Source organism: Cololabis saira, chromosome 1, assembly GCF_033807715.1.
Source record: "Cololabis saira isolate AMF1-May2022 chromosome 1, fColSai1.1, whole genome shotgun sequence".
Classification (NCBI taxonomy): domain Eukaryota; kingdom Metazoa; phylum Chordata; class Actinopteri; order Beloniformes; family Belonidae; genus Cololabis; species Cololabis saira.
In genome coordinates, this window is record NC_084587.1 from 20,544,572 (window position 1) to 20,688,750 (window position 144,179).

General features: G+C 41.5%; 4 protein-coding genes across 11 annotated transcripts; 2 read left to right on the plus strand and 2 right to left on the minus strand.

Moving 5' to 3' along the window:
* Positions 1–4,886: 4,886 nt before the first annotated feature.
* On the plus strand, positions 4,887–12,463 carry LOC133451493 (cytochrome P450 2U1). Its single transcript, XM_061730585.1, has 5 exons — positions 4,887–5,416; positions 7,557–8,207; positions 8,936–9,097; positions 11,404–11,571; positions 11,678–12,463. The coding sequence occupies exons 1-5, from the start codon at positions 4,987–4,989 to the stop codon at positions 11,881–11,883; spliced, it is 1,617 nt and encodes a 538-aa protein (XP_061586569.1). The 5' UTR covers positions 4,887–4,986; the 3' UTR covers positions 11,884–12,463.
* A 2,836-nt stretch (positions 12,464–15,299) lies between these two features.
* LOC133446789 (dynein regulatory complex subunit 4-like) lies at positions 15,300–26,823 on the minus strand. The gene is made up of 13 exons (XM_061725318.1): positions 26,785–26,823; positions 26,084–26,176; positions 23,038–23,235; positions 22,269–22,475; positions 22,120–22,174; positions 21,745–21,890; positions 20,230–20,286; positions 19,042–19,077; positions 18,573–18,659; positions 16,058–16,144; positions 15,765–15,974; positions 15,617–15,682; positions 15,300–15,535 (listed from the first exon to the last, which is right to left on the minus strand). Exons 1-13 carry the CDS (start codon positions 26,821–26,823, stop codon positions 15,416–15,418), a joined length of 1,401 nt encoding a protein of 466 aa, XP_061581302.1. The 3' UTR covers positions 15,300–15,415.
* A 2,403-nt stretch (positions 26,824–29,226) lies between these two features.
* On the plus strand, positions 29,227–34,732 carry hadh (hydroxyacyl-CoA dehydrogenase). 2 transcript variants are annotated; one of them, XM_061717542.1, is made up of 8 exons: positions 29,231–29,429; positions 31,695–31,823; positions 31,923–32,080; positions 33,431–33,557; positions 33,831–33,920; positions 34,078–34,150; positions 34,244–34,360; positions 34,448–34,732. In XM_061717542.1, exons 1-8 carry the CDS (start codon positions 29,313–29,315, stop codon positions 34,564–34,566), a joined length of 930 nt encoding a protein of 309 aa, XP_061573526.1. In that variant the 5' UTR covers positions 29,231–29,312; the 3' UTR covers positions 34,567–34,732. The 2 variants fall into 2 exon arrangements, with proteins under 2 accessions (XP_061573514.1, XP_061573526.1); XM_061717530.1 differs by having other exon boundaries at positions 29,227–29,429; positions 34,078–34,360.
* Positions 34,733–36,051: 1,319 nt separating this feature from the next.
* On the minus strand, positions 36,052–84,594 carry lef1 (lymphoid enhancer-binding factor 1). 7 transcript variants are annotated; one of them, XM_061717611.1, is made up of 11 exons: positions 83,585–84,594; positions 81,692–81,758; positions 80,351–80,478; positions 58,794–58,926; positions 54,860–54,950; positions 53,008–53,127; positions 52,048–52,210; positions 51,137–51,244; positions 48,662–48,710; positions 48,025–48,066; positions 36,052–37,747 (listed from the first exon to the last, which is right to left on the minus strand). In XM_061717611.1, exons 1-10 carry the CDS (start codon positions 83,783–83,785, stop codon positions 48,032–48,034), a joined length of 1,095 nt encoding a protein of 364 aa, XP_061573595.1. In that variant the 5' UTR covers positions 83,786–84,594; the 3' UTR covers positions 36,052–37,747; positions 48,025–48,031. The 7 variants fall into 7 exon arrangements, with proteins under 7 accessions (XP_061573595.1, XP_061573581.1, XP_061573549.1 ...); XM_061717597.1 differs by having other exon boundaries at positions 36,052–37,803; positions 48,662–48,704; positions 52,048–52,234; XM_061717565.1 differs by having other exon boundaries at positions 36,052–37,803; positions 52,048–52,234.
* Between the last annotated feature and the right edge of the window lie 59,585 nt (positions 84,595–144,179).

Below are 144,179 nucleotides of genomic sequence, written 5' to 3' on the forward strand. Positions count from 1 at the left end.
TTCTCCCACTCATCCACTCAAAGTATTTTCCTAACAGAGCTGAAATGCATAATATGAAGTAGTGCACTGATTTGGAAATCATTTATGGCCCATGTATACCTCCTAATTATACAGAGACAATATAGGAAGTAGTGAAACTGACAAGTTGTATATTTTATGTAAAAATTAATGTGCAGTCAGAGACCAGATGTATTTTATACGGTGGTTTATTACAACTGCAGGGAGCAAATTGTCACAACAATCAGGGGGTTGGGAGAATGTCTCAAAGCTACATAGAGAGAAGTAAGTGTCACTTCCTGTTGATATTATGAACAAACTTTAGTTTTCAGCAGATCCAGACCGAACATGCTGAATATTCTAGCTCCATCAGGAGATAATCTTCCCCGAATGAAGAAGATTGTGTTTCGGCCATGGAGCAGACGCTTTTAACAACACTTTTAACATTCGGGGACTGAGGAGACCAGAAGCTGTAGTTTTGAAAGTGAAATGTTCTCCAGTTCCTGCTTTAATTAGAATTTTCTTTCTTTCTTTTCTTTCAGTGAGAGAGAGGTTTGTTATCAGGGCAGTATAGCACAACGACTCTTTCCCTGTTCCCTGAGATAACTGTGGAAATTCATAAAAACATGACTGTACTGTGCTCCACTCGATAAGCAGAAATTGTACCCCAGATGTCCATCCTGTCCAAGTCACATGTATGCCTTTGAACTGGGTGCTGATAACGAAGATGGTCCCTCTCCTCTTTAGCCCAGAAGGTGCAGGTCCATAATTTTAAGACAGAATTGAATGTTTGTCTCTTCAGACCGCAGTTTTTTTTTCCACGTAAACACTCAGTCCCAGTGAACGAAACTGTCTCATGTTTTGAAGTTAGTTTCAGGGTGAAAATTCAACAAAGTCACTCTGGATAAATGTTTTTGTGGGTTTTTTTCCCCCATCACATTTAAGTCACCTGAACCAGTAATGGCAAACTTAAGCCGGATTGAAAAACTACAAGTGGAAAATTGAAAACACCGTTTTTATGGCACTTGAGGGCATATTTTATTTTATGTCAATATTTGAATGTACATTTTTGATGTGATCCTGACTGCCTGTTGAATATCCAACATGAAAACGACTTAATCTGTGTTAGTTGAGGCTATCACTCACTTTAAAGAGTTGTAAAAAAAAAAAATATAAACATAAACATAACATACAAGATTCGACTAGTTTGAAATGACTTAGAAGAAGTTAGATGGTATAATCAGGGGATTATGTCCCATCTTCCAGGTTGAATTTAACAAGTGAGTATGAGTAGTTGTAGTTCCACGACTGACCACTGGGGCTATTTTCAAAAGTGAGTCGATCTCATGTTAAAATGTCCAACTGCAGCAAATATAGAAATACAGTAGGCTACAGACCAAAGGTTTGGACACACTCCCCCATTTGTTTCAATGAGAAGGTGTGTGCAAACTTTTGGTCTGTACTGTAGGTGAAATAAATCCTCCAATCCTGACCTTATGCGTTACATTAACGCACATCCTAGGTCAACTTTGCACAGACTCATATCCGGCACTTTAAAACCTCATGCTGTACATTTTCTCTCATGTTGTACATTTTCTCTTTTCTCTTTCCATTATATATTTGCTCTTTGTATTGCACCAATCCCCACAACAAATTCCTTGTGTGTGTTTAACAAACTTGGCATTAAACTTATTTCTGATTCTGATAAAGGTTTTGGTCCCCACAGCTAGATTTCACATCCATGACAACTCTGCAGGGAGTGAGGTTTTATGTACCATGTCAGGTAAAACTATATAGGCTAAGGTTAGAAATGTTCTGCACAATAAGGGGTGTGGTCTTTTCATTGAGTATAGCCAATTGTCATCACTTTACCTACTTAGCACGTTGTGCTGTCTTGATTTCTGAGCTGTGAATAAAGAGCCAATAGAGCATTCATTATTTAAAGCTAATATATGTTTTGTTGCACTGTTAATTTTACCGACAGATTGCTGATAGGTTTCCCCTGGCTGTAGGTTTCCCCGGTAAAAGATTGAGGCTTAGCTCAGCAGCCAGCTGGTGCTATAACCATACATTGGCTAAAGAGTCCCACCGTTGCAGTCCCCTGGGACTTTATTCCAGCTGGGTTCTACCAAGCCACCTTGTACGTAGGTTAAATTTACCTGAACCTTGGTCCAGACCCAGCTGTTATGAAGTCACTGGGACTTCAAAGCTGCATGTTACTGAGGAAACAACATGTCAAACGGGACCTCCTCCGTCTTCAGTGGGGCCGTCTACGAGCCATAACAGCAGTCATTTCTGATGTTGCAATTGAAACAACATTTGAAGTTGGAGGTGTTGCCACAGACCTCCAGCTTGGCTTGGCTGAAGTATCCAGCCCCATGCAACTGCAAGGCTGCTATGATTTAACATTGGCTTGAAAGTCCCACTTATTTGACTTCCGCTTGTCCTCATTTCAACTGCAACTTTGCTCAGTTCAAATGTTGTTTTGGTGGCAACATCCAGAAATGATGATGGACTAACAGATTTGATCAGAAGGAACGTAAAATTAATATCATCATACGTCAAGATTTTTGATATCTAAAAACAAGGCTCCATCTGAAAGAATAGTATTGAGTTCCATGGGTAGGAGTTTTTACTTCTTCCTACTCCTTTTGGAACATGTCAAGTCTGCTGCTGCTACCAAAAATAAGTGTCTCTTTTGCGTTCACTGTTTAAATGTTCAAGCATGTCTTAGTTACACTTTCATGTTTGAAATAAAGATGATTGAATTGAAAATTAATTGAGTCATAGATTATGATTTAGCATGAGCTAAACCAAACTGAAATAGCGCATTTATGGTCATTGAACTAAGGTGGGTGTGTCCCAGGTGGCATCCAAGCCTGCTCATTCTAACCATTTGCAATACAAGGAAAGATTCTTCAAAAGAAGACTTGAGAAAACTTAAGAGACATCACAAGCAGGCTGTTCAGTTCTTATACAGTCTTTGGATATGACGTTCACGGTTGTGTTTTACTGTGGAAGGTGCTCCTTTCGATTTGAATGTGTGTTTTGAAGAGGCAGTGTTCCTTTTTTCATTACAGAACTGCATTCCATCTTCAAATTTTTTACCAGAACATATTCACCGATTATTTGGTTGATTTTAACTTCTGCTTGCAGATGTGTTTTTTCTTCACAGAGTGGCGAACCTTCCTTATCTTTGTTACCATCAGATTCTGTTTCTCTGAGATGTTTTTTTTTTTTTTTTTTAAATATCCTACAATTTTACGGAAATGTTAACAGATAACCTAATCAGTTTTGATTTAAGCTTCAGCATTTTTTCTTTGGTGCTTGTCATAGTCAAAGATAAAATGGTTTGGTAGTCAGTACATTCTGTTTTATTTACATTTTAGAGTACACAATCTACATTTGTTTTTGGAAGTAAGCTTGTCTCCGTATCTGCTTGTCTGTAGATGGTGGATAACAGATTTCATTAGACTTTCATGAAAAAGGCTAAATTGATGAAATGGTTATTTTCCAAAAACAGTCTTTCAAATGCAAACCTTTGTATTTTTGTTCAGTCCACAACAGTTCATTCCTAGAGAAACAAAATGTTAATGTAATGACTCTTTTCTCAGGCCACTGTTGTTTTTTTCTTAGTTTTCTTAAGGAAGTGAAAGGAATTCCTTCCCAACACAAGAATATTCTCAGGAACGGCAGCCTCATCTCAGTTGATAGATTATATAAATTAATGTGAATTAGTCTGACACTGAGGTGGTGCTTTATAATATGCTCAAGTAAACTTAATTAATGAATGAATTCATTCATTCGGTATTATCTCCTGGACAAGGAGATGACACACGAACAAACAGACAAACTGTTTCTCTTCTTCATACAACAGCATATTTGCAGATTGTACCTGACATTTATTTTGAACCTTGCTACCGCAACTCATTCATCTTTTGATTAGGTTTAACTCAATATAATGTCCAAGTACAAAAGTCACAAGGTGTGTTAGTATGTACAACATCTGATGTTGTATTTTCTCTTCTTTTCAATCATTAATTTAGTATTTCTTTTAGTAGCTGTGAGTCTAAGCTCTTTGTCTGTATTGTACAAGTGTATTATACTTGCTTAAGATATGTTTAGATATTTATGTGGATATTTATGTAGTATATATTATATGTAGAGAGGGATAGTTATAATTATGTAATATATGTTATATATTTATTAGGTATGTAGCATATATATATTTATAGGGATATTTATGTAGTTTATATAGTGTATATTTATATAGATTATTTATAATATTTGCATTTTCTATATATTGATATAATATTTATGTAATATTTATATTTTCTATATACTTATATGGATAATTATGTAGTAATAGGCATGTTTACGTAGTATTTATATAGACTATATTTATATGGATATTGTGTAGATATAATATTAACAATAATGTAAATTCATAGAGTTATAAAGGCGTAGGAACTAGGAAAAAGTTTATATTTCTTCCAACTGCTTTTTTCGAACATATGTGAATATGAAGATGTTACTGTTTTTTTGTTTTTTTTATATACATGTTCGAAATAAAAATGCATTCATTCATTCATTCATTCATTCATTCATTCATTCATTCATTCATTCATTCATTCATTCATTCATTCATTCGTTCGTTCGTTCGTTCGTTCATTCATTCATTCATTCGTTCTTGTTATTTTTTGCCTCTCCACAGAATATACTTGTGTCTGAACTCCTCCATAACAAATAGCCTACAAGACAAAAAAAAGGGCTCGCAGACCCATGAGAGTACACTGGGCGCACCAATCAGAAAACAGTTCCTGGCGCTGCCAGCCAATAGGAACGCAGGAACGTTACAACGCTGACTGGCTGCCGTTTAACAACCACGCAGGAAGCGTGCGGAGCTCTGTTGTTGCACAGCTGTGTTTATAACACACCAGCAAACGTCTTGTTAACTTGTCAGCAGCTTTTTCTTTTAACTTGGATGCCATGGTTTCACTGTCACCGTTGGGGTACGTGAGCAGCGTTTTGCTGACACCTTTAAGCCTTGTGTATTTACTTATATTTCTGCCAGTGTTATTTTGGGTAGTTTTCTATCAAAAGAAGCGGCTCCTGTACAAGAATATCCCTCCAGGTCCGACCCCGTGGCCGGTAGTTGGTAACGTGGGCGGGTTTTTCATCCCCACTTCTGTAAGAAAGATACTTGGACAGCAGTACCAACAGCCAGGAATAACAGGCACTGCTTCTTTAAGTCACTTTGCTGAGCTGTACGGTAACATTTACAGTTTCTTCATGGGGTCTCAGTTGATAGTTGTATTGAATGGCTATGAGATGGTGAGAGATGCTCTCTCCAACCACGCCGAGGTGTTTTCTGACAGACCGGACGCCCCTGTCATCACCATCCTCACTAAACGCAAAGGTAAGCTTGCATTCAATCACAAGTTCTTATCTCATATAAATTGTTAATAAACAGTGTAAGAATGTATTACTAATATACATGGGTGCAGATCCCGGGGGGGGGGGGGTGAATGAAGGAATGAATGAATGAATTAATGCATTTTTATTTCGAACATGTATATAAAAAAAAACAAAAAAAAACAGTAACATCTTCATATTCACATATGTTCGAAAAAAGGAGTAGGAAGAAGTATAAACTTTTTCCTAGTTCCTACCCCTTTATAACTCTATGAATTTACATTATTGTTAATATTATATCTACACAATATCCATATAAATATAGTCTATATAAATACTACGTAAACATGCCTATTACTACATCATTATCCATATAAGTATATAGAAAATATACATATTACATAAATATTATATCAATATATAGAAAATACAAATATTATAAAAAATCTATATAAATATACACTATATAAACTACATAAATATCCCTATAAATATATATATATGCTACATACCTAATAAATATATAACATATATTACATAATTATAACTATCCCTCTTTACATATAATATATACTACATAAATATCCACATACATATCTAAACATATCTTAAGCAAGTATAATACACTTGTACAATACAGACATAGAGCTTAGACTCACAGCTACTAAAAGAAATACTAAATTAATGATTGAAAAGAAGAGAAAATACAACATCAGATGTTGTACATACTAACACACCTTGTGACTTTTGTATTTGGACATTATATTGAGTTAAACCTAATCAAAAGATGAATGAGTTGCGGAAAAACGTGAATTGTCCCCCCCAATAAAAATACCCTAAATTATTCAAAATTGAACAAATGTATTTTCAGACTTAAAGGTTGAATATGTAGAATATTTATTAAAAATATATTTCTAAAAAAATAATACATCCACGGTGCGTTTTGAGGTGTACAGATTGAAAGTCTTGCTACGCCATACTTTTTTTTTTTTTAGTCTGAATTAATATTTTTTAAATTTTTGACGGGCTCGAGTCGAGCTGTTTAGGACAAATAAACAAGAAATAAACTAGAAAGGTAAGCACAATAAATGATTCCCTGTGCAGTATTTTTTGGCAAGCCTTTACCAATTTATGGCATGGTATGATTTGCATATTGGCAAAAAATTTAAAATTAAAATCACGTTGGTGTCCCCCCCGAATCCTGACATCGGATCTGCACCCCTGCTAATATATAATTCTCCCTTTTCCACCTGAGGAGGCCTGCTGTTAATAATTAAACAAAAAGAAAAAGACAACAAGCAAACAAAATCAATAGTCTTATCTACGTGAAGTTGTGCCACATTTGGAGGTTTTTAATGAATGAAAAGTACTGCACTGAACAAAAATAGTGTCAATTTACATTTAAAGACGTGGAAAAAAAATGTTGGTACTCTTTGCATTAAGAAGAATCTCTTCAGGCAGATATTTTTTTATTTTTCCTTTGTAATCAGGTGATATATTTCAGAATTCATTGCTCCATCAATGACTATGAACTTTCCCATCCCATACATTATGTAGTAGAGAACGTGGAAATCATAATACTACCACTGCCGTGTTTTACAGAAATAATGAGATTTTTATGTTGTGATTCATTGTTTTGTTTTTTAACACAAAACACTTCTCATTTAAACCAAAATCTTTGTTTAGAAATTCTCCTTAACACCACCTGTATAAACCAACTAAAAGACACGGATGAGAAGGTTGCCTTTGTATTGTATCTGTAATATTGTTCTGCTAAACGTGTCTCGGACATCTCAACTATGATTTCTTTCATTTACAGTTCAACTTAATTACCTAAAGTGTGATCTGAGCATTACTAAATAGGATAATGATTGCTTAACGGTAACACATTTTACTGCTCTCTTGATTTATTTGTTTTAAATAATGTCAAGTAAACATGCATAGCATTTGTAGTATTGAAAATAGGATTTGGGGGGGGGGGGGGGGGCTGAAGCTATTATCATAGCTTATAGACAACTCTAAGTGAAACTTTTAAAAGTTAATGAGTATGGCATGTCATTGAAACATTTAATTGGCTACACTGATGCCTTTTCTTAAGTGGCAAGATTGAACTGAACTGTTCTTTCTTTGTTGTTTAACTTCAGGGATAGTATTTGCACCTTATGGGCCAGTGTGGCGAAAGCAGCGCAAGTTCTGCCATGCCAGTCTGCGAAACTTTGGCCTGGGGAAGTTGAGTTTGGAGCCGTCCATCCTGCAAAGCCTAGAAACCCTCAAAACTGAAATTTTGCGAAAGAATGAGGAGTCTGGCAGCGGCGGTATGAACCTGTCTTCACCGATCAGCAGTGCCGTGTCAAACGTCATCTGCTCGATGATCCTTGGTCAGCAGTTCCAGTTTGGGGATCCGGAGTTCCGCATCCTGCTCGACCTTGTACCGCTTGCGCTGGAGGTCTCTATGAACAGCGCTGCAATCCTCATCAACGTCTTTCCACCGCTCTTCTATTTGCCTTTTGGGCCCTTCAAGGATTTACGGCATGCGGAAAGAGACATCGGAGTCTTCCTAAAGAAGATGATCGCCGACCACCGTGAGACGTTGGATCCCAACAACCCAAGGGATCTTGTAGACATGTACTTGATGGAGGTGATGGCCCAGAAAGCTGCAGGAGAGCACGACAGCACCTTCACAGAGGATTATCTCTTCTATATTATAGCTGACCTCTTCGTTGCTGGCAGTGACACCACTACTAACTCAGTTTTGTGGTTTCTGCTCTTCATGATCTTACACCCTGACATCCAAGGTAAAAGCGTAGCATTTACAAACTGCTTACTTACTCTTGTGAAATCAAATCACTCTGTGATTCATTATGCAGATTTTCTTAAATTGATCAATTATATATCAATCAAACTTTATTCATATAGCAATTTTCATGTAACCCAATTCTTTACAGGATTAAAATAGCAGCAACAGAAATACTTTTGAAAAATGTCAAAGGTATTGCTCCCTTTTTATTGTCTTCCCTGCGGCAGGTTTCCAATGGCATTCTGGGAGAGAACATTAGAGAAAACAATCAATCAATCAATCAATCAATCAATCAATCAATCAATCAATCAATCAATCAATCAATCAATCAGCGTGATTCTCAACAATGTAATTGTATTCAAACAACATTACAGTGTTAAGTTTAATTGTTGTGGAAATGTGCACATGCAAAGGTGATTGCAACATATTTTGGTCTTGTAGACATTTCCAGATTCATATAAAACTTTGTTTTTGAAAACAAGAAATTGGAAGTCTGCTGTAAGAAACCCACAAGCCCTCATACTTCCATGTTTTAGTCTCATTTGTACACTTAAGCCCTTTTCAAACTCCACATGGACAAAGATATGAAAGAATGCTTGTATTATTGCATCATAATTATTTGTGGTTCATGGACTCAAAGAGCTTTGATTAGACGATGATTTTGTCAAATCAAATTTACCCAGAATTATGTATGATAGTTACTTTTTCCAATTGTTTTGGTTTAAGATAAAATCCAGGCAGAGATTGATGAAGTGGTGGGCAGAGATCGGGTTCCATCTCTGACTGATAGGGGAAGTATGCCGTTCACTGAGGCCACCATATTGGAGACGCAGCGATTGGCGGTGGTGGTTCCCCTGTCTATTCCGCACATGGCCTCAGAAACAACAGGTAATCAAAAATAACCATCCCATAATTCCACAGGTCTGAATCATCTTTGTGGAAATAAAGATCTCTCACAGTTTCACAACTGCTCAGGGGCCTCATTTAAAATGGAGTGCGTACGATTCATACTAAAAGTGCACGTACGCTCAAAAGCCGAAAATGCCGTGCGCAAAAAAAAATCCGGATCAATAAAACCATGTGCACGCAGACTTCCACGCAGTCCAGCTGGAAGGTTGCATAGCTGAATCCGCCCCTTTACACGCCCAGAAATGCATATGGATGAGCCTGCTGAGCATGCGCAGTGGTTTTCTGCAGCCTGTTTGGCGCAGATCCATGGTTTGGCGTCAGAATGAATGAGAAGTAGCAGCCACCGTGACACTGACTTTCACGGAGACCTAGATGCTGTAGATGATGTGGAGGACAGGAAAATCACATTATTTGGTGGTCACAGTAAAAGTTAGAATAAGTATATAAATAGTATACAATAAAATAAAGTGAGTGGGTGGCAGCACGCCGTTGCTGCGCTAAACGCCGTGAGTTCCCCGGCGCAACAGGGGGGACATGCCCCCCGTCTTTTCAAAACCATGTTTTTTTTCCCCTTACTTTTTACAGTTTAAAAACTAACGGTAGGATCAGCCTTAAATTGCAAATGATCAAGACACTGTATGAAAGCGATACGAAAACGGCCCCGCAGCCCCGCTTCACCCCCCGCTCCCCCTCCTCCTCCTCCCCCCTCCCCTCAGAGCTGCTCAGGGCGGGTTTATGGTTCCGCGTCACCGACGCAGAGCCTACGCCGTAGGTGCGCGTCGCCGCGTACCCTACGCCGTAGGCTCTGCGTCGTTTTAACGCGGGACCCTAATTTAGGCACCATATACAAGCAGCACGTAAAGGTTTCACGCGCGCGTAAAACTCATATATATGAAAAAAAATCTGTGTCCCTTTAGGGAAGAAATGAGGGGCTCCGTGGGGCTCCCTAAACGCAGCCCCTCATTTGTTCTGTCCTAAAGCGGGTGAAGAAGAGGCTGCAGCAGCAGCAGCACCAGAGTCCTGACTGACAGCTTCACACACAGAGGGGCACGATCAGCGCTATATTATTTTATTTTATTATTTTATTATTTTAAGCCTGACATATGTTGTGATATGTGATGACATGATTAAGAGTATGACATGAATCTGGCTTCATTTCACCACCTCACAGCCTGCCTCGCCAGTTCCCCGTGTCTTAAGTAAATTCTTACGGGAGGGTCCTAGTTGCCGTAAAGATACGCAGATTTTTCGGTTAGTTTTTTCTTTTTAGATCCGAGGATTTGCGTAGAAGGTGGCTTCCGCAACTTTCAGGCGCTTTTTCTGCGCAAGCAAGCTTTATAGATGAGGCCTCAGGTCCTCTTTTTCACTGATTTCTGCAACTGATTTTATTTTTAAGGGCCTTTGATTCAAAAGTCTCCACTTTTAAGATAAGATAAGATTGACCACCATATCACAGTTTGGGTATCTCGTCGAACTTGAATGATTCTTATCTGTCTGATAAGTCTTTGTATGGATCAGTTCATATATGAGGCTGCTGCCATCTCATGTGGGTTCCTCAGGGCTCTGTCTCGGGTCCTATTTGGTTGACACTTAACGTTCTGTCTTTAAGATGGATTATAAATCGTTTTAGCCACATCTATCAAGCTTTTAGCAGATGATATTCAGCTATGCTGGTTTAAACATTTTTTTTTTAATGTTCTTCATTTCATCTTTAGTCAAATTTGATTAATTATCCGACGGACATCAAGAAATGGTGTTTCTCATATCTTTGTGCTATGTTAGAAACATTGAATCCTTTAAATCCACCCGGGAGGAGCTCGGACATTGAGAGGAGTCAGCTGAGGTGGCTTGGGCACCTGTACCGGATCCTCCTGGACGCCTCCCTAGGGAGGTGTTCCAGGCATGTCCCACTGGGGGGAGACCCCGGGGAAGACCCAGGACACGCTGGAGAGACTATGTCTCTCGGCTGGCCTGGGAACGCCTCGGACTCCCCTCGGAAGAGCTGGAGGAAGAGCTGGAGGAAGAGCTGGAGGAAGTGTCTGGGGTGAAGGAAGTCTGGGCATCCCTGCTGAGGCTGCTGCCCCCGCGACCCGGGAACGGATAAGCGGAGGACAATGGATGGATGGATGGATGGATGGATGGATGGATGGATGGATGGATGGATGGATGGATGGATGGATAGTTTTATGTTATTTTATCCGGCCCATCTTCTAATTTTTTTTAATGAAAAATAAACTTCTTGTAAACATACAAAGTTATACACTTCTCTGGCTTTTATTTTCTAGAGTTCCGAGGCTACACTATTCCTAAGGGAACGGTTATTTTCCCCAACCTGTGGTCCGTCCTCAGGGATCCCACTGTGTGGGAGGATCCAGAAACTTTCAACCCAGCACGGTTCTTGGACAATGAAGGAAATTTGCTCAGGAAAGAGTTCTTCATACCGTTTGGGATTGGTATGCCTGTTTTTAGTTTTATGAGTCATACTGCTGAAACATTCATTTGTAGATGAAGTTACTTGCATGTACACAGATCCAATGACTCCACTCGCATGTTTCTCAGGTCGCAGAGTGTGCATGGGCGAGCAGCTGGCAAAGATGGAGATGTTCCTGATGGTCACCCACTTACTGCAGGCCTTCAAATTCAGAATCCCAGAAGGACAGCCTCCTCCTTCACTAGAAGAACGCTTTGGCCTGACAGTAGCACCCAAACCATACAATGTATGTGTGACAGCTCGTAATGACAACGGTGGAACAGATTCTAAGTAAACAAGGTGCACTGACATTAAGCACTTCACAAAAATCCAAAGATGCTTCTTCACATCTCCTGGAGCAACACCTTGATGCTATTTCTATACCAAGATATCATTTTTGGACCAGACTAGTTGGTCTATATGGGTGAAATCCCAGGTTATTTTATTATATTCATTGTTAGTTTTATAAACCAGATTATTTAAGAAACTCCTGATTTTAGAAAAAGAATGTCAGAAGTAATGACAAATACAGATCATATTTATTTTTACTCAAATTTTATATTACTAAATAATGAAGAACTTTTTGTACCGCACTTTAGAAAAACAAAAGCATGAAGTCATGAGATTGTACGGGTTTATTCTTTTTTCTTTCATACTTGATACTTGATTAGCAAGGCCAGTATTATATATTCAGATGCCTTTGGATTTTGAAATACCAGCCGAATTGTTGTGTTGATAGTTTAACATTTCAGTTTTTGACCCTGCTATGATTTTCTTTGTAGAAATTAGCACAAATATTAAATGAATGAGCTCATACTGTAAATTTAAGTGTAATTTTGAAAATAAAGATTTTATTTTTGAAAAATATAACATATTGCTGAAAATAATTGTGACTTTTTTAATACCTATAATAAATTATAGAATCCTGAAAAGGTATATCTCGTAGCCTTGTTTTTTAAATATATATCATAGTTAATTTTATTATTTAACTCTTTGTTTAATACTTGTGTAATATTGCTCTCTCTCTCTCGCGCGCGCTCTTTTTCGCTGTCACTCTTTCTCTCTATCCGTGAAACATTGTCAGAATTTAAATCATATTTTCAAATGATGTTTGACCAAGAAAGACACATCATACGCTGCTGTGCTGTTCTTCGCCAGCAGGGGTCATTGTTGTCCTTGTGATATTTACTGGAAAAGCAGCAACTCATGTTGAAGCTGCAGGGTGACTTTATGAGTCCATGTGATGTGGAATTGCTTTATTCATCCGAGGCATAAATGGAAGCAAATAAAAGCACGTTTGGGCCCAAGACAACATTGTACCACAACAAAAAGAGAGAAAAAGAAAGAAACCATATTTGTTGATTCAGTCCCGTGGGTTTAAGAATGAATAGCAAAATTGATTTATGATACAACTTGGTTTTGGTAAGAAAATTGACACACCCACTTAATTTCCTTAGAGTGAAATGTCTAACTTTTTGTTTAACATTACACAACTATTGTTGGTAGAGTTAATCTGTAGTGAAACCACATATTTTCACATCATTCTAGTTTACTTATTCACTACATGTTATGAATTAACTATTTCAACATTTCCCCTTTTACTATCTTTATATAACTTTTTAGCTAAATTGCATGCTGCCAGTAAACAAATTGAATTTTGAGCACAAAACAAATTAGTTTGTAAAAAATAAATTCATATTTATCCAAATACAAATAAAGAGAGAGACAGAAGAGAATGTTACTGGATATGTCAGTTTAAGTCAAACACTTAGAGGGTGATTCTGTTGCTGACAATCTTATGACCCCTTAAGTAATATTTTGACATGCATACGGTATATATAAACATATACAGTTACTATTGTTGAGGATAAAGTTATATGGTAACTCTGGCAGAGGCCTTTGTCCAGAATGTGTCTGTAATGCAAGCAGGAGTATCATGGTTTTAGGAGGCCTGTATTTTTCTTCCTCAAAAACCATAATAAAGCATGAAACATAATGGCATCCTCCTAAATTCATCCTGCTGAAAACTTCAGGTTCTGCTTCCATAGATGCAGCAGTAATAAAAAGGTTTTTATAATTGTCTCAAAATAAGTGAAATTCCTTTATCATTTTAACATCTTAATCAACCCATAGTGGGCACCACAAGTCCCAAAAATGTAGCCCACTGAATGCATTGCATTGATTCATACAAATGTGAATGTTGTGCGTAAAATGTTGTCTTACTGTAAACCACATAATATGTTATGATTTAATGATTTATGATCGTATTATTTAATGGATGATTTAAAAAAAAAGTTCCCAAGTTCTGGTTCTAAATGTTTTAGGTGTTTACCTGCTTCAACATACCTGATTCAAGTTGGCAAGCTGATGGGGATTGTTAGGATTATGAAATTGTTAAAAGTAAGAGGGGTCTGTAAGTTTTTACACTGATGGTTGCTCTCAGTGCAGAACTCCTGTTTTTATGATTAGACTGATTAGCTGAGTTCTTCTTTAGGTGAGGACGGTGAAGATGAACGGATGTTTAAGATTGATGGGTCCCCTCCTGTTTTTCTCTGGGTTTTGTCGTAGATCTTTGCTGGGTTGGCATGTCGGATTAGAGATAGACAACAAAATATATGGCTGATAGTGTGACATGTTTAAGTTTCTTTCCCTGCAGTTGACCTCCCAGATAAGGTTCAACAGATAAGGTTCTGCTCCTATAAGGTACAAAACACCTCTCTTTTCAGTATAAATATGACTGGATTGATGACCACAGTATGCATTTCTCTGTTAACCTCCAGCTAACCTCCAGCTGGAAAACCTTACGCCGTACCCTACGCCGTAGCTCTGCGCCGGTGTAACGCAGAACCATAAATCATTCCCCGCTGTGCTGTTCTTTAATTTGTAGCGAGTAACGACGTGTCCAATTTTAAATATAGCGGATTAAAAGTACGATTTTTTTCCTTGAAAATGTAACGAAGTAAAAGTAAAAGTACAGAAAAATGAAAGTATCAATAAAAGTACAAATTCTCAAAAATCTTACTTAAGTACAATAACGAAGTACTTGTACTTTGTTACTTTACACCACTGTATATATATACTATATATATATATATATATATATATATATATATATACAGGACAGGCTGCGCTCTGTGCCCAGATCTTTATAGGTTATTATTATTTTTTATATATATATATATATATATATATATATATATATATATATATATATATATATATATATATATATATATATATATATATATATATATATATATATATGTATATATTGATGACATGATTCGTAGAAGAGAAATTTATGATTGTGTTGCAGCATGTTTTTTCTATTTAGTGTGTTTGTTTTTTTTATTTTTAAACTTCAGGCACACTTTAGCTTTGATGTAAATAACTTTATTGGTGCTGGGAACATTGGGGAGTCATACGACATGTCATGTCCACATATTGCTGAGCCCACCAACATAAAGTCTCACAGTTAAACATGTTTACGCCCCCAAACAAAAATGCATATCAGCTTAATATAACTCTGAACTCTGATCAGGCAAAACTGGTAAACCATTGGGAACCATAAGGGAAAAGAACCAACTGTTTTCTTTAAAGTTATGCATTTATCAATTGTGTCAGAACATTTTAAGATTAAAGATAACTGTCTTTAACAACAGAAACTGAATTCCATATGAACACGAAATATTTTTAAGGATATAGTGGGAGAAAAAGAAAATGTAAAAGTGAAATGAAAAAAAACTGTAGCTAAAGAAACTGCCATCAGGGCAACAACTAGGACTTGTCTGGTGTCCTCCTCCTCCTGCTGCTGCTGTGACGGGACCTCAGGGTTTGGCTGGTGCTGCCTTCAGGATCTCCTTGGAAGACTTGAAGGAGAGGTGGCGCACGGAGGCCCCGGTAGCCTGCAGCCTCTGCTTGTGGGTTTGCACCAGGTCATCATACTCCTGCAGACCAAACACCCACATCCTCACCAGAGCTGCAGCCTTACGGACCTCTGCGGCGCCGCTCACCGTCCGATTACCCACCTTACACTCTCGATCCAGGTCCTCCTGATGTTTGTCGACCATGGCTTGTTTGCAACTCATGATCTCCTGCAAATTAGGTTTGACATATTTAGAGGGGTTCACACTCACTCACCGGGTTCCTGGAACCAGCGTATGCATGAGGACGTACGTCGAGCCTCCGCTGGGCGTTGCTCCTCTCTGCTGGGTCCGGACTGGTGAACGTCAGCTCGTCGCACAGAAGGGCCTCCTCCTTCTCCAGGTCCAACGTCACCGCGGCAATCTTCCTCTCCAGCAGCAGCGTCTGCACCCCGCTCTTCTGCTGCACATCCAGGATTTTCTCCATCTGCTTCTTCTGCAGATCGTCGCGCTCCCGCTCCATCTGCCGCGGCGTTCACAGAGCCAACATCAGCTCAGGAAGTGAGGGAGGGGAGCAGAGGACAGCAGAGGACAGCAGCAGCTCACCTTCTCGCAGGCCTGATGCAGCAGCTCATTCTTCACCATCTCCTCCCTGATCCCCTCGCCCAGCTTCTTCAGCTGGGCGCGGCGCTTCTGTCAGACACAGACCAGCTGTCACTTCATTTTTATTTGTTTTACCTTTATTTAACCAGGTTAGTCAATTGAGAACAGTTTCTCATTTACAATGACGACCTGGACAAGAGGCAGCACCAAGAGACAAGCACATACAATCACAGTGAAACAAACAATCAAACACAATATATAAAAAAAAAACACAAGATAACAAAAATATCAGTAAAAAGTGGTAGCGCTGGTCCGGAAGAGTTACAAACATGTGCAGGAGGAGAATGGGATAAATGTGTGAAGTGTAAGTGTTAGCTGCAGATGATTCCAACCACTAGCAGCAGTGAACTGAAATGAATCATGGCTATAGGAGGTGCGGGCTTTTGGAATGACCGGGTTAATGTAAATGCTTACGTAGGTTCCAATTATTGATGTTGATTTTAAGTAGTGAGCCAGGATATGAAGGGCTGCTTCTAGTGATGGTTTTGTAGATGAAGCGATACCAGTGTATCAGTCTACGGGAGGGAAGTGAAGGCCAGTTGACAAGTGAATCGAGGTTACAGTGATGGGTAACTGTAACGTGCACCCAGGTGTGTTATACATCAAAATGTGCGTCTCCATCCTGCGACAACGCGCATTACTTTTCTCAGTCAAAAGCATTACCGTGGCGACGATAGATGCCAAAAAGTGCGCCCCCCCCCTTCATCTGGTTGGTCCATATTTGATAGTTCCTATTTTCTGCCATAACTTTTGAATGGTTTGACATAAAGCGTCATGGGTGGTTGTCATCGGACTCGGTTTTGACTCCTTCACCTTAATTGGTGCAAATTAGCCACACCCCTTCTCCTGATTGGTCAATAGTTGATAGTTCCGATTTTCTGCCATAACTTTTGAATGGTTTGACATAAAGACTCGTGGGTGGTGTCATCGGACTCGGTTTTGACTCCTTGACCTTTATTGGTGAAAATTGCATGCACGAGGGCCCGTTCATCCCTGCTTGCAGCTTTAATTATTATAATTATTGTGGTAGATGACATCAAGTTGATTGAGATGGGTTTTGGTGGCAGACCTATATACTATATCACCGTTATCTAGAATTGGGAGGATTGTCATTGTAACCAGAGCGTGCTTAATGTGGACGTCAAAAAAGAGTGAACTGTCGAGCCAGATACCCAGATATTTATAAGAGTTGACAAATTGGAGTACTGATCCGTCCACGGAGAAGATATTGAAAGGGCAGGTCATCTGTCAATCATCTGGACTCACTATTTCAGTCATGGCAGTATCGTGATTTGTGTGAAAAAAACAACATTTTTGACAACAGGCACCTGTTTGAAAAGGACATGCTCACAGTTTTTGTTTCTGCATTTAATGATTCATTTACTTGTTTCCGGTAAATAAATAATAATAAATGTCACATGCCAATCATTCAAGCTCGGGCTCGTTTAATTTAGACATTTGTTAAGGACCAAAATATATATATATTAGGGCTGTCAAAGTTAACGCGTTAATAACGCGTTAACTTAACGTCCTCTTAACGCAGACAATTCTTCTTCTTCTTCAACGCGTGATTAACGTGCAGGATAAAAAAAACAAACACATTATATAAGTTCTGGCCGTCGACGGCACTCGTAGCCTGAGGAAACATAAGGTGAACTGAACGATGGAGAATGAAAAGGGACTTTTGAGCGGCTAGTTCACTTTCAAAAAGATGCCCAGATGGTTCGCTGGACAAGACTAAAGTTATTTGCATGTCGATTTGAAATAAATTACCATTGAAGTACGTTGAGTCTCACTTGCATCCAAACACGACCAATGCAGAGAGCGCAGCAGGAATGTTACATTCAGGTCAAAAGCTTTTTTTGTGGAAAGTCGAATAAACATTGGCATAAAGCAAGCATATTTGCCCTTTCTCATGTTGTTAACTCTATTAAAAACATAAAAAAAAATACCTAAAGGTAATTTAGAACAGCAAAAAAATGTGTGAATAAATGTGCGAATAATATGCGATTAATCGCGATTAAAAAAATGTATCGTTTGACAGCCCTGATATATATATATATATATTTTTAAAAGATTTTTTTGTGGTTCTAGTGGCCCTTTATTGAAGTAGCAGACAGGAAGGGGGTAGAGAGAGAGAATGGGGATGACATGCAGCAAAGGTGCGCACTGCACAGGCCGGGATTCTAACCTGCGACCGCTCCAAGTACTTGCTTAACCCCGAGCACCAAGCTGCTCGGGGTTAAAATATTTGAATAGAAACAGAAACACACGTCTCCAGCAACTCTCCCAAAAACAGTATTTAGGCCTGGAAGTCTCTGCTAGCTAGTTGGACCTGACAAGGTGAAATGAACCCGGTGAAGACGTGTTAACGAGTTGAGACGGTGGCTCCCTGGAACGTCTATGACTGCATCCTGTTGCTAGAGATGTGTTTTGTAGGAAGACTGATGTTTCTTACTGAAAAGGCCTGCGTCGCCGTCATTTCCTGGCCCTGCTTTGGTTGGTTCTGTTCGGAGGCCTGCGCCTCACTCTCCTTCGGCTCCTTCTGCCGTGACACAGAAGATTCAAGAGGCAAGTTGTGAAGAGAGAACTTGTGAAAGGTCAAGGTCAGATTTGTTTCCACAGCACATTTAAGACGAAACCGAGGTCAAGCAAAGTGCTTCACAGATAAAAGTGAAACAATATAAATAATGCAAGTGAAGCGAAGACATACTTAACTTTGTTGGCCAGAAGCATGTTGGCACTTCAGCCAGCAGTGGTTACTGGAAAAGCTTCATTTTGACAACAGAACTGATTTATTTATCAGGATTAGCTTGTACCTGATGTATGATGTTTTTTATTACATCACAGCAGCCAGGATCAAGTAGGGTCAAGTAGGGCAAGAAATGAAACTTCAAACCTGACAGCTGAGCACAGAGATGGCTCACCTTCTTCACTTTGGCAGCTTTGAACTTCAGACGGTCCTGAAATGAAACACATCCAACAAGAAACAGGTGGTCACAATCAACTTCAGTCATGTTCTCTGCAACATCTCGAGGGGCTTTGAGTCATAATCGTTTTACAAGGAGCTTCACAAACCATCTCCACTAAATTCAAAATAAAATCCTTTTGATTATTTTAAATCATTGAAATGTAGGGTTCACTCTTCGTCTGGTGCTGCTCAGTACTTTTGTGTGGGTCCCAGCAAAACCGGACAAAACATCCCATCATGATGTCCTGGAAACTTTATTAAAGAGGGAATGAGCTGAAACGTAGATCAATATCATCAGTGGATCTGAGCAGTTGGTCTAAATGTTGGTGCTTATCTTGTGATCTAGTTTAAACTGGTTGACGTTTGTCTCATGACATTCATTATTATGGTGATTGTCCCGTCATTGGACCTGTATCATCTCATTTAGCGGTTTTGCTTCCTCCATCATAACAACATAAATGTATGAGTGGTTAAAACACTAAAATGTATTTGTGAAGAGTAAAAGAGCAGATGTGTTACCTGTGACCATCAGTGATGGGCAGATGTGTACAGGTTGAGGAGAAAATGAAGGGAGATTCCATTAAAAACAAAATCCTCATTGACCTTTACAACAATCCCTGAAAAACAACATGTACTGTATAAATGTGATTTTCACTTATGCGGTAGATTACTCTGTGCTTGTTTTCAGCAACAGAGCAGGATCAATGGCGTTCTCTGAGAACTGGTTTACTTCCAGCAGGAGGGGCACTGTAATTCAAACTCCGCACCAGTGTTTCAGTGTGGTGACGCTGCTGAACAGGTCTCTCTAGTCCTGCAGGTCAGATTCTACTATGCATTTGTAGTCAGTCATCTAATTCCTGACTAGAAGCAGAAGATGGATACGGAGAGCTGCCTAAACCCCAAACCCTGATGTAGCTGCTGAGCTGCTCTCCTGAAGTCTGGACTTCCCAGCAGCTAGCAGCCTGTCCAGGTTTCAGGAACAGTTCTGAACTGATTTCAACACAAACATAGACATCCAGGATGCTCTCCATTTGCTTCTTCTGCAGATGTCGCGCTCCCGCTCCATCTGCGGCAGCGTTCACAGAGCCAACATCAGCTCAGGAAGTGAGGGAGCAGAGGACAGCAGAGGACAGCAGCAGCTCACCTTCTCGCGGGCCTGCAGCCGCTCCTTCTCCAGCGTCTTCAGCTCGGCGAGGCGCTTCTGTCAGACACAGACACAGCCCAGCTGTCACTTTATTTATTTATTTTTTTTTTACCTTTATTTAACCAGGTTAGTCAATTGAGAACAGTTTCTCATTTACAATGACGACCTGGACAAGAGGCAGCACCAAGAGACAAGCACATACAATCACAGTGAAACAAACAATCAAACACAATATATAAAAAAAATATCAGTAAAAAGTGGTAGCGCTGGTCCGGAAGAGTTACAAACATGTGCAGGAGGAGAATTGGATAAATGTGTGAAGTGTAAGTGTTAGCTGCAGATGATTCCAACCACTAGCAGCAGTGAACTGAAATGAATCATGGCTATAGGAGGTGCAGGCTTTTGGAATGACCGGGTTAATGTAAATGCTTACGTAGGTTCCAATTATTGATGTTGATTTTAAGTAGTGAGCCAGGATATGAAGGGCTGCTTCTAGTGATGGTTTTGTAGATGAAGTGATACCAGTGGATCAGTCTACGGGAGGGAAGTGAAGGCCAGTTGACAAGTGAATCGAGGTTACAGTGATGGGTATTAAAAGGAGCACCTGTAACAAAGCGGGTGGCCGTGTGGTAGACGATATTATTAGGGCCCGAGCACTGACAGTGTCTGTAGGAGATGTTATCCTCGTTCTCGTTGTTTTTCTTCCGACGAAATGAGGGCCTTTTTGCCCCCCTAAACGTGCCCCAAAAGTCACCAGACTTTTTTTTTTTAGACAGAGCTTGGTGGCATTAACGCAGCGAATCCAGCTTTGCTGGATGTCTGTTTTTGTGTCAGTGTGACTGTATCTCTCTTGAGGGGAATGAAATCGTCAGTTGTCACTGCAACTTTTTTATCCATTTTAGATTATGTAGATCTGTTGTATATGAACGCTTCAGCTCAATGCATGAAAGACTGACTCCGTGTATCAAGCTTCTCTGAGGTTTATTACAAGCTGTAGGGCCTTGACCCATCGTTGTGAACTGTACTCTCGAGTGGGACGGCCTTCTTTGTCCACCAGGAGGTCGACTCACTGGTCCACTTTTATTTACAAGGCCATGCTTGGACCACTGCCCTCTTACATTTGTAACTTGATCACACGGAGAAGTGTTGATTCTTATGATTTACGTTCAAGTAATAATCTGTTGCTCACGGTCCCATTTGCCCGCACTGAGCTGGGAAGGAGGGCTTTTGTCTCTTCTGCCCCTTCTGCATGGAACCTGTTGCAAAAGGACTTGAAACTACGGGGACTTATCTCACTGAATGACTTTAAATCCAGACTGAGAGCAAGCGAGACAGCTTCCTTAACCTGTAACTGTTTTATCTCATTTACACGTAATTTTACTTTTTTTGAAACTGTAACATTTTGCTGCCTCTTGGCCAGGACTCCCTTGATAAAGAGGTTCTTAATCTCAATGGGACATTCCTGGTTAAATAAAGGTTAAATAGAAAATTAAATAAAAAATCTCTCCACTCTACCTCCATCTGCTCCTTGAAGAATGCATTCACAAGGGACCCCATACATTTTTTGCTCTTTTTGTCCAAAGACAACATGTCCATCCGCAAGGTTTCCTCGTACTCCTTGGCCATTGCCAACGTCTTCTCTTCATACTTGGCATGAATTGCTGAGGAGACGATGGCAGGAGGGAGTTCAGAGCAGCATTTATATAAATAAGCGGGAAGATAGAATATGAGGAAGGGCAGTGAAGAGGAAGGTAAGAAGCAAAAAATAGGAATTTTGAGAAGAAGGAAGTAAAAAACAATAAAGGAAATAAAAGGGGGAGGAAAGGAAGAGCAGGGCACTTCCTCTCCCCTCTTCAGCTGAGGTCTCATACAGAGGCACCCGTTCCTTACCTTTAAGCCTGCAATCATATTCGTGGTGCACCTCCCTCAAGCCCATCTGGCGTTTCTAGAGAGGATGAGAAAGTCTGTTGTTCATCACGCTTAGGTGAGGTAACAGTGTGTCAAACACGAGGACTAAAGACAAAGAGCCAATGCCAAACCAGCGCAAACTCCTGGACGAGGTTCTCCCTCTGCATCTTCATCTCACTGAGTTCTGCCTGCAGACCCTCAACATCTCTGATCAGAGCGAGCTCTTCTTCTGTGTGCTGCTTCTGATTGAGCGAGGCAGACGAGGCGCCGTCCACCTTCAGCTCAGAGATCGTGTTGTTCTTCTCAGACAGGATGTGCCTCAGCTTTTCCTTGTAGATCTGGACACCAAGAGGTAAACATGAAGATGGAGGTTCAGGTTATATTTGGGTTCAAGTTACATGTATGTTCAGCCACCGTTTGATTCAGACTACAGCAACAATAAAATTGGGGCGCAATACAATTACTTTAAGGTTATTTTAAAGTTAAAATGAGGCTGGGTTGAATTTTTGGAAAATAGAGATGGGACAGTGCAATTAAATATCAGTTTCAGGGTGGTGATACCGTCATGATTCACCAACCTGATATCGATGATAACACAAATCAGATAAGGCAATAAGCTTAAACTGTTAATATGCATGTCTTTTTTTTACACTTCTTGCAATAATAATAATAATAATAATAATAATAATAATAATAATAATAATAATAATAAAAAGACCTCTGACAGAATCAGCTCTGGTTATTTTTGGGGTGTATAAATCCAGATGTGTTTGGAGCTGATAAAACAGTGAATGGATGTGCTTCTACTGTGATGATAAATTAGGTAAAAATAACATTAGGAAGTAAATTTCCTAAAGATGAGAAAGTTTCTGTGTAAAATCCTGAGCATGTGCAGCTCACAGTGATCTCTGCCTGGTGGCGCCTGTTGGCCTCCTCCCTCTGTCTCATCCTTTCCCTCCGATGGGCCTCGGCCTCCTCCAGGTTCTTGTTGGTGATTTCCAGCCTGGCCTGGGCCTTCTCCGTCTGTAACTTGAAGTAATGCTTCTCCTCCCGCAGTCTGTCCAGCTCCTCCTGGAGACGGACGGTTTCCTCCCACAGCTGCAGGTCAAGGACACATATATAGTTCATGTCACCATCGCCATCCGTCCAGTGTGGATACACTGTCCCACATATATCCAAAGATCCCAACGATCCACAAAAATAACATTTAAGAGGATTTATGTTTGCCATGGGCCGGGGATCCGCGGTGTCCAGTGGGAAGTTTTAAAAAGTATCTGTCTAAATGTCCACCAGATGTAAAGGCATTGTATCTGCACCCAAAACGCAGCATCCCTGAGACAGCTGATGTGTGGTACAGCAGAGAAAATTATTTTTTACAGTTTTTTTTTGTTTTTTTTACAGTGATGCCACGCCCCCCACGCCAGATCGGGGAGAAGGTCCTCGCTGCAGCACCGCGGAAGGGGGCGGGGCGTCGGACATCACAGGGGCGGGGCGTCGGACATCACAGGGGCGGGGCGTCGGACATCACAGGGGATGGATGGATTGTTTTTTAAATGTTTTTTAAATGTTAAAACATTTTAAAAACTCTGTGGAAAGTGTGTGGGGAGCTTTTGGGCGGAAAAGTTGCAACTGAACCTAGTACCCCTCGCTGCAGCACCGCGGAAGGGGGCGGGGCGTCGGACATCACAGGGGCGGGGCGTAGGACATCACAGGGGCGGGGCGTGATATCAAAATGACACAGCACCATCTGGTGACCATTTCCAAGAATTACAAATGCAAATTTATATTCAAAGTCATCATTATACAGATGAATCTCCGAAAATAAGAATACCGTGCAAAAGTTAATTTGTTTCAGTAATTTAACTCAAAAGGTGACACTAATATATATATATTCATAATATGCAAAGATAGATATTATATAAAATTATAAAACATACTTGTAATATAATTATTATGTTTAATATTACATAATTATAATAAAAATATATAGATTGTCATTGGGTATTGAGTGTGATGAGTAGGCTAGCACTAAAAATCCTTGGTAGTAATGATTCCATATATACAAATTACATTTTTTCAACAAACAAAAGAGGGACATGGACAACAAAAGCAGGTGTTTTGTGTTAATGTGTTTATTCATTCAGCGAGTCAGCAGTGAGGAGACGCTGCCCAGAGAGTTGGAAAACTCAAGAGATGACTCCATTTATACCAGTGGCTCACAGTGAATTCAGTAGCAGGACTTGAGTTCAGTTGCAACTTTTCCGCCCAAAAGCTCCCCACACACTTTCCACAGAGTTTTTAAAATGTTTTAACATTTAAAAAACATTTAAAAAACAATCCATCCATCCCCTGTGATGTCCGACGCCCCGCCCCTGTGATGTCCGACGCCCCGCCCCCTTCCGCGGTGCTGCAGCGAGGGGTACTAGCCTCGCTGCCTAGTACCCCTCGCTGCAGCACCGCGGAAGGGGGCGGGGCGTCGGACATCACAGGGGCGGGGCGTCGGACATCACAGGGGCGGGGCGTCGGATATCACAGGGGATGGATGGATTGTTTTTTAAATGTTTTTTAAATGTTAAAACATTTTAAAAACTCTGTGGAAAGTGTGTGGGGAGCTTTTGGGCGGAAAAGTTGCAACTGAACTGAAGTCCTGCTACTGAATTCACTGTGAGCCACTGGTATAAATGGAGTCATCTCTCTGGGCAGCGTCTCCTCACTGCTGACTCGCTGAATGAATAAACACATTAACACAAAACACCTGCTTTTGTTGTCCTTGTCCCTCTTTTGTTTGTTGAAAAAATGTAATTTGTATATATGGAATCATTACTACCAATGATTTTTAGTGCTAGCCTACTCATCACACTCAATACCCAATGACAATCTATATATTTTTATTATAATTATGTAATATTAATCATAATTATATTACAAGTATGTTTTATAATCTTATATAATATCTATCTTTGCATATTATGAATATATATATATTAGTGTCACCTTTTGAGTTAAATTACTGAAACAAATTAACTTTTGCACGGTATTCTTATTTTCGGAGATTCATCTGTATAATGATGACTTTGAATATAAATTTGCATTTCTAATTCTTGGAAATGGTCACCAGATGGTGCTGTGTCATTTTGATATCACGCCCCGCCCCTGTGATGTCCTACGCCCCGCCCCTGTGATGTCCTACGCCCCGCCCCTGTGATGTCCGACGCCCCGCCCCTGTGATGTCCGACGCCCCGCCCCCTTCCGCGGTGCTGCAACGAGGGGTACTAGGTTCAGTTGCAACTTTTCCGCCCAAAAGCTCCCCACACACTTTCCACAGAGTTTTTAAAATGTTTTAACATTTAAAAAACATTTAAAAAACAATCCATCCATCCCCTGTGATGTCCTACGCCCCGCCCCTGTGATGTCCGACGCCCCGCCCCTGTGATGTCCGACGCCCCGCCCCCTTCCGCGGTGCTGCAGCGAGGACCTTCTCCAGCGAGGGGTACTAGAGATCGGGGCCAAAAGTCTGTAACTGAAAAAAAAAATTGAAACTGAAAAAAAAGATTTGAAACTGAAAAAAAAGAAGTGAAACTGAAAAAAAGAAGTGAAACTGAAAAAAAAGAAGTGAAACTGAAAAAAAAAAGATTTGAAACTGAAAAAAAAGATTTGAAACTGAAAAAAAAAGTTCTGAAACTGAAAAAAAGATTTGAAACTGAAATAAAAAGTTCTGAAACTGAAAAAAAGATCTGATACTGAAAAAAAATAAATTGAAACTGTAAAAAAGAATTTTCAGGTTCAAATTTTATTTTCAAATTAGCAAAACTTTTGGCCTTGATTTGTCCGGCTCCATAGGTTACCAGCAACGGGCCAGAAACTGTAACTAACCACCAGCTCTCCCATCTACGGTTCGGAGATATAGGACTGGAAGATAAGAAATGTATAAAAGCAGACGGCTCACCTGCTCCTTGGACTTCTCCCCATTTGACGCAACACCAGTCACCGAGGATGACTTGCCCTTAACGGCTTTTTTTTTACCCTTAGTCTTAGGAGGCTGAAAGACAACGAGCAAGGATGGAAAACCGCGGTTGAATTGGTTTGATATTGGATATTATGAATTCAACACCCATAAAACTTGTGATAAATACCACTGATTTTGGTCAAACCACTTGTGATGTGTTCATGGTCATCTAGACTATATATCACAAAACAGTAATTATTAAAAAATCATATATATGGGCTGATTTAATGAATTCAACACCCATAAAACTTATGATACATAACACCGATTGTTTTCATTAAACCTCATTAAATCAGCCCATAATATGATTTTATAATAATTACTCTCTTGTGATATATAGTCTAGATGACCATGAACACATCACAAGCAATATGACCAAAATCAGTGGTATATATCACAAGTTTTATGGGTGTTGAATTCATTAAACCACATTAAATCAGCCCATATATATGATTTTTTAATAATTACTGTTTTGTGATATAGTCTAGATGACCATGAACACATCACAAGTGGTTTGAGCAAAATATCACAAGTTTTATTGGTGTTGAATGTCGAATATCCAATATCCAATAGGCTATCAAACCAATTCAACCGCGGTGGATGGAAACCAATCAGAGCGTTAATAACAACCTCCTACCAACCACGGCATTGCTGTTCATGTGTCCATGTTTTCTTACCATCGTCGCTCACAAACTCGTTACTGACGAAGAGGAGAGAAAATATTCAGCATCAACTCGATGTCAGCTCCTGTCCCGTTAACTGACACAACAGCCGTAGAGACGGTAGAATAACGGGTCGTTGTCATAGCAACGCGGTGATGAAGTAGTTTACTTGGTCGATCAGTTTCCATTGATAAATACTTAGCATTTAATTTCCTTTTGTAGGAAATAAATAATAATAAAAAAGAAGTAAGGAATAAACCGACCAAAAGGTGTAGGCTGAAGCCTAAGCTTATTGTGCCTACCCTTTTCAACTTTGTTTACTTCATAGTACTACTACTGTACTAATACAACAAGGACAAACAATCTACCAAAAAAAAAAAAAAACAGCAAAGTAAACGCACATGCAAAACAAGAAAGAAGAAACCAAATATAAATATGATAGAAACTAGTGAAAAAAAAAAAAAAAACGTGACCGCCAGGACTAGATCTGCTGCGACCACAAAATTCTCTTTAATCCAACTTCTTCCTAAATGTTCCTCAGGATGTTTCCATAGACTTTCGAAGAATACATTTTTGTCCTGCCAGTATTTGTAGAGCAGATCAGTGGGAGCGTTCATTTTCAAAATTTGGACTTGTAAAGAATAAACTGAGATCCACAATGGGCCAAAACAGACTCAATCACCTGTCTTTGATGAGCATTGAGAGTGATATGCAGGGATGCTGCGCTTTGGGTGCAGATACAATAGCAAACTGGTTTTTACCAGCCTCTTCAAAGACTTCTCATCCAGGAAAACAAGACAGAGAGCCCTGTGAAAGTAAGTTGTGTTTATTTACTGGGCTGCAGTTCTGTTACATTGCTGCCACACACACACACACACACACACACACACACACACACACACACACACACACACACACACACACACACACACACACACACACACACACACACACACACACACACACACACACACGTGAAACATGAAATGTGTTATGCTATAGAACAGGGTGTGTGTGTGTGTGTGTGTGTGTGTGTGTGTGTGTGTGTGTGTGTGTGTGTGTGTGTGTGTGTGTGTGTGTGTGTGTGTGTGTGTGTGTGTGTGTGTGTGTGGTCTGTGCTGCTGCAGCAGATGTGTCTTGGTTCAGAAAGCTTAATGCTTGTTAAGCTTTCAGATGTACTTTAAATGGCTTTCTGTAGTATTTTTGTTTCAACTAAAGGCTGTTATAGTAAATGAGTGCTACTGCCATGTGCACTGTTACACATGGCACAAAATTATTTTTTTCTGGGAGAACATGATGCATATGGGGGGTCCCAGAGAAAAAATAGCCTAGGGGCCCATGACTACCTTAATCCTCCTCTGCTCGAGGACCAGGAGTGAGGACCACTGTTCTAATGTATTGCAACAGATATGAAATAGAAAGAGAACGGCTACAGGAAAAAGTCAGAGAGGCAGGACGCGAGTGGAATTTGAGGGGGATCCTGGGAATAGAGGGAGAGGGGGTTGAAATCACCAGAAAGGCAATCATTCATTTCTTAAAAGCAGACGTGTCAAGTAACAAAGTAAAAATACTTTGTTACCTTACTTAAGTAGACATTTTGGTTATCTATACTTCACTGGAGTAATTACTACGACTTTTTACTTTTACTCCTTACATTTTCACGCAATTATCTGTACTTTTTACTCCTTACATTTTAAAAACAGCCTCGTTACTCTATTTCATTTCGGCCTTTAAAAAAAAAAAATCCAGTTAAATTGCGCCATCCGTATAGAGTGAATTTGGTTGTGGTTGTTTCAGATGTTCTTGTCCAGTTTTGTTCTCACATCCGTTGCCCTCAGATTCCTGCAACTAAACTTGGATGTACATTCCAATAAAGGTTAGGATAAATGATAACATGCCTCTGAAGTTTGACTTTTGCACCATTACAATACTTATAGGCAACTAGTCATCATATCTTCTGCTCTCTGAAACACATGTTAATGCTCAATACTAAACATATATGGTTCTTTAATATACAGTATTTGTATTATACTAAGATGCATTCATTTTCAATGGCTTTTGTCCTTAATGGCTTTTTTCCCCCTTACATTACTTTTACTTTTATACTTTAAGTAGTTAAAGACTTTTAAAGTACTTTTATACTTTTACTTGAGTAAAAAACTTGAGTTGATACTTCAACTTCTACAGGCGTATTTTGAAACTCTAGTATCTATACTTCTACCTGAGTAATGAATGTGAATACTTTTGACACCTCTGCTTAAAAGACACTCGGCTGATAAATAGAATTTAAAAAACAGGCTAAATGAAATGATGTTACACACTCTTGTACAGTAGGTGGCGGTATGCACCTTAATAATAATAATAAAACAGAGAAGAAGAAGAAGAAGAAGAAGAGAGCAAGGGGGGTCGCCTGCGCGGTGACGTCATCAGCCCCCCTCTCGGCGTGTCCTTCAGCAGCTCCGGGTCTGGTTCTGCTGCTGGTTCTGCTGGTCCTGGTCCCGGAGATCATGGCTTTCTTCACTCAGCAAGTCATCCGAGGTTTCTCGTCCTCGGCTGTCAGGAATGTGGTCATTAAGAATGTCATGATCATTGGAGGAGGACAGATGGGAGCGGGGATCGCACAAGTAAGTAAGGCAAAGTGCACCAGAGAGCGAGGGTCACTGCAGGTTCACCACAGTTCCACCACAGTTCCCAACACTTTATTCAGACGCTGCCACAAACGGTTGTAGTTAGAGGAGTTTTAAGCTCATTGTTTTTTTTAAGTTTTACATTATTGCATAACAGTTATTGCCGTACTCTAGTTGTCGGCAGAGTCATCTGGTGTCACAAAAGAGTTTGATGTTGTTGAGTGAAAACACTTCAATCACTCTGTTGAACCTACATTAAAAAGAACACGTGGTTATCTTATCCCTTTTCCTGAAAATTGTAAGACAGGAAAGAGTCCCAGGCTGGGACTCGAACCCGCGCCTGCTGCACAAGGACTAGTCTGCAAATGCAGCTGCAGCCAGCTGTCAAGTTAAGCCTGAATTATGGTCTGCGTTAAATCGACGCAGAGCCTACGCCGTAGGGTACGGCGTAGGCTCTGCGTTGGTGTAACGCCAGTACTCGAGTTGTAAAAAAAAAAAAAAAATCAGGGGGGATGGTGGATTTTATCATATGGGGACAGATAATATGTGCAGATTACAAATAATATAATATATTACAAATAATAGCACTGACCAAAAAACCTGCAGAAATACTGCAGGAATAACATAGCAGCAGTTAAATGCAGCCTTCTGTAAGCTTTAAATATACATACATTTAAATATACTTACATCTAATACATCAAAACACAAAAATAAAAAACAGTTTTCTGAACTTATCAATATGCCTCTGTCCTTCACAGGATAAGTAAAATGGATCACTGCAAAAACTCAAAATCTTAACAAGAATATTTGTCCTATTTCTAGTTAAGTATAATGTTTAGTATACAAGTCTCATTACACTTAAAACAAGACTCATCACTGGAAAAAACAACAATTTTCACCTGTTTCAAGTAGATTTTCACTTAAAATAAGTAAAAAAATCTGCCAGTGGAACAAGATTTTTTTTGCTTGTAATGAGAAGATAAATCTTGTCCCAAATCTACTTGAAACAGGTGGAAATTGTCAAATAGGTTATTTTTCTGGTGTTATTTTTCTGGTGATGACTCTAAATGTTGAAATAGCAGTAATACCACATTCATTGATGAAATGACATACGGGATGGAAAGGGGGGATGGCAGTTTTACAGGGGGGATGATTTGGACCGTTTTTATTTCAGGGGGGATGCCATCCCCCTCATCCCCCCCTCAACTCGAGCACTGTGTAACGCGGAACCATAAATCAGCCTTTACAGTATGTTGTGACCTCAGTACCATACCTGTCAAGTTTGGGATTTAAAATAAGGATCCCAGCAGCCCAACCGAGGTCCAGTATCTGACATTTGAAGACAGATTTACAACAAATCTAAAATATCTACTGTCAACCACTTACAAACTACAACTATGTGCTCAGAATCTGCTAGTTTTACCTTTGTTGACACTGAAATGTTGTGGACTTACTATGTATGTAATTCCTATAATAGAGCCTAAATGAAAACACAAAAGGGAATTAAAGCACACTTATTTTTTAAAATTTTTTATTTATTTTACTTTTCCTTCCCCCGTGAGAGACAATAAAATCACAGTTACACATCTTTCAGAACGGGTAACTGAGGCTCCTGCTCCTCTTTAGGAAAGTAAATGATCCATCCCATTTTTAGATATTTACACGAAGTCTTCGCTTTTCTGGCAGAAATGTCTTCACTGGTTTCATCCATCCATCTCTCTGATTTGTTGTTCCGAGTTTGTTCCCGTTGTCGCCACTAACATTGTGAGAACTGCCACCCAGGCTACAGCAGGTGGCAGTTCTGCGAGGTTAATGGCAATTCACTTTGCTGTTTCAACATTATTATATCATGAAACGGGAAATGTATGGGAAAATACTCATACGGGAGGACAAGGGTAAAATATGGTAGTTTCCCGGCCAAAACGGGAGACTTGACAGGTATGGTCAGTACATGATGGGGAAATGCATAATGGCATGCCACTGTGTCATTATGCAGATTATATAGTTGATAATGCAAGACTAACTAAGGGTTTCTTAGAAATGTTCTGAAAATTGTCATTGTAGAAACCATTTAACAAATATGTGTTAATTTACTGTGTAAGCAGTACTTTATTGTGAACGCATGATGAAACTAATTGAAATAGATTTTTTTAATGTAATTTCTAGGGAGAATGCATGCTTTTATAGCATCTGAATCACTTTCAGTGCAGTGAGGGAAAAACAACATCGCAAAGTTGGTTTGAACTTACTTCTGTCTGAAAGGTCGCCGCAGCAACTGGCCACTCAGTGACACTGGTGGACATGTCTGAAGACATACTGAAGAAGTCAGTCAAAGGGATTGAAGGAAGTCTCAAAAGAGTGGTGAAGAAGAAGTTTGCCGATAAGCCTGAGGTGAGAGGTGTAGGTGCACGGACCAAATCAGATGAATGGGAATGTGCCACATTTCCATTGAAATGTTAACGGAGGATGTTGTCTTTGATTGTTCTCCAGGCAGGTGAAGAATTCGTCCAGAAAGTCCTACAGAAGGTGTCAATCTCAACGGACGTTGAAGCTACAGCTCAGGGCTCGGATCTCGTGTTGGAAGCCATCATAGAAAACCTTAAAATCAAGCAAGATCTTTTTGGCCGTCTTGACAAGCGCGCACCAGCGTAAGCATCGTCTCAGCTCTGCTGAACTGCTGGAAAGATCAGATTAAAAGTGGACGCTTCATTTGTTGCAAGTGGTTTATATGAATCAGGCACTACAGTGCTCGGCCTGCAGGCGGGCTTTTATCAAACACTGTTTCTAGTTTATTTATCTGGATTTTTAATTCTCAAAGTAGCTTTTAATAAGAATTCAAATCAGTTTTTGTTTTCGAAGTATCATCTGAGGCATAAAAGAACACAGCAGTGTATGACTTTTTTTTAAAAATAATTTGTGCATCAATATGACCTAAACATTATCCAGGGTGGCCTTGGGTCCTTAAAAAGTCTTAAATTCCATTTCCCTAAAAGAAGGCCTTTAAATGTCTTAATTTGTTACTTACACTTTGAAAAGGAAAAGTGTATAATCGTTTTGAGGAGAATCTCCTGGGAGGTTCTAAATCTGTTTACCAGTTGACAACGCCTCAGTCAGTGTTTGCAGATTGAGCAGGTTTCTGCCTATTTGGGCTTCATTTAACTTTGGGCTGAAAAATATAGGACTGGATGGGTTGATAAAATTTGGGCTGCTTTTCCTGGTTTTTACAAAATATTTAGGAAAAATTATTAACAAAAAAGTTGCCATTATGGCAGAGAAAAGTAGAAACTTACACAATAAACTCACTGATATTTGATTTGCTTGAATCTACTCAATTTAATTGTAGTCTTTGTTTGGAGCCTGAACTTCTTTTGGCTATTTAGTGGTGTTTTGAAGCTTAATTTTCTTATGACTTGCAATTTATTACGCATTTAATAATTTACGGTTTTAACATAGAGAATGTATGATTTGGGCTGGTTTTTCATTATTTCGGTGGGTTTTAAATCACGTTTGGGTTGGAACCTGTCAGGCAGATCTGGCAACCCTGACCTCGCGCTGGATGTCTTAGTCGGCGTAATCTCGAGACGAGGCAAGCAAAAATGGGTAAATGTAAACTTGGGTTCAAAGTGTGTGACAGTCTTTTTGGTCTTAAATTTTGTCTGAAAATGGTATTTAACTTGGTCAAACCTGTAGACAACCTCTCATCAGACTTTGACACAACTCCTAAAATCCTTTTACAGTTGACCTAACAGAAACCAGAGGAACTTTTTAACAAGTAAACGGTGTGCAAGAAGCAAGACATTGCCCTCTGAAAAATAATTTATGGTTTGTTTGAGAAAATATTGTTATGGGAAAGCTTAAGATCCGTATTCCTTCTGTGAAACAAGGTGGTGGTGGTACCATCATTTGTCCCAGTTGTGCTCCGAATGAAATGAGACCAAACGTTTGTTTTATTATTAGTTACAGGGTTGTTGATGGCTGTTCTGTGCTCTCTGTTGTAGGCACACCATCTTCGCCAGCAACACGTCCTCCCTGCCCATCACAGACATCGCCAGCTCCACCAGCAGGCTGGACAGATTTGGAGGCCTTCACTTCTTCAACCCCGTCCCGATGATGAAGCTTGTAGAGGTAATTCTTGTTTAACTAGTAGATACATGTTTTTAATGTGGTAAGATATGAGATGCATTGCATAATACGTTTTTTCCTATATAACCACTTGTGCCAGTCTAGATCAGTTGAGGAGGTAAAAATGTATCGTTTACCAATGAGTTTAATAAGTAACCCAGCCAGTCATGAATATAATTACCTTGTCTGACAGTTCAGAGCACAAATACAATGATTCAGGTCTGGTTGGTTTGAACTGAGTCGGTATAAGTGTCTACCGATTTCAATCCTCCGCAGGTCATTGGAACCTCAGCGACCAGCCAAGACACTTTTGACTCCCTCCTTAACTTCACTAAAGCACTTGGGAAAACACCAGTGTCCTGCAAGGTAAGATTTCACATTTATTTTCTGGTGAGAGTCAGGGCTAAGAGCCTTGCTTAGAGCTGGCAGAACGACATGATTCTAAACGAGTCCTGATGCTTATACATGAAAGCAACTACATGAGCGCGATTATGCTAACAGTATCAAACGTGTCTCTTTTCAGGATACGCCTGGATTCATCGTAAACCGTCTTCTAGTTCCTTACATGTTGGAGGCCCTCCGGTTGCACGAGAAAGGTGTTTTTCCATCTTTCATTTTAACAGCCGTCTTGCTGTGTTTCATTATAATTTACATGGGTTCCGGTCTGTCCTTGTGTTTTCTTCTCAAAGGCCACGGATCCAAAGAAGACATCGATATCGCCATGAAACTCGGAGCCGGTTATCCGATGGGGCCCTTTGAGCTCTGCGACTACGTAGGACTGGACACAATAAAGTTCATTATAGACGGTGAGTAAAAACGGCACGCGCCGGCCGTGCAACTGGAATCAAAACTAAGATGAATCACGGACATGTTCTCCGTCTCTGCATCTTCAGGCTGGTGTGCGTTGGACCCTGGAAACCCACTCTTTGCCCCAAGCGAGATGCTAAACAAGCTGGTTGCGGAGGGTAAATTTGGCAAAAAGAACGGAGAGGGCTTCTACAAGTACAAGTGATTCAATGATTGCGTTTAGCCGTGACTGAGAAACTGAAGTGCATCTCTCCAAGTCTCACTGTTTCAAAAATCTGAAACAGAAAAGTGCCTCCGATAACTCCTCGCGTTGTCTGATTTTTATGTACATTTTGAAGTGAAATCTGATTAAACAGACTTTTCAAAAACTGTGTTTTTGCTCACTGTTGGTGAAAAGTACTCACGAAATGGTGCAGAGATCTGAAGCAGTTGTTCTGCACGAAGCACGACTTGAGCGGGAACTCTATGAACCAAGTGACCATTTAACAGTTTGCGTTTGCCGATTTAAAAATTACGTTGAATCATGACTAAGATTGATGCTTTTTTTAATGGCGTTTGGTCCTGACAGCAGGTTGGCCTAGTTTCCATCTCCAGACGGAGCAAATAAATGCTACTGTTACTGAATGTTGGTTCTTTGCTGAAGTGTTTAATTTGTTCACAACTTAGTCATTCAGTTATTCAAAGTTGGAAAAGAAAAAACTTAATCAAGCTTCTGTATTTGCTTGTTTCAGTTCATCACAACCTCAATTGTCTGGAAATGGAGAGAAAAAAAACACTTTTCTATTAATCATTCAAAAGGATGAAAGTAGGGAAAGGATTTCCTTTTAAATGCCTCCAAAAATCATTTTGACCTGTTTTTTTTCCCCCCCTTTTCCACAAAAACGGATCCTACTCTTGACTCTGGCACCACCGTCGATCATGTCAGCTCCTTCCAGTTCTGCCTGATTTATTTACAGAAGTTATGTTAGTGGACACGTGTACGATTTCATTGCTGTGTGGATGCATTGGAGGTTTTCACATTGACCAAGTTTTAGTTCCAGATCAGACCTAAAGACTTCCAAACATACAGTGTGGATGTCCACGTTTAAACGCTCCAGGCAACTCTAGCTGAGGATCGACCTGCAGTTGGAAGGAAGCTGGTTCGGCCCCTTCAACGCTCTGCATGTCCAGTTGTTCACAGGGAAACTCATCTCCGAGTGTGTTCCTCACTCATCGGTTGCTTTGGATTAAACTGTCTGCTAAAATGAATGCACCGTATCCCCTTTTGATGAAAACGGACATAAAAGCAGTCCTAAGAGTCCTTCATAAGTTGTTTACGAAGATCAAAATAATAATACATCAGAGAGGAAAGCAGCACTAACCAACCCATCAACTAATCATCTTTAAGCAAACACGGGGTCTGTGGCTCACTTTTTCTTTAACCGCTTTCGTGAGGGAAATAACTAAGTGCCCGTTAACCCCACAACACCACGAGGTGGCGCTGTTCTACCAGCTACAGGTCAAAACTGGAGTAGTAGCCTGGAGCATGATTCACATCGGCCTATAAATAGTTTTAACTTTGATTCTGGTTGTGATCACCATGTCATCCATTTCAAAAGTGTAATCTTTTAAGAGTTTTAAGTTTTGGACAAGAGGAAACCATCTTAGAGCTCTGAATTTGCTTTTAATACCACTGAAATAATACTTTAAGCGCTACATACTTTTGGGTTATAATTGATCACCAACATCTATAAGATTTTTTTCCCCCCCAAAGTTTGCACAAAGATATCGTTTTACCCGCGTTACGCCACAGATGTTTAACTGTAATCTCCAAGGATGACACGCAGACCGTTCACATCTGGCACATCTAGCTCTGGTCTTTCTACCACACAAGCCACCCAACGAGCCAATGGTGCCTTTTTATTTTTCTTTAAAAAAACAAAACATGTTCAAACAATTCAAATATGACCACCTGGAAAGCCAAAACGCTAAACCGAGATGACAGTGACCCAAAATATTATAATAATTAAAAAAAAAAAAAAAAAAAAAAAAGGAATTCATCAAGTAATACTAAAATAGAGCATTAAAAATAAAAAATGTTACAGAGATGTTTGCATGGAATAAACAACATGGCTAGAGACCACACTATTGGCTACCAGAGAGAAAAGACAAAAGGTCCATTGGAATAAAAGGAAAAAACAAAAAGAACTGTCAAGTGCTGGGGTAAATATATATATCTGCTTCATTTGTCATGTTTTAGAACAATAAAATAGAGGCCTCTGAGCTGTCACTCTCTCGCCTTTGTCCTAATGTAGCCTGCAAAAATACCAAGAAAATTGACATATCCTGACAGTTTTAAAAAGTACACATACTGAGAATTATTTTACATCTGAGCAAGACGCGAGGTCACTATTTGTTACAAATAGTTATCAAAAGAAGCCTTAAGTTTCAATTTTTCTGCAAGACATTTCAACAAGAAAATGGCTTTCCTGTGTCCAAAGCTTATTTTCATATATACCACTATATATATATATAAAAAAAGGAAGAAAAAAAAAAAATCACGAAAATATACACCAAGAAATTGAAATGAGAGTTCAAGATCCAGAGAAAAAAAAAGCATTCAGATAAAATTCAGTCAAAAAAAAAAAAACGAATGAAAATGTTGATGCTTTTTTTGCACCAACTTGGTCAGAAACAAATTAAAAATGGCGTCTTGAGGACGTGTCTTAGACGAGATGAGATCCCTCCATCTTCCTTAGTGCAGTCTAAATAAGCAAAAAAAGAAAAGGAGGTGTTTGGTCTGTGGGGTGAAACCCCGAATGGTCTCAAAAATCCAGTGAGAGATAGAGAAGGTTGGGACGGGGGGGTTCAGGGAGTGAATGTCAGCCTAATGAACTATACAAAAAAGAAAAAAAAAAAAAAACAGGTGACAAATAACTTATAATAACTTAGTGACAGGCGTTGGGCGGTGCATGGGAGAAAGTTTGTGCACACATCACAATTGCTGCTGTTTCTCAGTGCAGTGCCTTGGATTGCAGTAAAGCTGATATTTAAAAAGGAAACTGACAGAACACAGTTGAAGTGATGCTTTCTGGGGGGTGACGGGGCGTGGTTGCGTGACGGTGCTCCTACTAATCATGATTGTCTTGTTCAGTTCAGTGTCTCTACAGCAGGCGCCTTCAGGGGAGAGGGGTGGAGTCAAAACGGTGGCGTTTTCAGGTGGCGGTTTGTGTGGAAGGGATGTGAGGGGGGAGATGGGAGGTGTGGGGGAGGGTCCTCTGAGAACTGGAGGTTTCAGTTTGGAGGTTTTGAGGGTCTTCATGGAATCTAACAGGCCTCCATCTCGAGCAGAGGGCCCGTAGCTGCTGCCTTTGCTTTGCATGTGGAGAAACCGTTCCGTTTTGCTCCTGGAGGGGCGGGCAAACAGAAGAAGAGAAGGTTCAGTCAATCGCGCCGACTGCATCTGTACACAAATGGGGAAACCGCCGCATTTAAGAAAAAAAAAACAAAAAAAACCGGCTCACATACACCGAAACTGAGAGCAGACAGAAACATGGAGATGACGCAGGGTGAGTGTGAGGTGTCTCACCATGCAGGCATGCTTCTCTGCTCCAGGAAAAGAAGATTAACATCTACACAAATCAATCATTTGTTCTTTTTTTTCCCTCCGTCGTCCCCCCCCCGCCCCCTCTTGTGTTACAGCTGATTGAATGAAAGCCTTTGCAGCAGTGTGGAGCCACACACTGAACTCCGGAGGGGTTAAAGGCCAGCAACAGGATGTGGGCCGGCCGGGCTTTGATGTGGTCCGACATGGGGGTTGCCGTGACCCAGCTGGCAGCGCAGCTCCCTTCTTTGCTCTTTCCTCCTCTCACTCTCGCACACACAAAATGTGCAGCTCCTGGCTGGCATTTAAGCTAGCGCTGCAGGTGGGCGACGGGGCAACAAGAAAAGGAAACTTCTTTGCCATAAATGCACGTTTAAAAAAAAAAAAAAAAAAAGGTAATGTAGGAGGCAGACAAGAAAGTCCTACTTCACAAAGATGCCAATAGATGCTTTACTTGGCCCACACTTGTTAGACTTCTCTGATGCCCTTCAGAGCTGGATTCAGAGGTGACAGGTCATACAGACTGCTCGTACTGCCAACAGAAAGCAGTAAAGGCACAGAGGTGCACAAATGACAATAACCCAGTTAGAAACGAGACGCTTTGAACCATCCATTATGAAACGTAACCACTTTTTTGGATCAAAATGACCAAAAAGTGCCATGACCAGTTTATAATTTTCAACTTCTCATTGATGTATTAAAAGAAAGATGAGGTTTTAGTAACAAAGACCATTTATTAAGATATTTCTATCTCTGTGACTGGTACGTTGCATCTTCTAATACAGTGGTTCCCAACCTTTTTTCCTTGTTCCCCCCCCTACTTGTGTCTAAGACCAGCCGGGCCCCCGGACCCGTACGTACTAGCACCAAAAGAGTCTTTAATTGAAAAAAATGAAAATTAATTATGTTTTTTTGATACATTTCTCTTTGGTTTACCCTGTATACATATGGCTTTGTTTTTCTCACCTTCCTTTTGTGTCACCAATGTATAAAATGCGCACAAAAGGACATAAAAGGACATAAAAATATTTCTGAAAAGTCTCTTTTAATATGAGAACAAAATTGTTTAACATTTATCCTTTAACAACCTGTTGGAGAAGATTAAATGTTGAGTAATGATATAATAATAAGTAATGAAATAATTTCCTGTGTTTGTCACCAGTGTATAAAAAACACAAAAAATATTCAAGACATTCATAAATGATTCCTAACAATGTCTTATGAATGACTCATTCGCAAATATAATTTTTACAACTGCATAATTTCAAAGCAGACAAAGTTTCGGGCCCCCCCAGAGATCTCTGGCGCCCCCCCAGGGGGGGGCCCGGACCCCAGGTTGGGAGACACTGCTCTAATAGATTGAACTGATTGAGATGATGGCAGAACTTGATGGGACTGGTAAAAATATGGTATATCCAAACTGTTCAGGTAAATGTGAAATATATCAAAAACCGGCAGCTCGCCCACTCGTGGAGGCCGTCTCGGCTCAGGAGGATCCCCACGCCGACCCAGCACGTTCAAACTAACAGGGCTCATAAAAAGGTATGTAGGTCATTATCGGAGGTGATGCAGTTTAGGTTCACACTGACGACGACGGCGAAAAAGTTCTCTCCGAATCCACTTCAATGAAACTCCCTGTTTTTTCATAAGGGAAACTGTTTGTCGAACTGCAAGTGTTCTTTCCCTCCCATGACATGGGCTTGAACTAAGATAACAGAGTTAGCTACAGTTATTGACAAGCCAAGGAGAGTTATTTTAAACCCAAGCAGCATCAAATAGAATCTGTGATCAAAGAGGCAGAGACAGAGGTGGCTGGATGCCTCCCGCGACTAAAAAGCTGGATGTTTTGTGAGGACGGCAGAAAAAAAAAAAAAAAAAAAAAGAAAAAGACGATATTAGTTTGCTTCTCCCTCGTGGCAAAGCCGAGTGTGTTTTTGTGGGAGAGAAGTCAGTCGGGCCCCGCTGCTAGACTGCATCTTAACGCTTGAATGTCTTAACACATCACCCAGCAGACTGCTTTACCACATGTGGGTAAAAGGGAACGGGACGGGGGCCACCTTTTCCGAAGGACCGCTGACCTCCGAGCTGCATGGAGCACAAACTGAAAGGAGCAATGCGCTTGGAGGGAAAAAAAAAGAAAAAAAAAAGAGAGAGAGAGAGAGAGAGGCCGTGTTGCTTTTATGTACCTCTGCCGCCCTCCCTCTTTTCATGCCAGGATCTGAAAGCAGGCCCGCACGCCCGGCCCCTGCACCCAGTTTCCTGGGGAGCATTTTTCCTTCCCCCCCCACCTCAGACATGAAAAGCACCGACCTTCCTGCCTGGGGAAGAGTCCTGAGGGGCTGCGGGTGAGTCTGAGTGTGAGTATGAGTGTGTTTGTGTGCACAAGTTTAAAAAAAAGAGGAGGAAAGAAAAAAAAAGAAGAAGGGGGGGGTTGCAGTAACAGCGGGGCTGTGTGCTTGCGTGGTGCTGGGTTGTGCAGGGCAGGAGGCCAGCGCTTCACAAGGTCCAGCCGACACAAACACGGGGATTCAGAAGCAACTTGACCCCTTGCGCCCCCACCTCACCTCTCTCCATCCCCTCCTCTGCTCTGCCTGCTTCTACATTAGCGCTCAGGAATGCTGGCTGGATACTTTTTTTTTTTTTTTTTTTTGCAGGAAATGAAACACTCCTCTGTCCAGAGGGCGAGGGAAGGTTTAGTCTCCCCTGCTCTCTTTTCTCTCCCCCAATTCCTTTGCCTCTACGTACGCGATGGTGGGAGGGAGAAGGGGAGTCGAACAAGCTCTCACCCAGCTTTTGAAGAGTGGGAGGTTAAGATAACTGGCAGCGCCTCGCATCTCAATCGCTGCTTTCACCTCCCAGGCCAAATCAAAGCACCCGCAGCTGGGGCCCCCGCACGCCTTCCAGCCCTCTTTCCTTCATCCCCCGGCAACCCGTCCACCTCCTCGGTTCCCCTCACTCCCCAACTGTATGCCCTCTCTCTCTCTCTTTTTTGTGTGTGCCATTAAAAAGGAAAACACTGCCAACAAATTACTCTAAAAATAAGCCAAGTAGAGAGAGAGAGAGGTGTGCGAAGCCCAGGCCGAGATGCCGACTTCACCGCGGTGGAAAGATGAAGGGAGGTATTGGAAGAAGGGGCGCAGAGAGCGAGGGACTCATGTAAAAGCTCACTTGAGACCTGGATCTTAAGTTTTACAGTTCCTTTAGCAGTTAACGCTGTAAAAAGTTGATGATATCTGGAAACGACGAAGCAGTTAGCTACAAGTGCGGTTGCATAGCAACCAGTCGTAAACAAGCCAGCAGCCTGACGGTGCAGAAACCTGAAAATTCACTAGACCTTTTTGCAAAGTCTGTCCTTCAGACTTCGCAACTACAAGTGCAGGCTGAAATACCTGTCTGTTTCCTAATTAGGGATGGGCGGTATGGACTAAAACATGTATCACGATAATTTCCGGAATTTATCCCGATAACGATTAAAAAATACCAATTCAACTCCACCTTTGTAACTATAAATCTATCTCGCTCTCAGATCCGCCATGTTTGTTACACAAATCCTCATCAACGGGAATTTATTCTTTCTTTCTTTCTTTCTTTCTTTCTTTCTTTCTTTCTTTCTTTCTTTCTTTCTTTCTTTCTTTCTTTCTTTCTTTCTTTCTTTCTTTCTTTCTTTCTTTCTTTCTTTCTTTCTTTCTTTCTTTCTTTCTTTCTTTCTTTCTTTCTTTCTTTCTTTCTTTCTTTCTTTCTTTCTTTCTTTCTTTCTTTCTTTCTTTCTTTCTTTCTTTCTTTCTTTCTTTCTTTCTTTCTTTCTTTCTTTCTGGCTCATTTCCTTCCTTCCTTCCTCCTTTCCTCCCTTCTCCCCTTTTCTTCCTTCCTTCCTTCCTTCCTTCCTTCCTTCCTTCCTTCCTTCCTTCCTTCCTTCCTTCCTTCCTTCCTTCCTTCCTTCCTTCCTTCCTTCCTTCCTTCCTTCCTTCCTTCCTTCCTTCCTTCCTTCCTCCTTTCCTCCCTTCTCCCCTTTTCCTTCCTTCCTTCCTTCCTTCCTTCCTTCCTTCCTTCCTTCCTTCCTTTCTCCCTTCTCCCCCTTCCTTCCTTCCTTCTCCCCTTTTCTTCCTTCCTTCCTTCCTTCCTTCTTTTCTCCCTTCTCCCCTTTTCTCCCTTCCTTCCTTCCTTCTCCCCTTTTCTTCCTCCCTTCCTCCCTTCCTTCCTTCCTTCCTTCCTTCCTTCCTTCCTTCCTTCCCATTGCGGATTTAACGCAGAACCATAAATCATTTTTACACAAAAACTTTATCAAAGGGAATTTATCGTTTTTACCGCGAGATGACAATTTCTTATCGTGAGGAATTTTTTGGACGGTTTATCGTGAACGGTAAAATATCGCCCATTCCTATTCCTAATGCAATAAAAGGATGAAGGTGTCAACCATAGCCCCTTATTTCAACTTGAACTCGTCCTCATTCTTGACTGTACAACTGGCTCTGGTGTCTAACCTGACCATCCATCCATCATCTACAGCCCCTCACTCCTATTTAAGGTCACGGGGATCACCGGGAGCCCGACCCAGCTCTCTGCAGACGTGAGGTAGGAGTGCATCCCCGACCAGTCTGCGGTCCAGTCACTGGAATCCTTTTCCTCTTTGCAAAGAATGATCCTGGTTCCTCTGGATTTGATCCAGATTTCCAGGAGGCAGCACCGACGGACACAACTCCACTAGGATCAAGAAAAAGACGTACAGGGTGGCGTGCAGTGAACTAGGAAGGTCCGTGAATGACTGAAAAAAAACCCAACTTGTTGATCCAACGTGGGGTTTTGTTTTTTTTTTAAAGTTCTGCAACCAATTAGTCTGTTTTGATTAGTGGCTCCTGGACGCTGCTGCATGAGTCACTGCGTGAGGCTCTGCCTCTGCCCCATTACCATTTGTATTGTTCTGATTTATATTCTATTTACAAACAGCTGGATATGGCCGTGAACGGGAGGGGCGGGGCCGGACCCATTAACGGCTGACTCCGATAAAGCTTTCAGTCGCGATGCCCTTTAAGACCAAAAGGGGGAAATAAAATGGATACGCTCATTTTCAAAAGTTCCACCAAGAAAAAAAGTTTTAAAGCTCCAATCAAAAGACAGATTGTGGAGGGAGGGAGTGTATTTTCTGCAGGGGGCTAATCAGAACATCACAAATGAGTCAGGAGGGGCTGAAACTATGAGAGAACGCTGAGGAAGGACAGTTCCTAAGTTAAAAAACTAGGGAGTTAGGAAGGGTGGGGTTGGGTTGTGGTGAAAAAGGGGAATGGGGCTGGGTAGTCACCAAAACCCCAAACCTCAGGCATGTGTGGGTGAGACAGGGGGGAGCACAGGAGAGTGTGGGAGGAGGGGGGAGCGAGTGGGAGCCGTCACCCACATCTGAGGCGGCGGCGGCGCTGAGGGGGGGCGCCCGGGCAGCTGAAGTCTGGCCCCGTGCCCCCGCACAGCTCCGTCTGAGCCACTGCAGGCTGGAGGATGTCAGGAGGGAGGAGGTGCGGCACATTCAAAGAGACCATTCCCTCTGCTGTGGTCTCGCTTCAAAAGGCCCCCGCTGCCACTCGCATTTGGCATCGAGACTGGAGGAGAGGGGCAGGAGCGGGAGCGGCGAGGAAAAGTGGGGAAGTTAAAGAGGGAGAGGAACGAAGGGGAAACAAGAGCCGGGGCTCGAGTTTGGCCTCTCGCAACAATGCTCCGACCGGGGGGAGAAAAAAAAAAAGAACAAAACATTCCTTCCTTCAGCCCATCGGCCTGCACCATCATACCTGGAGACGGGACTCTCACGAGGGGAGCGCTGGATAAAAAAGGTCACAAATCCTCAGAAATACTGCAGCGCTTCGAGGACAAGGTGGGGTTAGGGCAGAGGTGGAAAAAGTATTAAAAAATTGTAATTGAGTAAAAGTATCTTTACTTTGCCTAAATCCTACTCAAAGAGTAAAAGTACTCATCTAAAAATGTACTCGAGTAAAAGTACAAAAGTACTTCATTTAAAATGTAATTTGAGTAAAAGTTACTTTCAGTTATTTAATGCAAAAAAAGGATGAGTCACGAATCAAATCCAGCACAAGTTGTTTTAATCAACTACGAGGCGTATTAAAGTATTAATTTAACATCCACACTTGTAAAAGCTCAGCTGAGCTCAGTAACATCATCTGTTTTAGGACTAGGTGAAACAATCCCGTTCATTTCAGGGATTGTTTCACCTAGTCCTAAAACAGAACAGAACTTTTACTTCCGCAGAACAGGACAAAAAGGACAGTCACAACCTGTACTGTAAAGTGCAAACTATTTTCAGTCATATTGTCCAACCGACAACACTAAAACCAGAATCGAAGTATTCAAACACAAAATAAAGTGCCCAATGCCCGCAGGATCCTGCTATTCACAATAAACCAAAAATAAAATGCCCACAAGATTTTCACCATAAATGTTGTACTCAGTAACGTGAGGGGGTTCAAATGTAGCGAAGTAAAATACTTGGGTCAAAATGTACTCGAGTAAAAGTAAAAATTACATATTTCAAAAACTACTTAGAAAATTACAAATTACTCATAAAAAGTACTCAATTACAGTAACGTGAGTAAATGTAATTTGTTACTTTCCCCCCCTGGGTTAGGGTTAGGTGGGTCAGGTACGGGGGCTTAGGGAGCGAGTGAAAGGCAGGAAGTAGAGAAGACATCACAAATAGCCACGAGACTGGACCCTCATACTGTTACTGCAGCTGGCCAAACCACAACACAATAGGGCCGTGACTCAATCAAAACAAATTTCACGCTCCAGTCTAAACAAGTGGAGCACCACTGCTACGTGTCCTCCTACACAAACACGGATCTTTAAGAGAGTCTTGTCCTCCTACCCCCTTTTTCTCTCTCAAAAAGCGTCAAATAAGCTTGTGAGATATGCAAAGCAGAGCGAGCGTTGTGGAGGTCAGGAGAGAGGAAGAGCATCTCCCGTTCCATTTCCTACCTCCAGTAATATTAGCTGAGGCACAGCTCCGATTTAAGCCAAAATTTCCATCTCCTGTCCCAAACCGCCAACCCACCCACCCCCCCATCCTCCCTCTGGTTTTTTTTTTTTCTTCCTTTTTCTTGGTGAACTCATTTCCAGTGTGCCGCTCAGAGCGAGACCCACAGTCAGTTTGTCGAGATCCGGATTCCATCCCCAATTATCTAAGGTCACTAATAAGGCAGGGTGTGGAGGCACTGGGCTGTGCCGCGGTGGCCCGGAGGCTCAGCGCCAAATTGAAACGACTCGGGAAACGGAGGCAGGCGCTGAATCTTGCCTAATTGCAGCCGAAGCGTGCGGCTGGCTGCCCCGATGTTTGTATGCGAGTGTCAGAGAGACAGAGAGAGAGGATGAGAGGCGACGAATAAAAGACAGAGGAAGAAGAAGAAGAAGAAGGAGGAAAAAAGGGGGTTGAAAATAAGAAATGGAGACAGAAGGATGAGTGGCAGTGGTGTGAGACTGGGTAAACTCAGAACTCCTGAGAATGTGGGATTTTCTTCCAGCCCTTCCTTTTCTCCTAACACACTCGCTTGCCTCATATCTTCCTCTTTCCCTCATCAAAGACTTTTGACAGCTGACGTCTGGCTGCACACATCAGAGGGAGCAGAGCCGGGGCACGGGCTGAGACAGGCGAGGGGGGTGGCCACCAATGCTCCAACAACGCTTTCTTTTATGTTTCTGAACCAAGACATGCAGTTAAACATGACCCTTGGCTTTCATAATCATTATAACATTTCAAAAAATAAAAATACACCCTGGTTCCTCTAAGTCATGTGCTTAAAAAAAAAAAAAAAAAAATCAACCTCTTGCACAAGCAAGAAAGTCAGGAAGGTGAAAAAAAGAGGCAGCAAACAAAACAGCATTGTTTTGAAAAGTTGAACAACATGACTCATGCAGTTTCTTGCCGAGTGTTTGCAGCTCCTTGGCTCTTGCTAGCCTGATTTAAAAAGCCACCTTTGTTAAAGAGCGTCTGCTGCTGCTGCCCCCCCCCCACCTTACAAAAAAAAAAGAAGAAAAAAAAAGAGCAGTGCGGCTGAAACAGGAGAAAGCCTTGAGGGCACGCATGTGTCTCGGCCAGATAACTATCTCAAAGGCTGTGAATCAGCAGGCTCAGTCAGACAAAAGGCTAACAGCACGAGAGGAAACAAGACAGAAAGAGACTAAATAAAAAAATAAAAAAAGAAGGAGGTGGGGGGGGGAGCAGAGGCAGGAATGAAGGAGGAGTAGGAGTGAGTAAGTGAGTTTAGTAAGGACCGAAACTCGGCTGGGGCGCAGAGAATCGAGGAAAGAGACAGAAACCCTCGTAATATCGGAGTGGCGACCTCTCAGAGAGCCAGCTGTGTGGCGGCCTCACTGTTTGACACACTAACGATAACAAAGGGAGCCAAGATCAAGCCATAAATCACTGTTCTGCAACTCAACGCCTAGTTTACCTCATAGGTGTGAAAAAAAAAAAAAAAAAAGGAGGCCACGAAAGATGCCGATATGACACCAACCACACCAAAGTCTCTCTCCTTCCTTCACTATGACTGTATAACACGCAGAAATAAAATCCGATGGGCCTAATATTTGAACCTTCTCACACTTAAGTGTCCTCAGAAGTCAACTCATTAACAAAATTTCTCTTGTATATATTAAAAAACTAAAAACTCTAAGGGAGAGACAGATGGGATGGAGGCTGGGATGGATGAAAAAAAAAAAAAAACAGACATACGAGTTCATTTAAAAAGACGTTTTTTGGCGTCTACAGCTAGCTAACCTCAATCCAGCTCTTTGGGATCTGCATAAATTGAGGGCTTGGGGAGTTGTGGCAGTATCCTTGGCATTATGCATATTAGTTTAAGGCTGTCACTAAGAATCAGCAAGGGTGTCCATCCCGCTGCGGCTAGGCGCTGCTAATTATTGGATCAGAGATAAAGTTCTTTTTAGCGCTTGCACTCACTGCGTTTTGAAAACCGGCTGTGTTGAGGAAAAAGGGGGGGGGGGGAATAGAGAAAAGAAAGAAAGAGAAAAGCGAGCCACGGGGTCAAGAATCGATCAAGTGGAAAACCTTTGTCTGGTTGGGGCGATTTTGACGCAAGACCAGATTTGTCACATCTGCCTGGCTTCTCCTGCTGCCAAGAAGGAGCGGAATAACAGGATGGTACCGCACTCACAGGGAGGGAGAGGAGAGGAGCGGATGGATGGAAGGAAGAGAGGGGATGCAGAGTGAGTAAGGAAGACTGAGAGTGAAAATAGAGTTGCTTTTTCCACTCTGGAAATGCTAATTCCTCTTACGTAAAAAGAAAAAGAAAGCAGGTGACAGTTGAGCAAGAGGCTGACGGGAGTTGATATGAATCAATACTTCTCGATATGCTGAAAAGAGAGATGAGTAGTGCCTTTGTTATGAGAGTATTACAGACATCTTGAGACCCCAGATACCGTGAAATCTTATTAAAAAGAAAAAAAAAAAAAAAAAAAGGTATAGCATCTCATTAACTTCTTGCCAAAAAGCTCCTGGATCCAACTCTGCTTTACAAAGGACGCAGAGAAAGACGACACGTGTAGTCCATATGGGGCTGAGCTGACATCCCCACCTCCACCAGCAGTAAAAAAAAAAAAAAAAACTGTTAAACTGTTTTCAGATGTATTATTTAGTCTGTGTACAGAAAACACAGACTGGGTGAGCTGCCTGATTTATTAAGAGTTTATTTTTCAAAAACACTCCTTGTTGGGGAATTTTCCAAACACATGGCGGAAGACGAATAAGTCATAAACTTCTGACTTCTGACAACATAAGATCTTTCATCCAACCAGCGTTCACACAAAAACTGTTTAACTGACCCGATACTGAATACACACACACATGCACACGTGCACAAATGCATGCAGAAAAACCCAACACACAAAGCACAGTCCGTCTTCAGGCCCAAACACTGCTGACACGATGACTATGGTGAGGTTAGGGTGGACCTGTTTAGGATTAGTCTGTGAGAAAGAGCTCTCAAGTAAGTCAGTGTTTAGCAGTTTGAAAAGAACATGTATTGAGGTGGACCAGACAGGGAGGGCATAGAGGGGGTTTCTTACCATGGTCTCAGATGTACGCCGTTTTCATTCTCTGGCCTGTACCTGCAGAAAATTGCATCCTTTTTTAAAACTCTGGGAGATATCTGGACGGTGTGTATCATAACCATCCATCTTGCCTACATAGTGTACAGACCAAAATAAAAAGTACTTCGCATTTTACTTGTGATGTAATTCTCAGTGGATTACAGTTGCAGAGCTAAGAGGAGCCTCAAAAGCACAGCTAAACAAGGTCAGCAAAAAAAAAAAAAAAAGACATACTATTGTGCAGCAGGCAAACAAAACGGTGCAAAGCCCAGAATCTGTAAGTAGTCGTAAGAATGGACAGACTAATCCCAAAGTAGGTGTAACGGTGTCAAAGCAGGGATGGGATGTGGGAGAAGGACAAATGGATGAAGAGATGTTCGGTACACAAAAGAGAGTTAAGTCAGAGTGCTGATGGCAGGCGACATTACTGTGATTGCTCTACTTTTAGTCAGTTTGAACCTCTTTAATGAGTGGTGGCTTGTTTTACAGCTTTTCAAGGCATGCATTAGTTATACTGTAGATGCTGGTGTGTACACTCAACTACAAGATGCAAGGAGGAGGAGGAGAAGAGAAAAAACCCTGAAGATAAAACAGTGCAGGGACTGCTGCTTACCTGCGGCCGATTCCTGCATCTTCTCCCTCTTCCGCTTCTTCTTCTTTCCCTAAAAAATATACAAGGAACGCATAAAGTGTGGCTCCAGCACTCACGCTCACTAGACCACTCTGATATCCTGCTGCTGACTGCCATGTTCACTCATCCCCTGCTGGACATCCAACTAGCATCCCCCAGACTCCAGACTCCACCGCTAAAACGCAACACTGAGAGGGACTGACCAGTCAAGCGCAAGTCAGGTCTGATACAGGTGAGCTTCGGCTGCTCTGAGCCGATTTTAAACCATGAAGACTAATCATTTTCAGTGAGTTCCCTTTCCAGCTGAGCAAAAGATGTTTTTTTTTTTTTCCAATATTGGTTACTCAATATTTACCTCCAAAATCCCTAAAATGACTAATATTGATGTGAGGTGCAATTAAAAATGTTCACTATACTAGTCAGCTCAGCGGCTAGGATGAGCGCCACTCTTCTTCCAGTGAGGTGGTGGGAAGTGTGTGAGGATTTATAGCTTACGCTAAATCCCCAGGGGGGAGACTATAGGTATAGATAGCAGCACTGAGTCGTTCTAGTCAAATATGAGCAGCACTTTGGTTTCCTGCTGCAAAGTCTGCTAATCCACTTATTCATGAACTAATCTGCCTTCTACTGCGGCGGCAGATGGGGAAGAGGAGAGACCTAGTGAGTGTGGGTGAGAGAAAGGATGACAGAGGTGATACAAAGCAAAACTGCGAAAGCTGCACAGCCGCCATGCCAGTGTGTCGCCTGTTTTGAGTGTTCTAGGCACGACGCGCTCCCTGCATACAGCTGATGGTTTTTATGGAGGGAGCAGTCAAAGAACAGCTCTCACACGGATAAAAACCTACATAATTACCTGAATGAGTCATATTTCTATCATTCTGGCAAGAAAAAGTGAAGAAATACACTCTTGCACTACATTTGCCCAATAACCATCAAACGCACTTTAAAAGCTAGAAATGAGGTGATGTTGGACCAATCGCTGCTTGACGTTATGAGTTGTTAACCATGTTGCATTTTGGGTTCTGAAGGGGCAGAAAACTCCCGGCCTCAAATAATAAGATAGGAACTTTGGAAAATAGTCAGAATCGGAATCAAATCGTGAACATGGCACTGTTTGGTCGGTATAGATTAGGGAAAAAGAAGAGGCTACATAAATGTGAATGCAGTGGGTTCAGAATATTCCAGAAAGGGTAAATTGATTTAAAATTGATAAGCATCACTCAGTCAGTATGTTTAAACAAATGATGAACTTCATTGTTGTTTGACAGAAAACCAGTGAGCAAAATGCAGAAGAAATAGCATCGCACGTCCTAAAATACAACACTACCCTGAGATAAATCTAGATCAATCCCAGCAGCATCTCCAAACTTTTACTGAACTGGATTTAGTTGTTGCACATTCGGCACAGCTTCAGTACTAAAGAAGAGGATTACAGAAATTAACTGTGTGTAATAGAGGAAAAATGTGGCTTATTATGTTTGTTTTAACCAAATATTACGCTAAAAGATGTTCGTTTTGTTTGTAACTACATTCAAGTTCCCTATTATAGGTTAACCTCCTCTCTTGCAAATTTCCTGTTTATTTCCATTAATCAACAATTCCCGTGGTTCATTTCCAACTCTAAATTTTACCTCCCTAGTCATTCTTCAGCATCTCCCTCTCAGCGTAAGCATTTTGGCAGCGGTGACTCGGAGGCAGAAAGAGGAGGGATGCTGTCGGTGTCCGAGGGGAGGCAGATAAACACCACAAAAGCACTTGGTGGTGGAGTGAATGTGAGTGCCGGAGCCACACTTTTAATAAAAGCCGGTGCTCTCTCTCTCTCAGAAAATCATACACGTCACATACTCAGGGATAGGCTTAGAAAGCAACCAATCACGCACACACAAACAGACAGGTCTGCACAAATACAGATTGTGATATATGCACTCTGAATAATAATAACAATAATAATAATAATAATAATAATAATAAATATTAATAATAATTAATAATAATAATAATAATAATAATAATAATAATAATAATAATAATAATAATAATAATAAAAAGGGGATGCATCTGTCTAGATCTAGCTCAGCATCCCACATTAACAAACAGGCAGCTGCTGCCGCTGTGAATGCTCAGCCTAACAGTCACTTTGACATCCGGAGCTCCATGCTGATATGGAACATCAAAGCCCGGTCGAACCATTATCAGGTAATTTTCACTCACAGTGCCAATAACATTGTCCATGACACTACAATCCATTTTAGTGCAGATGGTACTATAACAACGTTATGAATTACACATTAGGCCGAAACAAGGGCTCTGTAAATGAACCCCATTAGCATGACCACTGGGAAGTATGTTTTTTTTTTTTTTTTTGGTGGGCCATTTATGCAGAAAGTCATGCAACGCAGACATACACAGGAAAAACACTCGCGCGCACCACTGCCAGTCTGTTCTGTTGATACTTACATAGTTGTCTCGAGCGGACCAGCCTGGGTAGAGCTGCATGTGGAGCTGCCGTTCCTTGCGGGCTAACTCATAATACTTAGCTTGCTCTTCCCGAGATAAAGCATGCCACTGTTTTTCGGTACCAAAAGACATTTAGGAGGGAAAAAGAACAAAAAAAAAGAAGAAAAAAACAGCAGTCAATTACTAGCATGCACTGCATGTTTCCTGCATAAAGAAGTATGTTGGTGTTTTGGTGAAGTGACAAGAGAAGAAAAAAACAAAAAAAAAACATTTTTCCACATCTAAACATTAGGGGTAGAGGGAAAAAAAACAGGGATAAAAGAAAACGAAGAAGAGGGAAACATGATGAAGAGATTAACATGCGCAAGAGTCAGAGAGGGGAAGAAAAACTTTGATTTCATATCAAAACACTGCTTCCAATTTAGCAGCACTTTTTAGTCAGACTGTGTCAGCAAGCAATTACCCTCTGTAGGCCACAAACTAGGCTTTGCTGTGGCTGGCTGCCTAGGCCTATTCGTTAAGGTTTTTAACATGGCTCTGTGGTTCCAGTCTTCCCCCAATCCTCAGAAGGGACAAATTTTGTCATTTCCAACCATGCCATTATCCAGGCATATTTTATTGAAAGCAATTTGATTAAATGTCACGTAGATAGGCAGACTATCTGCGCTGTTGAGAGGGAAATAATTGGCATGGGCAATCATTATGACAATCATAACAACTGGTTCATAAAAGACTATGTTAATACAGAGGGGAATCTTTGTACTTTTTTTCCCCCCCCAACTAATTGGGATCGGTGAGGGCCGTGGCCCAAACTGCTGATCTCTTAGTGGTTTAAGTTAATATGTGAAGTTAAACTGCAGAAGGAAGGCAAATGAGTCCGGTGTACGAGGCTGCAGCGAGAAACGACCTACCCTTCGTCCCAGGATCTGATTGATGGCGGCGCTCTCTTTCAACGTGCACTCGGCGACCACGTTGGCGCGCATCTCTTTCATGTAGAGCATGAAGGCGTTTAGCGGCTTCTTGATGTGCGGCTTTTTGGGCTCCTGCTCCTTTCTCTGTTCGTGCTGGGGCTTCCTGTTAGGCAAAAAAAAAGAACCCCTAACAACGCAGATAGAGGTGAAAAAAAAATGGTTTGAAAATGAGCATAAAAGAATGGAGCAAAAAAAAAAAAAAAAGGCGGAAATTACAGTGACGTGATGGTGTGAAGAGCAGCATGGGTCTGACTGCTTTCAGTCTACGGTGAGGCAGCGTGAGAGGGGCTGCAACGTGACGGGCCCCTGCCTCTAATCATGACCAGTTGTACAGTCGCTGGCCTTCATGCGGAGAGAAATGACTTAACCAGTAATGGCAACCAAACCTTGTTGTCCACAGAACATTGGCAACTGCTTAAAACCAAATCTCCCCCACTGAAAAACACTCTCATCCCACTCCTGATTTACTTTCCACCAGCCTTTTTTGATAGTAGTGCAGTCTTTTTTGGAAAAGATGGCCATGAATAATGGAAATATCAGCCACTTCAAGGCCCTCATAACACTTCCTACTGTATGCACTGTGGAAGTGAATCCAGCTCGTCCGAGCTCTAATCTCAGACCTGTATCTGTTGTCGGCTGAGAGTGCTGCGACCCCCCGAGGCCAGAAGAAGCACGGACCTCTTATCAGAGGAGCACATGCCCTCGCTGCTTATCAGCTCACATCAAGAGAAGAAGAACGAGGCGCCGACTGGAGGTTTGTTCAGCCGTGGCCAACTGCAGTCGTGGCGTGCTCTAATACTTGGAAGTGCACCATCTTGGAATACTGCTGAAAGAGCAGTGACGGCACGGGATTTAAGACGTGTGTGTCTGAGTGAAGTCATTTGGGCTCGGGAGACTCACATGTGCATGATGTCAGTTTCATGCGGAGGCTCGTGTTTGATCTGTGGGTTGACGATTGCCGGGTGGGGGATACCGGTGGCGTGGGGACCAGGGGGGCCGGGCACCATGTGGTGAGAGAACCTGCAATAGGAATTATACAAATAGTTTTAGTTTTTGTCTTATGGACTTTCTGAAAAGTCAGAAAGAACAATCACGACAAGCTTTGAAGATAACCAGGGCTTTTATGTTATTACATTACAAAAAAGGAAGAACTCTGCATACAAGGACCCAATTGTGGCAATTAATAAATGAGGGGAGCGTCAAGGTTCCTCTTATGGTTTGGGGTTTATTTTTGTCCCCGTTTTCCTTTGAAAGTCTGTGTCCTTGTGTTTTAGTTATTAGCCTGACTCCCCTTGTCCCCATCTGCCCTGATTGTTTGCACCCGTGTCTAGACGGTGTTAGTATATCTGGTCATGTCTTTCCCTTCTTCCTCCCTGCTGGTCCGTACTGATTTTTTCATCCTGTTGCGTCCTGTTTCCTTGGGTTCTTCATGTTTAGTTTCTGGGTTTTTTTTTTTTTTTTTGAGTTTCAGTTCTGAGTTTAGCTTCCTTATGGTTTATTCTTTTCGGTATCCTTTCATTGCAGCGCTTTTGTTTAAATAAATGACTTTTCCCACCTACTCCTGATGCCTCCTCTCCTACATTTGCATCCTGCTTCCACTCTACAGTCTCCATACTCTGACAGCTCCACCAGTTACACGAGTTTCCCTTTGCAACGGACCTTAAAACATGCCTGCAAACTAACGTTGCTTTTTGGCGTCATGTGCCGATTGAGTCAAAATGTCACATGAGCCGTGTATGAGAGAGCATCTTCACCATAACACATCTTTGGTGGAACGTAACACTCGCAGGTACGAGGCTGCCAAACTGTTTAGCAACGTCTTACAACGTCCAGTTAGAGGGCTTTTATTGTTGGAGAGTTACCTCAAAACAAACGTTGGCGTCCATTGAAGTCTGGTTCAAGTAAGCGTGACAAATTATCTTAATTTCACCATGTAATGGGAACGAAGCAATACCCCTTCCTTCACTGTGATTGGCCGACAGACTCTGGTGTAGATGTTGAGGACCTCCAAATGAGCGTTTATTTGATAAGCGATTTACGTGAATTATATTTTGATTTAAAACGGCGAATGTTGCAGAAAGTGACACGAATTTGCAGGCATGGCAGGGAAACCTATTGTGGTCCAGAGCATTCCTTTTGGTTTCTTTTCCCCATCTTTTTTATAATTAACTAACGATACGTCAGAAAATCTGTTAGATTATTCTTCAGTCATAATCAATGACTGAACTCTTCTCATCAGATAGGGGTCCATAATGCCTGTATCTCAATATTCCACTATGTTTCAACACTCCTGTCATCATACTGTGTGTCTGTTATAAAAAAAAAAAAAGACTAAAAAGCATTGAATTTACGGAAAACCAGTTTCTCGTACTAAAAAGTCAATAAGAGATAATGAAACTTTAGAAAAGATGGAAGTCTCAGAGAGAGGAGTGTCTCCAGATCGCTTCGAGGGAGGTTAAGCAGCCACATGGCTATGCAGAGGCACGCATGTGGTGATGTGTTTGACATGTGCTGAGCATACAGTGGACGATCGTGGTTGAAGCCACAGCAGGAGCGGCCAGAGGAGACCTCCCTGTTGGAGGCTGCTGCAGGCCAGCATTTCTCCTCCGCCTACAGTACATGAAGCTGTTGCAGCATTAGTGTCCATACGGTGTGAAAAAGCAGGACATCAACTGCTCCTTGTCAGCATTAGACAAAAAAAATTTAAATAAAATAACAAACTACTTTTTGCCGTCATGTGTTTGAGACTCACCAGCCCAGAGGTGGCGTGATCTGCCCCACTCCTCCAGGGGACAGCGAGTAGAAGTTGGGCATGTCTGGTCCTCCATGATGCCTGGGCATTCCTAAAGAACAATATACAAGTATTAGATTTGCAAACTACAGATATTCATGTTTGAATACTCTGAGTGACGGCAAAAAATTAGATAATAGTTCAGACTCTCGCATGGACATGCACAGGCTTTTCAAGGGACTGTGGCTCTTAAAGGGACACCCCCTTCTCCCACCACAAGTTTAGATTTCACACATCAGGAAATACATTCATCATCTGTAAGCATAACATTTATTTTTCTTTTCCAGATTCATGCAATTATATCAATAAAGTGTGTTAGATAAGAATGTATTGCTCAGACTGTTTATTGTAGCTCCTAAGCTGCAACTGAACTCCGCCTCTCGAGCTGAACCCACTTTCAGACACTCCCCCTCAACAGACACCAAGTCAAGTATTTCCTCTTTAAAATAAAATAAAAAAATACTCAAAAAAAAAAGAAAGAAGTGAAAACTGAAATATTCAAACAAATATACAAACAAACTACCAAAAGCAGCTTATTTCACCTGTTTCACTTTGTAAGGGTTGCTGGAGCAGATCATTGTGTTAAAAGATATTGATAATGGTACAGGCTTTCAGCTGCTACTCACTTACGTAGTAACTAAACAGTTTCTCATTAGTCACACTTAATGTGCTGGTCAGGAAAGAGAAGAGTATATATATATATATATATATATATATATATATATATATATATATATATATATATATATATATATATATATATATATATATATATATATATATATATATATATATATATATATATATAAAAATCCCTTTAAGATGAGACAACGAGACAATAAACTGTGCACGTCCTTGGAGTCTCGCGTTTCCAAAACTAATGATGTTTTCAGTTCTGGGTGCATATTGTTTGGCTGAATATTTTCTGATTTCATACAAAACTTTGCAAATGTTTAATCCATTGTATTTTCTGCAAATGTTGAGATGAGGTATCCGAACTGTACTGTACTAAGTCCACTAGCTATTAAAAGAATTTTAACGCATGACAACTGAGTAAACTGGACTGTATTTTTATCCAAAAACCGTATAAGTTGACCATCCCTGCAGTAGTCCAATCCACACCCGCCAACCTACATCACCACAAGTCAAGGGCAGCCCACGTGTCGGGGCGTGAACATAGTTGTACACCTCATATTATTAACCCACCGAAAAGGATAATATTTTGCCCCATTAGCTAAATTCCTTCCTGTGTGTTGCAGCCTCTTTAAGCTGGATAATTGAGGCTTCTTCCTCATGGCACGCTCTGAAGCTCTCCCTGCAGACGGAGGATTGACTTGGACTAACTCTCAGGACAAAAGCTTCTCCATCGTCAGCGCCTACTGAGCTTCAAGGTCAGGGGGTCCATTTTTCGTGACAGAACACTGGAAAAATTGAGCTGCTGGATGACAAACATCTGCCTGACTTTATGCTTTCTTTTCGAAAGCTATTTGCTTTTCCACTTTCGAGCAGGGCAAGTGGATGTCAGGAAATACTGTTCATGCACAGACAAGTGGAATGTGCCTACATGTGTACTGAAACACACACACACACGCGGAAAAAAAGAAAGAAAAAAAGATTAGCACCATGCTCTAAACCCTGCTGGAGCCACGCTTCTCCCCCTGCTTCCATTTTTTTCCTCTTCCTCCTCCTTTACTCCAGGCTGTGATCTGAAGGGACCTGCCCTCCTTTGAGAGGCAGGCCGAGTGGGAGGCTGGTATCTCCAAAGGCAACGTTTGGGACGCTGGATATACAGCACGGAGAGCGCGGCTCCCCGCTCACTAATCCACCACCTAACACTGCTTTAGGGCCCTCCCGAGGGCAGAAGAGAAGGAGGCAAGGGGTGAAGCAGCAAGGGAGGAAGAGAGAGCCCCGGCGTGTTAACCTTGTCACTCACACCTCTATGATGCCTAATTACTCACCCCCCACCCCCCGCTCCCTTTTACATTCCCACCCACATCCAACAAAGCTTTGCAGGCGTATTTTCTCTCAGTAACAGCAACACAAGGCCTGGACGGAGTCGATGTTTAAGTCTGAATGATGTATATGTTGTTTTTTTTTTTTTTAAACAAAGCGTGATATAAAAAAAGGTTCACTTGAAAAAAATGAGCAAAGCTTCCCCACCACCCCATCCCGCCGCTCGACCTTCCATCCCACGTAGCGGCCCTGTGCATATTAGAGCTCATAATGAGAAAATCCATGATTGTTTTTCATAATTAACGAGCAGATCAAAGTCTGAGCCCACTAAGGGAAGCAGAGCAGCAATTGGTCGATATGAGAGGGAGAAAAAGAGCGAGAGGGACAGCAAAAAAGAGAATGAGAGAGATTTCGTTTTAAGCATCTTCGGCTTAGCTTTACTGACACACACACACACACACACACACACACACACACACACACACACACACACACACACACACACACACACACACACACACACACACACACACACACACACACACACACACACACACACACACACACACACACACACACACACACACACACACACACACACACACACACACACACACACACACACACACACACACACACACACACACACACACACACACACACACACACACACACACACACACACACACACACACACACACACACGCCTGGGGAAATCATTTGCAGCTAATTCTGCAACTGGATTGCTTGGACATGGATGTCTGTTGGGCTGCGAGTGCCAAGATCAAATAGTAAGAAAAAGACCCCCAAGTGGTTCTTCCTGCTCATCATTGTCAGAAACAAAGTTAACGGAAAAAAACAGAGACCGTTTTATTACGGACTGCAATACAAAAACAAAAATATGACATCCAGCGCATCTACTGTTCTTTTATTGTTTTTAATACCTGTTTGTTCTTTGATGCTTCCATTAGAAAAGAAAATATTCCACCACATGTGTCAGATGCCTGACATATGTGGAGCACGGTTTCTTTACATGTCCCGCTCCCTTCATCTCACAATGCTATGTCCCTTGCGTTCAAGCTCTGCATCGTTATTTATAGCTGGTCCCTCAGAGACTTCTACCCTCATCATCATCGCCTACATCCTGTCTGATCCCCCCCCCTCCCTCCTCCTCTCCTCCTCTCCTTTTCAACTGGCTTTCGCAGGAGAAGAAAGCAGAGAACAGCAAAAAAGGTGCGGGACAAAACTATGTTTGGCCCACGTCTTTTTGAGCATCAGTGAGAAGCTGCCAGAGTCTCCAGCTGCGCGGGGCTGAGGAGCTCGTCCAAACGGCGGAGGAGCTCCGCTGCAGCTGTCAAGAGCTTGCAGCTTGAAGTTATTCCTGAGAGGCAACGGGTGCAGAGGGAGAGGGCAGCAGAGCTCAGCGCAGCGTCCCATGGGCCTGCCGCAAATTAATTCACGCTTAGAGATGATGGAAGGATGACTTTGCTGTGACATATTTCCGTTTGTGTATCTCTACTGATTCCTGACAGTGTTGACAGTTGTTTAAAAAAAGAAACAAAAACCCACACACAGTTATCTCTGCCAAGTCAAACTGTGATATTTTTAGTAAACTTCCTATATTTAAAAAAAAAGCAACCTTTTTCTTCGCAAAACTTCAGATTCAGATGCTTGTGTCTTATGTTTCCTTATATAAATAGAGACATCCTAATTGCTTATTTGTAGCAGAATGAACAGATTTTCATAGTAGGAAAAGCAAGCACTGGCATCAGTTTAGTTTTCTGCAGCAGTTGCATCAAACCTCAATCCGTATTACCAAAATTATCAGCATTTTACATGAATATATTGAACCTGTTAAGCAACATTCCCCTTTCGTGCATTTCTCTTCCAGCCTGGTGCCATATTCCCATCACTTGTTTTGTCTCCTGTTCATCTTTCCTACCTTGTTTGTTGTTGGCATCTTGGGGGTGATGGCCAGAATGCGAGCCCGGAGCGAAGTGCTCGTCGCTGTACGTGATCAGCGGGGTGAGTGGGTGGACTGCATGGGACGGCTGCACCACGGGGACTTTGTTGGACTGGAGACACATACAATTGGATTGTTAAAAAACGACAAATAATACAGGCTGGATCATTTCAGAAGCCTGAACTTCCTCATTCCATTACGTCACGCAGGACGTCACACAGCAAATGTGGTACAGGTGGATACGTCTTCAACAAAAATCCCTCAAAAAAAATGCAGGTGAAGTTTACTAGGGGTGGGCAAAAATATCGATATGGCAATATATCGCGATACTTTTCCAGCCGATTCAATATCGATATTCAACATTTGAATATCGATTTTTTTTTATTTTTTTTTTTATTTTTAATATTTTTTTATCCCCGATTTTTTTCCCATTATATCACCCAGTGCTCCTACCTAAGTGACAGTCCAGGGCATTGCCACTCTCTACCAACCCTGGGAGAGCCCTGCACTGAGCTCAGGTTTTATTTCACGTTTTATTTCATTTTATAATTTATTTTTTATATAACACAATTGCCTGTCCTTAAAAAATTAAAAATAATGGACAGATGTTTATTTATTTATGGATTTATATCTATACTGACTGATCACTGTGCCTGTCCTTGGTTTTAGTACCCATCTTTCTTGTGTTTATTATCATTTGCCACATGATTAAAGCAACCTCATACTAAATTTAATGTTAATTTCATATGATGTAAATAATATGAAAAGCATATACAAATATGTTGTAACTTTAGCTTGTATAGTTATAATAAAACATTGTTTTGACTCAGTTTGTCCCATGAATTGTCACTATAATCTGATGAACGTGCAACTTGGATTTTAAGATCCATCACTATCATCTGATGTACATTTATACAACTTGGATTTTAAGATGTGTAATGCATTTTTTAATTTTTCGGTGAACTATGTAGAATATAATAATCGGGATATCGCATAATCGGGATATCGCAATGTGTATCGTATCGCTCAAGTATCGTGATGCGTATTGTATCGTGAGGTCCTTCCCAATACCCACCCCTAAAGTTTACACACTTTGATCAAGAAACTACTACTACGCAAAAAAAAAAGCCCGGCAGCTCGAAACTTTGTTAAGCCTAGGTCAGCGGGACTTAGAATCTCACTCCCTGAAGAAAGGGAGAAAAACAAGTCAAAGAGGTGTGTGTGAACATATGAGAGAGAGAAACAGAAAGCAAGATGCTAGCAGAAGAGGAACACGTAGGAGAGAGTCGACGTGAAGGAGCGAGCGATGGAGCAAAGAGGGGAGAGAAATGAGAGGCTTGCAAGGTAGAGTTAGAGCAGAGGTCTGTGGCGGGAGATCAAAGGCAGTCATTAGCCGGTGAATAAGGGGAGTTCATTACAGAGCAAGACCCGGGGGAAGGAGAGATGAGGGATGGCGGAGGAGGAAGGGAAGGGGGGGGGGTTGACTATGGAGAGAATGCGTGAGTTAGACAGATGTCTGCAGTGGTACTTAATGCTGGGGTAATCACGTCAACGGTGGCCCGGCCACAGAGCCCTCATCCCCAGCTGACTCGGAGCGATCTTGCAGTACCCCCAGACAATTAAAAAACAGACCAAAGCAGGCCCCGGGAAAACACCAAGCCAAGAGAACTTACACGCTTCGGGTGCTCTCTAAACACATGGGAGTGCTTAGCCAAGCTAAATCCATTCTTCAAAATCTGAGCCCAGAGCCCAGAGCTGGAGTCCAAATATCACACCTCCACAGGATATATGGCTAATCAGAGAAACGTCCGTTTACCTCCAGTTTCACTGAGATTCGCTGTGGCTTCTTGCACAGAAACACTTGATTTCAGTAAACAAAGGTTTGAGGAGACAATGCGAAACAAAACCCAAATTGCTTTTATTAACTCCCAGTTTGTCGTCCGATTATGCCGATGTGACATTCCTGCAGTGCTAAGTGGAGACCGGTTTCCAATCTCGCCCACTCCCACCATGCACACATGAAAATCCTCAAACACAGGAGGCTGGAATGTCTGAGTTTTCCCTGAACCTTGTGCAGACTGGCACGCGGTTCAGTTAAGACCCCCGTCCCCTCTTACTTACTCTCCCCCTCCTCCACATCTTTTGGGAATGTTGCACCCAGGACCACAAAAACAGTGCTTTGTGCACAGGTTTCCCCAACCGCAGGCATCACTCACATCAAAACAACATGAATCTAGCCAGAAAAGCTAAGAAGGGCGGGATTCAAAAGCGTTTCCAGCTCTCAGTCAGCTGAAAAGGGGTTTGTGATCCAGGTCACAATGAGTCAAAGGTGACGGGCTAATCTGTGGGCAAGGGAGTGTCCGGCCTCATCCAACAGAGCAGAGGCTTCATTAATAAGGCCACTAAACCTAAAAGGAGGCTGGAGAGACGCGGACATGCCTACACCAGAGGCTAAATAATAGCATTCTCACCCATATTATTTTACGCCACCTCACTCCCATCTGTTATCCGGTGGGAAGGAGATAAGAACCTTGGAGCCATTATAGCTCCAAGTCTTCTTGGACTCCTCAGGCAAAAAGAAAATAAATAGTGGAAATCAAAGCCATTCTCTAATGTTCTCTAATGCTCGTTTTTGTTTTACTGTAGCGCAAAAAAGGTCTTTTCGACTCTCTAGCACCTAGAATTCTAGAGCTTTCTGCCATGGAAGAAAAGCCCACACATCTCCTTCTCCTAGTTACAGCTGTCATCTTCCATTACTCTCAACTTCTTAATAGACTGCTCCCATTGAGACAGAAAGCAGACTGGAAAAACCTGCAGGCCTCTGTGACCAATGTAGGGTATATGGCTATTTGGGTGCACAGCTATACTAACTGCACGCCCCATCAAGCCATGCTTACCTTTGGAATAAGAAGAAAAACCACCAATTACCAATTCCAATACAATACCATCATAGAGATCTATGTAAGCAAAATGTGTTGAGATTAAACCATAAATTGTTGACCCCTCCTACTTGATATCATGGAAATATGACGTGCCAACGGTCGTTACAAAGCTGCGGTTTTACCACAAGACAAAATGCTTCTATCCTGTTCCTGGACCAAATAGCTGGAGACAGTCAGCTGTCAGACAGGTCATGCAGCGGTTCAGCAATTTGATCCCAACTCTTCCCCTCCCAGACCGCGAAAGTCCTCCGCAGCAGCAGCAGCAACAGGACTATCGCAATAGAGGGCAGCCATGTTTGAAGTCCCCTTTCATTGCATAGGAGAAATAATAGGCTTAGGATCTTTCTATTCATATTTTTTTTTCTTTCCAGGGAGAGCAAAAGAAGAGAGGTGGCAAGGTCTGAAAAGGAAAATGTTCCATTTGTAATTTCATATCCAGGCTTGGCCGGCCCTTTTAAAAGCAACCCTTCAGATGTGGTTTTAAGCGAAATTCATTGTGCGGAGCTCGAGCTGGCAGGAAGCCCTCCGTGGACGACACACTCCAGTGTGTTTCAGCAAGGAAAGCCAGTGGCTTGACTTACCATCTGAAATTGGGGAAGGGGAATCCTCCTTTCTACTTTTTGAATTCTTTTTTTTCCTCCCTTCATTTATGGTTTAATTCTATTTGATTGTTCTGACCACTTGCTGGGTGTCTGAATTTATCTTCTGTCTAATTTCAACCAACGTCCTGCCATGACTGTTAAATATGAATGTGTGTTAGTTTGCATGGGAATCCATGTCATATATAAACTAACTATCCCTACAACATTGCCTTTTTAGCACCCCTCTTATTCTGGCGGCTCACAGCGCAGCTTTTGTGCTCCACTCAATTATACCACTTCTGCAGAGTGGAGTGGAAAAAATGGGAAAGCAGGAATTTTATAATCACTTCCCACTTCTGTAATTTATATGCAATGAGGACTCTCTGCGCCTGCAGCTACAATCAAGTGCGTAGAAACCATATGAGGTGTTTCACAAACAGCTGGGGAGATGGCAGCTCAAGTGGTAGCGATGGATTCCCATGCTCCTTAATCTATTCAATAAGAAGCCCCTGCTCACCCCAAAACCTCACCTCACCCACTCATATGATTTTCTGCACTCTGGGGAAAGAAGGCTGCTCAAAAAAAAAAAAAAAAAAAAAAAAGGAGGGCATAGGATATTAACACGGGAGACAAACATATGAGGCAAGAAATTGAAATAGTATCAACAAAAGCTTGCTGTAAATTTTTCCCAATAAAAACAAAACTATTCCCACTTCAGGAAATCTTTTCAAATTACATCAGATCCTAACCAGAGCATAAGCACACTTTAAATGTGCAAATACAGTCCTTGGCTACTGTTTACATGGACAATATGCACATAGAAGACAAGATTAGAGCGACAAAGCCTCTGTAAATGTCAAAAGTATGAGTATAAAGCAGGGGTGTGCCCAGTACTGAAGTCCTACAGTTCCCCCAACCCCCCGACCAGGTGTTCATGCCCCAGTGTATTTTTGTGAATGTGGACCAACCTTTCCCCAACAAAAGACAGCAAACGTTAACCTGTAGTAGCTTTAGAGCACAGGAAAAGAAAAGGCAGGGTGCATCCCTGCTCCACTCCCACTTAACCAAAACCAGTGGAGAACAACCAGCGGACGCTTAAATAAATAACCGATTACCGTTCACAGAGCGGACCGAACCCAGCTTTGAATGAAGAGCTAAAAATGGAAGATTTTGCTGACAGGATTGCCCCTTGGCCAGCGTGGGTGGGTTGTACGGGTGTATGTGGCGGGGTGGGGGCGCAGGGTTAATGTAAAGCACCCCAATTAATGAAGAAGAAAGCCAGGCTGCCAGCAAACCGAGCAGCCCCTCGTGTCCCGGGTAAATAGATGAACAAGCCAACTATGGGACAGCAGCAGGTGATCTTACAAAGAGCAGGGGGGAAACACACACACACACCCTGGAAAAGACGATACACTTATGTAAAAGAGAAAGACCTGAACTGAAAAACCCCCCCTTTACTTTAGGGTCAGAATCCCCTTCATCCTCATCAGAATCAACTACTAGAAGACACGCAATGATCCTGAGACGGTTGGTATGATGTACCACGTGCTTGTGGGAGAGGAGTTCAGTGCGACACAAACAGGCATGCACCATATAGTCAATTTAAGGGTTTTAGTGGCTCCAGCACAAATTTATCGCACTTGAAAGTCGTCAGGCTCTCCGCTAAATACCAATGTTGAACCAACACACAGTGAGATGCTTCACATGAACACACACACACACACACACACACACACACACACACACACACACTTCTGACACTTGCCACTGTATGAACATGTCTTCAACACACACACATACACAAGAAAGACAACAGGAAAGGCACGTGCACATGTTTTAAAATGTTGTCATGGTGAAAGGATCAAAGACCACGTAACTAATGAATTTAACACATACATGCTGCATATGAAAACAAAAAAAAAAAAAAACCTATTAACAGCCAAGTCTTCTCTCCCCCACCACCGAGCATGAGTGAATAGGGCAGGATGGATTACCCATCATCCCTCAGCTGGCATGCAGAACCTGCGCTCCGAGCAACCCATCACGTTAGCTCTGTCGCTGACATCCTAAATGTGCGAGGAGGAAAATTTGTGTGAAATGCGCCTGCCCCAGATGAAAAGACTCTCTGTTTTAAAGGGTTCGACTATTCATTTCTACGCGCCACGGTGCTATTAGCCAACGGAGGGAAGAGGAACAGAACATTAGTGAAATTCCAGTGCTTATTCTCTTATAACGTTAAGCCCGAAAAAGTAGAAAGAGTAAATACAGTGAGGGGAGGCTGCTTTAAAAAAGGTGAATGCTTCATTTCATAAGGGTTTGATGTAAGATGTGGAATCCTTTCATTTAATAATTCACGGTTCGTTATAGCAATATGGTGGAATCGCATTACAAAATGCAATTAGTTAGAAACTTACATCAGTGATGGACACCGTGTCACTGTGTTCTCCACAAATAAAAATCACAAAAAAAGCTGCATTTCCTTTAGGTATATTTACATTTTTTAACAACTATTGAGCTGTGATGTTAAAAAAAAACAGAGGAACAGAAGATCAACAAGCTATAATAAGCTCCTTTAAGCTTTTATAACATTTCCCTCCAGTTACAAAACTAGTTGAATACAATTATTGTCACGTTCTTTTAGTACAACGGCCTTTTGATGCCTCTTCTGGCGTCTCGACCCCATGGAGAAGTTTCTTGCACTTCTGCAGTTGGTTATTGACACTGCTCTGCAGCTATAAATTAAAACTCCTAAAAGGTGTGGAGGGGTTCTTCTTGCAAAGGTTCAGCACCTTGCTAACTAAATTCAATGTAAAATCTTCAGTTTCTCCCTCATCTACTCGTTTGTGCAGTCAAAATTTTGCACCGTGTCACTTTCCAGATCTTTGCCTAGTTTCCCGGCAATGGATAATAGATATTGGCTAACAGCTTTGATTTCTCATTCCGTTCCTCCAGAATCTCAGCATAGCAGTCCCAGTAAAATAGAGCTTCCACTGTGTTTTACTAGTGGGCTAAAATTCTCATGAGGTGCATTTTGTGCCAACATTCAACATGTTTCCCCTTTAATAGCAGTATCATAATTGTCCTTCACAGTTTGCATCCTGAAACCGCCGCTGCAGTCATCTCCGGGTCAGATTTTCTTCCTCCCATTTTATTTCCACCGACAGTGAACTAGCACGGTTCTCGTTCACCGCCACCTCCACCAAGGAACAACAGAACTGATCCCTCGGCTGCAATTTAACATTTTCTGACTGCAGTACCAGTCCCTCAGTTCCTTTAATCAAAAACAGAAAAGAACCTCAGAAAGATGTTTTTTTGGCCCTTGATTAGTACAAACAAACACTAACGCAGTGAAACCATCAATCAATTAATTTGAATTATGCAGAATAACAAAATAAAAAAATAAAACATATTTCCATTCAAACAGAATCATTTTAAAATACCACTGTTGTGTTCTCTATACCTCTGGAGATTTTAGAAATCATCCGCAGGTAATATTTAGCTGCGATGCCTCTGTCCTGGGATGAAATATCAGGCGTATTGTTCAGGATGATTTTTTTCTTTTTATCTCAACAGATTATAAGTTATTTTAATGCAAATTTTAGAGACTTACTGATTCGTGTAGATTTTTAACTTCATGACAATAAAATTTACTGTAATTCCATTTTTGACAAAATAGTTTTTCATCAAAATCTCCTCAGACATCTCTTCTGTCTCCTTCTGCCCTTGAGTTTGTTCTGACATTTGGCAAAGAAAGCAAAGACACCTCCCCCTCAAAACCATGGCCTCTCTGACCAATAATGTTTGCGCTCACAACATCTGAAAGTAACATAATAAGGGAGAAATTTTAATTGTTGTTCGTGACCATTAGAAAATTATGTAACCAAATTTCAAGACACAATTCCATAATTTTCTTTATTACCACATGTTAACACAATGGAGATCAGTCACCTGAACTTCATCTCCACTCATGATCATCTACTCTTACCGGCCCTGCATGTACAAAATCCAACAATATTTTCATCTGAGAATAAATAAAAAAGGTAAATCAGTCAGGACACTGGGCCCTTGATTAGTGCTGAATACTTAACCATCAGACTTTGAGGAAGCTGAGAAGGACTCTAACAACATATAATAATAATAATCAATTTTATTTATATAGCGCTTTTAAAAGATCTCAAAGACGCTTAGGAAGTATATAACTATGAGGAAGTCCTTCGCAAATCTAGAGCTGCTCATCGTTCAACATTAATAAAAGAGAACCAAAAACAACCCTAGGTTTTGTTTCAGCACTGCAGCCAGGCTGACTTAAGTCACTTCTTTCATTTTTATTTTAAAATATAAAATGTTTTGTAGGCTACAGCTCTGGCAAGAAAACTATGTTTAGTTTGTAAACCCTAGATTAGTATTTTAGCACGGATAAGCAAAAGCTAAAACCTCACTAGAACTGATGACATAGTTGCACACTTGCACTTCTTGATATGGTCTTTGGGGTCAGTACCTGCGTTTTCATGATTCAACAATATGACTATTACTACAAGAAAACAGAGTTGGGTTGATATCTTTTCTGACAGAATCGAGGCACTTATATGGACACAAATATTAAAATTAACCACACTACGTGAATGCTGCGCAAGACTCGCTGCCCTACTGAGAAATCTTTTTCCTTTAGCCGTCTGTAGCGATGACTTCGTGAGCTTCCTCACAAATAAAATGGTTTCCATTCGACAGAATGAAAATTGGCCTCTCCCTCCAGCTGCCGTCTCCAATGCAGCGTCTCCCAGTCCCGGTCGTCGGGAACCACTGGTCTGCGTGTTTTAGATGTTTCCCTGCTATAATCGGACCATTTGATCACCATATCAGCTTGTCATCAAGGTATGTCCACGTCTGTTAATGACCCATTAATCTGAGCCAGGTGTGTTGCAGCTGGGAAACATTTCAAACATGCAGGGAAGTGGGTCCCGACGACCGAGACCGGGACACGCTTTTCAAATGCATCGTCATGTACAACAGCTTATGAGGAGACTGTAAAACCTGATTTACCGGTATGTTTGACTGTTTCTGTCCTGTCGAGGTCTCTGACCTGAACCAAAATACGGGGAGCATGAACATGTGTTCTGAAGCCCTTCCCAACCAGACCCTTCACCAGATCTGTCAAAAAAAGATCCACGTCTCCAACCTGGAGTGCCCCTAGAGTAGGAATGGGCGATATTTTACCATTCACGATATACCGTTAAAAAAATTCTTCACGATAAGAATGTGTCGTCTCACGGTAAAAAGGATAAATTCCCGTTTATGATGTTTTTGTGTAAAGCTTATTTATGGTTCTGCGTTAAATCCATGCACAACGTGAAGGAAGGAAGGAAGGAAGGAAGGAAGGAAGGAAGGAAGGAAGGAAGGAAGGAAGGAAGGAAGGAAGGAAGGAAGGAAACAAGGAAAGGAAGAAGGAAGGGAGAAAACAAGGAAAGGAAGAAGGAAGGGAGAAAAGAGGAAGGGAAAAAAGAAGGAAGGAAGGAAGGAAGGAAATTAGCCAGAAAGGAAGGAAGGAAATTAGCCAGAAAGAAAGAAAGAAAGAAAGAAAGAAAGAAAGAAAGAAAGAAAGAAAGAAAGAAAGAAAGAAAGAAAGAAAGAAAGAAAGAAAGAAAGAAAGAAAGAAAGAAAGAAAGAAAGAAAGAAAGAAAGAAAGAAAGAAAGACGGCGGATCTGAGAGCGAGATAGATTAAAAAGGTGGAGTTGAATTGGTATTTTTTTTATCGTCATTTTAATCGTTATCGGGATAAATGCCAGAAATTATCGTGATACATTTTTTAGTCCATACCGTCCATCCCTACCCTAGAGTAGGTCTTACATGCTGGTAATTGCCATTTTAAATGCATGTTTCCTCAATGTCTCAATAATCTTAACGCTGACCTGCATATATTCTACCATTCGACATGTGTTGCACACGTTAGCGCTGACGGCTTGAAACGCTCCCCGTTTCCTCCCAGTCTGTGCGACTCTGTGGAAGTGGACGGTCTCTGAATGGAGGTCGGGTACTCCAGTGTTGTGTTTTCAGAGTGAGCTAGTGTGGGTGTGGTGGTGGTGGTTGTGATGGGGGGCTGGGCCGCTGCTCTGGCACAGCCCTGGGCGAACTGCAGGATGTTCACCTTGCGGCGGGGCACAGGGCTCATTATCACAGCAGGACCTGGTCACATCAAAGGACTAAGGAAAGGGCAAACATTCTGCTGAAGTGCCACTGTCAGCAGGCACGTGCACACACGCACACAGACACACACACAGACACACACACACACACACACACACACACACAAATATGAGCACCCACTCAGCATCTTTACCCCTGTAAAGAACATGCCTGCCTTTTTGAAATACCACGCTTTGAGACACCATCATATATTTTTTTTACATATATCTAATTTTCCAATAAGCCATGTGATTTAAACCAGAAACAACTTCAATCTCGAGGCCCATATCTTTAAACTCAAACCTTAAAGCTGACCAAAAGTTGAAAATAATTCGGAAAAATTCTTTTTTTAACTCCCCTGAATCAATCAGCCGCTCTCTCTCTCTCTCCCTCCCCAGCAACTATTTATAGCAGCCCCAGTGCTGCATTAACACACTGCATGATTTATCATTAGCAGCCAGCTCTGGTCTGCTAAGTAGCTACATCCATGCCAGGCAAGTGCCGATGGTGCCAACATCCACATTCAACAACAATCACGAACCCTGAGACGTGCAAACAAATAAAATCGCAGCACAAGCTAACTTTGTGCGGCTAGTGCACCAAAACCTTAGCCTCGCAATACAATACCACACAAACAGGACGAGGAAAATACAGCGCAGAATGAAGAGGAAAAGTGCTGATGAATTTCCTCATGCAGGAGCCATATAGATCTGTCGAACAAGAGCGGATTTGCCTGCTACACCTAGATAGTGTTTGCCCCCCTCAGCTTTCGCCCAGGTATTCTGGGCATGAATGGCTGTCAGTTTGGATTTGGGAGCTCAGCGTTGAGGGGGAAAATAGAGTCTGGTGGGGGTCTTTGTGCATCTCCACTTGTGGAGACGAGCATTAAAGACAGTACTCTTCTCACTAAGCCCGAGACGGCTCAAATGCAAAATTTCGCATGAGATCGACGGAAAAAAAAAAAAAAAAAAAAAAGTAGGGGTGGAAACATGAGGACATGCAGCTAGTCACTGAAAGGTGGGCGACAAGAGTCCGCTGTGCGGGCAGTTCCGCGTTTGCTGCAACGTACCAGCCAAACGTGGACGGGGAGTTGATTTGAATGAGAGTTGCTTCTGCCTTAGCTGAAGAGAGTATTGACCTAGTTTTCCTTCTGTATTTCACTCAGACAGATGCACACCCACCCACATGTTGTACGAGAATAGAATGAACAGAAATAAGGATGGGTTAGTTACCACTGATGACTTCATGGAATAAACAAATTAAAAAGGAAAGGGAAAAGGTCAGAATGGGGTAAACAGATTCAATTCTTTGAGATAGGGGTTCAATAATGTTATGTAATCTTTGAAAAACGGTAGGACGCGTGAATCTCCGCCACCTCACGTATTACGACATCCATGTCCAAGCCTCGAGCTGAACTTTTCGCCCCATCGTCATCATCCTTGCTCATTTTGTCTCGTTCTTAAAAAGATATGCACACGCCACTTCTTACTTTCTAAATTATTTCGTGCAGACGGGGCTTTGTTTTTCATTAAAATTACAACTGATGTGACCATTTTGGTGCAGGTTATAATGAGACATGCATCATATCACCGTATTAAGAAGCAATTCATGTTTATGGATCACATTGCAAACCTTTCATTCACATAATGGCTCATGCAACAATACCAGCAGCCCACTGTTTGGGTGCAATTCCACGTTTTAAGGGATTAACTGGTAAAGACTACCAAAAACTGCCTTTCACCGTGGAATTAGTCATTAATCAAACCACACATTTCAGGATTTCTTTCTCGCCAGCCGCACACGCCCCTGCTAAGATGTGAATGGCGAGCAGGGAGCTATTCAGATCTGATCCCCTCTGAACAAACGGCTTTTCTCCAACCCCACAGAAGCAGGGAACTCTTAAAGAACCTCTCCAAGGAGGCGAGTGGTCACAAGAAAACTCCGCCCCGTCAATTAGCTTTGTGGCAGGGTTTAGTGGGCTTTAATACAAACAAAACAATGACCATGTACAACACGGCAAAGGACAACATCTGCTTATCCCTCCATACATACAAAGAAATGGTAATTTTTGGAGCACAAAAGGGACTCCTTAGACTTGGGGCATATGGCTACTGCAACACTGTAGAACCTCATACACCTGATACCATCAATGTTAAGTACAAGCCGTGTAATGAACATAACAAGGGCGTGATTCAGCTCATAGTAGGATTTATTCATAAGGTGCTACTATGAGTGATATAATCATTTGTCCATTAAGAAGCAACGGGCGACCAAGATTTTAGGGGCTTACTGAGCAATAAGTTCCTCCAACTTTACTGTTAAGCCATTTTTCTCAGATATTTACAAGCATAGGTTACTAAAAAGGGTTAAATACCCTTTACTGATCATTTCTTAACAAAGTATAACCCGGGTCCAACTGTGGACTCCCGTCAAAGAACCGGCTTTTGTTTGAAGTAGGGCTGTTCGATTTTGCCCAAAAATAAAATCTCGATTTTTTTCTCTCAAAATCCGATTTTCGATTACGATTATTTTGTGAATTGACAAAAGGCAAAGAAATGATTTCAAATACGCTGTTTTTTTATTGAACATTTGCCCCATTGGGCTTCAAGTGCAAACTTTGCTCTTATTAAACCAAAAATGAATGAATAAAGTGCAAAACTCTGTGAAATAAGTTGAAAAAAAGTTTTAAAAAATATAATAAAATATAAAGTTTTATCTCTGAAAAAAAAAAATCTGCAAGTTTTTTGCAAGGAACACGAGCCGGTCTACCGCATCTGGCTTGAGGGATGCCCGGTGGCATGTTACAACGCCCCCTCCTACACTAAAGAGCCTCTCCGATGGGGCACTTGTCGCAGGTATTGAGAGGTATTTCCATCAATCATTAATATGTGTGCAGACAAGGTAAAAAAAAAAAAAAAAATAATAAAAAAAAAATAAGTGAAAAATCGATTTTACGATTTTCACGTTTTAACATCGTTCTAATTACATAATCGCGATTACGATTTAAAATCGATTAATCGAACAGCCCTAGTTTGAAGCCCAAACAGTAAATGACATCTGTCACTTGGGTTGCCCTCGAGTAGGCACCATTAAATGCAGAATCAACATAGGAGGGGTGTGGTAGGCATCATGTCTCCTTCATCCCATTTTTCCTCCTCGAAAGAGATGGGTACAGTGGGAGTGGACTGATTTGATGTTTTAATGCATTGTTTGATGACGGGCAGCTCAAAGTGGAGGACGCCTCTGTGATGTCTCTCCGTTGGAAGACATGAAAAGCATCACCTGGCCCCTGAGCCGAGGGGTTATGGCCGGTGGTGGATTTAAGGGCTCCCACTGAGCTGGACGGCAACTCCATTCATGCCACATAATCCATTCAGCGTGACCTTTATATTTTTAGAGTCAGTTCCACTTCCCCCCCCGTCGGCCCGTCTTGTTAAAACCCATCGCAAACATTAGGGTCTTGATCAAATGCATTCTGCAACGATATACATGATCCATTTAATCTGTGCACCCAACAACAAGAAAAAAAAAAAAATCATTAAGAGCCCTCCATCACCGACTGTGCTGTCCAATGATCAAAAGAAACATGGAGTACAAGGCAAGCTCGTCAGATCAACAAACAAATTCTTGCTAGATATCTTTGTGGGTTTCATCATCCTGCGTCAAGTGACTGCTGGGGGAGAAAACAAAGCCCTGTTTTCTTCTCTGTGACATCAGCACTTACAGGCATGGTATAGGGGTAGAATCAAAGCGTTACACATTCTCAATTCACCGGCCCCAAAAATGTGAGTCTGCAATTTTCCAACTGTCCAACCAACAACAACACCTCCAATTGTTAACATACCACAAAAACATATCAGAAGGGGGAAAAACGTGTGTATAATCTCCAATTAGCATTACTCACAAGCTTCACACGCACGTACCCTGTTCTGGATTCGCTTAAACGAGGAGCGAGCAGAGTTGCTATAAATCCTCTCACTGAGAAACATTTTTTTTTTGTTTTTTTTTTTTTTTTTAAAGCAGAAACTGTTACAGTTGCTGTGTGTTAAGAGGCTGAAACAGTTGCACACATGGGACGGACTGCAGCAGAAGCAGGAGCAGGGAACGAGTAGCGCTCGGCTCTGCTCTTCTCCTCTGTGACTCGAGGGCCACTGAGTTTTTCTCCAGCCATAGTAAATTGGGCGCCTGGGGCGGGAGCCTCCGCCAAGCTTGCATTTCGTAGTCCTCTTCGGAGGGCATGAGGGATAGAGATATGGCACTGGATGGGGGGGGGGGGGACGAGGCATTGATGGGTGAGGGGGGGGGGGACTGGAAGCGCAGCAGAGGTGACAGCACGCACATGTTTCGACACAAAAGGGACCTGGCTCGTTAGCACACTAACTAGCGAGCTCCATGGCAATCAGCGCTCTCCATTCTCCCTGCTCGCTCCGTCCACCTCGTCGCAAATATGGCTACATCTGCAAGTGTAATCACTCCATTGTACTCCGATTTTCTGCTCTGCTGGGCAGCAGCATGGCAGCCTGCTTTTCAGCACCTCTCCCCCGCAGATCCCCTCCTTTCCCCTCAAGTGCCCTCGCCTGTTCCTGGCTACTCTTTTTGCTGGTGAGGCCGGTGCGTCTCGCAGATTACAGAGCTCTGGTCGCTCAGGTAACAAGAGTCACTAATCTGGCCGGGGTTGAATTACACATAATTGCCTCGGCACCGTGATTGATTTCAGACTTGGAAAGGAAAAGACGATGCAAACCCCCCACCCACCACCCCCCCAAACCCTCCCTCCACCTCCGAATCAGCCCCCCCCCCCACACACCCACACCCCCCACCTCCCTCTCTGCCTCTCTCCAGCACTCACGAGCGGCAGCCAAGACTCTCCATCTAGTAGGAGGCAGGAGGCTTTGAAGAGATCAAAGCCAAGGCCGGGAGCAGTTGCGGGCCCTGGGAATACGGGAGAGAGGCTTTCTGCTCCTCAGCCCTATTTTCTAGCGTCATGTTGGATTGCAGCTGTATTGCATTTCGCCAGTTTTCTTAATGCTCTTGGTTTTGACTTTGACATCAGTGATCCCCCCTCAGTTTCTTCAAAAACAAGGAAGGAGGAGTAAAAAAAAAAGAAAGAAAGTGAACAGGGAGTAAAAGAGGGGGGGAGAAAAAAGGGGAGAGAATGAAAAGAGAAGGGGGTAAAAAGATCCACGCTCTGATTCCCCCCCCACCCCCCCCTTTATATTTTCACAACTTCATAATTGGCGAGTTCAAAGGAGAGGAGGGGAAAATGTAGCATTTGTTTTCAATTCTGCCGCCAATATGAAAGGAGGGACAAACTTTTATGGGTTTCCCAAAAATTAAAGACAGGCCTTTTCACAGTCAGAGAAGAGGAGGGTGCGTTTACGGCCAAGACCACACAAAATGAACTGATACTAAAACCCTCCTCTTTGTCTTCCCAATGAAAAGTTAGCAGCGCAGTGAAGCCCTTACATATGTCCGTGTCCACACACATGTGAGAGTGTACATCTGAGGCCCCGCTCGCGTTGGAAATCGTTAGAGGAAGAGAAAGTGGTTTGATGTTTAGCACGAGAACACTGAATGAGGCATGAAGAAAGAGTGTGAGCTATATCCATCTATTCATTTTAATGGCCTGGCTAATAAAGCCTGGTGGCAAGAAGGCCCCCTTTGTACTGTAACTATGCCGGCCCTATACCAACCTCCCACTCTGGGGACCATTAATATTTCAGTGCTGTCAGATACACATTGCATGTGAGCCTCTTTAGCGCTTACACCCACAGCAGAAAAAGAAATAATGAGCTTCTGAAAAATATGAAAACTGCGCAGAAGAAGGGAGGGCGAGTGCACGCCCCAGACTGACCAGATTCATACAACAGAGCAGCTATTGATCATAGCTCCATTTCTTAGCCCGGACAAAGTGAGGGTTGTTTGAGCTTCTCTGAAGTCTGGACGCAGCCGGCAGGATTTGTAGCCATGTCTCACCCCTGTGATCCCATTGTTCCCTTTTTGCTGCATTTTACTAGTTGGAACGCTACTTTGCTTCTTTAAAGACCCACGAGCTGTCAGGATGAAGTCAAAAAAAAAAAAGCCATTCATGTCTTTACTCACTTTATGGCTGTATTAGGGAACAGTTGGGGTACTGTGATTAGCCTTCAAGGGCTATTGCCACGCTTGAATCATCACGGCTGGATGATTGAACTTTTGACCATAAAATTTGTATTTCTTAAATTAAAAACAGCCTCTGCAACACTAGTTTGTGATTGAGACACACCATCCTGCAGCACAACTTTTTCTGTCCCTTTCAACAATTTGGAGGCATGAACTCACCAGGATTTGTGCTACAAATTTGACCTGAAACAAAACACTGCACACACACACACACACACACACACACCCCTCTCTTGTCTCCATTTCATATCCACTCTTACAGGAAGTCCACACCCAGGCCATTCAAGCAGAACTGGGCATCAGGGAAAACCTTGGCAAGGCCGAGCACCGACCCCTGGAGGATCAGCGGCAGGCTGCCGGTGAAGAGTGAAGCCCTTTGAGCAGGTGCTGAGGGCCGGGCAGAAATCTGTCCATGGAAGCCTCGCTGGCTGGCTCCAGGCTGCCCCGACTGGTTAAGCTTCAACCCATTCAGTGGGCGGGCTGGGAACGAGGGAAGCGCCATCAAACTACGAAGATGAGAGCGCTGCTTTGAGCAGTAACACGTGCCCGTAATAAACAGACATCAACAGGGTGTGTCACGTGCAAGCCTGCATGTGACGAAATTGCTCAAAGCTTTTCAAAAGCTTTGAGCATCAAACATTGAAGTTGTCAATGAGAACTTTAGCCATCTTTAGTCTGCGTTTCTACTGAATATGGATAGTAACAAAAAAAAAAGTTGGAAAAACTTCCATCATTTCAACTGCTCACCCCGTTTATCTTGTTTTGATGCAACACTGCAATATAATTGGACTCCAGTTTTCCCCTTCTTTTTTAAAATGTAGCAAGGATGAGGCCCTTAAATATAAAATGACTGACATTAACAAGACTTACAAGGGAAAAAAAAAAGAAATCCAACCACCCTTTTCTAACAAATCAGCATGCATACCTTAAATAGTGCCAAGGAAAATAAATCACCCAGAAACATCAGCCTTGATTGTCTTTTCCTTGGTTCTCATCTTAAACAACATCATCATCATCACATATCTCTCTGCGCGCAGACAATCACCCCGCCGAGCTCCATTTAACGAGATGAAAACACTGATAAGGTGATTGCAACCACATGGCGTCATTAGCGCCGTTCATATGGAGCAAACGTGTCAACCGGCGCTGCCGTACGATGGCGGACGAGGAGAAGAAAGCTTGGCATTAATGCGGCTGTTTATAAAACTCGATGACACTGGGGAAGGGGGAGGGGTTACAGCGAGCCTGGGACGCCAAGTGTTTCATCTGCATGGGTTCCCTGGAGAAGAACTCACTGTGCACTCGTGTATTGCATGGTGTGAGATCTGCACTGCAGATGACACTGACATCAGCACGAATCTGATATACACACACACCGAATCAAGTTTCTGATGTAGTGTTCAAGGTATGAATGGAACAATTAATGACATATTTGTGCCATTTAGATTTGATTCTTATGTTCTCTTGACTTATTTTCTGGGAAAAATAGCTTGGCTTATTTTCTGAGTTAGGGGCAAGTCAATCAGCGGCTTAAAGGCAAAAGGCTGCATTCGGCTCTGGTTAACTTCCCTTGGCCTGGGCAGCGTTTACTGAAACTTTGACAAGTTGCTAAAAAAAAAAGTGCCAAAAAACTGCCAACTAGAACAGAATGTGTGAACATGGAAGGCTGCTGGTAGATGTAGTGTTCTCTTTAACAGGGATCTTCCACGGTAGCACTGGGGGCATGAGCTCGGGACACACATGGCACTGAGGGACACCAGAGCAGTCCTACCAAATCCCGTTAGGTAAGCCTGGGTTAGTGATTCCACGCTGCGAGACACTGGCTAGCAGATCCGTCACGTTCTCACTACATCAAAGGAAAGCTCAGTACTGCGTCCCCTCCGCCCCCTCCTTCGCGCCATGAGGATCTGCAATTGAGGGTCCAAAAGGGAAAAAAAAAAAAAAAAAAAAAACTGCACCGCAATGGAGAGACAGCTCTCTAAACACCCCCTCCCTCCTCCACACACAAACACCAGCAATCACAAAAAAAAGGAAAAAGAAATCAGCGCTTTTAGTCGTTTTCTCTCTTCAAGCTGTTACCCCAAGACTCACGAGACCGTTCTTACACAGCCGGAGATCGCAAACATCTTCACACTCAGGTGAAAACCCTTGTGCGGCATCTCTGCACCATCAACATTTCAAAAGTGGGACCTTGTAGCTGTTGTTTTATCACGTCAGCCATGCTTGTACGCATTCGCTTCAGGGACGCGCTGGGATGTCATGGTCTCATTGGTTCTGGGTGGCTTGTTCAAATCTGAAAGATGACAGTGTGAAACTCAAGTTTTCATGGTTTTAACTTTGAGGTGTTTGTTCGCCGGCGGCAGCGGGCTCCAAGAACGGATTTTGGGTCATTTAAAAATATGCACTGACCATCACATGCATGGTGATCTTTTTTTAGAAGCTGTCATTTCCAACTCCAGGCCCAGTGTTTGGGAGACCAAAGAACCAGGGATGAGACAAAACTCTTCACAGGCAGTCAGAGAACCTCTTCATCACATAAAATGTGTAATGATGGCACCCTCGGTGCCTCAAAGATTCAGTTTCACAAACATTAACGGGAGGTACAGGAACAATTTTGATAAATATTTTTTTTTAAACTGGGGGGAAAAAAAGACACTGATTGCACTTCAGCATCATTCTCAGTGTTTTGAAAAGGTCAAACTTAATTTAAAAACACATAAACCAGATCCACATACAGTACTGGAGGAACCCAATTCAACACACACATTTTGGTGTTGAGAAGAGATGGTTCAGAAACAACGAAGTACAGCTCATCTCTGCAGCCAGACATGCCGCCATAAACCAAATGCTTTGACTAAGAATGATGACTTCCTGCTCCAACTCACCAGAACCAGTTTTTCCGTGTGCAACTTCCACAATGTCCTTCTGTTCATTCATAGAAGGATCCACTAGCCGCCACGGGGAGCTCTGAACAACAACCTCTACCCTCTTTTTGTTGCTAAAACTCCACATCCATTGACATCTCTGGCACCCTTTGCGCCAAAAATCTGCGCTCTTACAGCAGAAATCAGCTCATTAAGCGAGAAGTCCTAAAAATCTGCTGATAATCAGCAGCTCCCAACGGCTCCATCCGTAAGTGGACGGCATGTGCAGGAATGTCATGGTCAATGGAAATCAATCTAAACTGCTGGGATTGGGGGGCGGCGATGGGGCTGGGGATGGAAGAGAATGAAAGAGAGAATGTGCCTTTGATCTCGGTGAAAACCGATCCCAGGCCTGCAGATACTGTGGCTGCGGTGGCCAGCAGCAACGGCAGCAAGCTGACATCAGTAAGAAAGCCAGAGGACTCATGTTCTGTGATCCATCCACCGAGCTTTGGCTCTTATTATTGGATAAGTGAGGGAAATGTATATAAAATGACTACCGTTTTATTGAAGACAGGGTGAGCAGAGGGGGGGAGGGGGAGGGGGGGTAGAAAACAGTAAATGAAATGAAAGCCGCGCTTTAGAAGTTTTGGCAGCAAGTGCGCCGCCTAACTGCCTGGCCTAATACATCTGCACTGAGGGGTAATTTCCGCACACACAGTCAGCTGGTCTCCATACAGTCCTTTGAATTTTTCAGCACCGTGGAATAAGCGATAACATTACCAGAAAACAAGGCATCAAGAGAATTTAGAAAGCATTATGCCCCACATTTTAAAAACTATTTGTAAACTGAATAGAGGCACGCATTAGGTAATCAGCATTACATTTTTTTTTTTCCACACCTTCACTTCTGCGGCTTATGCAGATGAGAGCCAAGGCAATTTTAACATCACTTCGTGACAGAGTTGCATGTGAATGAGTATCCTCTACACCCAGCATGAGGCTTCTACCCCCAACAATTAAATCTGTTTTTTTTCAAGAACTTCCCTCTGACATCAACACAGGAGTCACACTTCACGACTTCACCCCGCTGAAACTCGTTTGCATTCGCTGGGAAAGCACTACGTGCAAGGGCCTTTGGCTTTTCCGCACCATGTGGCAGCATTTCCTTTGTGGAGGCACCAAACCATGGACAGATTCAACCCGTTTGTCTTCCTAAGTCTGATACAGAGACGTGGACAAAACAGGATTAGACTGGACAGCTGCTGGTATGCTCTTCCATTTCGTGTCTGCCTTGAGAGGGGAAATTTGCAAATGTGACAGACACAGGAAGCCGCCGGGGAGAGAGAGAGAGAGACCTGCAGCTGGCCTGAAATGAATACCATTACGGGGGGAACGATATCTGAAACACACGCCACCCCTGGACGGTGCGAGCAGCACTTCTGCTCCAGAGACGAGACGCTACCTTCGGGCCCACTCGGTCATGCTGAGCTAATTAGAGGGTTTACTTGGGTCATGCAGACAGACAGCGCTGGAGATTTTAACAGGATGGGAAATAGTGTACAACTCAGGTTTAATCACGTGGAAAACACAAGAAACATTTGGTCTCCAAGGTTCACAGACTTGTCAAGGGTCAAGTCAAGGGTGCCAGCAATGCCAGCAATGCGAGTAAACATAAAAGCAACAAACGTGACTAAAACATTGTAAAACTAGATGCATTTCTTTTTACAGATGAAATAATTATAAGGTGTCCCTGCAGGATATGCATTGAATACGTTCAAACTCCAATTAATTGATTTATTTTCTTTGACTGTTTCATTTCTATCTGGTTGGCTTTCCTTTCAAAAAAGAACTCATGAAGACAGAGCTATTTTTTCCTTCTGGAAATAGAGACCAGCGAGCAAACTTTTGGTTGTGTGAAGCTCAAGATAAGGAACCAAATCAAATCAAAATAATGTGTGAAAGCAGGTCTCTACCAAGTCTTTTGTTAAAGTTTGATTAAATATTTTCATTTTCTTCCCCCAAAGATGTGTGGCAACTAAAATACTCTCCATCTTTTATGAGTATCCATTATGAAAACTATTAAATGATGTCCATCATTGGTCAAATATTTGAAAAGCAAAACTGTTTCGTTTTATAAGAGACCCGACAGGGTTTGTTTTGTCATAAGAACATGTGGCGTGACTCTGTGAGAAGTGACAGAAAAACTAAAAAATACATCCAACTGCAAGATTTAAAACAGTGTCTGAACTGTGATTCATCCTACAGGTGCTAAATGAAATGGAACCTTCTGGCCAATCAAGGTCACAATCTATGCTTTCATTTTTGTTTCCAGCACATGTTTAGAAAAAAAAACAACCACAACAAAAATAAAAAAAAATAAAAATATATGCTGCTGCCTTTTAAAAAGCGAAAGGAAACGAAAAAAAACGAAAAAGGGATGTATTTCCTCATACATACTGAAAAAGGATAAATAATAAACATTATAAATGATATATTTAGAGTCTATAAAATGACATTTATTGTTTTACATATTTTGTTATCATCAAAAATAAAAAAAAGAAAGAAGAGCAAAAGCGCTGATCTGCCTCTTCTTCTTTAACCATGTTGGGTTTTTTTATACATATATGTTTTGTTTTTTTTAATCTGATTATCAAGTTTCAGACTCAAGTTCGTTCTCATATTAACAGCAAAACATGTCGAGATATAATTTTACTTGAGTTGATGCACCGAGTTGCCAAGAGAGAAGGGGGGGGAAAACAACAATAATAAAAAGAAAAGGAAAAACAAAAGCGCTGATACTCACCGTTCTGGGCATGGGCGGCGAGAGGGAGCCATTGTTCATGTAGGAGTCGCTGTTCATGTTGCTCATCATGATGTAACCTGGGTAACCCGAATACAGGTGGCCTTTACTGTAGAGATCTTGATGCTTTCCTGTCAAAAAGGTTTTTGGTTTTTTGTTTTAAAAAAAAAAAGAAAAAGTATTAGTTTGGACAAAAATCAGGAAAATGTCCAAGAAACAGACAAAAGACTGATAATGCAAAATGTAATAAACATGCAAGCCTATTGCTCTACAGTGAGATTTTAAATGCAAGCATATCTCAAATAAGGATTCATTTAAATTTGGTTTGGTGAGGAAACCAAGCAACAACAAAGCGGATCTTAAAATTCACCTGGTGTGCCGCTGTAATCATATCGCTGCCTATCGCTTTAACCTGTGCCCCATTTTGTTTCGGCCTTTTGTTTGTGCCCTTTCTTCCAGTCTCGGAGAGGATGGTCGTATTATGCAGAGGAACAATGGAGCCCCTCTGTGCCAATTAGCACCAATTAGAAGAACATACAGACTGTGTCAAAACAGGAGACGCCCCAACTGTTCTTCTATGCCTTTGACCTGAGAGGGAGCGCTTTATACAAGAGGCCTGAATACAGCGACACTCGCCACTCAGCTGTGCGCTGTGTAATAAGGCCAAGGCGAAGGGTGGGGGGTTGGGAGGGTTTCTGGTACGCAGCCTGATGGCATCGTGGATCTTGTTGTAAAGAAAAACCAGTGTTTGGTTTTTAGGGGTCTTATTCAAGAGTGAAAGGCGAACAAAGGGGAGACACACTCCTCTTCAGAAGCCCTAATGATGACCTGCAGCAGCAGGGTCACACTACAATAGCCAGGGAGCAACGAGTCCCAAGAGGCTGCAACATGTTGCAAGTGATCGCACCACGGGGAGCTGATGTATGCGAGGAAGCTCTTCTTTTTTTTTTCCTCTCCTTCTGGAAGGGGCTTGCAATATTAGAAATAGCCGATAAGTGTGATAGTAAAGGATTACAAGATAGAAATAGGTGAAATAGGGGCACTTTTATGCTCATTTTATTTGACATACTCCTTGTTTTACATTTCTGCAGCCACCCTCATCTATCAGGTAGGAAACAGGTAGCTGTGTTTATGAGGGCAAAGCATGTCTTAACTAGACTTGGATCAGCAGAATCAAGAGTTCTGATAAGGAGAGAATCCACAGCTGGATCACATCTGTTTGGATCACATCCTGTCGCACTCAATCACTATGGTTAGACTAGATCTATATGAAAATAACAATAATAAACATAATTATCATAAATATGGGGTATTATCAGTCAAACTTTAAACCGTGTCACTTACCATCGTCTGGATGGTCTCTGTGTTTTTCATGATACGAGTCTGGTGGTATTTGGGACTGTCTAGCTGCCTGTTTAAAAAAAAGAAAAAAAAGGAAAACAAAACATTTGTGGTTTATCAGCTAGGTGGGAAAATCACACACAATCAGACACAAATACAAGCCGACATGGTTAGACACCCACAACCACAAACACTTCGGGGACAAATGATGCCTCCCCCCTTACTTGTCACCAAAGCAGAACAATTTGGTCTTTCAGGCACACACGCACACACACACACACACACACACGCACGCACGCACACACACATGCACACACATCACTGACTGTAGACGGAAGATGAAGCAGCCTGCATCAAAGCTTCAGGAGAACCATTTAATTAAAGTTCCTGTCCTTAAGGGGCTTTAAAATGTACTTATTTCCAATATGACAAGTCCATTCTTATATTCATTTCTAAATTTTAGGCTCCTTTTGCATTCAAATAAAAGCATGTATGCATTCTAAGTGTAAAGGCTGTGTGCAAAGTGAAGCAGAAGCATCACAAAACAGAGAAAATTATGCAACCAGCTTTTGTTATTCAAGGAAAAAAATCCTGTGGACTTGGAACATCCATTTCCTCTCTCTTGAATCCGAATTAGGGAGAAGACCTCGCTTTTTTTGGAGTTCAGACCCCTCAGGATGGCTTCAAGCTGAGCGAGAGAACTTCACTGGATTCCTAATTAACATTCAGCCTCTGTCCCACGTTTCTCAAGGACATGTGGTGATGACTGTGTACAGTTTCGTTTCGGGATGTGTCCAAAAATTTCATTAATGCCGCAGTTAATGACAAAACAGCCGTCTAAGTTAGAGAGGGGGATGCTGCAGCCTGAGGTCACCGCATGGATGGAGGGGTGTGTAAAAGAAATTGGGCCTGAGTTTTTAATCTTCTGCCACTTTGTCTGCGCTGATAAAATTTCATATGGCGTGCACAAAATATGAAGCATGAAAGTAAAAATGTTCTGCTCCTAGAAATGACTGATTAGCTATGCAGCCACTTATAAATGCATCTACAATTGAGTAAAATCTTCTATCGGATCCCCTTTCTCCTCAGTATCCTTTTAATTAGAAAATGCAAAAACACATGTGTTAATAGCCCTTTAAAAGACATGCAAATGTGAAATATGGACAGCATGAAAAACACAATACAAAACAATAACAGGAATACAACAAGATCACATCATGGCAACAAAAAAAAACAAATACCAATTTGTAGAATATAACTTGCATGCAAATACATTATTCAAAGTAAATGAATAACATTGTTTGGATGTGGGAGTTAAAGATCTTGTATTGGATGGGGTTTACAGTTGCTATGGGTTATCATGTACCAAGGTAAACACAACCAGCTTGCTTGTCACAGGCCTCTCACAAGGCCCCTGTACCTGCATCTGGAAATATGCTCTACATTTTAGCCATGCATTGTATTTTTTATTTTATTTTTTTTTTATTGTACAGCTAAAAACCAGGGGACAACATGGCTTGGATCTGTTGTCCTCTTGGGGGAAGTTTCCAGAGGTACACCTTGATCTGCAATGTTGTCAGTGACTACATTATCAATCACAACCAAGTAGTGAAAGAGAAGCGGTGCACCTGACTCCAGCCCAGGCTATACATGACTTCACACTTAATAAAAATGCACGCATGGCTTTCAAACTAAAAGGCCCTCAAAGAAAATACAATTCTGGACCTTTTTTTTCTCCTCGTTTTAGCTCTTTTGGAAGAGCAGAGAAAAGAAAAACAAAATCAATCCAAAGTGCTGAAAGCCAATTTGAAAGCAAGCTTGGATGATGATTATAGTGAAAATAAACGCCATCTAGGGCTGCCCAGTTTTGGAGATCCTAGTCCACACATTACTCACGTCGTGGCTGTTGCTGTTGGGGCTGCTCTCCGACTCGTTGACCAGAGATGACTTGATGTCTGCCAAGTCTCCCTCCTCCTCCGAGTGACTGAGCTCGGCGAAGATCTGCTCCTTGTGCGGGTCTCCCTCGTCTTTGAACGGGATCATCTCATCTGTGGCGCAAAGCTCCGGGTCCCCGCCGCCGCCCGATAACTGAGGCATGCTTGTTTGTTGTTGGCTGGTTTTTTACTACTGATATTGCTTAATTAAAACCCGCAAGACAACACACTGCTAGGAGTGGATTGGGAGGGGGGGAAATAGAAAATAAAAAGGGGTTAAGTCCCACTGAAATCCCCCAGAAAAGAGCGAGCCCCGTGTTTTTAGCGGCGGAGCGCCGGCTGTGATTCACGCGTGTTTGCGAACACGCCGCCGGTGTGTTTTCACGCACAAGCAACAGGAGCTTCCTCACCCTTACACGCAATTTAAAAAAGCCAAAAAAACGATCATGATTAGAGTCGCTGAGAGAGTACACTTAAAACGATTTCATGAAGGAAAAAAATATACATATATAATAAAAATGGAGACACCCCCCCAACAGCTAAAACCGCATCACCAGTTTCAAAGTCAACCGAAGACGTCTGCTTTCCTGTGAAAATGACTTAAAAAAGTGCATTCATAAGATTAAGAAAAAGGAGAAGAAATATATTTCCTTGTGGTCCAGTGAAGAGGCTGCACGTGTCCTTTTTTTTTTTTTTTTTTTTAGAAAAAAGCAGGCTTACAAAATGAGAAAAGCCAAAGCCCGTCTGGAGGTGAGTGGGGAACTGAGGGATGCGCTCACGCAGTTTTAACACTTCGACAGGACGACGAGCCACGCAGCAAGCCTGCCGTGACGCTTACAAATACATCCTCAAAGTTGGTCGGATGAGGAAAAGATAAAAGCAAAAGTCATAAAACAATCAAAAGAGGGAAAAAAATGGGAAGATATAGTGGAAAAACGCCGTGGACCGACTTCCCACTGCTCCCGCAGCGCTTCCACAGTGTAATGTAAGCAGCGTGTGCATGTGTGTGTTGGTAATGTAGCCGTGCTCCCTCCTCCTCCTCCTTCCCCTCCTTTTTTCTCCCTCTTCAGTCACTGGGAGGAAGGAGAGATGAAAGGGAAGCCGAGGCTCTGATTGACACCACACCGATTGACACTCCTCCTGAGAGAGAGATTTATACAAAGCTCACAACAAATGGGCAGGCAGGAGGGGAAGACTGGAGGAGAAGAAGCGGAGAGGTGGATGCGTGCTCTGTGTGAGATGGCTTAAAACAATTAGAAAAATTATTAGAGAAATATAGAATAGAAACGAGATAAGTTTAAACTTGTGTAACAGAGGCAAAATAGTGGAATACAATACAAATGTTAGAAAATTCCCCAAAAATGACGCCACCATAAGCAAAATGTAGATTTTTTTTGTTTTTTTGTTGTTGTTATTGTTTCATTTTCGATATATAGTAGCTTTTTCTTTGTCTAAATATTGAGAAACATAAATATTTTTTATTGTCAATTTAATAAACCTGCTTCAGTGTCTCAGAGGATGAACCTCAACACAAATGTGATGGGCCTGATTCGTTTAGTTCTCCAAGTGTGTTCAGGAGAAGCGAAATAAATTAATATAAGCTCTATTTTGTATAATACACAGTAAATAAATTATGATAAAATTCTATATTAAAATAATCATTCCTTCTGTAAAAAATGTTCTTCGTTATTTTTGTAAAAATGAAACATAAAAGAATTATCAAATAACTGCGTGGGGCGGGGGGGGGGGCGTGTTTTTTTCAATAAAAAAAAGGAGAAAAGAACTTGTCGGGGTATTGTACTGATGAATATTTGGGACATAAAAATGGGACAAAGAAAAAAAAAGAGAAATCTCAGCAAGCAAGTGGAAGTGGCGTGTTTGTCTGCGTCTGAGCGCTGAGAGATTGCGTGAGAATCGCAGTCGGGATGGGGAGGCAGGTCTTTATAAAGGCTGATTTATGGTTCCGCGTTACACCAACGCAGAGCCTACGGCGTAGGTTACGCGGCGACGCGCAGCGTACGGTGCGCTTCGCCGCGTACCCTACGCCGTCGGTTTAACGCGGAACCATAAATCAGGCTTAAAGCGCGGAGGTGGGGTTAGCGGGGCGGAGCCGCGGCGCGCTTTGATCTGGCGGCGGCGGGCTCTTTCATCCCCGGCGCCCCCTCCACTACACCACCACACCACCATCTTCCTCCACCCTCCTCCCTCCTCGCGCTCCCTTTGCCTTTGTATGACTAAATTTGGTCCGAGTGTGGAGTCGAGCCAACATTTCCACGTGTGCGTTCATCCCAGCTGAGAGAGAGAGAGAGGGGGAGAGAGAGAGAGAGAGGGGGGAGAAAAAGAGTGGGTGAGAGAATGGGGTTCTCTTCCGGGTAAGGAGACGGCGAGGAAAAGAGAGAGAGAGGAAAAAAAAAGAGAAAAGATCAAAGGGTTTTGGGTTTTGGATTCAAAAGCGCCGACACTGGCTGCATTCCAGAGTATAGCGGAAAGCGCGTGCTGCCTCTCTCTCTCTCTCTCTCACACACACACACACACACACACACACACACACACACACACACAACTGCACGAGTGCCGCGCGCACAAATACAACACTAAAAGAGAGAAAGCTAATTAGACAGATTTCACCCAGGCAGACAAGAACAACCAAACCTTTAATTTCAAAGACCCCTTCAACATTATATTTTCTTGTTTCTAGCCCAAAAAAACGGCGATGGCTCTGGCTGTTTTCCTTCCCACCCTGTTGAAAGTGTCGGTTCTACCTCATTACAGTACGTACTTAATTTAATTATCCGGCACTTTTTTTTCTGGCACAGTCTGAAATGATGCTACCTACAATCCCTGCCACCCCCAAAACCACGCTAAAAGGAGTAACCTCATTTCCTTTACATGTTTTTTTTTTCTCCTCCACATTCCCAAGCATTCACTTTGGATATGGTTTAAAATTGGGAAATTGGGAGAGAGAAACTGAGTAACATAAAGGCCTATTAGGATGCTAAAAAAGAGATGATGCAGGCCTGCAGGCCCCGAGGTAAGAGGTAAGATCCAAACAAACAGATTATATAAATCACAAGCCTAAATGATTCATTTTTTTCTCCCTTTGGTGTTCACTATTGGCATTCAAATATATGATAAAATATAGCATTTAATCCACAACATTATCAACCTTGCTGTTCTCTGTAACACAAAAAGCTAAAAATGCATTTAACAGTACAAAAATACTCCATGAATTCAAGCTTCTTAATGAACCATTTGAAATAAAATATACATGGATTTTATCCAATAAAAAAGACAAGTAAAATGCTCAGAATGTAGATTCAATAATAAAATACTGAGAAATTATGGAAAAGAAAGACAATACAATTTTATTATCAACTGAGCTGAAAATTGTGAGAGAAACCTAGAAGATTTTGATTTGATAGAATGCAAGAAGCACATGAACACATGAAAAATAATTATCCATCCATCCATCCATCCATCATCTTTACAAGTTTGAGTTCTGAAACATGGCATTAGCCTCTGAAGGAAGAATGGGAAAAACAAGGCAGTTGGGATATCAATTTCATTCTGGTTGTTTGTTTTGCAGGGAAATAATCTCTATAAATTAATTGTGTTGTAAAAGAAACATTCTGGGGTTAAAACAACCCCAGCTCTATTATTAGGTAAGCAATGTAAACTTTCATTAGGGCTAAAATAAAATGAATCAAATCAGTTTTGAGCGACAGTATGTGTCAATGGTAATTAATGCTCGCACTCAGGGCAATTGACGTACATCAAAATAAATTGCTGTTTTAAGCCTATGACAAGACTAAATACAATATAATTCCACATGAGCGATTGTGTGAATATGGTCCCTGCACACAAACCAAACTCATTTCAACTTTGTAGATGGACAGAAAGTGTACATAAGTAACTGTTTGTTCAGGCATCTCCATCTGGTCACCACCTCCTTGTCATAAATCTGTATAAGTTAACTACTGATGCGTGCAAACTTCTATCATTAATGCAAAAAGATGAGAGTTCATGACCTCTGTTTCCATGGAACTGGATCAGTATATTTATGAGAAAATAGACACGTATTAGAGGCATAGCACATGAGCTCTTTCTCTCTTTTTTGTGCATCTATTGATAAAAGTTAGTAGCTGACTTGTATGGACTTCTAACAAAGTGGCAGCGACAAGAAGTAAAGGCTTTGAAAGTTAAAAATACTTCATTTTCCCTGCAGGGAACCGATCCACACTATCACCTATGTGGAAGACTTTTTTGAGTCTTGTCAGAGGCTTAAAATAGCAATTTATTTTGACATAGGTTCATTGCAACCAGAGCTAATATTAATTGACATTTTGTTGCAAACACATTTTTCATTCTCACTCACTCTAACTGAAACGTTTCTTAAAATACTGGTTATGTATGAAAAACAGTTTGTGGGAGATGTGAGTCAATAAGAGACATTATTTGATGGATTCTGCTGCATGGCTGGTGGCCATGACAAGTGTCCCTCTTTGCAATTAGAGGATCTCAGAGAAAAGATTATTTGTTCTTCAGCATTTCAGCGGACAGAATACATTTTTTATTTTAACATTTAGTTAATACTTTTTTGCAGCAGCATAAGCCCACTAGTGATAAGTAATCACAGACAAAGATAACACATTTGTTCGCTGTGTAATCATTCTAGTTTAGCGGCTTGATGACAAGGCAACAAATGACAGCCTCTCTAATGAAGTCGCTGTCAGAACCGCCTAACACACTTTCACTTGACTTCAAACTACATTATATTCTCCAGCGACGCTCCGTGCACCGGAGCTTCAGTTGTTAAAATCACCAGGAAAGTTGAAGTAGAGAGAAAAGGAGAGAGAAGTTCTGGAAAAAAACAGAGCTACATTAGCATTTCTCTCCTAATGAGTTCAGAAGAATGACCCCTCTGGATCTCACATGAAAAGGAAGACTTCCTGCTGCGCTGTGACCTGAATTCAGTTGTCTCTCACTTTAGATACTCCATTTTGCATGTTATATAAAGGAAGAAATATATCCATACACACAGCATAATTTATCATCAGCACATTTTGATGCTTTATCTCCCTCCTTTAAGACTGCTAGTTGATCTCAAGGATGAAATAAATGTAGCAGCACAAGCGTTGAGGATCATAATAATGCATATATTTTGTATTATGTTCCTCCACTTTTAATTTTTGGAGGAGGATTTCAATTTATAACACTGTACGAATTGTTTCAAACAAAATGCTCTTTGTTAAACAACACTGAGTCAAGGTCCTCTTTAGATCTATTATTGTGTCATCTTGTATCTGTTCTATTTTAATTGCAATGTATAATACTTCAAACAGAAATTACCCTAATTACCCCCCCATTTGCTCACTGTGGTGCGCATGTGTGTCTTTGTATCTGTGTAGCCTGCTTAGTGAAATGGTTTGTCAATATCAGTTCCTAAAACTGCTTTCCAGTTGATTTCAGCGGGAGGATCATCGCCCTGCATTCTGTTCCACCTGCTAGTCATTCATAAAAACTTCCTTGATGTAGAAATTATAGCCCTTACGCTCGCAGCCATCTTCCACAAAACTACAGGAAACAAACATTAAATTATGATGAAAAGAGTGTGCAATTAAAGCTGAGAGTAGACGCATTTATCAAAAGTGCAAATCAAACCGGGGGAGGTCCGAGGTGAGTGATTATTGGTGCCTCTCTTTGACTGGTAGAAGATGAGTCACCTTGAAGGGGAGGAAAGTGTCTTGGGGGTAAGGTGAAGGAAGATGGAGGTAGACCTGTGATCTGTTGATTTATGGCAGTGCTCTCGGGAGGCGGCGTCCGACAAACTGTCATTAAAATGAAATTATCTCCTTGATGGAAAAGAAGGGGAATTTGTCAGGATACGTATATATTTTGTACCTTGTGTATCTGATGAGCAAAAGTAAAGATTTACATTAAAGAGTACAGATGCATTTATTTAGATAATTGTTTCTCAAGTGAAAAAAGTTTAAATGCAAAAACTCATATATTGCCCATTACAGCTTATTTCTTATGGCAAATGTTTTCTGAATAATAATAAAATAGCATCCATCAATCTATCCATCCATGTATGGACAGATGAACTTCACACAGAAAGGCACCAGCTGAGATTTGTAACCTTTAAACCCTCTAGATGTGAGGCATCTCTAAGGTTCCCTACAAAGCATAACGCTAAAAATCATCCCCACCTTCACTCTATCTACCACCAAGATATTGTAGTTGGTGCAATTGTTTAAGTAATTTCAGATATGAGACATGAAATGTATGGCTTTATCAGTCTGTTAAGTAACACATTGGTTACTTTTCATTATTGTTCCTCATGGCTTAATTTAGATATACCTGTAGAAAGAATGCAGAACGGGCAACATTTACCATTAATGTGAGCTTAGACATTAAAACAAATCAATTTCAGTTCAGATTAATTCAGTTTATCCATACAGTGAAAATTCAAAATGAATATGAACTGTGAGCATTAACTAAGAAAATACAGATGAATTCAAGCCCAATTAAATACGTTCATTTTACATCCAATCGTAAGAAAATTGATTCCAGTACAATTAAGTTATAGCACAAAAGTACAATAAATTCAATTATATTCCAGCTCAATCCAATTCACCCCAATTCAAGCCTAGAGCAGTTAATAAATACAGCTTCTGGTGCACCTGAACACATCATCAGTAATGTAACCCGTGGTCCTCGGGTGTTTCGGGGCTTTCAAGATCAGACATCGTCACCCAGGTGACCTAACTAAGATTGATCAGGCCGCAGTGTGTGTTCAGGTGGCGTTCACTTATTCCCATGGACTTTCTCTCCTTATCCAGATACATCTTGAGGCCTTTTCAGCTGCGTCAGTTCTTGATGGTTCTGCTTCTTGCTCCCCTTGTGATACCCAGTACAAATGGTCTGCAGCTTAATTCAGTGGGAATGCACCTCACTTTCCAGCCCAGTTCTCAACAATCTGCTGCCATTCATACTTCATCTTCTTCCTTTCATGGGCCTCTTCCTGGCATTCCTCCCATGGTCTACGATGATGGCGTTCTAGCATCAATAAAGGAGAGCTTCAGGGTCATGTGGTCTCATAGGCTGTGTTCAGACCTACCTTGTATCAAAATGCATCCTGAGTCACAAGTGCCTGACATGTGTGTCCACACATGATATTAAAAGGTGTACCATGGTGTGTTTTGAGTGATCAGATCTGATGTTCACTCTTCATATGCATGTAAACCCACACATTGTTTCTGCTTACAAATTTCTGCAAATGTTTTGTCAGTTTTCAGGAAATAGCTAAGCATAAAGTGCTGAGATTATTTTTTTTTAAGGAATGTTGGACAGTTAAAATTGCAAAAGTCATAAGTCACTAACACACATCCTCTTGCAGAGAGGCTGTGCAAAACTTTGGAGCAATATTTGAAATATTTGAGTCTGGACCAAAGTAGTTCACCTCCCTTCTCTTGACCTTTACTGTGGATGAAAATGATACAGTGCAGCATTTTTATGCTGCACAATACTCTTCCTTTCTTTTACTGGCAGAGATAAAGAGTGATTCAAGTGGCACTTGACTCCACCCTTCTATCTTCACCACCCAGTGATGCTCACGGGGAACACCGCATCAGTAAGCCGGAGATCATCTTGCCCCAAGACTCGACTCTCTCTCACGCAGGAGACAGTAACTTGCAGGCTTCAAAAACAGAGCGCATGCATGCCGTCGTCATAGCCAGACAACATTAGATAAACGTGCATGGGCTAAATCTTTATCTCTCTGGCTCTTCTCATTGTCAAAAAACACAGCAGGTCTGCACAGCGCAGTGATGCTTGAAGGTACAGTATGAGCTCACTAAAGCCAAAACAAAAATCCTCTGGGGCATATAATATTATATCAGACAGCTTGTCTCTTCCCTGCGTGTACATGCAGCCCTGTCTCACTATCACCCTAGAAGACTAATGAGCACATTAACACTTGGCTGACCCAGGTGCCTATGGGGAAACTGTGTGTGGGGGTATTTACCTACAAGCTTCATCCCAGCTGGGACAGCCACCTTCTCTCCAGTGAACTGTCAGTTATCTCCAACTTGTGGAAATCTACTGAGCTTCCCTATTACTACAGCTGTGTTGAATTGTTTCAGCATGAAGTGATTTGAAATGACCTATTTCGAACTGAAATATAATGATTATTCGTTTACAGAGAATTTGAGGAAAGTGCTTTGCTGTTTTTCTATCAATTTCAGAGTTAAAATTTGAGTTTTTTTTCCAGTTGCACTATGGATTAATGAAAGGTCCACTCAAAACAGTGTTTTTTGCATTGCGACTTTTCCACCTGAGTGAAATGACCAGAGATATTAAAGTGACAGGCATAACAGTTTTTCAGAAAAGCCAAGGAAACATGTTTGGGAGGATTACAGAATATTTTTTTTCCTTTTTTAACTATTCAACTGGACTTGAAATCTCAAATGGATGAACTGATCGTTTTGAAAAGCATGACAAGATTCCTTTTTTATGGCCCACGGTCCACATATGTCCAGAGACTGGCCAAGGTTGACCACCAGCTGTCCTCCACTGTGAGCTGTTGTTTTGTGCCACATTCTTCAGGGCCATAGGGGAAGTGGTCCAGTCCTCTCGGCACACACAGCCACTCCTTTAATCCCACTGTGTTATTGGAGAAAGCACTGAGCAGTGCATCAAGGCCTGCTGTGTAGGAGTCAGGGGTCAGAGCAGACCTGCTAAGAGGTCACAGGGCCCCTATCCAATCTGTAATCAAGCACGCAGCACACCTCGCTGACCCCGCTCTTCTGTCTGTGCTCATCGCCCAGCCTTAGGCTGCCTGAGCTGCCTGAGATCAAACAGTACCTCTGGCCCGGTGTTATCAGCTTGGATGTCTCATCACATCTGCACGCAGGGCTAAACAGTAAACACAGTTTGCCTACTTTGGGACTGTGTATCTGTGTGTGAATGTGTACAAGCCTGGATATATTTTTCTATGGAAACCTTAGGTATGACATGCATACGGTGTAGGTTAGATTGGGCATAAAATAGGTTTTTATGACTGCACATAGTCTTTGATACACCTTTAGAGGTGCTTGTTCTGTCACTGCTCCAAAGTCCTAGATACCAGATATACAAACATACTCTATATTACCAAGTGCTTTATGGTTGAAAGGCAAACAACATTATCAAGGGAACCCATACATTAAATATTGCTGTTTAAAGAAGACATACTATGAAAGATGAAAAAAAAAAATCATTTATTGCACATGAGTTGGTTCATTTGTTTGAAGTCACTACCAAATTAAGAAACTCCTATGCAACTTGTTCAAATTGCTTTGTTTGGGATGGGCTGAGGGAATTTGTTTCATTCGATGACCTTTTGAGATCTGCAGGGTAGTGGGACTTCACAGACCCAAATCAGAGCTGTCCAGCCTCGGTATCTTTCTCCCCATACAACTTCATGTTAAGCAGTTTGGAAGTGTTTGGCTATGGTTAATGGCTAGCTGTCATCCCTTAAAGGGGACCTATTATGGCATCTAATACCTATTTTAAACAGGCCTTGAATGTCTTAAAAACAAGCTTTTGATTGTTTTTGTTAAATAAATTAGAAATTCAGCCTCTGAGCCATGTCTTTATCTTCCCAGTGTCTAACCTCCTTATCTATGCAGGATTCTGAGTGGGCGGGGCTATGATAATGAGGCACTGTGCTGATTGGCTGCCTGAATGACGCGATACACCGCTACGAAAAAATGGTGGAAGCTCCGGCCGGCGGAGTTAGTTGTTGTTGTTCCGGCCAGAGTAAGTTGTCGGCGTGGTTTCACGCATCGGAGGCCAACCTATGTAAGTAGCCCCCATCGTTACATAACGATGGGAGCAGAATCTGAACGGCTCGTATAAGCCACATCAGACTGAAAGGCTCATCTGGGCGGACTCTACAGACACTGCAGAATTTGGTTGCTTTCCAGATTTTTACAGATTTGAACAGCATGAATGCAAGGTGACATTATACATGGTCATAGGTTAGCATAAGATAAACCAGCCATGCTAAAATAGATAACTTGTGGTAGCTAAGGTGGGCATATCCCACCTGTTTTCCGGCCCTCTTTCTGTCTGCCCATTCACCCATTTTTGAGCACCCAGGGATGGGTGGCATTAGTTCTTAGCAACACTGTGCCATACAGAGAGAGTACCAGGAAACCTATAGGTGACATCAGATGTTTGTCCAGTTCTGTGGATAACATTTGGGAACCTAAACAATGACATTAAAAGAAAATAAAAAGAAACACTTTAAATTGGTAAAATGGTAACTCCTTCACATTGTGACCATTTACATTAATGTAACTGTTTGTGTAAAGACGGGGTTACACCATTTACTTCTTTAAAGAGACCCTCAAACAACAATACATTTTTATTATTTCTTTAATGTATTTCTTTATTTTTGTATAGAATGGCTATGATGAGATATATTAAAATAGTGCATTTGCATTAGATGTTACAAAAAAACCTTTCCATCATGTAATTATTTTAGTGAGCTCTACATAATTTTTTGATAAGCAAATTAAATGCATTTACATTGATTTATTTTGTGTCCTTCATTCACAGTAAAAATGTTCTATGGATAACAACTTTTTCTCTGTGGCGGTTCTAACCTGTAACAAGAGGAAGACCGTGGTGGTTTCAAGTGCCTACAGCTAAACACGTCCTGTGTAAATAGCTTGAACAGGCTATATTTAACCTGGCTGGTGGCTGATTTCCTGTGTGCACCATCAGGATATTAACTGTTAAAACCACTGGAGTGTGATACTTACTCATGCTGATTGATTTCTTCTAGTCTCACAGAGGAAAAGCCCATAATTCCCAGGAGTTGTTACTAGAGAGAGAGAGCCATTTCCAGACGCAGGCACAAGCTGCCAATTTGACAGGTTTAGTTGAGCACCTTGGCTCCGCTCCCTTGTTGCATTTAGGAAGCAATAAATAAGTGAGTCGTAGTTTTCTTTTTTCTTTTTAAGTGAGCAGGCAGTGTTTGGGTCTTTCAACATGAGGAAGCAAAGCATTTTTCCCCTTGTGTAAGGACTTTCCCCCAACGTCTCTCAACATGAAGAAATTACGGCAATTGGCCATTTCTTCTTGGCAGGCCTCAGGCAAGGAAAAATAAGAAAATCTTGAATACACCAGTATAAATTGCTCAGCCGTCCCAAGTTTTAATTGCTTCAGATAAAAGCAGTGACAACACATTTTTGAATTTATTTTCCATTAAAAGTAAATTTTTCAAATTCTCAAAGGTTTTGTTTCACATACATATAAACACGTTTTTCTGGGACTGATTGTGTTTTAAAAAAAAAGGTTTTTGTTGAACTTCATGTTTGCTGTACATCTCTGCCTTCATGTAATTTTAAATGGAGTGTTTTATTGTTTTTGTCGGTCTGGCAGGGAAGATCAAAGGCTGGGCACGTCTCTCAGAAGAGACTGGCCTTCATTTCTAGTCTGACTCTAAAGTGAAAATGTCATATTTTCCTCTCCCAGTTCCATTGAGCTCCAACATGTGGCTACAGGTAATATTTATTTATTTATTTATTAAGTCAAATGGACACATGTTACTGTAAATTATCAATATATTAAGCCTTTTCTCTAATTGCATTGTTGTTTTGATATGAGACAATCGGAGCATTTTAACGTTTGGCCTCAGATGAACACACACTAAATTCAAAAACTGTAAAATCCCAGTGGAAGCATAGTAAAGTGGCTGCGCTGCAATCTATCTTGCCCTGCCTTCTGTTTCATAAAGTGTAGTCACGAAAAGGCCTGTGAGAGTGAGCTTTCACATGACTGCACCTTCAACAACTCAACGAAGTAAAACATAACCGAATGTTCTGAATTATCATAATCCCACTGTTAAGATTGATATTTTTTTCATACCTATTAATAGATTGGTATTTTTCTTGCATGTCATTAAAATGCATCAGGAGGACTTTGTTGTTGTTGTGCTATTAGCCTTCTTCAGATTTATGAACACCACTGGTAACTGACTTGAAGTGATGTTCACAAACATTTTTATGGAAATACCTTTGCCACTGGCCTCACTCCCTTTTTTTTATAATAGCAAAATACTGTCGGATGCAAAGACCGAGGGACCAATAGATGTCAGTTAGAGAGTCCAGAAAATGATTTAAGAGATTCCAATCCTCTGGACACAACACTCAAAATGTTCACACATTTCCGTAGGCATAGATCCCTCCCACTTCAAATAAAACATGGGAATGTTTCCTCCCTTTGCCACTGGTCCAGGTTCAGACTTAAAAGACATTCCAAACCTCTTCATTGAGCCCTTGAGCCTCGTTTTTACATCATCCTTTGCTTTAATTCAGTACAGTCAAAGACTGTTCTCATGTTATGAGAATTCCCCAGGTCAACGATATGTGTGCATTTAAAGTTAAAATTTCATCAGTTATGGCAATGATAGTCAATACAGCCAAGCACTTCCAAGGTTGTCAGTCTATTCTGGCAAAGGGGAGAGCTGAACCAAAATGTAAGACTCTTCTTTTACCAGTCAAGTTGATAGGAACATCCAAATTGTAGGTTTTAACCAAAAGAGTGTGATTGCAAATACAAATTGCAATTCAATTCAATTCAATTAAACTGATAAGTGCTAATTCATTCCAAAAGTAATCCAAGGGCACTTACACAGAAAATAACAACATTCAATGATCAGGATGGATCACAATGGGTGAAAATAAAATTACTCCACAGACAACTTCCCACAACAGTTTTTTTTTCTTTAATCATACAAGAAATTACTATGAGAAACAGGTCTAAGGTAACTGCGTGTTTTGTGGTTGTTTTATGGTGTGATAGTCATGGGAGGGGAATCCATTGTTCTTTCAAAATCTAATTTCAGATCAAAAAGCAATATTTTGCATTTTCTGTCATCAAGACCTGTAGTGAAATTCTTCTGAAAAGACCAATTAAAGAGCACCTTCTGATGTATAATTAAAACCATTAAATATATAATACAACCTTGCAGTTGAGCATTATAATTTTATCAGGCTTACGATTAATTCTCAGAATCCATCCATCCATCCATCCATCCATCCATCCATCCATCCATCCATCCATCCATCCATCCATCCATCCATCCATGTGGGGAGTGGGACAGGAAACATTTAAAGGTAAGCATAAGACTTGATACTTACTGATGACTATGACTGTACATAGGTAAAACACATTAAAGTCATAATTTTTGGTTATATCTTGCCAAAACAGTGAACTTGAAAACAATAGAAATGCATGAAAGATTGTGCACAATTGTAGAAAAAAAAACAAGGAGACGTCAGTAAAAGATGCCGCGCAGAAACAAAGCATCTCTTTAATACCTTCCTTTCCAATTTTGAGCAGATGACACTGCTTTAGCATACATTACACATGCATATCATCTTCGCTAATCAGGCTATTTGTGAGCCTTATTCCAGTGATGCTTAAGACGGAGTGAGGAGGTGGCTCCTTTGTGTGAGAGCTAATGATGTCCCTTTGCAATAGGGTTGGCTGTGAGGGCTGAGGACACTGGAATAGACTCCGAAGAGTTGCTGTATGGGTCTTAGTGTGACTGGCAGCTGCAGTAATCCGCCCTTTGTGTCTTCAACAAGGCCCCACTGAGCTCCCCTGACAGGGACCAATGCTCCCAACTCCACCAGACAGCCCAGATGGGCTGAATGACACAGAAGGAGAAGGAGGGAGGGCTTTAGAAAGCATCACGATGGAGAGGGAATAAGAAAGTCAAAACAACAAGAAGGAGGGGAAATGAAAAAAAAGAGAGAAGGACAGAAAAAGGGTAAAAGAGAAAATCTTGGAAATTAAAACCTAAAGGAAACAGTGTGAAGGAATGGTAGGGGTTGCTGAACGCTTTGCGGCAGCTCTGTTGTGGCTAAAACAGTGCCTAGGCTGCGCAGCTTGCATCACAACTGGTTTGTTTGTGCAGATTTTGTTTTTTTGTTCTTTTGCGGTCACCCTGAAACATGCCACAATAATCCCTATGATTGGTGGAGGCTTTCACTGCAATTAAAATCCACAGTGGCACAATTACACACAGCAATACACACTTTTCACACTGTTTTTGTAAATTGTAAGAGTTTATTTACATTAAATGCGCTTGTCATGATGTCTGACAGAACTAGAAGTCTTTCTGTAGCTACTTTTGGTTTGTTTGTCTCATCTCATTGCTGTCAGTGATGTGTGGTCTTGGGATCCCTCTGTAATTTGACATATATCTTTCAAATAAAGGTATGCTTGTAAGACCATGAAACACTTCCCAATTGCAGGAGTTCTCCTTTTACAGAACTATCTGTTGCTCCTCTCACCTGGAAAAGATTAGTGTGTTAATGCAATGGGGTTCACAAGTCTGAGACCACATCAAAATATGCCATGGATATGCAAAATTCTCTGGTTTGAATCTTTTTGGAGAAGAATTCATACTTCAGCAGGATAATGAGCCCAAGTACACCAGTTTGAAGGCCAAGGAAAACAAAAAAGTTCTGACTGTGCACCTATCCCACCCAAACCTTAAATGGGCTTGCCAGATATAGAAACACAACACAAATAGAAGTGCAAAAAAGAGTTTTAATATCTAACACACACCTATCACAAATATGCGACTGTGAAGGATTTTCAAACACCACAAGTATGTCATTTTAACTGCACAATCTAAAAACCTACGTATATTAATACATGCATCTGAAGTCGTATGGAGACCTTCAAAGGCAAACCAGTGGGCTGGGTTTAGTTGTATTATTCATAATGCACGTGAAATGCTGCTTTCATGAATTGTAGGAAAGTAGTGCAAGACCAACACAAGCCTCAATCCAACAAATCTGGATCGTTTCTCAAGTCTTATTCTTGGTAACTTAGACACTCAGTTTCAGTCCAGTTATACACCTAGTTGGAAAGAATGTATTAAAGAGCATTTAAAGGGTTTTTCCACAACAAAGTCTTTAAAAGGTTGGTGAAAAAAACCTTATTTTAAAAGCCAAAACCTCACAGAACCTGTTACATTTCTGAGATACTCAAGCAGCACTAAAGCTGTGACTTGGCTGTAGACTAACTGTTTTTTTATAGCACATTGTAGGAAACACTGAGTGCAATATATAGTGTAAGCTATTCTTACTTTATATTTGAAAAAACTGTCAAAAACACAATGTATTGCGCCTAGTAATGGATGGCTGATTTCAAACACAGCCACCACCCTATGTGGACTCCAAAATACCAAGAAAGTCCAAAATATTTCTTAAAAACTTGCACATAAGGCTCCTGGATTCCTTTTTTTTTGGTTCTTGAAGACATGTCAGCTCTCATCCCAATGACTTATTCAGTTTGTACTTATTGTTGGATGGTTTCAGGATTAAGAGGTGTTGTTGTGTCATTCAAGAAAAGAAGCCCAGTTACCTTCTACTCAAATTTTTAGGATTACCATGACCTGGTTGACTGTGACTTTACACAAGCACTAATGTCATAAAATTTGGTTTTCTTCAAATAATATTCTCATAAAGACTTACTTAAAGGGTGCATTCAGACCAGCCCTGTTTGGTCCACTTTAAGCTGACCAGAGATAATTTCCTCAGAAAGTGTAGTTCGTTTAAGTTTGTTCATTTCAGTCTAAACATGTAGGTCTTGGTCTGCTTCAAGATAACCACATGCAGGACACAGGGCATTGTTGGTAAACACAACCCAAACAAACATGTGTTTAGGACACATTCTGCACACCACAAACTTCCTGTCATCTGTTGAAATACTCAGATGACTGGAGTTAAGGGGTGTATCCGTGATGAACAAGGAACTGAGAACAGAGAATCATGGGTGAAGAAGTGGAGGTTGTGGAGGAGTATAAATGGAGCGGTATAAATACTTTGGTGTTCACCTGGACAAAAGACTGTACTGAAGATACAACACTGATGCTTTTTTTTTTTTAGATATATATATTTTTTTTAATCCCGATTTTTTTCCCTATTTTATCATCAGCTCCTACCTAAGTGACAGTCCTGGGCATTGCTCCCCTCTACCAACCCCGGGAGGCCCTAAACTGAGCTCAGGTCTCCTTCTTAAGGCTGGATTATGGTTCTGCAACAAATCTTCGCCGAGCCTACGCCACAGGTTGCGCCGCGTCGTGCACCCCATGCCACGTGCCAACAGTTTGCAGAACAACGTAGACCGAGAGGGCTGTGATTGGTTCGCTTGGTAGCAATGCATTTCTGGTTCCGGTTCGTGAAGCACTCGTGAACTTTCAGTGCTTTTATTTTTATTATTTTTATTATTTTATTTTGTTTTGTTTTTTTTGCACAATAGTTGTCCTTATCTCTTTGATTCACTGTGACCGGAAAAGTCGGATAAACCATTCAGGAAAAGATCGCAACCCCCTAGCGCTCGCGGGGGGTATTGCACCGCGGTGAAATGGAGTGACGGAGAAGTCCAAAGGATTCACAACGGCGTCACAGCAACGGCATGTGCTCTGCGTTGGTGTAGCGTAGAACTACGGTGGCCGAGACTCGCCATTGCTGAGAAGTCATGGGGGAACTTAACACGCACTCAGCGCCCACAGCGTCCCCGGCGGGAATTGAACCCAGGTCCCTCTTGCTGTGAGATGGCTGCACTACCAGCTGCGCCACCGTGCCCCTTTACACACTGATGCTTTTAATAAGAAAGGACAGAGCAGACTTTACTTCTCAAGGAAGCTTAGGTCCTTCAGTCTTTGCAACTACATGTATATTATTCGGCCATAGCTACTGTATGTGTTAAAAAAAGGTCTAACATCAACAGCAAAGCCCGACACACAGTTTGAGACACAGAAACTCTCTAAATGTATCAAAACCCCAGCATTTGCTCTATTTATGACATCTAGGTGTTAATGATGTCACTGAGGTCTCATTGGGCATGGCCCCCAAAACCCAGCAGGGGTCCCTGCTGATGTGCAGCTGCCCAGGTCAAGCTACAAAGAGCAGTTCCGCTCTTTCTTTCTCTCTCTCTCACACTCTTCTTCCATGACTCTAACCCTTACCTAATCTCTCCTGAGCCCGTGAGCTGTGAAGGCCACAGCTCCTACTTTAGCGTGACAAGATACCAGCCAAAGGCTTGCCTCCTCCATGACTGTGTCTGAAGAAGCATCTGGTTACCAAAGAAACAGCAACTACAGTCTGTCTGGCTGCAGTGCTGCAACAGAGTGACCTGCAAACATTCTGAGCCCCAGATGAGTTGAACGAGGAGATTGTGCACACCCCGACAACATGAACACCTTCAGACCGACCTGGAGATGAAGGAAGCCCAGCTACTTTACCGACACTACATCCCCTTATCCTCACAGAGACGGGGAGAGAAAGAGAGAGAAAGCCACTTCTTGCCAGGACCACCGGAGGAGCGTAACCACCCAGCTGTTCACCAAACCGAGAGGAACGCTGGCCTGTCAAGGACAAAAACCATCACTTCCATAGTGATCAACATAAGAAGCTGTTTTTGTGTCTGGGCAGATAAACTTTAACTGGTTTTGTTTTACTGTGTCACACACGTTGTGAGCCAGACTGCTGATCCCGCCACATCTATGTTTATTTGCTACAGCTGTTGAAGTGTGTTTGTTCATTTTTAGCTATCTGTTGTTGCACCCACATTGTCAGGTCTCATTGATGCTTTCTCCCACAAAAGATAATGAAGCTTTTTCTCATTTCCTAGTTGAATGACCAGACCGCACATGTGAAGTCAGCTTTACATTGGTGCGTCTCTGTGTGGTGAAAATCAGAGCAGCTTAGTTTTTCTGGAAGTGAGAAGAAGTTATTTTAATGTTTTGGGATTGTATTCTCTTCTCATCCTTTCATACTAACCCACACACACACACTTCCACTCTTATCGGTTGAATGTTGAGGGGTGCAGAACCCAAGTGTAGGAGACTGAGGCAGCAGGAGTTCAAAACAAAAGTTTACAAGAGTTTATTAAATAAAAAGTGCTGCACAGGCAGGAAACCAAAGCAGACACAAAAACAAAACAAAACAAAAACAATCAGGTGGATAACCAAACAGACAGAAACAAGCAGAAACACAGACATCGATAAACACAGGTAGAAACAGTACGGACCGGCAGCAAAGAAGGACAACACATGATATACTCACATGGCCGATGAGACACAAGTACAAACAATCAGGGAGACGAGGCCAAGGAAACAAGAATGAACAACAAGACAAAGACAGACCTTCAAAGCAAAACAGGAAGTGAAGTTAACAAAAACTGAGGACAGTGCCAAGAAGACAAGACCCAAGAACACCAACATGACACTAATAACAAACAAAGGGCCAAATCCACAAAGAATAGATTGCGCCCGCAAATAGCGCTGTGAATTGCGCCGCATTTGCGCCCGCAATTTGCCCCGCTTTAAGGTCCTATTCACAAAAGATTTTGCTCTAATGATATACCGGCGCAAACACGCCCATAGAGTTTTGGAGCTGAGTGCAATTTGCCCTTGTCTGAGTAAGTGAGCGGAGCTGTCCAGTGTTCTCCATATTTCAGCACACAGATAGGTCCATAATGAAAACTGCAGAAATAAAAAATAAAGCGAGTGAAAATAAAACGCTGTGAGGCGCAAGGGCGCAATTTCCACTGGGACATGCCCCCCCCACTTTTCCAGCTCATGCTTTTGTCCCCCCCCCCCCCCCCCTTTTTTTTGTTTTACAGTTTAAGAACTTACGGTAGGCTCAGCCTGTAAATCCTCAAGACACTGTGCGAAGACGGGACGGGAGCCCGCTCCCCCTCCTCCCTCCTCCCTCCGTGCTGTTCAAGGCTGATTTATGGTTCCGCGTTAAATCGACGCAGAGCATACGGCGTATGTTACGCGGCCCGCGCACCGTACAGTGCGCGTCGCCGCATCTTTCAGGCCCTTTTTGTGCGCAAGCAAGCTTTATAGATGAGGTCCCAGATAAGGATCTGACGGTAATTCATGTTCTGTGTTTTGCTACACACACCTACAGGTCAGCTGTTAAACACACACATTCTAGATTCATATGTTTATATGGTGGAATTGTTTGTAATAAAGCAGCCCCTACTGTATGGATGAATCCTGAGCTCCGTCCTGTTATTTTTATTTTTAAATCCGAGATAAGTCCACAACCCCACTTGATCTGACTGTGTACAGTCATGTCTGACTATAGATTTCACCCTTAATATCATTCAGTATCACACAGGCTTGAATGATATTGAAGAGAGAGAGAAACAGAGACAGAGGGGAGTGAAGAGTGAGTTTGCGCGCAGTTAATACACGCTTCGAAAAGACGGTATTTGCTCCACTATTTTTGCGTGTGGCAAATAGCGCTGGCCTTTGTGAATTAGATGGTTTTTGCAATGAGGCTTATTTGCATAGAAAGGGGGCAATTTTGCGCCGAATGTATGAATATTACCTAATTTACATGCATGCAAATGACACAGGCAGGCGCACCATGACACTATTTGCTTGGCAGCGCAGTTTGTGGTGCAATTCGCCCTTTGCGGGTGCTTTGTGAATTAGACGCTCTCTTTTTGTCTCATTTGCATCGGTTTAGCGGCCGCAAAAGCCGCGCAATCCTTTTGTGGATTTGGCCCAAAGTGTACAAACTTAAAACCTAACCACAATAACCCAACACCACAGCATTATCTTGTTCCATGGCTGATTTCCTTTGTTCTTGCTGGGTGTGGCAAACTCTTATCCAACATTTGAATCACGTGAGACTTGAACACCACGTGATTTTGTCTGCCATTTTTACCCTTCACACAACAGGTATGAACAGCCATCTTGTCTCACACACACACACACACGCACACACAATTTTGGGTTTTGTCACAAGTTTTGGTTTCATGTCACGGTTTTTGCATGTATGTCCTGTTTTATTTTGAAATCCCATGTCCTTGTGTTTAAGTTATGTCTCGACTTCCCTTGTTCCCATCTGCCCTGATCGTTTACACCTGTGTCTCTTCAAGGCTTCTGTGTATATCTTGTCTTGTCTTTCCTTTGCTCCTTGCTGGTACGTACTGTTTCTACCTCCATGTGTCATGTCATGTTTTGTTTTTTTGGCTTAAGTTTAGGCTCTTGTGTTTTTGTTGAATTCTGCTCAGCAGCCCTTTTGTGTTTAAAATAAACAATGTGTATTTTTTTTGGAACTCCTGTTGCCTCGCTCTCCTGCGTCTGGGTCCTACTCAACCACCTCCTTGACCGAACAGACAAGCCAGCATGGACCCAGGAGGAGAAATCTTTGTGTGTTGGGAGTAAGTCCACCGGGAGGCGGAGCTAAAAATGCCACATTGGCAGGAGGAGGAAGAGCAGTCCCCCTTCTGGGGAATGTGCCTCGGTGGGCTCAAAAGTATCCAGGCCTGGCATAGGCAAAAATGGAGACGGCAGCGGCGACAACAAACACCTCCTATCCCTGTCCCGGCTGCACCCCACCATGTCCCTGTCCCAGTGGTGATCCCGGAGCCTTTGTTGCACAACAATATCTTCTAGTCTAGTGTCATGGAAAGTGCAATATTATCCACAGTCATCTATTGGGGGAGCTGCATCAAAGCCATGACTTAAAGAAACTGAACAAACTGATAAAGAAGGCTAGCTCTGTTCTGCTCTTTAGCCTCTGGAGCTGGTTGTGGAAAGGATACTTCATAAAACGAAAATCATGAACAACCCTGAGCATCTTCTTAACACAGTGATTCAGCAACAGTCTTCAATCAGAGGTTTCTTCAGATCTGCTGCAACACAGGCTGCCAGGAGCTCCTTCCTGCCCCCACCAATAACCCTCAATGAGTCTTGAAGAGACTTAAATCATGACTACTGCAACAATTAATTTCCCTTTGGGGATTAATAAAGATTTTTTGGGGATTTGTTTGACAGGGTGCAGTGTGCAAGCAAACTTGGACCAGCTGAACATTGCAACCATAATCAGACTACCACTATCAGACTATTAGGTGTAAAAGCGATTTAGTAAGCTATTAGATATAACTCTGCACTGTTGATGAGTGCAATTCCACTAGCAAGAGTTCCGCATAGATCTTTTGGGGCTGAATCGTTGACACCTCTCTACATTACCAGGACCGGTCCTGCAAAAGTGGCTTTCAGGAACTTGTACAGGACAAAAAAACCTTCCTGTATTAGGTGAGGTACTCTAGTTGGCTAACAGGGACCTCCTGGCGGGGGTCTTTGCAAATCAGGATTTCTAAACTACACTCAGCAGTCACACAAGAACATAAATCATGTGGCCACAACTCGTGCATTATCTTCACTTTGTGGTCAGCAATGTTATTTGTGCAGTCAATGGTGTTTGTGTGGCGCGACAGTGTAATGGAGACACACCAGCTGAAGGGGCTGAGGAGACGGTCGGCTCAGTTAGAGGTTCCTGTCTGGCGGGTTTACCCGGAACTCCCACTTGTGGAAACTTAAAACTCACAGAAGAAACATATGAAAGGAGGACTAGAGACGATCCTACAGTTGACTAACATTACAAGCAAACACCATTAATTGCAGTCAACGTTTTGCAGTGTTTGTTTGTAAGCTGCAGCTTCTATTGGTTGTCAATGTGTGAAAGAATATTCACTCACTGCAGTAAGCTTAAGTCTGACACATATTAAATTAAAAAGTACCAATTTGCTATTAGTTGACAGTAATTTACTTGAGGTTTGCATGAATAATAGCATTTCCTTGTTGCTAGGAAATCTGATGCTAATCCATGTATTTGTCATGTTTCATGTTGTGACATGTTATGTGCTGTGTGTGTTTGAAAGTATTTTGTCATTGATTTGTCAAATAAATATAAATCGGGTAAAAAATGTGCTGTCAAAGCTTTTGATGTTTAGAAAAAATATATTTTAGAATAGAATCCTTTCTTGTCAAAATTGTAATATAAAATTAACTGTACATGTAGTGCAAGCGAGAGATAAATACTTTCTGGGGCATTATTGCACTTGGTTGTGTGTCAATGTCAGGTGGGCTGGGTTAGGGTGGGGTGATGGCTTTGACGGCCTGATGGAAAAAGGTGTTACTCAGTCTTGTGGTTCTGGATTTGAGTGTGCGATATCTTTTTCCAGAGGGGAGTGGGGAGAACAGGGCATGTCCGGGGTGCGTGGGGTCAGTGCTGATGTTTCTGGCCTTCTTTAGAAGTCGACCAGTGTATCTGTCTCTTAGGGGGGGCAGTGTGGTCCCAATGATTATACATTATTTGAATGTAGTGTGCTTTGTAAAATGAATGCACATCTTACCAAAACTGAATTCTGTTAGACAAGTACTTTGTCCCTTGTGGCCCCTTTTTTGAAGTGATGGGCCCCTTGATTTTAGAAAAATCCCAGGTCGGTCAGTACCACCAGTTATAAATGCTCTCACCTTTCCATGTCTCTCAGATTAAACCTGCTTCTCTCTCTTTTTCTAGATTTTTCTAGGTGATAATGATGCAGCCTTTTGAGAAAAATATTGCGTATGATCATCTCTCAACCTAATGAGCAGAAAACTGGAGCCTCATAAATAATACAGTTGCAGTATTAACTATATAAAGAAGTAAAAGCTAATGGAATGAGGTGAAACAGAAGGTTATTGTCACTGTAAATCCAATTAGGATCTGGACTCAGATAGCAAATATTTTGTTCCTTGCCAGTTGATATTGAAAAAGTAGATTTAGCAGGGTTTATTTTTACACTTTTCCTTTAATCATACAGTATAACTTAAAGGTTTAATTCATGAGCATATGTTAAAGTTATTTTAATTTTACCATACTGCTCAACTGAATCATTTTGTGCTATCTTATTTGCTATGAATTATCATTAAAATGTTCGTTATTCCTGTGAGACGATCAGTAAGTGGCTAATGCTGGACAGCAAACAGCGAGCCATAAAGGCAAAGTCACTCCCCAGTAAACCTCGCAGTGAAAACATGAATCCCAAAGGCATGAAAACTAACCCACACCTAAAGTCCTGCACCTTGATATCATCTGCTCTTACTGAAACCAAGATGACAGCTCTTTGATTTTAGTGTGAATGAGCGCTTCACTTAAGACATCAAACAGAACATAAAGCAATAGGGATTTGAGAGTGATAGAAAGCCCATTGATCTTCCGCTTTCTTCTTAATTTATATTTAACCATTGGCTTGGCACCAAATAAAGAATGTGTTTATGGCCTTCTAAAATCCATTATTAATTTCTTACTCCAAAGCCCAAGCCAAACAATGTCATAAATAATGTTAATCACGGATGAAACTGCATGATTTCCTCATCAATATTTCCTCAAACAGCACTGCATTTACCCCCGATCCCACTACAAGCAGTTGAGCCTTAAAGTCTTGGTACTACACGGTGAAAAGAAGTAATTGTCGACACTGAACTGCATGAATTAAAATCTGAACTTACTCAGATGTTTTGGGAACTTAAATAGAAGACAGAAGGCAAACAGCATTCCTGAGAAGAGTCAGCGAGTCACTTCTGATCCAAGATGTGTGGGAGTAACGGCTACGGTGAACCAAATTCAATAACCAAGATAGACCAAGTTAATTAATTAGAATTAATTGCCTAAAAAATTGCCGCAAAAACTAATGTAAGTATAAGGTTTGAAGTTAATTACAAAATATCTGGTGTGGAATTGTTATAGTGAAGTTTTACTTTTGTGGAAAAGTACAATTTAAAGGTAACCTCACTCTGCTTTAAAATGCACAATAGGTCTGATTAAAATGTTTTTACAAAGACTGTAGATGGTCCATTTACAACAGTTTGCATATAAGCATTTAGAGCACAGATAAATGTAATATATACACTGTGAACCAAATAAAAAATAAGAAAGGTTTTGTATTAATATAGCTGTACGTGTAGAATAATAGCTAGTGCCAGGTTCTCATGACATCATTTGAATTCTTATTGGTTAAAAAAAAGTCTGCTTACCGTTTGTTATTCTGCAATATTCTTAATTTTGGTTGCTTCTAAATATATATATTTTTTAAATGAAAACAAATATAAATAAAATGTTTAACTTAGCAAATCTCAACAGAGGTATTTCAAGAAGCATTGGTCTCTTACCACAACTGCGAAATGCTTTAGTCACACATGGACAATGGTGAAACCTGACGGCATCGCGCCAATCATGGTAAATCCCAGCAGTTCTGGGCGATGACGCCTCACTCAACACTGACTTTGAATGTTGCCAAACCGAATTGTGGGTCCACTGCATTGCGGTGGCAGTGTTGCAGAAAAACTGTTGAGTCTTGCATGCCTTGACAACAGCACCGGCCTATCAACTGCTTTTGAAACGCTCTCAGTCGCACATGAGGTCGTGTTGAGAGAGGATCAAACTGCTTCCACACAAGAGGCTCAAGAAAGTAACACATAAGACAGCACGAGAATGCCAAAGTAAATCATATGAAAACTATCATATAAGCCACTTAACCTCCACAACCATAGACAGACCTGGTGAAGTAAGAATCACAAAACGTATTTGGGCTGCTTTAAAGAACACATCTAGCAACCACTAGTGCAGTTGTGTGGTTTCACATCTAGAAAAATACTGCTATTCTAGCTGATGATAATCATGTATTAATCACTTGAAGTTCTAATGGTTTACCAAAACCGAACCTTTACTAGATGCTGGGTCAAAGGCAAAGAGAGTACATCCTGTCCTTGATTTGAAACTTGAGAAAATAAAAGCAGAACCAAAAGCACTACAGCGTTTCAGAAAACACAACGTTTAGCTAGTTAGGAAATTATCCATTTGTAAAGTGTTGTCTGTCTGGGTTTGGTTTTGTTGTCTGAAACGACCAATTTGCATATGTGCAAGAGAATTCAACGTTAGAGGACAGTCTTTACCAGAAAACATATAGTAGGTAGTTTGTCCACAAGTCCGTCAGGGCAGCTTCCCAATGACATGACAAAATATGTAAACCCATTCAATGAATTATTTTTTTTAGCAACATCTTATATGTAAATGTAATATTCACAAGCTTTGGCATGAGATGTTTTTTTTTTAAAACTCTGATCGGGACAAGACATACTAACTGGATTGACGCAAAATAGTTTTGTTGTTTTGTCGTATTTTTGTAAAACAACCACAGCTTCTCGTTCATATCTTTACATTCTGGCGTCCTGTAACGAGTGAGGGATGTGGAGATAAAGAAGCAAGGATGGCTTCAACAGTACATCTGTTCAAGCCTTTTTACTTGGGCAGTCATGACGGCTACAAACAGCTTTGGCTTCACGTGTGGTCAGATGACATCTCAGTTTATGATTAACATATTGAGGGCTGTCTGCTCCTTCTTCCCCTTTTATCTGTGCTTTACTGTCTGTAACTGTGTGTGGTGACCGACGCGTTACAAGAAGACAGTGTTTGAAGCCGCTTTGTCCATGGACTTCACAGTTTGGGAGACCAGATTAGACTAAAGAACTGCACATCAGTCTTATCTCTGTTGAAATTGCATGACATAAGGTCTGGAGGAGTCTGGACAAGCAGGTGTCCTTATCTCTCAGTCTCTGCACCTCTGCTGAGGAGTGGCCTGCAGTTTGATGTCCTTCTAGCACTGTATAGTTACTACCAGTACTGGAGTTGAGGGGGGATGAGGGGGGATGGCATCCCCCCTGAAATAAAAACGGTCCAAATCATCCCCCCTGTAAAACTGCCATCCCCCCTTTCCATCCCTTATGTCATTTCATCAATGAATGTGGTTTTACTGCTATTTCAACATTTAGAGTCATCACCAGAAAAATAACACCAGAAAAATAACTTATTTGAGAATTTTCACCTGTTTCAGGTACATTTTCACTTGAAATAAGTAGGAAAATCTGCCAGTGGGACAAGATTTATCTTCTTATTACAAGCAAAAAAATCTTGTTCCACTGGCAGATTTTTCTACTTATTTCAAGTGAAAATCTACTTGAAACAGGTGAAAATTGTTGTTTTTTCCAGTGATGAGTCTTGTTTTAAGTGTAATGAGATTTTTTTACTAAAATTAGACATTTTAACTAGAAATAAGACAAATATTCTTGCTAAGATTTTGAGTTTTTGCAGTGATCCATTTTTCTTATCCTGTGAAGGACAGAGTCATATTGATAAGTTCAGAAAACAGTTTTTTATTTTTGTGTTTTGATGTATTTGATGTAAGCCCAGTGGATATTTAAAGCTTACAGAAGGCTGCATTTAACTGCTGCTATGTCATTCCTGCAGTATTTCTGCAGGTGTTTTGGTCAGTGCTATTATTTGTAATATATTATATTATTTGTAATCAGCACAAATTATCTGTCCTCATATGATAAAATCCACCATCCCCCCTGATTTTTTTTTACAACCCGAGTACTGGTTACTACCTATTACTTTCTTTTTAACAATGACGTCTATGAAGATCTATAAGAAAGAAGAAAAGAAAATGACTACAGAACTACAAACAGGCACCATGAGTGGATCTCCACAGCCCAGAAAAGTAGTCTATAATTGCAGGGGTGCGACAAAACTTTCCAGGGAGTTTATGCTAGTTTCACATAAGTCATATTTGAGCTTGGTTTCCAGTGGTGCTTCATGAACGTGATGAAATGGCCTTTTAAACTATTCTCAGAGGACCCAACACTTCAAGGGCTTCTTAGAACCCTTACCACGGCCTTGTAGAGTGGGAGAAAAGAGGGCAAGAGAGAAATGGAAAGAGAACACCAGAGACAGCGAGCAAGAGGGAGGAATACTCTGAAGCCAAAATGCAAAAAAAAAAAAAGTCATAGGGGCTGTGAAAAGCAAAGAAACCCTCACAGAGAAAAAGAAAATCAAAATGAAAGCAAGCCCAACAAAAAAAAAGAAACTTTTACTCTGAGCTGATCCTCAGATCAGATAAGATAAGAGCACAGTAAGTTCAGTCTCTGCTTGCAGCTGAGTTCAGTCATTTCTTTTTCCAACTTACTGAATGTAGGACTAAAAGGAGGACCAGAGGAAGAAGAAGGCAAGAGCAGCATGAGTGTGCCCACTAGCTTTTAGTCAGGAAGCCTAATGAGCTCCTGTGGGATGGAGGCTGGCTGTCAATCAGCTTCATTCTTCTCCAAAAGTGTACCGTGTTGTCCTGTACATGCAGAACCAAGGGGTACGAAATAATTAGAGGTGGCCGGGCATGCCACAGTGTGACTCGGTTGTCTGGCGGAGGAAGGAAGTCGCAGCGAGTGTCTCTCGTGTGAGGGGACAGTTGGACTCGTTGGATTGGGGCTTTGGCAGATACTGCGCCCGCCTTCACGGCAAGGCTGAAATGTGACAATGAGGTAACAGTGTTTCAGCACGTTGCGTAATGTCGCCAGGATCCCTCACTTATTGTGAGGGTGATGAAAGAAGAAAAATGATGAGCAATGGATTCAACATGATGAAAGGGAGCTCCTGCTGATAGGGCAGCTGTGAGTCTTTTTCTTTTCCTTTTTTTATAGAGGAGAAGGACGACAACGTGAAGCAGGGGAATATTGTGAAGTCTATCAGATCTGTTGTTGTGGTTGTTTCTACGTGGATGACGCTGGATGCAGGGAGATGCTGTACACCAAGCTTCATGTACATAATGAAACAACTTGCACATGGAAGTGTGTAGATCATGAAGCCTTTTAGCATCCCTGTGCCATCCACCTTTGGGCTTAACCTCCTTTTGTAAGCGAAAAGGGGAAACAGAGAAACGAGAGGAGAGCGAGCCGCTGTAAAATGAGCCATCCCAAAAGCAAAACAAGCAGAGGATTTAGCGGCATCTGCATGTGAATAGGTCCTGCCTAACATCGGCAGCAGCTTTATGTAATTGCCATGAACATTGTCACAGAACTGCCAGCATTTCTCTGGGTGGGGGTGGGTTGGGAAGTTGGGGGCAAAGAGGGTCATGTACGGAGAGCTTTATGATGGCACAAATCTGAATTCAGTTGTTCTCAAACATTTCATGGGCATCTAAGTGAATACAAATAAAGGCAAGTGTCTAGGCAAGTGTGCTTTGCTTCGTCGTCCATCCACCCCGGCCTCCTGTCTCTGCCAACGTTCTGGCTCTGGAACAACACCGCCGTCACCTCTAAGCAAATTTCATTTTGTAGCATTTGCCGGAAAAAAAAAGAAAAGAAAAATCCTTGAAGGCAGGTAACTTTTCTCGTTTTGTTCAAACGACAGGATAAAATCATACCAGAGGAGAGATTAAGGAGGTCTCCCAGTTCTACAACTGGAACAATAGTGAGACGTTTGATACATCTGCCCAGAAACTAGCTACAAAAATGAATCAATATACTCTCCTGATTACTTTTTCATAAATCCTATAATTCCTGCAGCTCAGAGTGTAAACAAACATAACTCCGGTCAAGCTGTTTGCCATTAACATCGCGGTGAACCATCCAAAAGCCCAGGCTGAGTGAGCAGCCTGTGGGCCACAAAGGTTAATAGATGTTTTTCTCCCCTTAATTTAGCTCCCCTCTCATGCTGCTAACATCCTTGATTGTTTGCTACCTGCCTTCCACGGCTCTAGAAGCCTCGACACAGAATGAAAGCACCCACAGTTGAAGGTTAATTACATGTCCATCGCCCAACAAAAACGCTGCATTACATCCTCGCGGTGTGTGTGTAAAAAGCCTGTGGGGGGAGGTTGTGCCAGGGAAGCGCTGTGTGCCAGGGGGGCGATGGGATGGGCACGAGCTCAGGGGACGGAGCGTGAGCTTGAAGAGAGCAGCCAAGGTTGACCTTTGAGGCGGGGCAGGAGAATTGGCCCGGGATCTGAGGAGAGGACTGTGAGGACGCTCGGGAGCTGCTCTATCTGTGGGCTGTGAGCCAGCTGTGATCTACTGTATTTCCCTGTCAAGCAGACCGGAGGCTTCTGATGCCAAGAGGAAAGGAGAGAATTTCAAGCACACGGTCAGTGCGGATACATGTACATCTAAATCAAGCTGTTGGCAACAATCTGGCTAAGGAATAAACCGGAGTTTCAGAGAAATCCAAGTATACATGCGCGAGATGACAATCGATTATTGAGTGAGGTGCGTTCGACTCTGCAACGCTAGGTGGTGCCACACGCACTTTTGAGTTGCCATTCTTCTGGTACAATTAGTAAACAAGGATGAAGGAGGACAACAACATGCAAAAAAAATGGACACCACCGATGCAGCAGCTCTGTAGATTTCGTACATTCTAAGCCTGAAGATGTTGCAGGTAAGATGCAACAAAGTCTCCCTCTTCTTCTTCTGTTACCGAGTTGTTGTGATGCTGTGACTGCTATTATTCCCGCTCCCGCGGCTCGTCACTTCCGGAAGGGGGAGTCCCGGGGCAGTCAGTAGCTCGGCTAAGCGTGGGTTACGTATACATGCCGGAATAATTGGAATTAGGACCACATTATCTGGCACTAAAAGCTCGATCTCAAGAGCTTGAGTTCGGTTCGACTACGGCCCGGCTAAGGTATACCGTATTTTCTGGACTATAAGCCGCTACTTTTTTCATAGGTTTTGAACCATGCGGCTTATACAAAGGTGCGGCTATTCTGTGGATTTTTCTTCCACCGCTAGGGGGAGTGCTAACCGGAATTAGAATAAAAACTAAGACAAAATAAATGCAAAGAAGAATACGCTACTTCTTCTTTAGCAGATAGAAGTAGAAGCAGATTTCAAAGAGATAAATAGATAAATAAATACCGGTTATTTTCTCTTGGTTCTGTCCCGTTTTAATCAGCAAAGTTGCTGCCGTGTTAAAAGACACTGTTAGGAAAGGATCTATTTAGGTACAAACATGTACATCATTTACAGTTCAATATCCTTCTGTACATGTAGTAAATATCTAATCTAACAACAGAAATATCTGATCTAACAACATAAATATCTAATCTAACAACAGAAATATCTGCGGCTTGCATATCTTTTTTTCTAAATAGAGCAGATGCGGCTTATATATCTTTTTTTTATTGTTTTTTTAAAAATAGAGCTGATGTGGCTTATATACAGGTGCGGCTTATAGTCCAGAAAATACGGTACTTGGCTTTTATAAATTCGATATCGGTCGTATTAAGGCAACAATTTGACCTTTTGTTAGTGCACGTAAACTTACTGAGTGACAGGAAGAAAAAAGAGGTGATCGCTGTGCACATGAAAAGTCAAAGAAGAAGGTGTGAAGAATAAATATGTGAAGTCAAATACAAAAGTTGTGTTCCCTCTTTTTATCATATGTTGCTGTTTTTTTGTGTGTGCACGAGTGTGTGAAATTCTCTGATCGTGAAGATCCTGAAGATGAATAATAACATATTACATTTGTTTTACATTGCAAACATTTATTTAACAAAAAAGTCACAAAAAAAGAAAAGAAAATGTGTGCAATACTAAGTACCCCCTTATGTTCTTCCGGTTTCAAGTTGCTTTCCTTGAAGACTTTGCTGATCTGGAGCATTCAGGGGATTGTTAATGCAATTGCAAAAAAAGAAAGACATTATCAGTGGTTGTAGAGCAGCAATTTATGCTCCACATCCATCTGGAATGGGTTATAAAACCACTTTCAATCAATCTGAAGTTCAATGCTCCACAATGAGAAAGACTATTCACCGAAGGAAAGCTTTCAAGACAGTTGCCAGGCCTGCCAGGTTTGGACGTCCCAGAAAATCAAGTTCAAGGTCAGATCAAGCAATACTCGAAGAAATACCAAAACCCAAGAGCTGTATCTACAGATACTACAGGCGTCATGTAGCATGGACATGTAATCCCCATGCCACGATCCCATGACAGCACAATTAGAGGAACACTGAACAGCTGTTGTGGTGCAGCATTGCCCCTGGTTTTCTCCATCACCTTTACCCCTTTGGTAGGCTGAGCATCTGGTTAAGCTGCTGGCGCACACCTGACCCTCATCATCATCATTGTCTACCCCGCCACTTTATATCTGAGGTCCTGCCCTCCACTCTCTGCCAGCCTGTTAAACCTCCGGCCGGAAGCTCAGAGGAATCAACTAAAGCCCGCTCCAACAGATAAGTTTGCTTGCCCTGAAAACTTCTAATCCCGGCTTTTTAATTTATTTTTTAATGTTTTGTTTGTCAGCTGTTCCTCTGCCAGTGGCTGCCATCCACGTTCTTTGTTGAAAGACTCAATGGGGCATTTTTTTTGTTATGTTTTCTGGGAAGCCAGCTCTGATTTTTGGGTTTAGTTTTACTATTTCTGGGAAAAACATTTCGTCTCAGAAACCATCCTGTATCTGACTCTCCTGATTTCCTGAGCTTTTACGACAACTATGGTTTGTTTGGAACAGTTACCAAGAATAGCTTCTAAGAATAAGTATGGAAACACAAGACTCTGAAAACTGTAACAAATGGGAAGAAATCACTTCTGAAAGAATGTCTACTGAAGCCAAAGTGAAGTTTTTCTATAATGCTCAGTGCCATATTTGCAAAAATAAATCATATAAGCATTTCATCCAAAACTCCTCATACTGTCAAGCACGGCAGTGAAGGGTTGATGATGTGGGGTTGTTTTGCAACCTCAGGACCTGTGCATCTTACAGTTATTAGACTCTTTTGTATACCAGATTATTCAAGCTATCTGTCCAAAAGCTAAAGCTTGGTCAACAATGGGTCATGCAATAGAGGAACGATGTATCAGAATGACTGAAAAATAAAAGATTTTGGAAATGGCAAGTCAAAGTTCAGACCTCAACCCAACTGAAATGTTGTGATGGGACTTTAAGTGAGCAAATGAATGCCCCGAACCCTGAATGAACTAAAACAATGTTGCAAAGAAGAATGGACCAGAATTCAAGTTATTCCTGCTATTCTCTTTTGTCCATGTTGCAGCATCCTCTGCCGGACACCGGAACCTGCAGCGTGGGAGTGAGAGGGGCAGGGTAACGGCCCGGGCAGGCGGGGGAGAGGTTTGTCCGTCAAGACTCCTCTCCCTGGCCCTGCCCCTTTTCAACCTTTCCCCGGCCCTGAACCTAACCTGGGACTTGATGATTGGGCCGGAGCTTCTGGAGCTGCATGTTGGCCTGCGGTCCCCCCCCCCCCTGGTCATCCCGTTGCTGCTTCCACCTGCCTGCTGTGCTGTTGCCGTCCCTGACCCCCAGTCTGGCCCTCGGCAGGAGGGTCCCCCCTTATGAGCCTGGTCCTGCTCAAGGTTTCTTCCCTCTTAAAGGGGAGTTTTTCCTTGCCACTGTTTGGCTTAATGTTTTTCTCCCACTAGGGGAGTTTTCACCTGCCATTGTTTATGTAATAACTGCTCGGGGGTCATGTTCTGGGTATGGGTCTCTGGAAAGCGTCTAGAGACAACTTTTGTTGTATTAGACGCTATATAAATAAAATTGAATTGAATTAAAGGTGGATCCACACTTTTATTTAATAAACAATGTCACTGCAAAAAGTTATATTTTGTTTTCCATCTGAGGTTATGTTTACCTAATAAGTGGATCAAATGACTTCATGCATAGTTTTATACAAAAAACTGTTCTCAAATAAGAGTTCACTTTTGCAGATGACTTTACATTTGACATGTAATTAGCTATTCTCTTTCCTGTACCTATCGCACACCAAAACAGTTTTTGTTTATATTACCCTTTATATTTTCTGAAATGACAAAGATATTTGAAAATAAACGACACTGGACCCGCCCACGGTGTAACCTGCCTCTCCCCCCATGGCAAATTGGAGAAGCTTGTACCCACGCGCACCCAAAAGCCCTGTACAAGGTGAATGAACGGATGGAGGGAGGATTTACTGAACGATTAGTTTTATTTAAGACTACTAATGGATAATGGGCCTAATAAAATAGAATAAGACAAAACGGGGACAGGTAAGGTCAGCAGATTAGTGTGGAAATCCAGACTGCAGAAGGAACAGCTTGAGGAGAGTGCCCAGAGGTGCTGACCCATCTTTCAAACTCCCCATAACTCAATACGCTCAAGCATTTCCAGCGCCAGATTGCCCGAGATCATTGCCACAAGCTTTCCAGACATACTTCCTCTATGTGCTCTCATAAGTTTTGACCTCTGCTCAGCAACTAAACTTGACTGCTGTATTTTACTCTCTCTTCTGATCATGAATCAACTGGTTGACCATTACAGCAGTGGTCCAGTTAAATGGTTTAGTCCCGTTATTACCATATAACTCAACTGTGCACATGACCATACTCTTTTGAGCTCATCTTCGGTGATTACTTAACACTGCATTATTTCTGTCTGTCATCCACAAGAACAGTTCTTAAATGTATTTGAACTTACTGCAGTTTCTTTATACAACCTCACAACCACCACGTTCCTTCTCCATCTTGCATTTCGCCACTTTACTCTCCCTCTTGCAATTTCTCCTCTTGGCTCTTTTTCCTGCTCTTCTCCTGTCATTTTCCCCATTTCTTCATTTCTCTCCCCTTTCTCCTTGGCCTCTGCTGTCCCCAGGGGGTACGAGACAGGCTGGGAGATTCGCTGTATGCGCCGCTGTCATGGCCTGAGCTCCCTAGTTGAGGAGCCTTTGATGGTGTTGGGGATTATTCATCCTGTTCATCGGGCCGTGTTCCACTGTCACACAGCAGCGGCAGCATCACACGCGTGTACAGACATACACATTAAGGCACACTCTCAATTAATATAACTGCTCTGATATTTTTCTCACTCTGGAAATTGTAGCTTTTTCCAGAACTCCGCTTTGATGTTGTTGTTGGAACTGCTGTTATCAGATATCGTGACGTTATTATGTGCTGCTGATTTACTTATTAGCCTTGTGAAATGCAAGCAAATTGATTAGCCCGTTGTACAACATTTTTTAAGCACAGCAAATGCTTCAAAGCACTGTAACATCTATTTGTGTCCAAAATAAAACACATGTTGGAAAATATAAAAATGTCATCACCCTCTTAAAATAATCTCCTAAGTCATATTTTTCCCAAAGTTTTTATTTTTTAAAGCAAAAACAGCTGAACCAAATATTTGGTTTATTTTTTTTTCTGAGAAAAAAATGTGACTTTAAGAGAGTGATGATATCTTAATTTTTACATGAAATTCACTGTGTTACCAATACCTATACAAGTTAATTGCACATAAAGAAGTAAATGTGGGACGGCTACATCTCAAGTATCTCAAGAATATTTTGTTCATGCTCAAGTCTGTGACTTCTAGGACCCCGGTACTGTAGCTAAAATAATAAGCTCAAACTATGAACCCTCCACTATCGTGCTCTGTCTTGTCATGACTTTAACATTTAAAATGATAAGTGACTCCTGTCCAGTCTGAGATGTAGCTCTTTCATATCCTTCTATTTCTCTTAGCAGTCTGGCCTTGGAGGGATCCTTGAGACGTCTACTTCCGTAGGCAACAGTTTTGTATATTTTTATATTTGTGAATATGTTTTTCTTGGGGATGGTCTCCAGATTGCTTGAAAATGACCTTGTGACCCTTCCTGCATTGATTGACAGCAATTATTCTTCTTTAAGATCATTGCTGGTGTCTTTGCCTGTTGGCATTGTGTTAACACACACCTGAATGCTCCAGAGCAGGAAGCTGCCAAAGCCTCTGCTTTTATGGAGGTGTTTGCATTTTATTAGCAACACCTGGATGTGACTTACCTTGTTACTACGGCAGTCCCTCGTCCTCTGGACGATAGTGAGTATTTCATTTTTCACAGAGTTCTTTTGCATTTAGTTTTAGTTTTTATAAAATAAATATTGAGACCATGTAATATGTTGCATGTGTTGTTGTTCATCTGAGACTGTGTTTACATAATTTCACGATCAAGTAAGAACCAGAGGGATTTTTTTATTTTTATTTTTATTTTATCTTTTGGGTTTTAAATCATATCCTGCTTTACAAAACCTTTGAAATATAAAAAGGTTCAATCATCGTGTCTTGATGTTTAATTCTTTTTACTTTTCAATTATTTTGTTTTCAAAACAACTTGAATTTCTTTGTTTTTAGTAGGCATGTGTTAACATTTATTTTTTGGTTTTCGTACAGTATACTCTTTTTAATCGTTCTTTTTTAACTGAACTTCTTTATGTTTTAAGTTGCCCGTCCATTTTCAGCCTGTGTTTGGTTAAATTTGGGCTGCACAACTATTCGTCTGCATTTAGGAAACAGTTAAACAAGTCTTTCACACAGTTAGAAAGCTGCATTACCAATTTACTGGGTTTCCAGAGTGACAAGTCTGTCACCATGGATACACACCATAAAAAACTAACAAACATAAAAAAAACTGGGATCTGGCAGTGTTCAATTTAATTTATTCATTTATGTTTCTGATGCACATTTTTCTTCAGTGGGCCAACATTTACAGCTAATGCAGATTTTATTGGTTGTAAATCGAGATAATCTGTTATTGAGCAACATTTCAAATAATATAAAAAGATTAGAAGCACCATCCATGGTCCTACATCAACTGCAGATGTGTGATTTGCTCAGATTAAGTGTGTCTTATCCTCGGCTTTGTTTCCGTGGACTAAAACTGGGGTGATATCCACGCTGTGATGTCGAGTGTGTGTGTGAACGTGTCTGTGGGCTGAATTGGGGATGTAGCTGCTGGCAGCCGGAGCACAGTTCTCACCTCACTCAAAATCATGTGCCAATCTGGAGGGTTGTTTGGGTTCGTTCTCCTTTCTTTTCCATCCCTGGAGGAATTTGGGCGCATCTTCGTAATGATCCTGAATGGTGCAGCAGTGGCAGTATGTGCCATTGGTGTGTAGGCACTAGGAGCTCCACGGCACCTCATTAGGCCCAAGACTCCCGAGCTGGAGCCACATTAAAGAGCAGCCATCCCTTTCAACATGTGCCGGCTGGTCTCCCTTCCATTTTCCCCACTACTGGAGAACCCATTCATATTTAAGATGCAACCATACATGCACATAATGGTAGCGGGGAGACGGGGTGATGTGGTGCAGTTTAGTAAAGAAGAAGGGACATGTTGCAGCTTTTGTACGAATCAAACTTTCTTTTTTTTTTTTTTTTTTGAGATTCATAGTTTTATTATCATTTTTCATCAAGACAAACATCAAGGAACAACATCACACTAACAGAAAGAGCAACCCCTTAGGAAATTACATCAGCTCAATTCTAAATCCAATGAAAGATAGAATGAAGAAAGATTATAATTGAGTTAGGAATATGTGAAAACAAACAAAAAATAAATAAATAAAATAAAAAAATAAAAAAAATAAAAGTAAAACAGATTAAAAAAAAAAAAAAAAAAAAGCATAATAATAAGAAATAGATAAAATAAATAAAATTGAGATGGTTAACATATATGGCAATGGTACACAAGGTTATGTATGAATTGGACTTCTGTCTAATATCTCAATATACAGTAGGTTATCCACTTATTCCATTTAGACATATATAGGTCTACATTGTTCATAAGTCTGAACGTCAGCTTTTCCAAAGCTGCCAAGTGACCGATCTGGCTAGACCAGAGACTGACGAATCAAACTTTCTTAACAAAGTGCATCAAGTATCTTCAGGATACCTGTGGCTGATGATGCTCACTTTAAAAAAAAAAAAAAAAAAAAAGTGACAAGAGAAAAACAGTGATGGAGATAGGTTCACCTTAGTTCCAAACTTTAAGCACAGACGCTCCCTTTTCTTGTGCCAGCCAGGCAGGGATCACCATAATCCACTAAAGCCCTCCACCTCTTCACACACTTGACAGAAGTGGAGGGAGCTTCTCTTCCCTCTGTGAAGTTTGGCTTTGGAGGCTTCACAAGGTCAGACTCATTGTTATTGTTGTCATATTGATGAAGCACCGGGTTTTCAATTGGTCCGCAGCCCGCCCAGATTTAAGCTGACAACCCCGTGCTGCCGCGGAGACGAGAGCGGCTGCTCCCTTTGCAAACGCACCGAGGGAGCAAAAAAAAAAGGACTGTTTGCCGAGGATGATATCCAAATTGCTGTGGGAATTTTCGCGGGGCATGTTTGTTATCTGTGTTTACGATTCAGACGGGTTTAGCTGTAAACAAGCGACCTTAAGAGAGCTGTTTGGATGATACGATAAAATGCATATCTTTTTCAAGTGCCGGAATCGATATCCGCTATAATCATAAACATGAGGGCATTAGAGAGCGATGTTCCCCTCTCTGCTTGTAAGGACCTAACAGTATGTCATATTAATGCAGTTTATTTCAATTAGCTCCTTGCTGGGCGGGCCGTGGAGGCCCACAGGGATATTTTGTTGATGATGTGCAGCAAGCAAAGAGTGAGCCGAGAGAGGTTAGCCAGTTAATGTGATGATGTGAGGGGAACATTTGGTGCCGTAACAAGCATCAAACTGCAAAGTTTTAATTAAAAGCAAAACAAGTCTGCGATCTTTCAACACAAAAAAGCTGGCATGCGTGAGAGGGGAGAGACCCAAAGGTTTCATTATGGACCGAAAAAGGGTTTTAGATGGAAGTAATAATTAAAATCCGATTTGAAGTCTCTCGAGGTTGTTCTCTGTCAAAAACAGAACTAATTCTGAAGTTAAAACCTCTGCGCAAGCACATTTTTAAGGAAGGAAAAAGTTGATTGTCACTATGCTGAATGATATTAGAAAATAAAACACAAAGGAGAGCCTAAAGGTTTTTCCTTTCCAGTGGGTCTCTGTCACAGGTTACAGAAGCTGTTATTTTTCCTCCTTTTCGCTGTATTTCATTTAAATTTCCATTATGTGTCTTAGAAATGAATATTTGATCTTTCTCCCCTGAACCTGTCACTGATGGGCCTTTGAAGCTGCGAGACACTGGATTGTGTTTGTCACACTGCAGGATATACAGGAGAAAAAGATCAAACTCTGCTGCACAGAGAGAACATAAAAAGGTAAACACGGTGTCCTGGTGGTTTACCTGTTTAGAGGCTCGCTTTGTTTCAAATGTTCTGACCACAAATGTTTGGGGGCAACGGTTTTGTGCAATGTTTGCTTTTCGGGAAATGAGTGTCTGCTTTATTGTTTTGTTTTATTTGTTTTTGCTTCTTTTTTTTTTTGGAGGGGGCTTGACTTGGATTCGCTGTTCTCTGCGCTGCTGCAGTCTGCAGAAAAACTTTCTCTCTGAGAACTTTACTTTTTGCTCATTTTCCCTGCACATATTTTGTGTTGAATGCACATGGATGCACATGTGTGTACATACATACTGCAGGTGTAGCATATGAGTCTGTGTGTGTGTGGGGCAGGTGGGGTGGCTGGAAAAAAGCAGCACTGGAGGTCTGTGTAGTCGCAACGTGGAATTCCCCCGACTGAGATCAAATGAAGAAAAGAAAAGATGTATGACCTTTAATTGCTTTCCAAATAATATATAAACTGCCTGTGCGATAACATGAAGAGGTGGGGCCAGCCAGAGGTCGACAGAAAGGAAGAAAAAAACATAGAATTAGCTCTGTTTGCGCGGATTCATCAAACCTAGTTTTTTGCTCCACATGTCCAAAACATAACATTCTCTCTCTCTATTAATAGAAATGTTAACATATATCTGCAGGTCGTTGTTTTGTGTGGAAAACAACACTTTCTCCTCTTTATGATCATCCAGATAAGTGTCAAACATGTACATGTCATGATCAGGGGTGTAGTGGACGGTTGTGACTGTATCGTGTGGTAACTTCAATAAATACTAAAAGTAACTAATTCAATCTTTCTATCATCAACAGGACCAATCTGAAAATTAAAGCTGCAAGCAGCGATGAACGGGCCCTTGCACCCTTGTGCACGTTCAGGCGTGCTGCAGTGGAAGCTTGTATGACTTGCATGTAGATTCTTCAGGCCTGGACATTTAGCGGATGACACCACCCACGACTCTGTATGTCAAACCATTCAAAAGTTATGGCAAAAAGTAGAAACTATCAGATATCGACCAATCGGAAGAAGGGACGGGGGTCATTTGCACCAATTAAGGTGAAGGAGTCAAAACCGAGTCCAATGACACCACCCACGACTCTGTTTTTCAAACCATTCAAAAGTTATGGCAGAAAATAGGAACTGTCAAATATGGACCAATCAGAAGAAGGGGGGGGGCATGCTTTTTGGCATCTATCTTCGCCACGATAACGCTTTTGACTGAGAAAAGTAATGCGCATCGTCGCAGGATCGAGACGCACATTTTGATGTATAACACACCTGGGTGCAAGTTACGGTTCGGGCGAAGAAGCGGCCGAAGGAATGGCATAAATTTCAAACCGTATCATGGGGCTTGAGGCACGAAGTTTTCTAGGGGGCGCTGTTGAGCCATAAGGCCACGCCCATTAATGCAAACCATTAAATATCAAATTTTTTGCCAGGCCTGGCTTGTGTGCAAAATTTGGTGACTTTTGGGGCACGTTTAGGGGGGCAAAAGGGCCCTCATTTTGTCAGAAAAATAAAAATAGAAACGAGAAAAAAAAAAAAAAATTCCTACAGATACAATAGGGCCTTCGCACTGTCAGTGCTCGGGTCCTAAAAAGTGAAATCAAACTGAAATGACAGCAAAATCGAGGAAATGCAGCTGCTTGTGTCAAGAAAGAAGCTAAACCTATTTCATTTTTGAAGCCTTCTGCAAACGTGTCTACAGAAGTAATCTGCAAGTGACTGAGAAAAGAGAAATCCCTGAGAGAAGAAAATTGACATCAGTGATCAGAATCATCAGCAGCCGTCAATTCATATTGACAATGGCATACACCAGTTATCCATTCCATTGTTTACTTCCATCTTCCAAAACCGAAAACTGGCCACGAATCTGACTCCATGAAATGTTGAGTTTTTGAGGCGGGCACCTCCACCTTGTCAATGAATGCCTGCAAAAAATATGAAATAATGTGTCAATAAAAGCTTTGAAATTAACGTTCTTCAAGGTGAAATTGTAAGGGATTTGCATATTTCTCCTTCCACAGTGTATACTGTCCTCAAATCATTAAAGGGATCTGGAGGAGCTGCAGCACATATAGAGTAAAGGTAAAAGTCTAAGATGGACACCCCAGACAGCACTGCACCAAGAACCGTCAATCATCAATACAGACGGGGGTTACGGTGGAAAAACTTTGTAAAGCACAATAACATGAAACGACAAGTGCAAACTGGATTTACAACTTTTCTGTGTAAAAAAGAAGCCTGTTATTTCACTTGTCCAATGTAGTGAAATGGCACTGGTGTCCCTGGGCATCTGAGATGAACAGTGAGAACACACTTTGTCAGCATTCAGTCAGAAATCATTATTCCAGATTTTTTTTTCTCTTTTTTTTGATGGAATCTGCACAATCTGCTCCAAACCAAAGTAAAAAAGGATCATCCAAACTGCTATCAACTACAAGCTTAAAAATCCAGACTGTGATGGTTATGTATCGATGACCTTGTCAAAAACCATTCACACTTAATGCAGCTTTAATGCATACAAGTCTTGTGACTTTATTCAGCAACATCAAGGAAGGGTATGGGTACTGGACTAGTCTGCCAGAAGTCCTCACCTGTCCCCAACAGAAACTGAGAGTTTCTAAACCACCCCCCGTAAAAAAAAAAAAACACCTCACTGTTGCTCACCTTAGAAGTGTCCAGGAAAGAGGAGACGAGATGAAAAACTGTGAATGTTTCATTGCTTGGTATCCTCGGGAAATGCAATAACTGGTAAAAATGTACTCTGTTGCATCTCTGAAATACAAACATGTATATGTATTTAAAAATTAAAATAAAACTGATGAGAAAAAATTTTAAATATTTCAGATTCATGCAAAGACGTTGAAAGAGGGGAAAAAATCAGCTTTTTTTATTGTTGTTTTCCTTTTTTGTGGTATTTTCCATGTCATTCAATTTTCTTCTGATTTGTGGCACCACGTTGTAGTATGTGTAGTATATTACTTGTACTTTAGTTTCAGTTTACTGATTGTTAGTTTTTAGAACCTTTATTGCCAAACTGAAACGTCAACATAAACATTATGATCTGTGAAAGAATCAGGGTGACTTTAGCTATATATATTTTTTTAAATATCAGATTTACTCTCATCCTGATTAGTAACACTCCAACCTAACAAGTGTGGAAAAAAATAAACTAATACATTTGCAACAAAAATACTGATTCTTTGCTCCTAATTATAGGTCTATTTAAAAAATAGAGGAAAAACATGATAAACATGGTCTAATAAAAACTGGAATTTGAGCAGCCTAGTTAGTCATAATTGGCTAATTTTGTTTGTAAGGTCATGATAGCACTTAAAGCCTCTCTGGATCCTTTCCCGCAGATATACAACATGCAACACAGGCAGCCCTTTTGTGTGCCAGCAAGCAGTGATGTGCTTTCTGTTTCCATGCCAACTCACTTTCATCTTTCATCTTTCTTACCAGCTCATCCTACGCTTCAGATGAATTAGGTTTGTTACAAATTCTTTTGAAGTGCACCCCCCCATACCCCCCTACCCCACCCCCACCCACCCCATACCACCCCACTTCAGCGAAACAAAACAAAAACACTGAGGAGCTACAAATGTAAGCCAGTAATCTTGCTCGTTTCGGCTCCTTGGCTAACCAATGGCACCATGGACAGGATATTTCCACTTCATTTCAATTTGGAGTATATCCCTTGCTCCTTCTACCTCTTGGCTTCCATTTTCTGCTGTTTTGTGCTGCGCTGCGCCCCACAATTCATTTCCATTATGGAGACGGTCGCTGAGAGGGTTGTATTGTGGGTTAGTAATGATCTTCAATTACGCTGATGCCAGTACCTAAGGGGTAAAAGAAAGGTGGGAGTCTCTTAAAGATCAAAGGCTTGGACCTCGAGAGGACTTCTGTGTCCTTGCAGATGCATTTTCTAAAAGATATCTGTGAATTTTGCCTCCAGACACAGAAAGGCACTTTCAAGGCCCTGGGATATGTTAGTGATGGAAGTGATGACAATCTGGTATAAGCTGGAGCTCTAACCTTTGAGATATCCACGATAAACTTCTCATCCTTCTATCCTTCCCTTTCCCCATTGACATCGGAATTGATCACCCGTTGATGATGGCATTAATAACTGTGAATGAAATCGAAAACTACAACAAAACTACAACAAATGATTTCATATTTCAAATATTTTCTTCAAAATGTCAACAGGAAAAAGAAACAGTGACAACTTAAGGCTGAGAGGATCCCAGATCTTGGGAATTACAAGCAGGGCCCTACACTTGCTATTAGACATTGGTGGGGACTTAACCAATGCCAGCCCCCGATTTATAGTATAGTTTACTTTTCGATGCATCATAAAACATTGTAGTATTTCATAAGTAGTCCATTTTTGGCTACATTCCTTCCTCAATCGCTATAAACCAAATAACCTTCCTGAGAAACAAACCCTGCACCCTGCACAGAGAGACCCTCGCACAACCAGGGATAGAACCAAGGACTTTCTGAGAGTGAGGCAACTGCACCAAACCGCCAGGCCACTGGAGGGCCAGAGCAGCCTAAACTGGTACATTTTCCTTGCCACTGTTTGGCTTAAGGTTTTTCTCCCACTAGGGGAGTTTTTACCTGCCATTGTTTATGTAATAATTGCTCGGGGGTTTATGTTCATGTTCTGGGTCTCTGGAAAGCGTCTAGAGACAACATCTGTTGTATTAGACGCTATACAAATAAAATTGAATTGAATTGAATAAATTAAGTAAACCGAGTGGTCTATTACCATTAATGTGGACTCATTAGTCATCAAGTAAATCACACTTTTCAATATTAAAATACCTCCTAATGTCCACTTCCTTTTCTTAGCTGCGATCTCAGAGACAGTTTAACTTGACGGTCGAGACAAATTGAGAACTAATTACAATCAGAGCCAGTCTTTCATGTGTAAAACTTCATGTAGGCACAAAGCCAGAAATATGCATTTATTTTCACCAGCTTCATAAAGTTCTGCACACATATGGTTCTCTTTTTTCATTACTGATCACCATGAAATTTCACTCAAGTGAGAAAGCCAGTTTTTGCTCCAAGCTTTTGGCAAGAAATCATATATATATATATATATATATATATATATATATATATATATATGTATATATATAACATTTAAATCACAACGAAAGCAAGGGCTAAGATTTAGAGTTGCAGTGAATGTGAAGAGGAGAAATATCTGCAAAGCAGTGAAAAGAAAATTCATTTTCTATTTGAATTTAAAAAAAAAAAAAGTGTAATTTTCAAGATGTTATGAGAAACTATCATTTGTAAAAGGTAATACCCTATATTTAATTTTTTAAGACAATTAGTCCTGTCTGTCCCTCTTGACATTGTGTTAGCAAACACTTGAATGCTCCAGACCAGGAAAAGTGCTAAACTCTATCTTTTTATAAATGTTTGCACATCTGATCAGTTTATCAAGGGCTGATGACTAGCATCACCTGGCTGGAACTTACCTTCTTAAATCATATGGAAGCAGTAAGTATACACACACGCACGCACGCACGCACGCACGCACGCACGCACACACACACACACACACACACACTCAAACTTTCTCACATATATAGGATTAAAAGAGAGAGTACCAACTTTTGTGTAAACTCAAAAAGCAATTGTTGATAAAGATCATTTAGACCAGGTGTTTTAACTTTCTTTATATCTATTAGAATCAGTTAAATAGACAGTAACCTAATCTCTTATGTATGTATAAATGTTTTGCTTAGTAACGTCATCAAACTATGTTCCACTGTAAAGGTAAATTAGCATTTTTCATTACTTGTATTCAGTTGTTAAATGTGTTACGGGCTCTTTATTGGATGTAATTTTGTTATCATCACAGCTAAATGAGCTAGTTATTGTTAGATATCGGTGGTGTGTGGGCTGGATATCAAACCAGAGGCCTTTTTGTCATGTCAGCACTTACACAAAGAAACATCTCAAGGCCAAAACCTTCAGTGGTTTAAAAATCAGAGCTAGGAATCCTACCGAGGTAAATAAATAAATAAAAATAAACATTCTTGTTTTAAATAAGAGCCAAAACACACCAGTTTACACAAGAACAGGATCTGTACTACATCAATACCTCACTCAATTTATGGAACATAGTCCACTGAAACCTAAAATAGCAACTGCTGCTAGAGAATCCGAACAATCTGTAAATATTCATGTGCTCCTTGCATCAGCAAGATCTTTCAACTGCATTACGCTCAAGCCCTTGCATGCGGCTGGGGATATTTATAGCACCAACAATTAAATAAGAACTTATTATAACTGATCAAAACAAAACTGCTTTTATCCTAAGGAGCAAGCGCTATGGCGTCGTCTGTTTTGTTTTGTTATATTCCATTTTATTCATTTCAATTGTCTTTTTTTGTTTTATTTCTTAAATGACTACGTTAATTTTATTTATCTAAAGTTCAACACATCAGACTTATAATGCTTTAATATATGAAAATGAAAACGATGATGAAAAATCACTTTTTTTAAGGCAAATTAAAGCAGACATTTTTTAGGTTTAATAATATTTACTTGTCAATATACATCTTCCAAAACACACTGAAATGAGTCCTCTGCTTTTAAGCCATCACTAGTCAGACTAGGAGCTGCCATTTTTCCAGCACCCAGGGAGCAATTAGGGTTAAGGACCTTGCTCGGGGGCTGAAAGTGGTTCACCATGCGTGCCATCCCGGGAACTTGAACCTGGTTCTCCCAACCCACCTCTGTAACGACTGGACTACCACTCCCTCGAGCCAAAAAACACTTTTACACCTTGAAAAACAAAATGACATATTGAATTAAAATGTTAAATTTTAACCATGCATGTTTAAAGCTGTCAAAACCCCTTTACTCCCCTTTTGGAAATACAATTTTTATTTGGAATGATGTAGATGGAAGGTGGGAAAAACTAAATAAATAAATAACCTTGCAAAAACTAGTGCAGAGTTAATGAGGACACCCACTTTAACTGAGCAGTGACAAACACGTGCAATGAAGTTTCAACTACAAACTTTGCAAGTTGCAACTAAGAATATGTAATGAGACCATTTAACAAAAATCTTGATAATTTGAACTGAAGCAGCTGCTTTGCTGTAGTTAATACAACTCAATCATTTTTGTTAAAAAGGACCATTAAGGTTAACAATAACAACTTTTCCTGATTTTCAACACACACTTGTTCTTTAAAATTACTTATTTGTGTCTAAAAAACGATACACGCGTGGTCTTTTGGTGTGGTGCTTCCGGCCTCCAGTCTAGTGGAGGTATAAAATTTGTATCGCCTAAGAATCATTTATTGCTTCTTCCTCAGCCGTCACCCCTGCGAGTCTTCAACAGAAGACTCTTTTTCTGCATTTTGAAAGTATACAGTCCCATATACAGTATACTTATATTATTTCCATCTATACAAAAATACTTAAAGTACTTTATAATAAAAATGCAAACACAGGAATCAAAACTGAGAATTTATGACCGCTTTCCAAACTGCTCTGAGATAAAAGTGTTTATAGACAGTTACAGCTAAAATAGTTATATTTAATTTAATTCAATGTTTTTATGTGCCACAGACAGAATCCTACAGTCGCTTCCCCATACACTGATAGTTATTTTTTAGCTGAAGTACCATGGTACCAACATTGTTGGAAGCAGCTTTTCTTCTTCTTCTTTTTCTTTGGCTATTAACTGATGTAATCAATGTGGTGTTTGCAAGCCTGGAGCAACAACATAAATAAATCAAATAATATGTCAGCACATAAAAATACTCTTACAAGCTTTGGAAGAGGGTGTGTTTTAGTATCTTGGTCCCTTTACTTTTGAAGACCTTTCGGGGGTAATTAAAAGAGTCTGGACTTCTTCATGGCTGTTGTACAGATCTACAATGGTTTAATGCAGCAGCAAAAGTTAGTTCAAGAATTGGAAAATGAGACTGCAGTGGCTGCAACTGTTTAAAACAACTTCTAAAGCCCACAGAGAAAAATCATGGAAAACAATTAGATCAGCAATTATGAGCATAATAGCAAAGAACCAAATTTTACCACATGGGAGTTCAAACAAAAAGTCAAGGCCCGCTCACAGTCTGCTTTTCCACAGCCGTTCCTTTGTTACGAGTCCCTGTTCATCTCAGTAAAGCAGTTCACATTGTCACTAAAATAAACAGAAAGAAAGAAAGATATAAGAAAGAAAATCTTATATAAGGTCAATTTCAGGGAAATTGGTATTGAACTTGATATAATTCCAATAGTAAAGGTATTTGACTTTCTTCCTTCCTGTTACAGGAGCTTTTATTTCTCTCTTTTTTCACATCTCCAGCTGCGAAGTTTACATCAGTCTTAGCTGTAACATTTGTTCCTGGTGACATCAAACATGTTCCGGTGTTCTTTTGAAGTTCTTCTGACTCCAAAAAAAAGAGAGATAAATAACACGCTGTCAAGAGCTAAAAGATAGTTGTTGTTTTTATTTGGAGAAAAACAGACAAGTTTAGGACAGTGAAGACATGCAAGAATAAGGTTTTCAGTTTGTAGTTCGGCCTAATTCCTTTATCACTTGCCTTTATTTATATTTTCTTTCAACACTCCACCATTTGCCTCAGATATGTTGAAAAGTTATTAAACTTGGTGGTTTCTGGAGTGACAACACTGCGTGCCATCTTATCAGTGGGCGCAGCATGAAATGGCCCCTAAAAAGGTCAAACTACTTGTCATGAAATATGCTTCCAGCACAATTAAGACTAAGCCTTTGAATAGACGGTTGAAACAAAATGGTCACAGCTCCCTTACAAACACTTTAATGAATACTGGATTCAACTAATTTATATTTATTTATTCATGTTGGTGAAGAAACTTTTCAATCTAGACTATTTTGTAGTAACCACAGGTGTGGGCAGTGGTGGACAGTAACGGAGTAAATTTACTTGAGTACTGTACTTAAGTACATATCCAGAGGATTTGTACTTTACTTGAGTATTAGATTTCTTTGGTACTTTTTACTCTTACTTGAATACATTTTCATGACAAATATTTTTACTTTTACTTGAGTAAATGTCTAGGAAGGCTGAAAAGTACTCGTTACTTTCAGGTCTGCTCTTTTTTCTTCTTCCCTAAAATCCTATTGGACACAAGCTGTTTTTGTCAAAGGAGGAGACCTATCACAGTGCACGCTCTCCACTGGGATGTACGTAAAGCGGAAATACGTCAAGCCTCCTCAAAACGATACCGCCAAAGTAGCCTGCGTTTGTCAAGACAGAGCCGCAACAAGTCAAGACAGAGCCGCAACAATGGCTACGCCTGCGTCAGGAGAAGAAAGACAATCTGCTGAGTCGTCTGAGTCTGATAATGAGCCGGACTCGGAGCAGGGACTTTCACAAAATCCTTGGCCGTATCTTAACTCAATGTTTGAGTTCGACCAAGTAAAAAACGAGGGCACAGACAAACCACAGACAAAATAAAAAAATTTGATTAAATTTAATTAAATTAATTAAAATTAAATTAAAATTAAATTAGAATTAAAAAATATAGTAATTTACTGATGTGGAAAATAAGAAATTTACTCTTACTCTTACTTTTACTTAAAGTAAATTTAAAAGCATTTACTTTTGGATACTTAAGTGCCTTTAAAAGCAAGTACTTTTCTACTCTTACTCAAGTAATATTTTGACTGAGCTACTTTTACTTGTAGCGGAGTAAATTTTGACCAGTAGTATTTGTACTCTTACTCAAGTACTGGGGTCGAGTACTCTGTCCACCTCTGTCCGCTGGGTTCTGTCCTTGGTCCACTTCTTTTCATCATTTATTTACGTCCTGTTGGCCATATCATCCGGGAATTTAACATCAGTTTCAACTGTTATGCTGATGACACCTAGCTATGTGTCCACCAGACCCTCTTCATCCCTTCCATCCACCTCTGATTGACTTCCTCACAGATCCTGACAGATATAGAGGCAGCAACTCCTTCTGTTACAGGGCGCACCAATGGTTTCATGAAAGGGAGGAGGTTGTACTTGGATGCAAGTGGCGGTACACTGCTCTATAACCAAGAAAGTGTGCAAAATAATATTGGCTTGCGTTGTCCTGCACAACATGGCCATAAAATGATGATTTAGGCTAATTAATGAGCTGCTGGAGCCTGTGGTCAGTTTGTGATCAACCAGCATTCATAAACATGTTATAAATAGAAGTGCCTCTCATGCCTTTCATGAAATGGATAATACGCTCCATTTCACAACCACTTTGAATAGTACAGAACATACCAAACCAATTCCAACAGGGTGAGGTTGGGCTTTATGCGATGGCTCATAAAGGAACATCCAAGAGCCATTACTCAAAACAGCCAAGCCGGTGCAGAACTGCTAATAACACCTTGGATCATCAAGTTTTTACTGCAGATCAAACAACAGTCATTCACTGGCGTTCCTTCTGCGCTGCACGACATTTTGGATGTCTTTTGTTCACACTAGTCTGGTTGTGGCTCAATGTACGTTGCATGCTTTGTTTTTCTCATTGGTTGCACGGCTTTCCCATCCAGACTAATAATTTGTTTCAAACAAGAAAATTACTATGATGGCTGGCCAAGTGATATTAAAAAACTCAAATAAAGAAGTTGAAGGATCTAAAGAGACCTACATTATGAACGGACATTCATTCAGTTCAACTACAGTTATGGGGACTGCATTACAGTGATTTATTTTAGCCATAATGATCACTGTTTGTCTCTAATTGTTTTCCTGCTTCAGAGCACTGACAATGTACCGACACAAGGGTGAACCATAAACAGATTGGTTACAAGAAAAGAAAGCTTTATTGAAGCCACTGCTGAAGTACATGAAAAAACATACAAAGAGATTCTTGTAAACCAGCAGAATTCAGACAGACCATGACCAGGATCAGCTCATTTAATGCCTGATTATTCTTGCTACTTTACGGAGAAAATGAAAGACACTGAAATTCCTTGGTCAGCCTTTCAAAACTGGGATGTTGTGCTAATTTACTTGATTGGAATACAATTTTGAGGTTCAATTAATTCCAAGCAGATTTGGAATACATTACAGGAAGACTGATTTATTTAGGTTAAGCTGCCGTTGGCGCCTTGCGGAAAAGTAAGGAAGCTTTAACGGAATGATATTTCATAGCACCGAAGTGGAAAAAAAAATTCAAACCCCTTGAAACGGCATTTAAGGAGTATGAAAGGAGCCAAGAGTGATACTATACCCCTACAACATTTGGTTAATTGGAGATTGGTCACGGGCTGTAATATTTGACTGTAATCTGAAAGGCCTGTGAAAGCAAGAGTGTGCAGTGAGAGCAAGAGATCAGCACAAGCTGTGAGGAGCAGCCGCTGATAAGATTAAATCCATTCACATCCCGTAGTGAAAACTGAGCAGCCCTAGCTCCTTTTCATAAGACTCATTTCTTATGTTTCCCCTTCTCTTGGTTGCTTTTGCGCAAAAAAACAAAGCAAGAAATTCCACAACGTGAGTGCAACGATACTCGTACCCTTGAATAACACACAGTTACACGTGCAAAAGGGAGTCGAATACCAGGAGGAATCAGAGGTGGAAAAATAAGAGCATAAATATCCGGCCTGGCCTTAATTTCGCACTGTTGTCCTGTGTAACCAAACTGACTCATTACGAACTTCAAAGACACAGATAGGAGTTTTAATTAAGAGAAATGCTGGGGAACAGCGGAGATAAGTAACATTCCCCCTCCACTCACCACCCCGCCACCCCCACCCCTCTCTCCCTATCCGTGCACCCCACATATCCCCACATATCCCCACCTCTCAGTGCTCAGACAACATCATTAGGACAGCACAGAGGCTGCCAGCACGCAGCAGCCAGCCGTCATCCCGCTGCATGAAACCAAAAGCACCGTGTGGCTTTTACGTGGTAATCCTCACATCACCGGCCTTTTGTGGTGATACGGGCTGACACTGTGCGTGTTTCAGGACACACATGCAAACATAAACACGGGATAATCTGGAACCGGCCAAAGCAGCAGCACCACTGCTTCTGCTACATGTCAGCTGTAGAGTTCAAGAGGCTCGGAGGGAGCACAAGTGGATTGTTTCCAATACTTTTTGGGGGGGCTGTTGTTCATATTATGTAACACTTGTAAAGTCCCACCTCATCTGTAATTCCAACAGAATTTGACATCAACCATAAAGGAGTGAGAAGCATTTACAAGCCATTAACTGATTGGCCAATGAACCCCATGGATGGATGGATGGACGGACGGATGGATGGACAGATGGACGGATGGATGGATGGATTTTTTTTTAAGTAACACATAAGAATCAGTCTACAATGATATCTGTCCATGCAGTGAATGATTTTTAGGATTTTCCACTATTAACCAGTCTTGACATCTCACCAATTCCCATCGCTATTATTGGAAAAAAAACAAAAACTTTACACTTCCATCCCAGCCATCTCTGAAGACACCAGCATTCAGCAGCTATTTCACACATCACCAGCAATGGAGCAATGGAAACATCAGTTAAAGAGTCAACTAAGAAGCCCAGGAAAGTAATAATGGAAGAAGAGAGGAAGAGAAAATGCAAAGTGATCGAGCAAGAGACCGATCAAGAGTAAATCTTGGACAGTGTCCTAGAAATGACTTAACCTCCAGACCTTTTAGGAGGAAACTTTGAGCTAAAAATTGCCAAAGAGCCTGTGTGTAGCTATAAATGCTCAAGTTTTAATATGACCTAAATGACTTCTCACTTCTCGACACTTTACCCCTTTCTGTGCATGATGCAGTCAGGTTAAGTTATGCCAGAAACCTTTACGCTATGACGTACAGATTTCCCAGTGTCCCATTGAATCCAATCCTGGATGAATTACCAAAGAGTTAATATACGTATGTTAGCGCAAAAACATCTGTTTACTTTGACCTCCACTTACGGAGAGTGAAACATTTTTAAGTTTTCAACCAAAACAGACAGTCATGTACGGAGTCTAAAAAAGCTAACACGTAGGTTGGCCAATCAATTAATGACTCGCTTGAAGCGGGAGGCACAAACAGCAATTGATGTCTGATTCACAAAGTCAATAAAGCACCTAAAGAGATAGAGCAAAGATAATAGTTGCACTGACCACTTCTATATAGTTTAGTTTCACTCCACCACAACCCAGATCTTTGTACTCTGTGACTACAACCTTTTCCACAACAGAGCAAAGCTAACGGACCAACAATAAGACACCAACATATTCAGGAGTTTCTCCACATATTTCTGATACTGCCCCCAAGTGGAAGCACCACACTATAATACAGTATGTGATCATGCATTTGAGAATTAGTGATTGAGTTCCTTTGTTGACGTGATAATCTCACAGACGGACAACTGTTGTGACTCATCGAATCAGATCACCCTGCCTTTCCCCTTTTCCCTGCTGGTCCGTCCTCTTTATACTCGCCAATCCATCTTGACCAATTACTCACTAATGACCCTTTTTGCATTAAATGATGCGGCAAAGCTCAGCAGCTCATCTGTACTCTGCTGGGTTTTCTTTTAGTTGTCCTTTTGTTGGACCACTATTGATTGATGACTGTTATTAACTAAAAAGAACTACCGTATTTTCTGGACTATAAGCCGCTACTTTTTTCATAGGTTTTGAACCATGCGGCTTATACAAAGGTGCGGCTATTCTGTGGATTTTTCTTCCACCGCTAGGGGGAGTGGTAACCGGAATTAGAATCAAAACTAAGACAAAATAAATGCAAAGAAGAATATGCTACTTCTTCTTTAGCAGATAGAAGTAGGTAGAAGCAGATTTCAAACAGATAAATAGATAAATAAATACCGGTTATTTTCTCTTGGTTCTGTCCCGTTTTAATCAGCAAAGTTTCACTGTTAGGAAAGGATCTATTTAGGTACAAACATGTACATCATTTACAGTTCAAAATCGTTCTCTACATGTAGTAAATGTCTAATCTAACACAACATAAATATCTGCGGCTTGCATATCTTTTTTTTTAAATAGAGTGGATGCAGCTTATATATGCGGCAAAGCTCAGCAGCTCATCTGTACTCTGCTGGGTTTTCTTTTAGTTGTCCTTTTGTTGGACCACTATTGATTGATGACTGTTATTAACTAAAAAGAACTATATTTAACAAAAACCTTTTTAAAAAAAGGCTGAATATATTAATTTTCCTTTGTCTCACACATTTGTGTCCCTGTTCCCAGCCAGTGGACTTAGGCTGATTTGCCACATCTTCTCTGTCAAAATAGCTGCTTCTAAATCTGGGGAGCATCCATATTTTGATAAATAATATGTTTGTGGCCATCATGGATTTAATTTGGATTTTTTTTTTTTAGTTGATCAGGGTTTTGTTTGGCTCTCTTTGGTTTTGAACTTCTGTTTTGTGTCCACCTTGAGTTCCTGCATTACTTTTCTTAGTATGCGTACTTGTCTGTACTTGTGTTTATGCACACTCATGAATGAAACAACATCAGTCGCAGCCAAAGTAATATTTCAATTCAAAGTTTTTATCTAGACAAGTACAGTTGAAATCCCTGGCTGTGTTCGTACAGGACCCATCTTATCAAAGATGCACCCAGTGAGACAAAAGTTATGTTTAAAATAGGCTGTCTGTTGATATAGTCGATCCTATCCTCTGATGTTTTCCACCAAACTTTATTCATAAAAGCTGAAACCCAAAAACTCATTAATGTTTGGAGGGTTTATTGTATTCTTAAGTAAATCATACACATTTTTGAATATGTAGCACCTGCTGGCTGAGCTGTGAACAAGTGCACTGCTGTTCCACTTGCAGAAATACTAAACTCCAGCCTCCCATCCTCTGACATACGTTCTCCCATTTCATCACAACCAAGTTCACATATATCACCCTGCCTTTCCTCCTTTCCCTGCTGGACCATTCATCTTGATGCACGTCCATCTGTGCACGTCTTTCAGCCATTCACTTTCTCGTTGAGTTGTCTTCTTTTTTGGTCTTGGGGTTTCTTTATCCTGATTGGTGCAATGTTTGTTTTTGGGTTTTTTGTCTAATAAATAACTTTATTTTGATAAATCTTGCCTCTGATGTCTCCGCAGGTCCTGATTCATGACAATGATATTACAATTTTATGATCATACACTAATATGAACTTCCCCTGTAGAGGAGATAACACAAGCGTGAAGGACATACAGGGAAAGAGAGAACAAGATGGGCTGAGATGATAATGAAAATGCGGGATGCAGGTCGACTACTATACCTGGATAACTCACTAAAGATGTGCGGGAAATGGTGCCTTAAAGATCCTGTGTAACCCAGGATGCATTAGTCTTTTGGTAATTAGGAGTTATGTGTGTTGATTGATTAGAAACATTAACCAATCTCAAGATGACTCTAAAACTGAATAAAATATGACACCCTGAATGGGTCTAAAAACGTTGTTAATGCAATTAAAAAAATTGCATCAAGAAAGTTTTGCGTGTATGGATTTAGCAAATCGAATTCATCTGATTGTCATGATTTCAGGTCACTCAGAGGAAAAGCTAAGTGTTAAGACGCTGTTAAAGTCTTTTTGGGCTCATAAAAGCCCTTTGAAAAGCCAGCGGATAATGTCAAAATGCAATGTCATCAATCTGAAATCCAAGCAGTTTGAATAAGACGATTAACTGTGTAAGTAATTGTGTTTTGAAGTGATAAACTTTCAAAAACCGTGAATCTTGTTTTTGTAGTTAGGATCTTTTTTAAATAGGCAAAACTCCACAGCAATGATCCAAAGTATTCAAGGGGGAGGAAATCAAACTTGTCAAAACATTATTTAATGTGCTGCTTATGGTAAATTAGCAGATAATCAACACTAATCTGACATCACAAGCTCTACCCTTCCAAGCCGGGTGAGATGTCTCTGCCGGTGTTCAGGTGTATGCCCTCCCTGTTTGAGTACGCTGGGCGAGCTCTCAGCCCCCCTCCGGGGCCGCTATGTGCTTGAGATCAGTAGAGAGAAATCTGCCCCCCACCCCCTCTCCCCCACTCCCCTCCCCCCCGGGGGAAGGCCCGATGTCGGAGAGATTAATTACAGACTACGGCGCTGCAGCACGCTGGGAGCACACATTGCTCGCAGGCTCGAGCATATTCATCTGCGTACACACAAACACACACAAGCCCAGTCTCCCTTTGCTCCTTGCGGGCAGGATCCATCAGCATGTTGAATCCCAGATGTACATCAGCCCTCCCCCCCACTCCCCAGAGGTGCTGCTCCTTTGTCTCCAGGTAGCGCTGCCTGGCGCTCGGCCCACCGCCTCCCACTTTCATGTGGCCAGGGGAATTATCCTTCCTTTTGTGCGTGTTGGTGTGTATGGTTTGCACAAGAGTGTGACGCCTTCACAGATACTAGCCTTCATATCTGTTTTCTTTTCTGGCAGTGGGCCAGCCAGCCACCTGTGAGGTTTTTTTTTCTTTTTCCCGGAGGCTCCTGAGCAAGGCAGCTCTGAGGCCGGGGCTGCAGTCAGCCGACAATTACGAAGAGAGCAGTCAGAGGAGGAACATAACTCTCAGCCTGCTACACTCCAGTTAGTGGTGAAGGGTTAGGAAGTGGTTTGCCATGTGTGTGTGATGTGTGTATGTGTGCGCAAGCATCTTAAATCACTGAGGCTTTTTTTTTTTTTTCATGTGTACAGGACACCTCTGAATCTAAAAGAGTTTCCCTGTGTGCTCATGCATGGCCGCGTGTTTGCATTTCCCCAATGTTTAGTTTTATTTGTACAAGGAGAAAAAATGAGGATACAAACCCGCAGTGTCCTGCGCTGCTTATTTTGGGGAAACATAACAACTGGTATTTCCCACTCTTCAAAGAAAGCTGTTTAATACTTGGTTTTGCCGTCTTCTGAGCGTGCTTTGTGGAGATCCCCACTGTGAATCCGGCTTAAATACTTTTCCATCCCACAAGCTCCTCGCTGAGCGCCAGGGCCCAGTGTACCTTGAAGATGGCTCTAGACTCTCGGCTCTCTTCTCCCAACAAAGATCAACAGTAGCTTTGGTCGTGCCATTAGGCGTGTGCGCTCATGTTGGTGAGTGTGTGTCTCATCATCATGTGGCTTAAGAGTGGTCTTAGACAAGTCTCGCTCTGGCTCTGTGGTAGTTTGTGGTTATCTATCTATCTATCTATCTATCTATCTATCTATCTATCTATCTATCTATCTATCTATCTATCTATCTATCTATCTATCTATCTATCTATCTATCTCTATCTGTCTGTCTATCTGTTGTAAAACGGTTCTTCAAGACTATCAGTAAAATCTGCAGCTGTAGGCCTCAGGAACTACTTCTGTGCATGTACCTGCAGCTCATCCCCGTTGCACCACCTCCAAGGAGTGCAGGTATGTTTATGTTGTAACTGAATGGACCTGCAGGATACGTAGCAGGTGGCCTTTTTCTCTGCTCAGTGCAGCTGGGTCCCATTCGTAGACGTTGGATTGCCGGAGGGGAATCCTCCTGCAGTGCTCTTCTAGTTTCAGATCCATGTCCATGTCAATAAGTTTTTGTCTTTAGAGTCATTTTTACTGCATTAACATTTAGCATTCACTTTAGGGCCCAACAGGAGTATTTCCGTGTGGAGTTTAGATGTTCTTCTTGTGCCTGCATGAGGTTTCCCTGGGTACGCCGGCTTCCTCTTACAGTCCAAAAACATGTATGTTAGGTTGACTTCTGATTCTAAATTGTCCTGCGTGGTTGTTTGTATAGTAGTGTATATGTGTAGCCCTGAAATGGACCTGTGCAGGGTGTACCCCAGTGATTCTGTAAAGCATTAACTAAGTACAGAAAATGGATGGATGGACAATTTGAAAATGAAAAACGGATGATGCAGACTTCCATTAATTTAATTTGGGTCCATTCATTTCAGTTTCCCCTTATTTGGATTGCACCAGTTCACACGAGAGTCATCCCAAGGCACTTAAGGGGGCGAATATACTTGCTGTTCAGAAAGCATACGCGAGCGCATCGTGGCCGACATGCGTATCCTTCGTTCGTTTCACGCGTCAACAACATGCACGTTCTCGAAAAAACACTGAACGCGTACGCAACCTGCAATTCGCGCTTTGCTCGCGAGTGTCGCTGGTCCAGGTCAGAGCACCGGCTGACCACACATCGTCAAACGGAGCTGTTGACATACGGAAATATTCCCGGTGTTTTTCATCATGGATTGCCCGCATGGGCAAGATAAGGGTGGCGGACTCTCCAGTCTCCCGACGGCTTTGGTTCAACGGTCTTCAACATACCATCTCCGATGGCGCTGGCGCCCTTTCCTTTGCCAAGTTACCTCACATTGAATCTTCACTTTGGTACATCCCCCCAAACTGAGCAAGCACAAGGCAACAGTGGAGATTAAAATTTTAAATGACCATGGCTAAAAAAACAAATCCTCCAGCAGAACCAGACTCGGGTAGGGTGCCCATTTCCTTTGGCCAATTTGGGATCTGATAGTTCAGACCAGGCATATCTGCCTATGGGACACAAATGGTAACAATGGTAATTGCAATAATAATGACATTTATATGCTATAAGAGTTAAGGGTACAGAGGCAGAAAGAGCCCAGTGTCTCATGGACGGTCCCCCCGCAATCAAGGCCTAAAGCAGTATTTTAAGAAAGGAATGGTTCAGGGGACCAGAATAAGTCTTCCCTTTTAACCGAAAAGGAAAGTTTGAAACCTAATCTTAAAGGTACAGAGGGTTTCTGAATCTAAAACAGCTGGATCCATGAGAGAGGAGCTTGGTTCATAACACAAAAATGTAGCAGTGGTACAACCATTTCTTTAAATCTGGTGTTGGTTGGCTGCCTTCTTAGAGAAATCGATCTTAGAGAAACGTTCTGGACTAGACAAAATGTATTTGACAGTTAGTTTTTGACTTTTTTTTTTACTTTCATTTACAAGACTGGCACACATTTGTTGGTGAAATACTGTCTTAGAGTTCACTTACATATGATAAAGACACAATTCACTCTCTCTGCAGTCGTATCCCTCCAGCGTCAAAGCTTGAGAATGATTTTACTGCTTGTACATACGTCATCATGTTGTTAAGTGTCTGTACATTTACTCAAAGCTCATGTGAGTTAACAAATTTGAGAACACACTACTGACATTTTTGTGTTTTTCTTTTTAGTTTTTCTGGTCAAGTACAGCACTCAAACCAGCCAAATGAGCCAGACTTTAGGGGTCAGTTGTCTTGAGCCTGGTATGGACTGTGACTGAAGCCTGGGTTGTGTCTCTTACCACAGCTCTAACCCCCCTACAGGAACCTCTAACAGGGGCGACACCCTCCTCTGCCCCTTCAGCCGGTGTGTCTCCATAGGTGCGTTTCCACCAGCGGGAGTTCCAGGTAGATTTTTGGGGCCGGGCCACAAAACGGCCCTGTAGTAGATGGGCCGTTTTTCTGCCGAGAGGGGCTACCTGGTTGGTGGGCTCTGCTGATTATTTTGGATTATTCTGATATTCTAAAAGCAGGAAATTACATTCAGCCTTCTCACGTGAATTTAAATCATGTGACCACAAATCATTTAAGCATTTGGACCAGAAACATTTACCTATGAGTACATTTTATGAAGTTAGAGAGTACATGAAAAAATTATGAATGGACATACGAGTCGGATCAGGTCTTGCTGTCATATTACACCAATACAGATGTCCCGTGGTGGGTTTCTTTTAATCCCAATCACTACGACTGTGGTGTATGTTTAAAAAGATGCATCCATTGTTTATGTGTTTCTTCTTCTTTTCATTCTTCTGCTGGCCGTTTGTGAACTACAAAAAATGCACATTACCGCCACCTGGTGGTCGGCGGCGCAATCTTTTCAGTCAAAGGTTCTTATGTGGTGCGACAGTGTAATGGAAAAGCAGCAGCTGAAGGTGCCGAGGAGACGGGCGGCCCTGTGGGGGGTTACTGCCCCCAGATTTACTCTGAACTCCTGCTAGTGGAAACGCGCCTCATTGCGCTGTAGCGCCACACAGGAACTATTGAATTCAATTCAATTTTTTTTTTTTTTTTTTATATAGCGTCTAATACAACAGAGTTGTCTCTAGACGCTTTCCAGAGACCCATACCCAGAACATGACCCCCGAGCAGTTATTACATAAACAATGGCAGGTAAAAACTCCCCTAGTGGGAGAAAAACCTTAAACCAAACAGTGGCAAGGAAAAACTCCCCTTTAGGAGGGAAGAAACCTTGAGCAGGACCAGGCTCATAAGGGGGGACCCTCCTGCCGAGGGCCAGACAGGTGGGTCAGGGACGGCAACAGCACAGCAGGCAGGTGGAAGCAGCAACGGGATGACCAGGGGTGGGGACCGCAGGCCAGCACGCAGCTCCCGAAGCTCCGGCCCAATCAGCAAGTCCCAGGTTGGAGTGCAGGGTCGGGGAAGGGATGAAGGGAAGGGGTCAGGGAAAGACTTGTGCTCCGTAATGCAAGCTACAAGCCACCCACGACCACCTGCAGAGAGAGAAAAGGGAGGAGAAGGGGGGCCAGCAACGGGATGACCAGGGGTGGGGACCGCAGGCCAGCACGCAGCTCCCGAAGCTCCGGCCCAATCAGCAAGTCCCAGGTTGGGGTGCAGGGTCAGGGAAAGACTTGTGCTCCGTAATGCAAGCTACAAGCCACCCACGACCACCTGCAGGTTCCGGTGTCCGGCAAAGGATGCTGCAACATGGACAAAATTGAATGATCAAATAACACAGCTCACCACAAGGTGGCGGTAATGCAAATTTTTTCTGATCACAAATGGCTAGCAGCATAAACTGAGAAGAAAAAAGAAGAATGCAGCAAAAGAAGACAGAGAAGAAGAAACAAGGGATGCTACCTGTGTTTTTGTTTGCTTTTTTATAATATAGCCCGCGGTGGTAGCAATTGAGATGACAGAAAACCCCCGCTGGACGTCTTCATTGGTGTAATACGCCAACAAGACCTGAAAAGACTTGAGGTACCATGTATTGTTTTTTCTTGTATTCGCCAACTTTATCAAATGTATTTGCAGCAAAATGTTTCTGGTCCTGTTGGTTCAAATGGGTTGAGTTCACATGGTTTATGTTCACGTGAGAGTGTCGAACATAGCTGATAAATCCTAATTAGCAGAGACACCCGCAACCCCATCCAAGGACTCAGCATGACATCTCACCAGGTGGCTGTTCAGATCTATTACACCATTGCTGTGCTTAATCAATGTTCTGCAGAATTTCAATGTCTTATAAAATCCTAATGATTTCCACTTACATTTATTGGTGTTTATGCCTCAAGAAACAAAGGTGGGCAGTAGGGCATGTTTTCCAAAGCTAGTTAACACGAAAATCTAGCATTGACACTGTTACATTTGCAGCAAACCTTTTCAAAGTTTGATTCTTTCTGATCTACATCCAATTCATAGACAACAATTCAGATCTCCTTACGGTGTGGTGTCCAGCAGCAGGGGGAGAAGGGAGATAGACGTGAAGACCACATGTAGACCTCTGTGAAAAGATAGTTCTGCTTTTTTGATGGCCTGAGATATGTTTGTTTGTGTCCATGTCTTTTGCTGCAGCCTTAGCTACTTCCATATGTCTTTTATTCCTCTTACTTCCACTGTCCTGACCAAGTTTTTTTCCTTTAGACGTGTGAAAAATATATTAATCTGTAGTTTCCAGAAATGTGATACGAGTCACGACATCCTTTTATTTTTAATGCCAGGGTTAATTTCAATGCAGCTTTGCTCAGATGATATTTATCAATGAATATGTTAATGTATCAAACATAGTTCTCAGCTCACACATCCCACTACTCATCAAACAATGAATACATCACAAAGTTTTCCAGAGGACAAATGCCATTTGTAGTCTGGAAGGATTAGGGCAAAATAAACAAAAACAATGTAAATCGATCATTCTTTTTTTGTCGTTCCTGTGTGTGTGGGTGTGTATGAAGGTGTGTGTGTTGGGAGGAGTGGGGTTAATTTTCAGATTCTGTAATATCACATAAAAAGCTGGATAGCTCATCACTCCAGTACTGAAAGTCAATATTTCTTCCAAAATAGAAATCCATTCTCCCACCTATCCCTCCACCCCTAGTGCGCTTTGATGTGTGGGTGTCTGGGTCTTACATCAGACATCAGGGTCAAAGCCTGAAAAGGCAAGTCAATTTACAGACAGACATCAGAGGGAGAGGCTTCTCCCGCACAGGTACGGCCAGGAGAGCTGCAGCAGCAGCAGCCCCGCATCTTCCTCATCTGTCAAATTTGAATGGAACAGACAGCTTGGACAGCTTGGCTAAAACAGGTTCATTGCTGGGTTCGCTGCACACAACGATTTATGAGACAGAGAGCAGACGGTTCAGCGGCAGAGTCTCGAAGCTCAGATTGACTAAGGTGGTGTGTCCACTGACGGCTATGAAGGTTTTTGTACGTCTGCACATCAAAGCCCCAAGAGAGCGTGCTCCAACCAGAAGTAAACTGCTTCATGGCATTACCAATTTGCCCATGTGCCTTTATCTTCATGGCTCTCTAAAATCACTGAGTTCATTCTGAGAGATGTGATAAGGATGAGAGAAGTAAGAGTTGACTTTACCAACAGCAGATGGTCGAGAGTGGTTGATTTTATAATTTGATGTGCCATAAGGTACACTACACCAATACATGCCTTGTTTACATGCCTGAGGGGTGTATTGGGGTTCAGAGTTGAATAAAGTTAGGATTCCACTTTTCTGTTTTGATCCGCATGAGTATTGAAACCACTATGGGAAAACGCAGATTTTTAACTGCATTGAACTCAAATGCATTTTGTCAAACGTTAAATAACTGTAAAGGTAATTATTCTTTGTTTTGAT

Excerpts from the sequence above, each read along its gene's own strand:
- lef1 (XM_061717565.1), bottom strand. The coding sequence starts at position 83,785 with ATGCCTCAGTTATCGGGCGGCGGCGGGGACCCGGAGCTTTGCGCCACA. Across the intron at positions 58,927-80,350 it reads CGCCGCCCATGCCCAGAACG|TCCAACAAAGTCCCCGTGGT; the intron begins GTGAGTATCAGC and ends ATGTGTCTCCAG. Across the intron at positions 54,951-58,793 it reads AGATGCCAACAACAAACAAG|GAATGCCCAGGCATCATGGA; the intron begins GTAGGAAAGATG and ends ATTGTTCTTTAG.
- hadh (XM_061717530.1), top strand. The coding sequence starts at position 29,313 with ATGGCTTTCTTCACTCAGCAAGTCATCCGAGGTTTCTCGTCCTCGGCT. Across the intron at positions 33,558-33,830 it reads CGATGATGAAGCTTGTAGAG|GTCATTGGAACCTCAGCGAC; the intron begins GTAATTCTTGTT and ends AATCCTCCGCAG. Across the intron at positions 33,921-34,077 it reads AAACACCAGTGTCCTGCAAG|GATACGCCTGGATTCATCGT; the intron begins GTAAGATTTCAC and ends GTCTCTTTTCAG.
- LOC133446789 (XM_061725318.1), bottom strand. The coding sequence starts at position 26,823 with ATGGTAAGAAAACATGGACACATGAACAGCAATGCCGTG. Across the intron at positions 26,177-26,784 it reads ACATGAACAGCAATGCCGTG|CCTCCTAAGACTAAGGGTAA; the intron begins GTTGGTAGGAGG and ends GTTGTCTTTCAG. Across the intron at positions 22,175-22,268 it reads TCGTCCAGGAGTTTGCGCTG|AAACGCCAGATGGGCTTGAG; the intron begins GTTTGGCATTGG and ends CATCCTCTCTAG.
- LOC133451493 (XM_061730585.1), top strand. The coding sequence starts at position 4,987 with ATGGTTTCACTGTCACCGTTGGGGTACGTGAGCAGCGTTTTGCTGACA. Across the intron at positions 9,098-11,403 it reads CATGGCCTCAGAAACAACAG|AGTTCCGAGGCTACACTATT; the intron begins GTAATCAAAAAT and ends TTTATTTTCTAG. Across the intron at positions 11,572-11,677 it reads CTTCATACCGTTTGGGATTG|GTCGCAGAGTGTGCATGGGC; the intron begins GTATGCCTGTTT and ends CATGTTTCTCAG.